This window comes from Mytilus trossulus, chromosome 12 (genome assembly GCF_036588685.1).
Source record: "Mytilus trossulus isolate FHL-02 chromosome 12, PNRI_Mtr1.1.1.hap1, whole genome shotgun sequence".
In the NCBI taxonomy this organism is placed as follows: domain Eukaryota; kingdom Metazoa; phylum Mollusca; class Bivalvia; order Mytilida; family Mytilidae; genus Mytilus; species Mytilus trossulus.
This window is the reverse complement of record NC_086384.1, coordinates 21234044-21378222: the sequence shown is the minus strand read 5'-3', so window position 1 is coordinate 21378222 and position 144179 is coordinate 21234044. Positions and strand designations below refer to the sequence as shown.

Sequence of the window (144179 nt, the reverse complement as noted above, 5' to 3'; positions counted from 1 at the left end):
GAACTCTTTCACGACGATCTTCTGTTGTGAGTTCATTGCACTTTTGGACTTGTCGTAGTTGTTTATTTACGATTTTGCATACACGGCATTTTTGTTGCCGATCGAGCAAATGTTTTTGTGGAAATTCGTCGTATGGAAACATACTTTTACAGCCCTTACAAAGCTTACGTCTTATTTTTATCTCAACTGATACTTTTTCGGGAATAATATTGGTCGGGAGGAACGGATTCAATTCAAACTCATTGAAATATCGACTATGTAGGCATCTTTTTGAATCGCAATAACTTGCAGATGCAATTTTAAGTCGATCTATCTTTTCATCTAATGATTTATGACCGTCAAATAATTTTAATAAATTTTGTACGGAGTACTCACAATAGGCTAGAATATCATTCTCTAATGGCCTCACTTCCCATATGTTTTCTTTTAGATTAGTTAAAAACTTTTTCATTCTTCTGAATTTCTTATTATTTTTCTTTTTTGATTTCAAAGAAGGCATAAACTTCCGTAATTGAATAACTTCTTGCGTACGATTCCATCGCTGTTTATTACAGATCCTCGAACGAATTTCATCAATGTTATCCATGCACTGCAATAACTGTACGTCTAATACTCCTGCAAGAATAACACTATACACATGATATAATGCATCTGCAGGCTCGCGACAATCAAAAACTATTTTGGACGTTAAATTGTTTTCAAGAATCGACGCAATACTATGATTAAATGCATCTTTTCCTAATTCTAAAATGTCAAAGATAAAGACGTGACTTGATGTTGATATTGTCAATAACGAAATGCTTCCATTTCTAGAGATATGTTCTCCTTCAAACCCAACAGCTATATATTTGTGTTCGTCTGTATATTTACCAATGGTCTTCACTGCCTTTTGAACTTCAGACAGAGTTTTAATATACTGAAACGAATCCATGTTGGACGATATACAATGTAGTTTCCCACCGAATAATATATGTTGTTAGATATCATGCATACGACTAAGTTCCAGTCATTAATAACCCTTTACAACTGTAATCAATGCGTTAAAGGCTTCATAGATTTTGAAAAGACATAGGTTACGGGATTTAATAATTCCTTTCATCATAAATAACTCATTTCTTCTATTAATGAAAGCCTTAAAAATGTGTTTTTACAGACTTTAGTCATATAATTAACAAAGCACACAGGTAGGTGTACCATGTAACGTTTTTACAAATACTCCAAATATATTATTATGAAATTTGTTTCCTGTTGGAATACTTCCAACACTTTGATTGCATCTTTTGTTCTGATGATTTCAATTAAACTTTTCCTATCAGTTAAAAAGTAGATTTGACTTTAACTGCAAGTTCCAGAAAACAAAACATTTATATTTATCATTGTATAAAGAAAAGTAAAATCCCCCCCCAAAAAAAACACGAACTATGACCTAAATTCAAAAGAGAAAGTCCCTAATTAAATGATAACATCAAAATCTAAAACACATCAAACGAATGGATAACAACTGTCATATTCCTGACTTGGTACAGGCATTTTCTAATGAATGTAGAAAATGGTGGATTGAAACGGGCTAGCTAGCTAAACTTCTCATTTGCATGACAGTCGCACATGCAATTCCATTACATTGACAATGATTTGTGAACGAAATAACAGATATAATAGGTTAACATGTTAAAATAATGGTACACAAGTAAACATTGTGTTATAATCGTAAATAATGTAACAAAGAAACACGAAAAACCAGATATACAACGCATACGAACAAAAATTCAAGAAAAGAATATACCAATTAATCAAAGCACAATTATACAATAATGGGATATAAAAATAGCGAGCCACGTCAACTGTTATTGTACCAGCGAATTTTGTGAAAAGGGAGAGAGGTGTTATGTTGTTTTTATTTGTTATAACATTTCTAACGCGACAAAATGATTATGTTTCCAACAACTAACTTTAATAGATTCAAATGACATTTTTGCAGATTGATTTTTCTTTTCAATAGTTGTAGATTTATAATCAGGATATAATTAAACTAACTAAACAGACGTTTTCCCTGTTGTTGATAGATCGCATTTTTTTAAAATCAAATTTCTCTATTTTTCAATTCTTCTCCGTGTATTGAATTTTCGTTTTTACCGAGATCAAAATTGTATTTCAAATTTCGTTTTCATTTTTAACGACATTTTTGTGATCCTTTCGGGGTGTGTCGTCGTTTTGTACTTTTCTTTTGTTTCATCGAGTTCCCTTCAATCCCAATATTCATTTTCACAACTTTGCATACACAACATTTCTGTTCAGAGCATCTTAAATCTTTTTTTCGAGAATTCGTTAATTGGAAATCGTCTCTTGCAACCTGTGCAAGGTTTGACTTTGTTGCCTTTCTCGAAAAAAAAGCATCCCGTTATCTGGAATAATATCGATAGGCAGAAATTGATTGACCTCGTATGGATCAAAACTTCTTTCTCTCATTGCTCTCTTTGTATTACAGTAAATTGCAGATGCCACTTTAAGTCTGCTCATATTAATGGTCCATGTTCTATGACTGCAATAAATCATATAAAGGCTTGACATTCATTGTATATGCCAAAAACAAAAAAGTGTCTTCATTAATTGGCTGCATAGACCATACATTTTCATACTTTAAAGTTTAGCAGAGACATCGTCCATTTTCCTGAATTTCAAATTCGTTCCCACCAATCGTCAGAACTCGGCCGAGAAGGAGAGAAGCGGAGTCACCCGAGGATTGCCGATTGTCGTTCCCACGTACAATGATATCGTTGACATTAATGATTTGATTTCAATAACTTCATCAACCCTTCTACGTCGTTACAATTTACCGTACCGAGTACGTTTACCATCGATCTTATCGATACAATGCAACAACTGAATATCGTAAGCTGATGTGAGCAATACACCATGCACACGTTATAAAGAATTTGCCGGTTCACGATAATCAAACACGATTATTGTTGTAATAGTTTCGTTTTTGAGAAAAAATGATATGCCTTTATCAAAAGCAGCACTTCCCAATTCTAAAATGTCAAAAATTAAGACATCAGTTCTAGTTGCTATTATCAATAAGAAAATACTTGCTGTTTGTGATATATTGCCTCCTTAAAACCCAACGGCTATTAATTTGCTTTCATATATACCTTCAAATATTGTTGATATAGCCTTCTTCAGATCAGACAAGGTCTTGACATATTGATATGCCATGCTGAAACGACTTGCAAAAAAAAACTCCGTTGCATGACAACGACGTTTCTTAAGTTTATTTATTCTTGGATACTCTTTGAATACATTTTTCTTTGCAACACATCACCTTTCCGTATTGTCATTTTAGTAAACCTTTTTTTAATTCAACGATGCATGTGCCATCTGGAGGCATAAGTAGATATAAGAAGATGTGGTTTGAGTGCCAATGAGACAACTCCCCAACCAACAATGTATGGAATGGTGCTTATGTTTATGTTTCTTTTTGTTTTTATTCTAGAAGCAACTAAAATGCGATGTTTGATGAAACGTTATGACAGGATCAAACAAGGATGTTGTCAAGGAAATGCATAGATCTGTTAGCGGTTACTGTAATAACGAGTTATATGACATATCACATCAAGGCTGCCAGGATATTAACATTTACAAGATACCATTCCAGGGATGCTGTGGGAATATCGTATACAACAAACATCATGATGCCATACAGTATGAATGTTGTAATGGTAAGGTTTTACGTTGAAATTTCACTCATACATTATACAGGTTGTTGTATAAAAGTAAATATATTGCTATAATTGTCAATGCTCATATCACAAGTATAAATCACAATTACAATGCAACTTTCAAATCAACAAACACATCAATGGTCATCGAAGTGACTACACATGCAAGCCCAACCTACCCGTAAGTCGTAATTTGAGATCACCTGGGCACGCACAGGATGATCTCAAAAACCTTACCATCATAATCATAGACCAAAACGAGGGTTGGTTGAAGGTCGACAGAGTCGCTCGGGAAAGATGTTGGATAAGAAAGTTAAGGACAGTTTCCCCAGAGGGCATAAATGAAAAAAAAACATAGAATAAGTCACTCATTTTCCTGTCATCAATTGTTTCCAGTAACTCCGGCTCCCGTACTGGCTTTACAGTTCGAAGATTTTTTTTTAATACCAGCTTAAATTACAGGGCTCCATTCATTTGTGATGAATGATAAGTACGTAGCCACTTTCTATTATTTTACCTTATTAGATAAAACTTATTTTTCTAATCATTATTAAACTGCTATTCATTTGGAAGGCTCAAATATGTAGTTTCTGCTGCAATTGCCCTACCGTTGTCAAATTTGAAATAGTTTAGATCGATTACATCCTTTTTCATTTTTTTGTTTGAGGACTGCCCTCCATTCAGTTATAACATCGATACTGTCACAATCTTTGGACATTAAGAGTTAAGTGTTGTGCCAGTTCACATCGCTAATAACTGTTTGGATTTGGCATATCTTTGTAATTTTTGCGCCGTGTTTGGAAATAGCGTCTGTGGTGTTCGCTTACATTGTATGAATTTCAAGATTTGATATTGTTTCTCAGTTTGAATATATTGACATGATTCATTTGACATCTTGCTATTATTGAAGAAGGATATCTGTTATCCGAAATATCTAATGTTTGTTCATTTTATGGTTATTTGATGGTGATGTTGTACCCTTTTTGACTTGTTATCACAATAGCTTTATATAGTATACCGATGCAAAGTTCATAAATCGAAAGAGAAAAACAAATCAGGGTTAGAAACTAAACAATAATGTGTCAAAAGTACACAGAGGACCCACCATCATTTTTCATGTTCAATGGAGCGTTGAATTTTGTAAAAAATCGAATTTGTCATTAAAATTAGAAAACCATACTATAGGGAACATGTTTACTAAGTTTCAAGTTGATTGGACTTCAACTTCATTAAAAACTACCTTGAACAAAAGCTTAAACATGAAACGGGACAGACAGACGAACGAACAGTCGTTGGGACGAACGAACGGACGCACAGACCAGAATAACATATTGCCTCTCTACTATCGTAGGTGGGGCATAAAAATACGGAAACACATCAAATATAAGAGGAGAACAACGCCACAACAGAAACACTAAAATGCAACACACACATAACAGGTGGAGGATGGAAGCAACTGTCATCGTACACTATTACAGTAACGAAGTAAAAATTAAGTTTGGGCCGAGTCGAATTTGAATTCGGATTATATAGTCTTTGTAATTATTTTTTATAATCATACTTATACTTATACTGTAAATTATATTTTGATTATTCCTCGGAGTTCAGTATTTTTGTGATTTTACTTTTTGGTAATATTTCTTTGATGCGGCTCGGTTCTTTGCATACCATCAATATGTTTTTGTGCTATGGTCTGCTATTGTTTTATTGTCTTCCGTTTTTGTGTATATGCCTTATTTTATTTGTTGATATATTTGTTTATGTTTTAATAGATTAAGATTAAAACAGATGTTGACCCCTATTTGTGATATATATTATTTTTCTCATACTAAGCAAAATGATTTATGAATAATCATTTGTATCATTCATATTTTCCTTTCCTTTTTAAAAATAAATTTCTCCTATTCATAATCCATCTTGTTTAATTAACATTATGCATGCAGTGGCGCTTTAATTCAAACGATACGTATGTTGTTCAATTCATGAAAACACTTCTTCTTTTGACAATAGTATAGACTAATTTTGATTCCGCTTACGTGGCAATTTTGATTGCATTCTTTTCTTTTTTCAGGTCAAGTATTCAATACTGCTCTAGGAAGATGTTTTGACGATGACATCAAGAACAACACCATTGCTAAACATGTAATAGAATCAAGCAATAGTGCAGTTATTTCCAGGGAGGATATTTCACAAAGCATCTTGATCTGCTTCCTAGTTTTGACATGTTTGGTAGTCAGTTATCCCCGACCTTGTCACGAGCTGTAGTTGTAAAATAGCTTTGTCTCGCTCAAATATGATAGAAGTAACAAAAATCAGTGTTACGCTAGTATTTTTGGATATAAGTTTACGAAAACAATCGACAAAGGATAAAAATTAACCTCTTAAAGATATACTTTTACTTTATATATATATATATGGTCTAGCGGGACGGCTGCAGTGCAGGCGATTTGGTGTCACGATATCACAGTAGCATGGGTTCGAATCCCGGCGAGGGAAGAACCAAAAATTTGCGATAGCAAATTTACAGATCTAACATTGTTGGGTTGATGTTTAGACGAGTTGTATATACATTATGTACACAGCCATGTATCACCATCATTGATGGCGATCCGATGGATACATCTGTTGTAGGGTTGTCACTGACTTATATATCATGTACTGTAGTACGCCGCTAGATTAAAACTGACGTGGAAAGGTAACATATGGCCACCGAAAGCTCTTTTTTTTGAGAGCCCAGGTGGTCGTGTGGTCTAGCGGGACGGCTGCAGTGCAGGCGATTTGGTGTCACGATATCACAGTAGCATGGGTTCGAATCCCGACGAGGGAAGAACCAAAAATTTGCGAAAGCAAATTTACAGATCTAACATTGTTGGGTTGATGTTTAGACGAGTTGTATATATATATATAAATATATACATATTGATATTCTGCAACATATGTATATTATCAATCATTTAAATCATTATTGTTATGTAGTGAAATGCGCGTAATTTATATAGGGTGAGTGTAATATATTTGTATCTAATGAATGTTAAAAATTTAATATAAAAATATTAAACTCAAAACAAATTCCAAAACGGAAAGTTCATCGTAAATGGCCAATAAAAAAACCCATCTCGTACTCATCAAACAAACAGAAAAAAGGATCATGTTTAACCCCTTCACGTTCCCATCGGTACTATGGTACCGATGGGCTATGTTTTTGGGCAACTAGCTTGCATAAAGTATTGAATCTTTGGCATTTGTTTACGTACAAAAGTGGTTGATGGCTCAAATCAATCCCCTATATCACAGCTGTGTGATTCGTGATGCCTAAAACTTCTCCAGAGTACGGTTTGGTATCAAATCGCCCCAAACGGACAACGTTTTCTCCTAAGAAAACCGTTTTTTGTTTTAAATTTGAACACAAATAAGTGTGGGAAAATATACCGTTGATTTTGGGGGCAATATTACTTTTTTTTATCATCTACGCCGTGTATTTTTGAGGGAAACTATTCATAGTATGATTAAAACTTGTACTCATGTGAAATAAGTGATTGAAAGTGTACCAACGCAATCATTTACTTGAAATGCACTCTCAATTTGTAGTCAGTTCTTATCAATCTAATTGAATAAGAGACAAAAAAAAGACAAAATGTCATGAATTTTGTTTTCGAAGTTGAAATAGATGTTACAGAACATTGTTTCTGAAGTGCCTGCATATGTAAATGCCGAAAACACTTTTGTTGAAATAAAGGAACCGGTAAAAGTTTAGAAAAAAATGGCAGACAAAAGTATGTTATCATCCTATATTTGCTCAAAATGATGGGATTTAAAACAATTATATGTTATATCGAGACTAAGGCCGTGTTCACACCAAACGCCGTGTACACTAAACATGTTTACATTTGGTTTATTGTAATCCACACTAGTTTTACATAAGATTTGTCCACATCTATACACTTGTATATTTACCTGTACATAAGATGTGTTCACACTTGTAAACTATACTATATGTCATTTAAATGTGTATTACGTAGAACTGAATTCAAAGTTTTCGGACAATTTTTCTACCAGTTAGGAAACAACCATTTGATTTCAAAGGGAGGAGGGATGGAAATATTCAGATCCCCAATTTGTTAAAAAAAAAATCTGGTCATACAGATGATAAAAAAAAATTCTGAATCAAGAGTTTCCTCATTCATTATAGTGTTAAATATTGAATAAAAGTATTTGATCACCAGCATAAAAAAAAACCGGAATAAATAGGTACGCGCGAAAAAAAATCTTTCTCTGATAAAAAAAAACCCACCTCCCCATTTTTTTGAGTTAAGTGGTTGTTACTTTATAAAAGCCATTTTTATGGTAGTTTGAATATACTAGTAGCGTGCTTTCAGCCGAAAAAAGGATAGAGATATTAGGGATCATTACATTTTTATCTTTTCTGTTTGTTTCAAATTTTGAGTGCTATTTAACGGATCTGAGATACTAGACAAACATACCATTTACCTCACACTTTTTTAGTCATGCATTTATGCGTGAATCGTTGTTTGAGTAAAGACCAGTGGCAAATATTTCTGTGTACGTCAAGTCGATTCGGGAAGACCTTTTCAAATGAATTAGGCAGCAACTATTTATTTCATTTTTTTTGGGAGGGTGGAGGTGGTGCGTGGGCTATAGATTTTTTTTTCATGACAAATTTTGGTGACAAGTCGAAATCAATTTTAGCATTATATATATAGTGGCAGCTGAGGGTGAAACATACAAAATTTTTTTCAGGGCCAAAAACTGGAAACATTTTTTTTCCAAAACAAAATCCATAGCCCCACCCCCCGTGCGTTTATGTTTTATACTCAACTATAATAGGCTCCACCGAAAATCAATTGGTTGCTGCCTTATGGGTTCGGCAATGATGCTGCTTTGAGTCTTGATCAGGGGTTAATAAATCACTTTATTTTTTTTAACAAAAAAAACCCTGTAAAATTTAGACAACAATTTCTGTAAAGAACTTTACTAATAATTATCAAAAATGTCAACTTTACTAAAAACAAGTTTCCTCCTTAAAAATATACACGGTAAAACGAATGTCCTAAATGCCTAGTTTTGTGTACACTTAACCTACACAAGGCCTACATTGACTATCGACTGTGTGTAGATAAAACATGATTTAAACTACATGTTAACATTGAGTTTTATCAATGGGAACGAAACTGTGGTTAGTTTTCGTGTGAGTTACACTAACACAACACCGAATTTAGGTCAATGTGAACACGGCCTTAATTTCTAAACGAAAACAGGCTGATTATTTGTTTACTCTCACTTCGTTAATGGAAGAGTTAACTACTAAAATTTCGATATTTTAAACTGGAACTCCCGTAGTTCAGTGGGAAGCTGTACTATCCCACAGCATGAAGATTACATGTTCGAACCTCAAAGCCGGAGGTGAAAAAATAATTTCCTATATTTAATGTAACTTAAATGTTCGAACCTCAAAGCCGGAGGTGAAAAAATAATTTCCTATATTAAATGTAACTTAACTTAACTTAACTTCATAATTTCCTATATTAAATGTAACTTAACTTTAACTTAACTTTACTTTCAATTTCAAAAAAGAGAGTCATGAATACATACAAAACTCAAATTAAAAAACAATATTTGTATGTTTTAAAAGAATGTGTGTCCTAATTGCAACCCTTTTAAACTTAAACATCATAGGCCCAAAACACCAAAGTCGTTATTGGTAATTCATTGAATCTTTACTTTTAAAGTCAAAATTATATGTGCTGCTTGAATAAACATAATTAATGTAACCTGAAATTTATGTCAAGGATAAGATTTTTGACGAAAAACGGCTGAAATCAGTTATTTTGGATGTTGCGGGCATCAACGTTTGGAAGGCATATAGCACGTATGTCCTCCAACTATACCCTAATGATAACTTTCCTGTTTCTATCAGACTTAGACCATTGCTTTGACACCAAAACTATATCCTATTAGCCATTATAAAAGTCTCCACACGACCTTTTTTGCAAGATTTTTGTATTTTTTTACTTTTTTTCCGCAAGTCACGTGACTTTTGGACAGATAACACGCGACTTAAAAAGACAAAATTTCTGACATATTATTTTTTTGAAATATGAAATCAATTATCTCTCATATGGACCCAAAACGACCTTTGTGTAAGCTTCAGTGCGAATGCTATATTCTATATTCTATTGAACTTTGATAGTGTCTTTCCACAAGTTTACGTCCAATTTGGCGGAACAGGAAAGGTTAAATGAATTTAACTTTGGTTATTTAAATCGAATACGTGTAATAAAACTGTGTGAGTGTTGTTAGATACAAACACGTATTAGTTGCTGTCACCACTAGTTTTAAAAGATGGTACATGGTTCACAGATTTTCAATCAACATAGGTAAACAATAACGTCAGTCATATTATGTCCTGTTTTAGTAGTACAAATCTTTCAAATTCTAAACATTTCTCACGAACTTTACTAAAACTATAAATTTAAAGTATTTTTTACAATTACTTGAATTCACTTAAGGATGTACTTTGGTGAAATTTAAAAAAAAACAAGAAATTAAAAGTGACTTTTACCTTACATTTGCATTGGTATTATTTGGGTCTCAAATCAAAAGAACATAATTTCAAAAATCGCTTAATTTTTTGAAAATTGCCTTTTATGAGCTATTGAAGACTCTTATACCAAGAAAAATGGGTGTTATGGGGCAAAATATTTTACCATGTATTGATGGAAAATACCAAGAGTCCGAACATTCGATACCAGTTTCCAAAACCTCACCTAAGTACATCCTTATGGCGGGATTTAAAGCTTGACATTTGGTAAATAAATTGAAGATGTGGTATGATTGACAACGAGAAAACTTCTACCAGAAAGAAAATTCCACAGAAGTTAAAAGAATTAAGTTAAGGTAATTGTACGATGATTTTAGAGTAACTCTGCAAATGCTGTTTTCCTGTGGACGTTTTTTAACATACAACTTTAATATAAAAGTTACACAAATTCAAACATTTCATATATCAAAGATGTTTTCAATTTTCGTTTGAAAATCTCAGATCGAATAAAACAGACATAACATCAAAGAAAATTGGACGGAAAAATATGCATTTAGCACATTTTTTAATTTTAATTTAATTCAGGATGAGGGCATATTATATAATATCTGATATGCTTGAACTATAGTAACATGATAAATAACAGAAGAACGAACTCGATCAAATATCAATGGAATGACATGTCACATAGCCCGTACATACCACTGTTTCTTCTTATCGATTTACCATGTGCTTTCCGATGGACAATGAAGAACGCCCATATATAATTTAACAATCAAATTTTACCCTTGGTATTTCTCATAATGTGTAGTTACTTATAAAGTACCAAAATGTTTTTAGGTGTCGAGAATGTGACCAATTTTTGTAATAATTATAACACGATAAAACTTTTGAGATCATTTGACAGGATAATTTGATATTTAGTTGTATTGCTTGTTATCATGTGTGAGTGGCAATATTTGAAATTGTTTGTCATTTTGATTTTGCATGCTGTACTAGCGATATTGACGTCATCTTGACGCAGTCTATTTGAATCAACCTCACACTTGTGATGGCATAATAGGGTACTCATCTACAGACGAAACATCGCTGAAGTGTCGCAATTATGTTCAATTTCGAGAGTAGTAACTGTTATTTTCTTTCAAATAAGAGTGAAGACATTTGAATAAAAAAGTGTTACATTTATTATTCTTTAACTTTCAAATAACTATAATATAAAAATCAATCTTCACTCAATGAATATAATAAGTATAAAACAACAATGGTAACGTTTAGACACAAGTTCGTATTTAATAATAGTACTGCCATTCACTTGATCCATCACCTCCTTCCATTTCATGAAGTCCATTTTCGTACGTATATCTAAAATTTCCATAGCGATCATGATCGTCGTCGGATTCATTATTCCATCTATCATCATAATCGTCATAATCATTATCATGATCATACAAAAAATCATTGTCGTCGTCGTACATATCGAATTGCGGCGGCTCGGACATTGCTATTGGTAATTTTGAAGCTTCCAGATTCAAATCTCCATCTGGTTTCTTTTCAATATCTGGAATTATTGGTACTGGTCCAAGGCGGGGCTCTATATATGGACATTGCCTATCTGAATGACTCTTAACCAGTTTACATACTCTACACAGCTGATCTCCATTACGCAATTGATTTTTTGAAAATTCATCACGTGGAAACAGACGCTGGCAACCGGTACATTTTGTATTGCCTTTGGTAAAACTAATTTGTCCCTTGTCAGGAATGACGTCAATTGGTAGATAAGGATTGCGTTCATATTTATTAAATCTTCTCATGACCATGGAGCGCTTGGTGTTGCAATATATTTCAGAGGCAATGCGCAATCGTTTCATTTGTTCATCATCGGGTTTAAGTGAATCATACAGGGGGAAAAGACATTTTACGTCATATGCAGCGTATTTAAGGAGAGTATCAGAGAGAGGTCTTTCTTCCCATAAGTTTTTCTTGATTTTAATTTTTTTTTCAACGTTTTGTTTAATTCGCAATACTTCTTCGTCTTCCTGGTAATGGTACATACAAGAAATGAGACTTTCTAAGCGCATAATCTCGTTATCTCTAAAATTCCTTTTTTTCTGCTCACTTGCCGTTATTATTGTAGCTTGCGTTATCATTTCCAACAACTGGATATCTAGTACTCCTTTCAGATTGACGTCGAATAAATGCCATAGGGCATCTGAATCCTCCCGGCAATCAAACAATAGTTTATTGATTGCATCATCTTCCAAAATCTCCTTCAGACCTTTGTCAAACGTAGCTGGACCTAATTTTAAAACATCAAACAGATAGATTTGGCTACGCGTAGCAATAGCAAGAAGTGTTATTGATCCTGCTCTCGATAAATTTGCTCCTTCTAAGTCTATAGAAATAATCTTTTCCGTAGACAAAGTATTATTTATTTCATGTACCGCAGATCCTTGTTCTTCGGTATTTGTAATATATTTGTATAACTGTTCCTTGCCTTCTTCACAATCAGGGGCAGACGCACTGGGGCATGTTTCGTCAACATGTAGTCCTTCAATTTTCTCAACCAGCGAATCCTCTGCAGCTAGCATTTTCTGGCTTTGTTTCCAATGTTTATCCTGCATTGAATAAAAGAAAAACAATATCCTCAGTAACGATATACCTGGATAATAATCTTTTACGCAGATTTGTTTAAATCAGGGATTGTTTTGTTTATCTATTTTGTCCTGTCAAGGTTCCATTCGTGTTTTTGAATTAAGTTTCTCAAATTCTTGAAAAATATTGGGTGTTTTATAATTTATACACAGATCGAAGCAAATGACAAGGCGCTGAAGGACTTTTGTATTTTGTAGTGTTGTAATACTTTATTTGAGTTTTACTTTGTTTTGTCATAATTTTATCTGTCTCTCTTGATCGTTTAGATTTTAATTTTCTGTACAATATTTTTTAATATATAATTTTTTATTCATGTGTTTCTTTGTCTAATATATTCTCCTATTTATTTGTATTGTAGTCCTTTTATGTTGTCATTTTAATGTCATATCTATCATTGCCATTAGAGGGGGAGGACTTACTGCATGCCACAAATCAGATTCAACCCACCATTTTTTCTTTAAAAATGTGCGGAACCAAGTCAGGAATATGGCCATTGTTATATTAAAGTTCCTTTCTGTGTGTGTTGCATTTTAACGATGTTTCGTGTGTTTTCTCTTATATTTAAGTGTGAATTAACTTTACTATAAGACGTGTCACGGTACTTTTCTATCCCAAATTCATGTTTTTGGTTTTGATGTTAAATTTGTTATTCTCATCGGATTTTTTTCTTATGCTTAGTCCGTGTCTGTGTGTGTTACATTTTAGTGTTGTGACGTTGTTCTCCTCTTATATTTGATGCGTTTCCCTCAGCTTTAGTTTATCAACCCGATTTTGTTTTTTGTCCATCGATTTGAGTTTTGAACAGCGGTATACTACTATTGCTGCTATTTTTTATCAACTTTACTAAACAACTCTTAAATCAGGGTAAATAGGAATAACGAGAGCTTATTTTACTCTTTTTCTCTAAAGACAAAAAATAAATTTGCATTGCTTATGTTTTTTTACGATTTGCCAAGTATTGCTACTCGTATCTTCGAGCCGTTCTATAAGTGTAAACGGACTTCTTTCATTTTGTCTTAGTCAATTAGGGATCAAGTAAATATTATGGTTTGCACTAGAACTTTGAAAATTTGCTGCATCAAAGCACCTTTCAGGGTTCGTCTCCCCTCAACATTTTCAGAGCTAATCTTCAGAAAACCCACGATATAACCTTTCAGCTGATCTATACAGAGAATAACAAATAATAATCATAGATATCAGAATTTAAAGTGTAAGCCAGATGAGTTTTTCGACAAAATTGGACCTAGACACTATTATGTGAATTATAAGCTACCAAAATTATCGAATAGTTATAAATAAAAATATTTGAATTTTGATAAAGCAGTTGGTAGATATTTTCCTTTGAATAGTTCAATACACAAATCATAGTTGATTTATTTTAATTATACGACTCTGTCTGATTTGGAGCATATTTCATGCAAACACATTTCTTACTAATAATACCGAAGGTAAAGATAATTCCACTTAAGTTATGACTGGCGACACAAATTACCTTCTTATTGCATTATAAAAAAAATATTTGATACGCTATTCTTGTATGACTTATTTTTAAATCTATCTATCAAATTACACCACTAAATATCCGAAAGTTAGAAGTCTTTTACAGAAAATTAGTATGCTATGCAATACAAATGTATTACCTTTAATGGTTTATAAAACATACCTGCTCAAAATTAACATTGAGTTTAATAAGTGCACTATCAATGTAGGTAAATATATCGTACAATTAATATACATGCAGTATAAATGAATTTTTGAAAATTTAAATGTGTACTTATATTGATATGAATGTAATATACACTGTTTGTTCATTGATCCTAATAAAAATATAAGCTATAATAAGATTATCAATGAACAATACAATGGAAGAGCTATTCAAGTTTGTACCAAAATGATACAAAGCAAGAGGAAACCGGGTTTCATAATAGAATGAGACCTCAAACAATGGATTAAACCATTTTCAAGCAAAGGACATAGATATTAGAATTCGAAGGTCGCCTTCTACATTAGGGTAAATTACTCCACGAAAATTTACAAGCAGTTTTCTTATAAATGGATCAGATGTCTTAGAAGTAAATAAACACATTAACAAAACAGTACCAACAATATCTCAATAGGACCCCAGGAATTGTCATTCACTGACAACAGAAATATAAAAAGGCATGTACTTATGAGCGTTTAAGAGACTTGTGATCAATGTAAAACGTTGCATATTCTGACACTAGGACATTTTGTACCCGAGGTATTCATTGCTTTAGTCCGACTTGACTTTATAATTTGATTTGTTTAGCTCTACAACGTCGTATTCGACTGAATGATTTTCTACCACATATAAGTTTTTGACGGACAATCATATTCCCATTGTCGACGCGGCATGTATCAAAAGACTTTAGTTCATTATGGCTAAACAACATATTGGTATCACTGAGTTGTATTGATTAATATATTCCTATAAATTTGTAAAAGTGAAAATCTGCCAATCTTAAACACCTAGTAAGAAGTATTCCTTACTAATACTTGCTAACAATAAGAAAAAGAATACTCACTCCAACAGTCGGGTACGTTTTGTGATGTTGTGCTAGCTATAAAATCAGGTTTCACCCACAACATTTTTTTTTTAAAGACCAAGACAGGGGTACGACAGTTTTTCTTTGTTTGTCATTGGTTTTTGAAGTATCAAACTTCCATTTGTTGAATAAACCCTTGAATTGAGGTTCTGTGTTTTTGTTTTATATGTCGACGATCAATTCTGATATTAATACCATACACATTATGTGGATATTTGTTTTTAATAATTTGTTGTAAGGTCAATTATAAAAAATCAGGAGATGTTGTAAAGTTGCCAATGAGAAATCTATCCAGCAAAAAAAACCCAAATGAAATGGCTGTAAATGTTTACATATATCAATACAATGTCCTTTATACTGTGTATGTGTCAATCACGCTTGTAATCAATTATGCGTTTGATAAATAAATACAAGTTAAATAATTGTGAAACCATACTTCAAATTGGGTATAAAATATGATCATTGTAAAAAGTTGATTATTTATGATGTATGTTGACCATTTGTTTTTATTTATTTTAAAATACATTAAATGTTTCTTATTCAAAAGTCATTCTTTTATTCACTAATATGCAGATATGTGATTGTAGTGGAGACTATTTACATTAATTGTTATTGCGGTAGCTATAAGATATTTTATTATTGAACACAAATAAAACGAAAGTGAAAGTAATATATTTATCGCCACAAAAATACATTATTTTTGCATTATATAAAAAACATAAAATTGTAACTTGCTCTTTCGCTCGTATTCTACTAAAAATTGTCCATTTGATGTTTCAAATTTCCGATAGGACAGTAGGATTTTAATTAAAAGAAAAATATAATGTGAAATAATACTTGCTTGAACAACCTGCACATTCAGTTTAATAAGTGTTCGATCAATAATAGTCCGGATTTTAATCACGTGATATGATTGTGCAGGATACATGGATTTTCGGAAAATTTAAATATTCTATTTTAATTGATTTACACGTCATTTACAAATGTATAATTTAAACATTCTAAGCTGCATTGCGATTCCCTAGTTCGAATGAATATAGCAATGAATAAATTAAATATAATTGCATGGAGTCAACTGTTTCGAAGTACTCTCTGTATAAGTCTCTGCAAATAATTATCAAGGTTTAAGGAAAAGACAATATATACAAACCTTTATATGTAATCGGAACCTCAAAAGGGACCTACGAGATTGAAAAGGTAGTTTGAACCAAATTTGCACTCTTTTTCCCTAAATATTTTGTATTTAATCACTACAACTCTTTATATAAGTTATTCTTTCAATTATGTTTTATATTCGAGCGCTACTAGTGAGTATTATGAAGACGAAACGCGCGTCTGTATACAATATGTTAAACCACGTATTCTAATATGACGTCCTTGTTACGCTTTGTAAACAAAGACGTGTTCTAATGAGCATAAACAATATGTTTGACACATGCGCACCAACTTACTGTGTATATAAACGTTATTTCCATCGTTATTCTGTAAAATGTATACATTTAAGCAGCTAGCATAAACTTTTAATATATATTTTTATAAAACAACTTATTTAGCTAACGCTCAGTGTAAAATATCGACAAATAGAATGCCTTCCCATGTTGAAATGAGCATAGAGCATGACACGAAGGAATTATTTCTTAATCTTTGACGGGTTTTGTTTTAAATTAAGGTTTTGTAAGAATGAGAGGAGGTATGACTACAAACTTTTCAAATTGATAGTTTGTTCTAGTCCTATTCCTAAATGAATATGATGATATAAACTGGACTATAAAATTCAGAAATGTCCCCAGTTAACTCACTATATATGTTGCCGTAAAGATGTTAAATTTGACGTATGATACAATTAGGAAAATGCCTGTAACAAGTAAGAACATGACAGTTGGTGTCCGTATGATTTGTTTAAGCTTTTGATTACAGACTTTCGGTTTTGAATTTACCATGTTTACCTCGGAGTGCAGTATTTTTGTGATTTAGCTTTTTACATTCTGAATATGTATTATTGAATATATCATTGGATCAAACATACCACTTGGTGTAAATTACCAATTAACAGAATTGACGAACAGACGCCATTGATGCCTTGATTTGTATTTCAGTACAACAAATAACAAACACTGATTTTGTTTGGATATTGAATTGTCATGGCAACATTTAATCAAAATTCATTCATAAAACAACAACAACTGTTACAACAACAGTACACAACCAAAATATTTGTCAATCAATAAAATGTTGATGACGATTGAACTTATCATTGTATCACAGCTGGGCGATCCAAAGCTGGTGTACTGAAGGGCGGTCCATTCAGCAATATTTCAGAAATAGCAGCTGGGCTATCCATAGTCTGCATAAAATGAAGTAAATTTCGCTCCGGTTGTGTGACTGCTTCAGCATGTTACCATGACGGATTTGTGTTTGAAGACTGGAGCATCTGAAAAATAAATAGAACCAACAGCAAACAAAGTTCAATTCTTAAGGGTGGGCGAGGAGGGTCTTAATTTTTTAACGTCCTCTCCGTTCAGTTTTCAAGGTAAAAGAGACCGTTAAATTGCACGGACTTTTACTACTCGGCTGTCACATGCTCAAATTAGCATAATAAGAGTAAAGGACGACTCGATTTGTCGAGTCTCAATACATGTATATATGTTAATTCAATAAATGAATTTAATTTTCATTTAATTAAATTCTATTATTGAATATATCATTGGATCAAACATACCACTTGGTGTAAATTACCAATTAACAGAATTGACGAACAGACGCCATTGATGCCTTGATTTGTATTTCAGTACAACAAATAACAAACACTGATTTTGTTTGGATATTGAATTGTCATGGCAACATTTAATCAAAATTCATTCATAAAACAACAACAACTGTTACAACAACAGTACACAACCAAAATATTTGTCAATCAATAAAATGTTGATGACGATTGAACTAATCATTGTATCACAGCTGGGCGATCCAAAGCTGGTGTACTGAAGGGCGGTCCATTCAGCAATATTTCAGAAATAGCAGCTGGGCTATCCATAGTCTGCATAAAATGAAGTAAATTTCGCTCCGGTTGTGTGACTGCTTCAGCATGTTACCATGACGGATTTGTGTTTGAAGACTGGAGCATCTGAAAAATAAATAGAACCAGCAGCAAACAAAGTTCAATTCTTAAGGGTGGGTGAGGAGGGTCTTAATTTTTTAACGTCCTCTCCGTTCAGTTTTCAAGGTAAAAGAGACCGTTAAATTGCACGGACTTTTACTACTCGGCTGTCACATGCTCAAATTAGCATAATAAGAGTAAAGGACGACTCGATTTGTCGAGTCTCAATACATGTATATATGTTAATTCAATAAATGAATTTAATTTTCATTTAATTAAATTCTATTATTGAATATATCATTGGATCAAACATACCACTTGGTGTAAATTACCAATTAACAGAATTGACGAACAGACGCCATTGATGCCTTGATTTGTATTTCAGTACAACAAATAACAAACACTGATTTTGTTTGGATATTGAATTGTCATGGCAACATTTAATCAAAATTCATTCATAAAACAACAACAACTGTTACAACAACAGTACACAACCAAAATATTTGTCAATCAATAAAATGTTGATGACGATTGAACTAATCATTGTATCACAGCTGGGCGATCCAAAGCTGGTGTACTGAAGGGCGGTCCATTCAGCAATATTTCAGAAATAGCAGCTGGGCTATCCATAGTCTGCATAAAATGAAGTAAATTTCGCCAAAATTATCAATCGGACTTTAGTACAGAATGATAATCCGCCACAAAATTTACCCATGACAATTCAGTTATCTCCAATTCTACGATCAACTTACAACTGATTTAAACAATCAAAATGATAAAAGATATTACGAATTCAACATTTATGTAACAACCAAATTTCATAAAATACATGTATTTAATCCATTAGATTATGAACTGTTTATTTTAAATTAAAGATGATCGTGGGGAAATACAACACAATGTGGATACTTTATGAATGTTTCTAGTGCTGACTGAATTTGATTCAAGAAAATATCATTTCCAATAAAAGATAAATGTACTCCATCGTCAGAATATAGCGCTGGATGACGATCGTCAAAATCTGGATATTTGATAACGTATCCTCCATGTTTGAGTATATAAGATCTCACTCCCCTATTTATTCTCTTTCTTGTAACTTCCATGGCATGGTCATCACTTGAGTAACGCCATGATCGCCTGGGAAGAATGCTTGACCATATAAGAGAACAATTTGGGAGCATGCGAGACAGAATTGCTATTGTGAATTTAACATGATATAGCAGAGCACCACATGGTACATTTCCTATGTCATTCCCACCACAATGCAATATCAACGCATGTGGAATTTTGTTGCATAAATTAATGATGCTGTTAACTGTGCCAACAACATCGTCCCATTTCATACCAGATTTGCCTGCCCATCGCAAAAAACAATTATTATTTTTCAAAAGACCTAAATTACTACCTGAAGGTCTGTTCTCTGAGTGATCACGAGCACTGCATATTATTGAAGAACCAATAATCCATATTTCATTACTAAGACAAGCTGAAATTATAAGTTATTTGGTTAGCTCAATTCTTATATAACGTTTAAAGGATGCAGATTTCCAACGACCTAAAGTCATAACTTCTTCATCAGTATGACCGTTCATAGCAAAATGTGTAGCTGCTCCTATTCGAAATGAATGTGTGTTGTACTCATTTGGATTACAATCAATAAATTTCATGGTTTTGCATAGTACACTAGAAAATTGATATCGTGTTACACCAGTTTTGTTAAAATGACAAAAAAATGGTCCATTGTTTTGGTGTCTGATTGAAATAAAGTTTGATAACAATTTCACCGGGCAAATATCTACTTGATTAAAACTTTCAACTGTTAATGTTGTAGATAAACCTTTTTGGTCTGTTTTCGAAAAGGGAATTGTGATATATGCAGATTGTGAATGATGTGAAACATTGACATCATCATTGTTAATGACATGTTGCGTATTTCTATTAATTGTAATTTCACCGATTCTCAAAAATGCAAAAAATGCTAATGAAAACATGGATCTAAATAAAGTACATTCATATACTGAAGAGCAGACAAATTGCAACGAGTTTATTAATCGAGCTAATATTTCTACAGTTATAGGTTTGCGACTATCCACTACGCCATATAATTTGTCCATTCCTTTCAACATTTTTTGTATAATGAACGATGAAGTCAAATCAGTGAGCTCATTTATTCGTAAATAATAGCTTAAGCCTGACAAGTACACCTTAACCGTTGCAGGGGCATATCTTAATTTTGATAAATAAGCAACATAGTTAACTAAATGCGAAATACTGGGTGGCCATGTATTTCCTAAACCTTCTTTTAATCTAAATGAAACAAATGAAGTCAGTCCATTATTATACGTTTTCCATGTATTCTGAGAATTCGAGGCGTCCAATAACTTTGCTATTTCTGGTCTAAAATGTTCCAAAATTCCTCCGGAATTGTAGCTGGATGTGTATCTGCTGTTAGAGCCAGACTTTTGAATTTCTGAAATTTTTTACGAGAAATACAATCTGCAATTATATTTGTATAACCAGGAATGAACTGTATGTGCCTTAATGTGAAAGTTGCCTAATAATGACCAATATACTATGTGTCTAACAAGGTTCATAATTCGTATAGATTTTGACGTCTTCTTATTTAAAATTTCAACTACGGCATTATTATCCGAATTAAATAAAATTTTCTTTTTTTGAAAAAGATTACCCCATAAGTAAACAGATAGTGCAATAGGTATCATTTCTAAATATGATATATCCCTGAGAACTTCAGTACCAGACCACTCTACAGGCCATTTAAGAAAAGCCCATTTACCTTGGAAATAGCAGCCACACCCTTTTGTTGAACCACCAGCGCTGTCAGTAAATAGTTGTAAAACTGAATTTGAAGTCCAATCAATGTCGAGCATGTAACTAATACCGTTAAATTTGTTTAAAAACAATTCCCATACCAATAAGTCTTGATAAATGCCTTCTGTGATTCTGACATAATGATGTGGTTTCTTTGCGTGACTACTTGCCAAATAAATTCGTCTGCTAAATGCTCTGCCTGCAGGTAGAGCTTTTGCACAAAAAGCTAATGACCCACACAAAGATTGTAGGTCCCTTAAAGTTATCTTTTTCCTACCTAATACCCACTTAATTTTTGACTTTAACTCCAATACTTTGTCCTCCGGAATTTGCATAAGCATTTTTTCTGTGTCTATAAGCAAACCTAAATAACTAAGTTTTGTTGTTGGGCCTTCTGTTTTTTCATGAGCAATTGGGACTCCAAGACGACAACATACCCTATCAAAACTATTCATCAAATTTTTACAATCCTCAGTATTGCTTTTACCAGCAAATAAAAAATCATCCAAATAATGATCAAGATTATCTGAATTGGACTCAGTCATGACAGCCCATTGAATAAAAGTTGAAAATTTTTCGAATAAGCAATTTGATTCTGAATACCCCATAGGCAATGATTTATCTATGAAATAATATTCATTAAGTTTAAACCCTAATAGATCAAAGTCCCCCGGATAGATTTTTAACAATCTGAAGGCGGATTTAATGTCCTTTTTTCCAATTTCAACATTTGAACCCAATCTTTTAATCATATCAATAGCATTATCAAAAGACGAATACTTTACTGTAGTAAATTTTTCATCAATAAAGTCGTTTACACTCAAATTCGGCGGAAAAGATAAGTGCGTAATTAATCTAAATCCACCCGTTTTCTTAGGAATTACACCTATAGGCGAACACCTTAGATTAGATATAGGTCTAGTCAAAAAAGGACCAGCTATGCGACCATTTTTTACTTCACTCATGACTTTTTCCCATGCCACCCCAGGATTTTGGATGACTGAATGTAAATTTTTTGATTCAATCCTACATCGGGGTCCAAAATAATTTAACCTAAAACCTTCAGAAAATCCCTTGCATAATATCATTGCATCATATTGATTTGGGTAATTGAAAAGAAGTTTATTTAATTCTGTGATATTGATCGGAGTAAAGCCAAGACACCATATGTCCAACGGATTAATTACAGATTCTGAAAAATATAAAATTTAATTGTTAAATGTATGTGGTGCGACCATTCGAATGGCAGGGAATCTGCTTCCTCGAGGTCTAAATCCTTGATTCAAATTCGCTCCTCTTTGAAAATTTGTTTGACTTCTAGGTGCAAAATTTCTAGCACCTCTATTTTGATATGTGCCTCGGGCTGCATTTTGAGAACGAGCATATGCCTGGTTGCTATTTACTTGTTGACAGCCAGCGAAAGGGTGGGCCATTCCGCATTTCATACATAAATGGGTGTAAAAACAATTTTGACGATTACAAACTCCCTTGAAATTATAATCATAGCATGGTCGATTACCTACACTTGTCTGTTGAATTGTATTACCCTCCGGTTCCCCATTAGCTATGACGGTGTACCATAAAATGCCATCAATGGAAGACCAAGATCTTGTAGGATTATTTGCCATTCTTAATCTAAATTGCTGGTCATAACAATAAATCTTCTCAAAAGACACTTGTGTACCTCTAATGATTGACATATAAGTGGTCAATTCACTAGCTAAATTTGGAAAACGTTGAATAAATATTTTCATATAATTTATAAATGCATCAGTCCATGACTCAATGTTTTGAATAGATTTAACTTTGCTGTTTTTGTTTGATGTAATTACAAGTGAACCAGCTGCATTATCATAACTTATAACATTTTGAGGTCTGTCAACTTGGCTAATAAAATTTTGATAAAGAAGTAATGACAAATCTATAAATTCTCTATTCCAAATTTTTTCTTTCAAATTTTGGGATACGTAAACATCACATTCTGATTGATTAGGTATAAGCATAGGATCATTATTTATCTCACCATTTTGATTAGGCATTGGCACAGGAGCTGGTATTTCAACTTGCGCAAATGGCGCTTGTACGTTCATTGCTGGTGCTACAGGACCTTGCAAGGCAGGTTGTCTTTCAATTGGCAAAGGAGGAGCCTGGATTTGTAGAGGAAGAGGTGCTTGTACCTGTACTTCACCAACAATTGCCCCCACATCTTGATTTCTTGGTGCAGCAACTGCACGGTTTCTCCTTCCGCGTCGTCTCTCTGGTGGTTGCGCTTCAACAACGGGCACTCGTACGCGCCCATTCCCATTTCTTCGTCGACCAATTCTAGGCATTTGTATAAACAAAATAGGTTAAAAATTGAAGTACTTACTAACATCACATAGCTAGTATTCTGTCTTTTAATTTGATTTATTTTTGTAACAGTTTCAATGCATCGGCTTCAGTATTCATTTTATTCATATATATCAACTCTGTCATTTGAGCTTAATAAATTAATTCCTTAGATTGTCTCTTATCTAAACATATTTTTATTTATTTATTTTTTTGTACATCACGAATTGTGATATGTAAAATATATAAATTATTTATGATCAACTTAACCTGTAAACATGCACCTACCTGTCTCTACGCATTATAACAGGTGTACTTTAACATTCTGCATCAAGGATGAATAAACTGTGAAATTAAACATGTCTAGGCAATGCATATACTAATAAAAAAAAAAATAATAAAAAAAAAAAAAAAAATATTCATTTAGAATTTCAATGCCACGTGGCTCAACCGCATATTTAATTCGACGAAGTAATAAGTTAATTTAAATATTAAAATAAAAACAAACATAAATAAAATCATTAAATCCGAATCAGATTTAAAATATGAATTCTTAAATAAACTTATTAAAACAATACTTATCTTGATAGTGTATGTAAAATCTTTCTCTTAATTTTTTAACGTCCTCTCCGTTCAGTTTTCAAGGTAAAAGAGACCGTTAAATTGCACGGACTTTTACTACTCGGCTGTCACATGCTCAAATTAGCATAATAAGAGTAAAGGACGACTCGATTTGTCGAGTCTCAATACATGTATATATGTTAATTCAATAAATGAATTTAATTTTCATTTAATTAAATTCTATTATTTTTCAACTTTTAACAAAGAGCTTGTAATGCATCTAAGTGTTTATAATTCGCTGGTTCCAATATTTAGGTTTCAGAAATATCTCAGTGTTTATATTTATACTAGGCTATTTCTGTATTGCTATTTCTGTATTGGTCATAGTCTGTTTTTAGGTAAGCTGTATTGACCCTGAAACTCTTACACTTCGTGTTAACTAAGAAACTAACCGCAATAAGTTACACTTTACTTAAGTATTGCATCTTTCTGTCACACACACTGTTATTTTACTTTTAAGACTATTTGGGATGAATGGGCTATACTCAATCTGCAATATGATTTGTAGCCATATGTTTGGAAAGATATTTTTGGAATTTTATTTTTATATTACGTAGAGTTAAAAAGTTAAAAAGTTTTGCCTATACAAAAAAAATAATAATTATTTTTCTTGGTTTGATTTTGTGTATACTTTGTATGTTTTTTTTCTCTCTTTTGTTTCCACATGTTTTAGAATTTGTATTCTACACGATATAGGATATGGTTTCAAATCATCTTTCACTCCTTATTTCTTGAAACATCTAGTTTGCACTTCCTATTGAATTTGTTTTCAAAGTAAATAAGTACTTGTTTTGGATTTCAAACTTTTTTCATCTGATCATAATGTTGACGTAAAACACGTCTGGCGTATACATTAATTTTTAACCTGGTACCTTTTAATGGCTACTTTTTGTTTGTTTCTCTTTCCTATATTTTCTCCCATTTATTTATTGTAGCCCTGTCGTGTAATGTTCTCATTTTAATGTTATAACTAGCATTGCTATTAAAGCGGAAGGTTTGGCGTACCACAAAACCAGGTTCAACCCACCATTTTTTTTTATAAAATGCTCTGGACTAAGTCAGGAAAATGGCCATTGTTACATCATAGTTAGTTTCTGTGTGTGTTACATTTTGGTGTTGTGTTTCTGTTGTGTCGTAGTTCTCTTATATTTTGGTACGTTTCCTTCAGGTTTAGTTTGTAACCCGGAATTTTTTTCTCTCCATCGATTTATGAATTTCGAACAGAGGTATACTACTGTTGCCTTTATTTAGACTAAATCCATAAAACAAACATTTGATCTCATAAACCAATTGAAGGAGTAGAATTGTTTTTGAAAAAAATATCTCTGGATGTCAAGAATCTGTTTTAAAAAATAATTGCAAATATATTGTATTGACTTCTTCAAATAACATACAACAGTCATACGGTAAATACATTTTGGCTCTTGTCTGACGGTTTGGACTGTGCAGTATGATTTAGTTCTTTCAATTTATATTAGAATTTTGATTCAAAATTAGTTTTAAATAAGTGAAGAAATATATTGTATCAACTATTAATTGATAGAGTATGTCAGATGCACCAATACACGTGCCGCTAATGCAGTTACATGTATTCGTAAATCGACAATAATGTATTTAAAATTTAAAATAAAACTAAAGCAATATTGTATAGCCTAACTTCCTTCTATCAGAGAACATACAATATAACACAGATTGTAATTTGTTGATTGGTTGATCATATAATCTAAATTGAATGAATAATATCTATTGTTAGGACCTCTCTTATGTCATGTTCCAAAGTTAAAAATATAGATAAATAAAGCAACATCGTAAAAACTATTTTGTTTCAAACATCACTGATCCATTCTGTTCGATATGTATTGGAAATGCAATTGTATTTTTATCTATTTTACAATACTGTTCTTCCATCCGGCAGTCTCTCAGTGGAGAGGGTAAGACATTATTAATTTGTCTATCTTTTAATCTATTTTTCATACATAGTTAGTTTGTTTGTTTAATAACATTCTATTTATAGTTTATTTTTGATTAATTTTTTAAACATATAAAAACATATTATAAATAAATGCAAAAAAAGACACAATATAGAAAACTTAAGACTCCTGAAGGATAAACAGGTCCTACTCCATATGTGGCATCCGTCGTGTTGCTGATGGTAATACCGACCCGGTAACTGTCTACTGCGGAAGGTCACATTCGTAGTAAAAAGGGAAGTTAATTGAACTAACGACATACTAATTGGGAGATATATACTCCGTATGAAGGCGGTGCTGGAATGTTGATATATAGAAATCTGTTTAGGTCAATGCTTTCTAACAATGGAGGTAGAAAATTACAGACTTGTTTTCACACCCCATAGTCCGTGAAAATATTCATTATCGTGTGTAGATTAAAACTTTTGTTTGCTTTATAACTGTTTTTTTGTTTATACATTGTAACTTTGTTTGTTTAATAGAATGAAAATTTATAAGCTTCATGGTCCTTCAAAATTTCATGTTAAACTCTAAAAAACCTAACCATTTGTCTCAATTTTCTGACGTGTCAGGTAAAAATTACCCCTCCACGAAAAAATACATGGAATAACACTTTATAATTCTGTGCCACCGACGTACTTTTCTGTTCTTTTTTTGATTTCCAAAACGAATAGAATATGCTTTCATGGTGTTTGTGTAAGTAACTGTACTACACTAAGTGAAATGATACATACGAAGTAAATAAACATATGTTTTGAAAAATTGTAGCATTTGGAATTGTCATTGTTTCCCTGAAAATGCTTACAAACAAATGACAAGATGATGTCCGTTTTTTTAGGTATTACAATCAAACCAGACAAAAATGTTTCTTTGTGGCTTGTCCCTCACAATGAGTGACAGTTCTAAATATATGTGCTTTCAACAAATTTAAAGGAAAGTACTACCTAGTAAGAAATTAATTTATCATATATACCAGGATTAAATTTTTATATTAACGACAGACGCGCGTTCCGTCTTCAAACGTCTCATCAGAAGTTTCACTCAAATATTATCGATTCCTTTTTTACTTTATTTTAGACAGTTTTACACGAGGAAATATGTACACCACTGGGAACAGGTCTCTCGATGCACATGTAGATCATGGCTAGGCATGTAAGAACGAAATTTCAATTTATATGCAAATAATTATAGTTTATATAAAATTTTAATAAATATCATAGTTGATACTAGTTATGATATAGTCATAGTGTAACTATGCCACATAATCACCGGCGTGTTACAATATACTGTAGGAGTTTAAGCACCTCCTGATGTTCCCTGTAACATTCTACGAAGTACAAAATAGGGGCGGGAGATATCAGAGGGACAGTCAAACTCATAAATTAACAATAAACAATAAACTGAAAACACCATGGCTTAAAAAAAAAGACAAGTGGACAAAAAAAGGACACACTATACAACACAAAAATCTAATGACTAAACAACACGAACCCCAAAGCAGAGTAATTAGTTGTAAAATACACATTTAACTAAATATATATTTAATAATACCACTTAGTTTTCTAATGTTCACTCTAATATTATTTTGAAATTTTATACATCCAAAGACTAAATGTGTTATTTTTTATCTTTCAAGTTATTTTTCTCCTCTTTAAAACTTTCAAAACAAATGTGAATAAAGACACAGTATAAAGAAGTGACTGTAATCTTTTTCTAAGGGAAAAATACGGTAAATACAACAACGGATATCCCCAAAACTGACAAATACAAAAAAAATTGCATTTCACCAAAGTGAAAACCTGTCCTTTTTATATCTTATTATATCATTCACATAGATACATGTACGCTCGCTTTTACTTATTGTTCTTTTTTTCACATTTGATTAATATATTATTCCGAAGTATAAGCATATATTTTTATTCTATTTGTTTCAGTCTTTTTCTTTAGATTCCCCCCAATAAATTTCAATCGTTTAGGGATATTTTGTTAAAATATTGGATTATTTCACGGCTTTATTCTGGATTATCCCACACTGTTCGTTTAAAACATCAGACAGATTGACCAAAACATATAAAAATAGTGCTGAGGGATATTTTACCAAATATCAATCACAATCCAACAACTAGATTTATTTTTACCAACATTGCTTTAAATTCAATGAAGTTACTTCTGATATCGATCATATCTAACAAACCCCTCCCTGTAATAAATTTCCTTTAATTTTTACTTGTTTATTATCTCACACGAATCAAAAACATTAGTGTTTATATTGCTTTAAAATATTCTAAGGAACTACGCAAGCAGTTCCTTTATAACTTAAAATAAATGCACCGCTTTTGGTATTTTTAAGGAATCGTTTTTAACAATGCGTTTGACAATATTTAAAGCAAGTACAAGGAAGTAATCAATCATTTCATTTTACATATAAACATATAATTATCAGATAAGATTACCCGAGATGATTCTATGCGCAGTTCGTATATTTAATTCATTTGTACCTTAATGACACTATCACATTTATTTTTGTCCCACGTTATCTCGAAGATGACCAACTTTCAAGGTACAATCATAGATCAATATAAACTGCATTGTTTATCATTTTTGTCTATCCGAATCGTCATAATGAAATAATTATGTGATTATATCTATTTTCTCCCAATTAAGAAAAGTAGAATAAAGTGCGCATCAGCCTCCTTCTAAGCAGCAAATCACATGAAGATATGACAAATACTGAACAATTCAATGGTGTTAACGAAATACGTATATATATATAAAAAAAAGATGTGGTATGATTGCCAATGAGATAACTATCTAAAAAGACCAAAATGACACAGACATTAACAACTATAGGTCACCGTACGGCCTCCAACAATGAGCAAAGCCCATACCGCATAGTCAGCTAGAAAAGACCCCGATACCACAATGTAAAACAATTCAAATGAGAAAACTAACGGCCTTATTAATGTTCTTTTCTTATCATTGTGACAACTTCTTTAATTTGCCCATGCGTATACATTTCTTTTGCCACACGAAACGTAGTGTAATGATAATGTGATATTTAAGTGCTTTTGGAATGCAATGTATTCTGATATTGTCAATGGTTAATAAAGACGTTAAAAGATTACACTTACATGTTTGTTTCAAAACACAAAACACAATACAACTGTATTATTTTTTCAGTGATGAATAGACACAGCTAATTCTATAAACTAATCAAGGGGTTCTGTGAAATATTTGTTTCAATCATTTGTATACTATAATTACTGATTTATTTGTCAATTTGAAATAACGTCTTAACGTGTGACGTATGCATATATTTGAGCTCTTTTATGGTGTTGGTGTTGTTGGAAATATTGTTTGTAATGGTTGGTAAAGTATTTGATTTTTAAAAACTGATTCATTTGTTAAGCTGCTGGAGCCATGGAACTTCAGAGTATCCTGTCTTTGGATATGAAACTTTATGTAGTAGCGGATGGAGGCATAACGGTGATCACAATTGTAATATAGGTATGTTTCTTAACGTACATTACATTATCATTTATAATTAAACATTTATCATTTTGGTCTTAGGCACTGATTATGCACAAATAGACTCATTTGTGCCAAAAGTGAAGATAATTCCAAGGTGGCCCTCACATACAGTTGTCAAGTATCTCTCACTGTTCAACTTTTGTAATTATATAAATAAAATGATCTGAACTCACAAAATACTTTGTTATGTTTCCTTTGTCCTTATTACTAGCCTCAAACGTCTTGATATTGAATAATAAAGTTTTCTTATGATTTCTAAGGATATATTTGTCTATATGTCCCCAATTGCTGTCTCCTTTTGTAGTGATATTATGTGCCTGTTTTGCAGTTCAATTTTAATTTTACGCCACATATTTTCAATAATATTTAGGACTGGACTTTGTGCTGGCCATTCCATACCATGAAGTTAATTTTGTTCCATGTAATCCTTTATAATTTTGGCCCTATAAACCGGGGCTTTGTCACCTTGGTATATGTAATTGTCAGCGGGGAAATAACGAGCAATTACAGGCTAAACAAAATCTTCAACTATCTCAATATGCTTTAAAGCATTTATATTACCAGTTACAACAGTAATAGAAACAACACCTTTATAGGTAATGTAGCCCGGATCATCAAACTCAGTCGTGACCCATGGCCAGGATTTAAGCAAGGAGGAGTCTACTCCTCACCAGGTTGTCTCCAGACTAAAACACGATCATCCATTCCAATTTACACCTTACATTTATCACTATATGTGACCCACGGGGGGGGGGGGGGTCTCAACATGGGATTTTGGGTACAGGTGTGCAGTTGGGATTTTAAAAACACCCCCCATTCATATATTGAATAATTGTGAAATCCCTACCTATACATATATTTCACAGCGAAATCATAACCCATTCATATATTTATCAGCTCAAATAGTACCTATATATATCACAATCGGTCAATTACTACCTATTGATATATTTCCTCGGTAAAATTGCACCCCATTGATATATTTGACGGATCAAAAAAGGGACCCATTCCAGCGGCACATATGTATATACCTTTATATAGGAAGAGACCCCCCCCCCCGTAATGTGACCCTTTTCTAATAATCTTCCACAGTTCTGTGCCTGGCCAGCTTACACCATGGTAGCCTTTTTGTGACATTTGCAGCACGAATTCTGATCGATGTTTTTACAACACGTTATTTGAACCCTTCTTCATACAATTTTCAGTACGCTTAGATCTTGTTTCTTCCATAGCTTCACTCAAACAGCAATTATCTCATGCAGTGGACGTTTTCTGTTCTTCTTGATAGTGGTGCAAAGTTTGAGAGTATCCCGCGGATTTGGCCTTAATTCTCGTTCTCTTCTTGTTTTTAAAACTCTCCCGACCATTGAAACGGTTTAAAACTGTTGGAAGTGGATGTCTTGTTTTTCCTGTGATGTCAGGTCTTTTCACTGGGTCGATGCCACTGCTGATGGAGATTTATTTCCTCCAGGGTATCACAAACCCAGTTGTCAGCTCTTTTTGTGCTGACATGAATTGTCATTAATATATGGTTATATTTATAAATTTACTGTTTACAAATTTTAAATTTTTTGAAAATAATAAGGCTTTTCTACCTCAGACATAGATTACCTAAGCTGTATTTGGCAAAACTTTTTGGAATTTTGGACCTAAATGCTCTCGGACATCGTACATTATTTGGCCTTTTTTGACTTTTTTGGAATCGAGCATCACTGATGAGTCTAGTGTAGACGAAACGCGCGTTTCTAAATTTAGAAAACGGTTTTAGAAGTTGTCACTTCGAACCCCTATTTGACATCACGTCGTTAAATTATCTTCACTTTTGGCACGGTATGTACATTTCTCTATATCATGTATATGTATGCCTCCATTTGAGTTACTCTTTCATTGTATGTGTGATCATAATAAAATGATGACCTATTCCATGTTTGTCTCTGTATTGACACTTAAAACATGTGAACATCTTAAAAATGTACTAGAAAAGAGCACGAATTCACTCAATTATCCACGGGAAATACCATAGAAACAAATCTTATTTCCTTATAACGCGATATATATGTTACCTTTCCGTTTTGTATTACCTGTATTATCTACAGGTGAAATGGTGCAAATGAATTTTGTTTGCTAGTCTTTCAAACGGGCAGAGAAAAAATCACGAAAAAAAAAACGCTCTTCAGAAAACCGATGATAATGCAAAAAGGGCGGGTCAACCACTGTCTTGTGTACGTAAACAACAGGGATTTCAGCTAGTAGTTCTGTGATTTTTAGGTGTTTTTTTTATAAAAATAAATGAAGATCAGTATTGCTTTTGCTAAGAATCAGAATTTTTGGTTTATGTAAATAATCAATGGAATGATTTGTTTATTTTGCACCACATTTGAGATAATGATAGAACATGTATGCTTGCCCTGCAACTTATTAATTTGCAAAAGTATGAGTATTTGTAAACATTTGCCCCCGTTAACATGTTGATGTAAACATGTTAAATCCGATGAAACTATTATTTTGCATTGGTCAATTCCAAAATGCAAAAACAGTAATTTGCTGCAAAAAGTAAATTCATAAAAATATTGAACTCAGAGGGAAATTCCAACCGGAAATCACAGTCCCGTGTGCAATTACAAGACAAAAACACATCAAACGAAGGGATAAGAACTGTCATATTCCTGACTTGGTATAGGAATATGCTTATGAAGAAAATGGCTGTATAGCGCTAATATCTTACTTGTGCGACCATCGCAGCAAATAGCATTATATTGACAACGATGAATTGTCTATACGTCTTATTTTATTACCGTGCTAGTAAAAGAAATGGAATAGAGAAAAGAATAATACGACAAAAACAAATCAATAATAGTGCGGAGTTTGGATGTGAGCCTACTTTAATTTAAATTGTCAATATAGCATTCAATTTAACATTTTTTTTTATAGTAGATAATCAGCATCTTTTGTTCTCAACGACCGTTAATTTTATTTTAAGTTTTTATTTGTGTTGACTCAGATGTCCTGTTAATAATTGATTGAATAAAAATATTTTCAGCTATCTGTTCTCCACCATGTATGAATGGAGGCACGTGTTATCATCCAAATCGATGTAGATGTGCAACAGGATACAAAGGCGATATATGTGGCGGAGGTAAATTATTCATTAACGGGTCAAGCTGATATGTACGATGCTTTTCGTTTGAAGTTAGATTAAAAACAAACCGGACATAGGTATATAATATAGTTAATTGCTACCTCCATTTGCTATCAATAAAGATGTACTTAGTACTAAGTTCAAAAATAATCTTAAATCAGTCCTAATTCTATCTTATTTTTGAGATATAGTTTTAGTCATTCAAATGTGACGTCATTTTTGTGCTGTTTCAGAATTTCAAATTTTTTGCGTTGGTCTATGTAATGTAGCCGGGTTTTGTTTTCAGTAATTATTTAATACTTCAGTTTTATCATGTATATCTTTTATATTCATTTGATTAAATTTACTGTTTGCAATAACATATTTTTTTCTAAAATAATAAGGATGTTATTATCCTAAGCAGAAAACCCTAGCCTTATTTGGCACAACCTTTTTTGAACCTTTGATCCGCAGTGCTGTACAACTTTGTACTTGTTTTGACTTTCAGTCTTTTATATCTGGGTGTCACTGGTGAGTCTTGTGCGGACGAGACGCGTTTCTAACGTATTGAATTTTAAACCTGCTGCCTTTTGTTAATTATTTATATTCATGTGTTTCTTTGTCTAATATGTTCTCCTATTTATTTATATTGTAGTCCTGTGATATTATGTTGTCTTTTAAATGTTGTATTTAACATTGCTATCAAAGTGCGAGCTTTGGCATGCCACAAAACCAGGTTCAACCCACACTTTGTTTTCTTATAAAAAGTCCTGTACCAAGTCAGGATTATGGTCATTGTTATATTATAGTTCGTTTCTGTGTGTGTTAAGTAAACGTTGTGTTTCCTTTGTGTCTTTTTTTTGGTCTTATATTTGAGTTTGAATTCACATTAATATAAGACGTGTCACGGTACTCTTCTATCCCGAATTCATGAATTTGGTTTTGATGTTATATTTGTTATTCTCATCGGATTTTGTCTAATGCTTAGTCCGTTTCTGTGTGTGTTACATTTTAATGTTGTGTCGTTGTTCTCCGCTTATATTTAATGCGTTTCCCTCAGTTTTAGTTTGTTACCCCGATTTTGTTTTTTGTCCATGGATTTACGAGTTTTGAACAGCGGTATACTACTGTTGCCTTTATTCAGTTCTTATATATTTATTTTGTCATATAACACACGCACATCAACATTGTTAACTTATTGAAGCTGGTCTAATAATAAATTAGTTTTTGCTCGACATATGTGCAGTAATGTATTTGCCAGACATGTAAAAAAAACACATTTTTTTGGGGTACGTGTTTATAAAATCAATAGTTTAATGTTGAATTCTGACATGCATTACGTTTTATATTGTAGAAATCTGAAAGATCACAAACCATTTTTTCTGATAATTTTTTTTTTTTTAACTAATTAAAGAAAAGTCGGAAGTGTTAAATTAGTTTAGCTGAAATAAGATATGCATTTGTATGTCTATGTCAAAAGTGGTCATGAAATGATATACCCTTTGTTTGTAATTTTGACTATGGATTTTTAAATATGCAGTGACAAGTTACTTTCTAGTGTAGATCTGCTATAAAATATAGTTCATATTCTACAGTATCTGCATGTTCACACCTGAGACCTTGTTACCCCGGGAAATGTTACGGAGATACCTGTCAATGCTCCGAAGGATTTGGCGGAAGTAGCTGCTTATCTTGTAAATATGATACCTTTCATCACAATTTCAGTTATTAAATAAAGTAAAATACAGACAGTCACTTTTAGAAAACATCAACTATAAAAAATTTGTTTTGTAGGTGAGGTATTGATAAATTTATATGTAGTACGTTCATAGTATATAACTATTATTTCCACTCATTAACCTAAAGTATCACATTGTACTGTGAACATTTAACGCTATTTCTGGTCATATATAGCTCTTACACTGTTCTGGTTCTTATGCATCCTTGACTTTCAAATAGTCTGCTTTGAGCGATCTTAATGAATATAAACCCAGAATAGCGCGTCGGACGCATGCAATCTATACAATATTGTTGTCATTTTTTGAAATGTTGGATACTGCTAAAGATGAGAGAAGTTTGTATAATTGAATTCGATTAATATATAGTATGTATGTTGCAACATTCGCACATTAACTTTTCAAAACAAAACTTAGAACGTTATGTAAGCCTATATGCTACATTTTACCTGTTGTATAATCAGAATTATATATATTTAAACAGTGCAAAGCCGAACGTTTTTACCAACTATAGAGAAGATCAATACCACGTTTACCTATCACAGAGAATCGTTGAATAGAGACGAATACAGTTATATGTGTGATGCCACTCATATGACAAAGCCTGACATAAAATGGACAAACCAAGGAAAATTCAATAGGCTGGAATTTTATTTGAAAGCTTCACTAGACGATACATTTGTATTTTCTCGTAACCCAAGTATACCAAGTTACATCAGTACGGTAAAATTTGGGATTAGTTCTGCAACTGCATCTGTTATTCATAAGAAATTGAAAAATGGAGGTGAGTTATATTTATCTACATGTTAAGAGTAAGCAACCATGTTCAACAGTTACCTGTATTCTCCAAGATGCCGACATCTATGCATAATACTATAACTTTTGTTGTGTAAATCAATATGCTCTCAACATCCATGAATAAAGTTACAATAATTTGTTTTGAATTGTTTTAAGACATGAAATGACGTTAACGGTATCTTTTGTATTTTCATAGTGTTTAATTTTGTGCTAAAAAGTATTCACACTTTAAGAAGCTACGAATTCAGAAATCAACAAAAATTCAATGTTTCCCCATTGTATAATACGGAAACTATTACAAAATCCATAGTAGGTTGTGTCATTTTCAGTTTATTACGAAGCGGCGAAGAACAGACTGTCATGCCATAAACCTACTTCTATACACCCGATCACCGAATTATCATGTTACTTGAACACCAGCTATATTATACAGTTTGACTCTGGTGACAGGTAAACACATTTTCATATAACTACAATCGTCTAGCACCATTTCTACTACAATTCATTTATATTTAATTCCTTTTTGTTGTTTTGTTTTTGTTTGTTTCGTTTTATGTTATAATCGATACACTACAAGACATTGAAGAAGTAGAAAACAAAATGTAAAAGACACGTTTTTAAAAAAAAAACAAACTTTGTTTTCCTAAACACATGATAGTGTAAACTGTAAAATTATAAATTAGATATCAGATTTATAATATTAGGTATTCGAATACTTCTTTATTGGCGACTAATAATCATAATGTTTTCTTTTTAGGTACATGGTACACTTTACAGTTAGTACTGGTGGATTCAGGAACCTTCTAAATGGTCGAAGTTACTATACAAAAAATATTTACACTCCAGTAAAGACAGAGAACTCAATGGAACTACATTTTGATTACGAGGATCCAGTTCATTGTATCGAAGATTCTAGCTGTAAGTCGGGAGACGTTCCATTCGTGTTACGTCAGGATGTGACAAAGGTAAACATTTGTTCTTTATTTTCCTATCTAGATTTGTAAACTCTGTTAATGTAATGCTGCTATACCGACAATTGTAAAAAGATTTTAGAAAACAATCAGTTCGGCAAAATACGAGGGAAATTGGATAAACCATTGTTCGTGCCTCATACATTGACTAAGATGAAATATGGAGAAAAAGAAAATCGAAGGATATCTGTCAGCGTAAATAAAAATGTATGCATACATCACAATGCCAATCAACACTCAGTTTGTATTAATATATTGGAACAAGATAACTATCGATCTATGTAAAAGTGTTACATGTACTTTTTCATTTGTTCAATAATGGCTCTTTAAGAATAATTCATTGTATTTAATTTCATTTTCTTTTAAAAACCAACATAGTAGTTAATGTCTGTATCATTTTGGACTGTTGTAGACAGTTGTTTCATTGGCAATCATACCACATCTTATTTTTTATATAAGAGAAATACATTAATACATACTATTTATCTGATAGTTAACATTATTTAAATGTCGTTCTTTTTCTTTTTTCTTTATACTTCTTTATACGATCAACAAGCGTAAGGTTTCAATTAAATTGTGTCATATTTAGGAGGCTCCCTGGTTTGGTTTTTGATGCCGCGAAGAAGTTGTTGCCGTTTGCCTTCGTAATTGTTAGTTAAATAAGCAGTATATATGATAAAAAAGTCAGGTCAAGTTGCGCATACATAAAATTGAGTATGGAAATGGGGAATGTGTTAAAGAGACAACAACCCGACCATAAAAAAACAACAACAGAAGGTCATCAAGATGTCTTCAAGGTAGCGAGAAATTCCTGCACCCGAAGGTGTCCTTCAGCTGGCCCCTAAATAAATATTTACTAGTTCAGTGATAATGAACGCCATACTAATTTCCAAATTGTACACAAGAAACTTAAATTAGCATAATACAAGACTACCAAAGGTCAGCGTCTCCTGACTAAGGAGGGGCGCAAAAATGTGGCGGGGTTAAACATGTTAATGAGATCTCAACCCCCTATACATCTAGCCAATGTGAGTGATGTTAGAAAATTTCAACAAAGAAAATAAACAAAATGACCATAATACATAAATAACAACAGACTACTACATATTTTTATTGTTAACAGTTAATACATTGCAACAAGTTGAGTCGTTATGCTGTTGCTTTTATGATTGCCATATTTGCTTGGACAAAAGCTGGTAAACGAGACATTGATTATTGATATTAAAGGTCAACGTAACACCTTTACCAGGTGATAAGTAGGTTCATATACAATCATAAGATCCTAAAGGGTGTTTCGGTAAGTATTGTCTATATAATTTTGAGATTTTGGACAGCGTTGATGCCCTTGCTTGTATGTTAGTGTGCAAAATATATTCAGTATACAATAATTTACGTTATTAATATATTGTTAGGTTTCACTTAATCCATTGTGGTCTGGTTGGAAAGATACGCTATCAGGAGTCTCTAGATATGTATTTGAAGTTTGGAAAATGGAATATAGTTATGATTATAATGGATTAAGAGAACCTGTCATCAACACCACCTTTAATCCAGTACCTTTGTTTATACAAGAAGTTAATGCCAATGGAAGTATTCACTTTCCGACTTATGAACCTCGTGATCCCGGTGTGTATTCTACTATCCTAGAAGTAAATGACAGAGCAAACAACTCTAAATATGCACGACAAGTAGCCATATTTGATAAAAATTCTAAAATATCAACTAGCGCCGAACACATGATAGATGTAATCACAGCATCACCATCATCAAATTTTACATGGCAAACAAGTCAGTTCTCGAAAATTGATGTGTCATGGTCAGGCCATTTCATGAATGAAGTTCATGATAAAGGACATTTCCTAGAAAAAATACTTGACTTCGAACCACGCCTGAGTGATGGAAAATTTGGAAGGCGCCATGACTACAAGAAAATACTTCCTCTATTTGATGATAATGATGGTCTTAGAAACAAATCGTCAATACCGAATATAAAATCCATTATTCGTTTTGAGACATTTGGTAGACAAGGTAGTCCTAAATCAACGTTTCCAAAGACAGGATGGCAGGATGTTGTACCTTTAAATGACAAAAAAACTTTCCCACTTACTGACATTCGTGATGGAGATTCATTTCAACTTTGGGTTCGTGCACATGACATAATGGGCAATAATAAAGTTGATTCTTCTGCTGTACATTTTGACAGGAGTCCACCTTCTATTCGTAAAGTAAAAATAGAGTATAACATTGATGATGGAGCATACCCATTTTCAAGCAGGTAGGAAATGTTATAAGAGAAATCTTTACATTATAATTAATCATTTTAAAATATGTATACTTTAAATCGTAAAATATGGATATTGCTATCATTCTGTCCATTACGACTAATATTAAAGTATAATTTCAATTTGGAACATTTGTATCAATTCCTCTTGTAACCTACACATGTTATACTGTAAATCAACTTATTTTCGCAAGCGATTTATTTTAGCGGCATTCGCGAGTAGAAATATAACGCGAATATAAATAAACGCGAATATGTTTAACTTGGATCTTTATTTATCAAACTATATTTAGCTTCATCAAGTAGATAAGAAAATCGCAAATTAAGTAGCCGCGAAGTTGACAAGAAATCGTAAGACGCGAAATAAAGTATCCGCGAAAAAAAGTTGGTTCACAGTATTCTAACTCTTGATGTGATAATACAGTTCCAATTCTTCTAATTATATCAAGTATCACAAAACAGGGTTTACTAGTTACTTTAACAGTCAATCATGCTTCTAATATTGATCAAATAAAGTTAGTTACACTAGAACGTCCTTTATGATAACCATAAAGCAAGGTGCTAAACTCTGAACGTCAAGTTATGAATCATTTATACTATATATTAAATTGTCATTACGAAATGTTAGCCTAAACAAAGAATATAGAACCGTAATGTACGCAAACATTCTATTAAAGACAGAGATAAATATTTAAACACAGTATTGCAAAAAAAAAAAAGTATTGATGGGACAATTGTATAAAGCTCTTAACATCATGTACTTGAGAAATTGAGTATCATTCGTTAATTATTACATGCATTTATTGCGTCTCCTTGACAGAGTACGTGTTTCTGCTAAAGATGAACACAGTGGCACCAGAAAAATATCTTTCAGATTTATTGTGAATGGAACTCTTGAAGAAAAGGCAAAATTAGATTTCCTTATTGCAGCACAGGTGTGTTTGTTAACGTTTCTTTCATGGTCCCCTACTCGATCCAGTAGTTATAGGCTTAAACAATGTGTTTGTTGAAATAATCATGCATATTCTAAATTTTTGAGTTCTAGACTTGCTAATTTTTATTGTCCCATAAAATATATTAAAGTTTTACATGTCATTTTTGGCTGTATATTATTTGGATCTTATGTTCATAATTTTCAGCAGGTCAATCATGCTTGACACATGTATATCATTCCCATTGTTGATACAATAAAATATTTTTTATGCCCCACCTACGATAGCAGAGGGCATTATGTTTTTTAGTCTGTGCATCCGTTCGTATGTCCGTCCGTCCGTTCGTTCGTCCGTTCGTTCGTTCGTTCGTTCGTTCGTTCGTCGGTCTGTCCCGCTTCAGGTTAAAGTTTTTGGTCAAGGTAGTTTTTGATGAAGTAGAAGTCAAATCAACTAGAAAATTAGTATATATGTTCCCTTTGATAAGATCATTCTAATTTTAATGCCAAATTAGAGAATTTATTCCAATTTCACGGTCCACTAAACATATAAAATGTTAGTGGGAGTGGGGCATCCGTGTACTGTCAGAAGCCTATAATACAGTAGTTGTCGTTTGTTGCTGTATTGTTTTTCGTTCATGTTTTTTTTTCATTGATAAGGTTGTTATTTTTCATTTTGGAGTGGTTTTACATTGATGATTTCGGTGTATTTTATAGCTTTCTATGCGTATGGGATTTTTGAATTGTTGAAGCTATACGGTTCATTTCTGTGTAATTTGTTCTCTAGTTTTAAATTTTTATCATTGACAATTATACCACATTTCATGTGTTATTGGCATGAACTTTATTTGACCATTCAGCATAACATTTTTTTCAAAAGATTAATCGGAAGAAACAAACAAGTTTCTTTTTTATTCCAATGTTTATTTTATTATTATAATTTTGTTCCCTGTATGCATACTAAAATCATGAAAATGCAAGAAAATTCACGAAATCGTTGTTTTTCATGTATTTACAATGCTACAATTTTCCCTTACATATTTCATTTACGGAATTCAACTGAAGAAAGAAATTTGTGAACTATAGCTAACACGGTAACAATCCATCTACATGTAAGTGTGTCGGTCTACTACAGAAAAGGGTTGCTATGCATGTAGTACTTATTTTCCGGTGAACGCTTAACAGCTATCAATCATCATGAGAGTTTTTTCTTGCTAACAATTATATGCCCAAAATAATCATTGTCAACAACAGTGAGTGTGGTACCTATATACATAACTTATTCAAAATATACTACCTATTGTTGGTGAAATAAATGCCAGTCAAATGTTCAATTGAAGAATAGAAAACCATATATATATATATATATCTTTGAAGGTACATGTACAATATACTCTTCAAAAACTTGAAATGTACTAAATGATTATGCTATTTGAATTTTCTAAACAAATTTTACAATTTTTAGTCAACAGAAAAATGCAAACTTATTCCAAATGATTGTTACTGCGTTAAAATGGGCGAATGCTTCCTGGTAGACACAGTTTTTGATATAAACAACTGCTGGTTAAAAGTGCCAATTAACCAAGTAGCTAACTTTGTTCTCTTATTGGAAATTACAGTCTACAACTCGGCAATGTTAGCATCTAAAAGATACGAAGCTGTAAGTAAAGGGTTTGGTTAATCTTATATATGACATTATATCTTAATTTCTAACATTTCCTTGCATAGAATTCTTATGGTATAGAACCATAAATTAAAATATGGCCGTAAAGAGCATACAAAAAAGTAGTCTATATTTCAAACAAAAAAGTTCCTACACATAGCTGTATTTTTATCAATAGATGAAATGTTTGGACAGTTTTGGTTTCAAATTAAAACTATGGTACTTGGGATCACTGTAGAACCCCTGTATGAATAATAAAGATAGAAATAAAAAACCACAATAACCCTTTTAGCTTGTTGTTCGGTGTGAGCCACGGTTCCGTGTTGAAGGCCGTACATTGACCTATAATGGTTTACTTTTATAAATTGGTATTTAGATGGAAAGTCGTCTCATTGGCACATACCACACATTTTTCTATATTTATAAATACTTGAAATTGCGGAATTTTGCAAATAATAAAAGGGTATTATCGCTTTTGTTTTTGTTTTTCTTTTCATCTCGGTGCGCTACACGATGTCAATGGTGGGTTTGATAATAAACGGTAACCAGCAAGAATTTCTCAGATTGCATTGATCCGAATCACCATTAAGATTGTATTTGCAACGACTAATTATATAGATCCTGATAGATGGTGACAACTCTTCAAATATGATACTGTACATATTCTTCTTCTAATGGAGTATTTGTTATGGCTCACACACATTGTTTTATAATTCCTGAAAATGTTTACTGCGATGGTGCAATATTGCTGACTATTCATGCGACTGTCAGCCGTTGAATTGATGCCCGAGTAATTTAATACCAATTAACTCTTCATGACATGTTTCATTAGAAGAAGAATTTCACGGTTCGATCTAATTTGATAAAACAATTTATTAGCCTGCATCTCACCTGCTTCACAAAAGCGTAACATGTACCTCTAATGTCGTATTTTGTCTCAATATTTTTCTTTGAACAGTGTCTCTCAGTTTTTTTATGCGTTTGCATGAAGATACAATTTTATATTAATAATGAATCGTAAAATTTTTGTATCTTTTTTATAGATTGGAATGGTTAAACACTTACAAGGGATACAACAATGTAAGTTGATCACACCTGGAATGCAAAATTCATTGTATACTCGTAATTTTTACAAAATTACAGAATGAACGTGGTCGGTTATTTGTATATCCCAACAACAAAAGAACAATAAGTCTGATTTGAGAGTTATCGCAGTTACTGATAGCATGTTCAAAGCCACTTTCAAATAATTTAAAAAAATCGATCATCTAAGACATTAGTGATAAATGACGTCTAACCAAACTCTGAAACATATTAAAGAAGCTAGAATTAAAGAACACTCTAGACTAACAAAAGCCAGAAGAATCAAACTTGGGATTGGCTGAAAAAATGTGGTGGGATTAAACATGCTGTTTGAGATCTCAACCCTCCCCCTATACCTCTATCCAATGTAGTAAAACAAACCACACAGCAATACACACTTTGAAGCGAATATTGTAGACAATTGCATTTCCGTCATGATGACGTTGGGCTATTTTACTTCTAGTTAATAAACATATTTTAAAGAATTCAGATCTTATACTAGTAACATCACCAAGTTTGAGACCAGCATAAGGTGTAACACTTCAATTAATGCAACTGGTTTGAATGCATGCGATGGTATGTTTTTCAAAGGTTCAGGAATTCATTTTGAAAAAGGCATATTTTAAAATATTTAAAATATATTTCCCGCATACATCAATCCTTTTTAATAAACGTTTTTTTATATACAATTTTCTCCTTAAGTAGGCAAGAATTCAAAATTCAAATAAACAAACAAAAAATAGAAAGCGTAATTTGTAATTTGCAAAACAGCTCATCATGATTTAACTTTTAACGTTTTGTTCAGATGTGTTTACCTTTCTTAAAACTCAAATTAAATGCACAAGAACTAGCTTAAGTAATTTAAACCACCTTGGCGTCATAGTTGAAAAGTATTCCTTATGATCATATAATTTCAATTGTAGACTTCAGCCCGTCAAATATCACTGTTGTAAGAAAAACTTCAACAAGTGTCACTATAAATTGGATTCAGGCAGAAACTTGTTATGAACGAGCTGGAATAGTCATCATCTTATACAAACCTGACAATACGACAATGGAGTTCAAAGTTGACAAAGATGCTACAACCTGTTATCTTCCAGAATTATCACCTTTGACCTCGTATTGGTTTCTTATGTACACAAAGTATGGAAACGACACCAATTTTGTCAGCAGTGCAACTCCTGCTAAGTTTTCATTTGTTACTCGGCAACAAGACGAATCAGGTTATACAAATTTAGTCAATACATTTTCAATTCTATATATTTATACATTTTGAAGTACCCTGAAAACGTAATACTTTAATTTACTGTTTACCAATGAAATATTTAGTGTTTGTCTGCTATTAATAATTATGTACGTTTTCTATGTGTTTAATATATGATATCATATTTCAAAGTCATATTTGTCGTATTCATGATCAAAACATATAGAAGCATGACTTTATACATTAAATAATTAAGCACACATTTAACCTACATTGATATAGTTCGCACTAAATGTTAATCAATATAATTACCGAACCCAAAGGAAAGTTCAGACCTGAAAGTCCCTAATCAAATGACAAAAGCAAAAGCTTAAATAAATCAAACGAATCGAAAACAATTACAACACTAATGACTTGGTAAATAAATTTTCCACGTGAGAAAATTAGGAATTACACCGATTTTTTTATATAGCTATACATAAAATGTCTTCATACCTGTAAGAGTATAATGCGTATTCATGTGTTGTATCACACGAATAAATTATAAAATTATCAAATATTGAGGGACTGGTTTTTGTATTTCATAGTTTTGATTTTCTTTCAAATATTGTTATATATGTACAAAACAATTCAATCATTTGACAACTGGATAAATTTAAAGGTTAAGTGATACTTGTTGTAAGTATATATCAATGTGGGCATTTATGTTTATTTTATTGCCATTTTGGAAATACAACCAGACTGAGATGGAATGAAATGTTTTATGAATATTTTCTTTCTTCATTCTGCCTCATATATTCATAAACATATAAATATATTATTTGCAGTCAAAAGTTTTTCAACATATGGAATTATAGGAATAGCAGCAGGTATGTTTGTATTTACATGTTTTATGTATTGAGAGAAACTCATTTGTTCATCCGTTAGTTTTTCATAATTATTGAATACCTTTGAAATTGGAACAATTTCTTTTATTATGTGCATCGGTCTGCAACATTTACTGTGGTATATACCTTTACAGTATGCTAATTTTACCTAAATGAATTATGTGCAAAAGCGATTTATAAAATGATTCACAAGAAAAAAGAAATTATTGATTTCAGCTCGTAAATCACGGAAATAAATTTATGAGATACGTGGTTTAAATTAATGCAGGTTAAAGCAAATGAGGGGTTTCAATGTTGGAATAGCAATAGCAATTGTAATTAGACTTAATTATGCCATTTATTGATTTCAATGTCATGAAACACATTATTTTCATGCAGGTAGCTTTTGATTTTTGCCTTATAAATACAACTTCTATTTATACTAGGATTAACAGTGCTATTTATAGTTGTCGTCATTGTTTTGGTATTCCTTGGAAGGACTGGACGTTTACAACCAGCCAAACGACGTATTACATCTAGCAGACGTTAAGTCAGAAATACAAGTCGAGTTCAGCCTACGTCAAATGAATATACTGTGAATGTAGGTGTTATAAAGTTATTTTGGAAAACTAAATTGTATTCAACATTTAAATTTATATGGAAATTCCAATTAATTATTAACAACCAGTTGCTTTGTGAATATCGATTAAAAAGATGTTTCTTTCAAATTATCTTTAATACAAAAAAATATAAATGCAAAACTTTATAGGAGAATCAAACAAATAAAATAATTCGACAACAAGAAAATCAAACTATTATCGTCATTTGTATTTAGCAATGCGTTCATTCCTGCATTATCATGGTTATCACACTCAAACGCTTATTTCACAATCCTTAGCGATAGGGGATCGTTTACAAAAGGACGAAAATAACAAGGCGCATATAAGCCATAGGTTAAAGAAAAAGAACAAAAACACAAAGACAAAGTGTACAAACACCCGAGGACCATACAATTATGGTGTTCGATAAGAAAAGAAATTCCTTCCATTTTACATAAAATAACATCATTAGTTGTAATCCGATTACAATTATCATAAAAATTGATTCCGTACAAATATGTAATGGTCTACTTGTTTAGACTCATTACTTTGAATGTTTCAATGAAATCTTGTTAATTGTTTTTACAAATTAGTTTCAGAATCGGTTCAATGTTTCAAAGGAGGACGACGATATTTACTTCTACGGTAGAATGGAAATGTTAGAAGACAATATGAAAATATCTCGTAAAAATATATCACTTGAATCAGAATTGGCTCGTGGAAGGTTTGCTGTGATTTTTCTGGCGAAGTATTATACTAAAAGCGAATGTCATGATGTTGTTGCCAAGACATTGAAAGGTTAATTGTTTTTAAATGGTAACTTCATCAAACACATTACATAAGTTCAATAGGCGTTAGAGTTCAATTAGTATATATCATAGTATCCATGAACTATAGTCACTGTATACTTATAACACATGTTTATTTGAAATTGTACTGATCATAAAATAGTGTTCCAATATTATTAGCAATATCAATCAGACAAAAGAATAACATTGAGTTAAGCGGAGTGCAGAGTAGTCAAATAAATTATAATACTGTATATATGAATTGTATGTATGCATTTGAAGCAATGTTCCTGATTCAACATCGTCAGTAGCATCCAATGCACAAAGTTTGAAGGCAAGAGTGGATAAGAACCAACACACGTTTAGATCTTTTTAACCAAAAGTGTTAAATAATTATATCTCAATTTGTCTAAGGTAAATTCTAGAGGTAGTTGTAACTAATGTTTCGACATGAGTTAAAGAAACATAATGCAATTTACATACCAATGACTTATGTGACCACGTTAACGTCTGTTTAAGATAACATTTTACTCTAGCAAAACTGAAAGTCTCTGATCCAAAACCCTTATATCTCTATGTTAAATGAATAGATTTAGTGGGTTTTTTTCATCATCTAACTTGAAACCTGTCTTTCCGAAATAAAACTCGTCAGTTTAAGATAAATAAAGTTAAGATGGATAACATTGTGTAACTCCTATTTTTCAAGCTATTCCGGAATTAAAATCTTTTTCATTGAACATTTGCTGTTAGTTTTTAGTGGCTAAATTTATTTTAGGGTTGCCACTAACGCTATCAGAACTTGAACTTAAAACAGGTGCCAGAAAAAACCCCAGCGTCAAACATAGTGCTATTCTTTCCGTTCTAATGCAACTAAAAACAGAATCAATCAGATTCGCTCATTTGAATAAATTTAACACAACGACTATGCTTACGTCCACTATTCCAAAAAAAAACCATGATGCCCTACAATATATGGTGGTATTAAATCTAAATCAACGATAAATATATGTTTGCATTTATTTGTATCTTGTTATAAGTACTGCCATGCTTTATATGATAATTATATCGTTTTGAAATTAACGAAGATAACGAAATGAAACCTGACTTTTTGTGCATTGAGAGTATTTTCATTCAAAAAGTACCCCCCCCCCCCCCCAATTGTTTAAATATTCTATAGTAAATTTAATATTGAGTTGGTTTTTTTTATGTAAAAACGACCAAATGAATCTTAAATATATATTAACAAATGGAAGAACTGGAAACAATATACATATACATAACGTTGTACGTGAATTTTCGAAGAATAGGTAAAACTGAGGGGAAAAGTCTATTAAGCATCGCCATTGTATCTATCATTGACTAAAAACAGGCAAATGAGATTAAATATTTCCCTTTTTCAATTAGATGATCAAAACGAAGTAGCAATTATGAAAATGAAAGCAAAAATAAATTTCTATACTGCAAGAGTTGGTCGTCACAAAAATGTCTTGGAGTTCATTAGAAGTGTTGAAGACGAAGTCCGTAAGTTCAAATACATTAAAAATAGGATACACAAAATACAAGAATTTAATTTTACAAATTAATATGTATCTGCTGTTAATGATATCATTTGATAATTAAACGTACATCTAATTAAAAGAATTTTAGAAGACAAGGAGCAACAGACTTTTCATAGAACCTAATCTTTAGTTTTTTGTGAAGTGCTTGTCGCAGATATTTGTATTTTTGCCGATTTTGTTATTGACCATGGTATATTTTGTGTCAAGATTTTCGACACTCCAAAAAACAAACATACTGAAGATAAAAATCAAAACATCAACAATCCAAAGACACACAACCAATCGAAACAACAGTCAAAATACTGTATTGTAACAAAATCAATGTATTTTTCATATATAACCAGATAAAATTCACCATCAGTTTAGAGAGTCGTAATCTAAAATAAGGAGATGTGGTACTACATGCATTACCAGTGAGACAACTAGTCCACGAAGTGGATAAAATCAATTGTTATGGCAACATACGATTAATAATAATACTATCGTTTTCTTGTTAATGACAGGTCTGCTCTTGTAGGTAAATAACTATTTTTAGTGTATTTATTGAATGATGATTGACAGAAACAATCACAAACTAAGACATTTTATATAGGTGGACCAATGATGATACTGGAGTACTGCTCCAAGGGAGTTTTGAAACAATTTCTAGAGTCAATAAAGTCAAAAATGTCAGTTGACATAGACGAAAGACTGTACAGAATTGTATTTGGTATATGTCTTGGAATGGACTTTCTGGCTTCAAAGAAAGTAAGTCATGATTATATTCATCTATAATGGGAAATTATTCGAAAGCAAATCTCCGAAATATGTCCTTTCAATATATCGGACTCGAGCTGCTTTCTACAATATTAATATATACACGCTTTGAGCCATTTTGTCCAATAAAAGTCAATACCAAGCAATTGTGTACGACAGTTGCATATTTTGATCAAATAAGATTTAATAATGACGCTCGATTCAAAACAATTTCAATGCCCCTTCAAATATGAGAATCAACAGAGTTGATGATTGAGCTTTGTAAAACTTGCTGAGCCAAATAAATCTAATGCAAATATCATATATTACCAAATAAAATTGCTGTCACTAATTTTACTGAGATACTGTTAAAAAAACAACATGGATTTCAAACTACAGAAGTTTTCAAATTCACAACTCCTCAACTATACAGATCTATTAAATAAATACTTATAGTATTTAGTATAATTCGTGTGTAAAATAGTACAGTTTAAGTTGTATATCTTATTTTTTTTAAATAAATCAGCTACAATATTTTCTAGGTAAACGAATAGCTGTATCTTATACATCAAAGGTTTTTCAACATGCGTCCTCTATTACAAATACATAACATTAAAAAAGTCTTGATAATTTTGAAATGCAAAAAAAATTAAAATATGCGTATCTGGTTTGTGCAGATGAATATTATTAACACACTGTCAATTTTGAGCAATATATTCTAACATTGTTATTCACCTTTAGATTGTTCATAGACGTTTGGCTGCGCGAAATATTTTACTGAATGATATGTACGAACCAAAGATCACAGGTTTTGGTCCAGAACCTATTTCTAACGAAGGAGATGCAACATCTGTAGGTATTTTTTTTATGCAACTACGTATATGATACTAATTTATAATCCACTATCCTTCTTATGTTTTTTTAACTTATGAAATCTTCTCAGATTACACGACTATTTTTAGCATTTTGCTCTCCTATTTTGATGTATTTGTATTTACGTATGAGTTTTACTAAGGACATCATACACTTTTGCGGTTGATTTTTTTTTGTCGTGTCAAGACTATTGTAAATCAAGTTTTTTTAACAATATCAAGTCTGAAAAATAATAACCAATTGATATGTCTATTATCTTATTTCGCATTTTGTCCAAATATATCTCATTTTCGTTCTGATATCTTATTGATAAACCCGTATTTATTTTTTAAAGAACGTGGTCTATTCATCCATGTTGTAGGAAAGACCCTTGTTTGAGGCATAGTACTCAGAATCGGCACCACAATGATACCACAAGAAAATAACACTTTAAATAAAATCAGTTAATTTGATAAAACTTCATTTGCACAGTGATGAAAAGACGTAGAAACGCGGCCTTTAACAAGTATTCGTTACATCTATAACAGAATATCAAACGCACATTCTGATATTAATAGGATGATTTATTTAGATTCTAGTGTACTGATAAGAAACTGAGTTTATTTATCGCATTATTTAAACACAAATCTGCTTTTGACTGTATCCGACTATTTGCAACTTCTGTGTAGTTATACCACAGCCACATTACATACTGATTTGAAACGAATCGGCTGCAAAATAATCCTAGTAATAGTAACTGCATTTACTGTAAAGGTTTATTGGAGCCACATTACATACTGCTGTGATATATTCATAATTTCAGTTTCTCGCTAAGGTGCATCTAGTTCAATTTCTAAACTTTTGGATGAAATACATACTATATGAACTTTTAGGAAAGTGCAAGAATTCCTATCAAATGGTTAGCACCAGAATGTATGAGTTCACCACAAAATGCTAATGAGCTGAGCGACGTGTGGTCTTTTGGGATTGTAATGTGGGAAATATTCTCACTTGGTAAGATTACAATCAAATATGAGTCCTCTTCACTCAACAATGCTCAATGCAGAATATTTGAAAAAACAAAAAATCAAATCAAAAAAACAAAACAACAACAAGATAAATATTTTTCGAGTAATCAATGAGATTAAAGTAAAACTGCATTACAGACGAATACTTAGTAAATTAAGCATTAAGTAGTGTAGTAACTCATATTTGATATACGAAAAACATAAATGAACAAAAACGGTAGATAATGTTCTATTTGAAAAGAAAAACTACATACAGTCGTTTAGCGATATGAGTCTCTAGCTCATACCTTTTCAGTAAATCCATAGAATGTTAGAGTTCGATATTTTTTTATCCTCGGGCAAAATTGTTTTACTATACAGTCAAATATAAAAAAAATAACCCAAGAATTTAACATATTCTGTTGAATAAATATAACTTATCACATATTTGTAATGAAGAGCTTAGGTTTTGCATATGCAATAACATCAAAATTGCCCGGGCCAAAAATATTATATGGATATTCTGCCCTCCAAATGACGTAACGTCATTCTGTGTCATTGCGTCTTTAACGACATTGGCGAACAATGACGGTGCAAAATTCTCGCGTTTGTATATTCCATATTCGAAATTTCTCGCGATTGTGTATTGCCATATTACAAAACTCTCGCGTTTGTGTATTGTCTTGTTCTGAAATAAGTGAAAATGTGACAATACACTTCTACATGTTCTATGGAGTAAATGATAAAATCTAAATTTGAAAATGTGATAAACATTTTGTGATTTTTTTTAAAGATTTACCGGTTTTGTTTCATTAAATTGTTATAATTGAACTTGTTGTCCCTCTTTCCTGCAAAACATAAGTATGTGATAAATAGATTAAAACATGTCTTTTCCCTATTGGCCTTGGTATCATCCCTCGACCCATTACGGCCCTCGGCTAATGCCTCAATGCCGATATGGAAGTCTCGGGATGATACCAGAGCCAATAGGGAAAAGGACATGTTATAATCTATACTTAAATGATCGTTAATAAAATTTATCTTGCAAACACCCTATAAACAGATGAATCAAATGAAAATAAAACCTCGAAAATATTCCAAGAAAATAATCAAATATTTAAACAAAATAAAGGAATACAAAGGAGAACGGATCAAGAAAAACAACACGCTACAATATCAGTTTAAGAATATTTATGTATTAAAAATATCCAATGTTATTTAAGAAGTAAATGTTTTCTTTAATGGAAACATGGCCCCCTAAAAAATCGCTATACTTGTATACTTATCATCATTATAACTATATCATACAATAATAATCAGGCGAAACACCGTATCCCGGATTACAGAGCAGAGAAGTTCCTGGAAAAATCAAACAAGGCTATAAGATGAAGAAACCGGAATACTGTGATGATACGTATGTACAAATACAGAACTTCATTCATGTGATCACTTAGTCATCAGATTTTTAGAATTATAAAATATGAATCACAGAATATTTAGTATGCACTGCATCACATTTGCCCGAGTTTTCCTTCATTTCCCCCTATTATCTAGAAACCATGATGGATAAAAGGGACATAAGCTGAGGAATTACCACCAAGCCTAATACGTTTAACGGTCGAATTCGTCAGTCGACTCTTTATTAGATCGGTTGCCCTTTATATCAGGATTTTACCACTTTGTTTAGGCTTTTGCCGTACATCTTGAACATTAATTTTAAATAAGTGGATATTTCGATAAGCAAAATAGATCGGTCAGCAAGACAAATACAAATAGGTCAAACGGAGGAATTTTCAGACAACTCTATATGTGAACTAAAGTCCTTTAATGACAATCCTCACTTTTTTAGGGGGGATTGTGGAGAATGCCTTGTATGGTAAAAAAAAAGATGTATAGCAACTTTAAATATCAAAGTAGTAATAGAAAAAAATAAAAATATGTTGTGTCCATCCAATAAACAAAACCAGAACATGTACAGTAAAAGCAAACAAATATCAAAGTTACATAGTCTTTATTGCTGTTCTTCATCTCAAAGTATTGTGACAATTTTGCAAAAAAAATCATTTCTAGAAAAATCAAATACATATAAAAAAGAATTAATCAAATGCTGTTTTCTTGTGGGCCTCGCCGTGTTTTTTTTATATGTTACCTTATTGCTTGAGATTTTAGCATCAGTAGACACATGTTGTATTACTTATTCCATTTAATATGTTTTGTAAGTTAAATTTGAGGCACACATGTTATTTATCTTTTTCATAAAATAAAGGTATAAACACAGAAGACAAGACACATTTTTAAAATGAAATTAATCATACTGAAAACTGTTATTATACATTTGTTCTCAGTTTAATACATACATTTCTGCCTGTAAATCTCAATCATCAAACAAATAACCACATATACAATTTTTTGAAAACATGTTTCCTTTTTCATCTCTCAAGTAAGGCAATGCAATCATGTATTGTACAGTTAGATTATCTTTCTTGAAACATATATAACTTTGTTTTTTAGATTTTATAAAGTAATGTTGAAATGTTGGCATTTAGATCCTCGACACCGTTCAGGATTTAAACAACTGAAGGACGAAATGAATACCATGTTCACCGAGGCTCCTGGTGATGATTATTACTACAGAACAAACGATCTTTAATTAGGTCTAATTCTTATTATGTAACGGACCATGAAAATAACAGTGCATGATATAACTTTATAACTTGTTTATTATTCATTTTGATGTAATTATAATCATTGTTAGTAATATAAAAAGTGGTTGCTCATTTCTTTAAAATGCAAGGTATCGAAAAAAATTATCAATAATAATGATTTGCGTTTAAAAGCATATTTTTTACGCGGGTATTGTATCGAAGGAAAGTCACTTTATAATCGATACATGTAATGCTTTCTATAAACTATTCACGCGGGGCTTATGATTAAAATAAAATCCTTAAAAGTAAAAATGTTGAAACTTCTGTCTTCTATTAACAAAAAACGCATATTATGTTGATTCTAGCACAAAGATACGGTATGCCTGTTTGGGTATTATCTAACATTTACAGAACTATACGAGAGACTGTGTGCAGTCACCATTTATTTTGAACATTTATATAGTATGTCTATCAATCGATATGATAAATAACACAAAAGTTGTCACAATGAATACGTGTATTTAGAAGTTTTCAAGTTATGCGTGTTGTGCCATGCTTTACATGTGTACATGTTATTACTGTCTTTTTACAAGTCTATGTGTCCAATCATATATTCAAATCGTTATTAAAAATGTATTAAAAGTGTTAAATATTGAAGTCTTTCGTCGTCTGTTCCTTTATATTATCATTGATTAAAATAAGATGAAACTTAATTTTTTATTGACTTTATGGTTTATTGACGAACATTTATGAAATCATGTTAATTCATTCAAAAGTATTCGAAATGGGCAAATATATGTGTAATTCAAAATACAAAGTGATACCTCACACATTTGTGTCATTGTTCAAAGGGTTAAACACTTTCAAGAACAATAAAGTAATGTGTATCTTGGTGTTGCAAAGTGTAGTACTTTACCAAATAGGTTATCCATGAATACTTTAGGAAAATTAAACATATTACTTTACCAAATAGGTAATCCATAATTACTATAGGAAAATTAAACAAGTTTTACGTTATATGCTAGAAATTACTGATGTTACCTACACAAATGGCAAGAGACTTTTCCAGACAGTATTGTAATGGTTGTTTCAACGCCCGGTAGTTCGAAACCCATGTGAGCTTGCTTCAGTCAGAGAGGTAATCACCTAGTACATAAAACACACACAAATATATATGGAAGTCAGATAAATCATAGTCACGACTGGATAAGCCCCATAGTCTACTTTACTTATGTATCGTATCAACTGGATATACATGAAATGCAATTCTGTTTTATCAGTGGAATTTATATTGTATGTTGCAAGGAAGCTAATTCAATTTAACCATGTTGCATATCTTAAATTCTGAAAATAGTTATCGAAGGTACCAGGATTATAATTTTAATACGTCAGACGCGTGTTTCGTCTACATAAGACTCATCAGTGTCGCTCAAATCAAAATATTTATAAAGCCAAACAAATACAAAGTTGAATAGCATTGAGGACCCAAAATTCCAAAAAGTTATGCCAAATACGGCTAAGGTAATATACTCCTGGACGTAAGAAAACCCGCAGTTTTTCGAAAAAAATCAAAGTGTTGTAAACAGAAAATTTATACAAATGACCATATAATTGATATTCAGGTCAACACCGAAGTGCTGACTACTGGGCTGGTGATACCCTCGGGGACGAAACGTCCACCAGCAGTGGCATCGACCCAGTGCTGAAAAAACATTTTCAAAAGAAAAGGGGTTTCTACGAACGCCTTTGATTTGAATATTTAAAAAAAACAAATGTAAGTTATAATATCGATATAGAAATATTTATTTGAAAAAAGTATTTGATTTAAAATAATTCATCGTTTGTTTTAATTTGAAAACAAAACATTCAGAAATTGTTTGACCTTGTCATTTGTTTAAAGTAATATTTTTTCTTCACCGCTTTCATATTGCTGTATACATGAAATCTGAAGTAGAGTATCTGACAATACAGCTTGATTAAGAATCTATAACAGCCAGTTCATACATGTAACACTTTTATTACAATATTCTAATTCTTCAATCAAACTAAGCAATTCACCTTAAAGTAGAAGTAGATACAGAAGTGTATATTTGAACTTGTATTTTCGCGTTAACGATGGATGTTTAGTCAACATTGTCAGATGTAAAGTTCAAATACTAAGTATATGAATACAAATGTATTTTATGAATAACGATCGATACGTCCAAGGTTAACTGTTTAGTAAGTTTAGGCATCAGAAAATTGAAACAACATTTTTCGTATTGACCCCCTTATAAGTACTGACCGAAAACCAATATTAACTCCGGATTTATATCGATATGACAACGTCACAAGTATTGCACATGCTGATTTATCCGTATTAGAGCTGATTTGCTCATATCATTTACATAATAGATTGTGAGACATCATGATTTCAAAGCACTGGGTGTTGTGTTTTGAGTTTCAGTACTTTATGGCGTTCCATAAAAAAGGGTTGTTCATTATTGTTTGGTAGTATATGGTGTTGTCATTTAGAAACTGATTTGTAGATTATATGACTTTCGATATACATTTTCTTTCCTCCGTTCATCTATTTTTCTTATTGTTTCCAGATGATATCTTGACTTTCCAATGAAAATAAAGGCAACAGTAGAATATCACTGTACAATAGTCATACATATATTCAGCCAAAAACAACGTCAGGTTTCAACCCTGAACCGAGATAAACATATTAACAAGTAAACAACAGTTTACAAAAAAAAACGCCAACATACATAGACACGTAACCTTTTCAGAATTCATTATCAATGTTATCAATGGAAATTATTTCCAAAAACGAGATAGGTTAAACAGGGTATAAAAACACATGATTATTATTTATCTCAATATACAACATTTTTCACAAAACTTGTGTTAAAAACCAGGTTGTAATTCCTCTTTATATTTATTTATATGTTAATTTGTATTCTGTACTATTGAAGTTTATCTTAAATCTCCATTTATTCATAAAAATGACAGATCAAGTATTCGAAAACATTTGTTAAAATCTAGATATCTTTTCCTTTTAATTTAATGAAGAGGCAACAATTAACTCCTCAATAAGAAATATAAAACTATAAAAAAAAAATTTTTTTTTATTGGTATGTATTAAAAACATGGAAATAATTCGGTCCCTAAAATTATCATTTTACAATCAAGAGCTCTTTCTGTAAAGTGTAAGGACGTAAAGAAGAAGGATAATCTCAGTATTTTGGACCGAATTCAACGAAGTTAAATTCCACCGACGTCAGGTTTCTGTTATTGATCATTCTTTGATTACTGAGATTTAACTTGCGTATCGTTGTCGTTATGTAATACGCATTTCTATTAGTATGTATCATATGACATAATTCAGAACTTTGGTTAAGGTCAACGAAACAACATACAAACTGAATAAAACAATTAAATGTACGGTCTAATTTTTCATTGAGTTATTGTTAATCCTTATTCATCAAGACATTCTGTAAAACGTGTCATTTTTCTATATATGTTTTTTTTTAAATTCCTCTTCAAACTTCTTCAAAGAAGTCATGTTTTGGGATTTTATCAGATTTTCGGAATCCTCTTGTTTTACCCATTTGAATGCCTTAGTAAAATGACTACCTACTTTGAAGTTTCAGGAACCTAAATGTAATTTTATAGCGTGATATTGCTCTCAAAAGAACGTGCACTTAATTCTGTCTGTAGATTTCTAACGTCATGAAATTCGTTCGACGTAAAAAAAAAAAGACCATGTTTGATTGTCTTAAGAAAAATTAAGTTTTTGATTTTCTATTAAAAGAGAAGTACGGGAGGCATGATGAATAATGAAATGAATATAAGTCAGGATTTGATAAAATTAGAATAACGAAACATGTGTAACGTTTCTAAAGTCAGTCTTTATACAAATCAGATGACCATAACCACCATGTATCATCAATACAGCGGATGTACGTACTGACCAAGCGAGTGTGGGCGATTTTGACCATACACGGTAACGAAAATATATATTTTGTGCACATAATGTCAATGGATACTTCAATCTAAACATAATTGTTGTTTTAAGAAATGATTTGGTCGGAGGTTTATAATAAGAGATGTCTCATAATTTTCCCAAAACAAGTACGATTACTAAAACGAAGTTGGCTCTCGTCTCATGTGATATAATTCTATATTCAGTGCAACTCTTTTTCTGAAAGAAGACAACTGTGTGTGTGTGTAATAGGTTGCAATAATTGGCATTGAAATCTTTCATACATATGTTATTTTTGATATTCAATTCCGAAAAGAAGCGTTGTGTATGGAGTTTAGTTGACCAAATAAATCGTTCTGTACGGTGCATAGTTAAGATGCTGTACACCTTACACAAAAAACTTTATTTTCATATTCGTGTATTATCCCAAAAGTTTTAAGGAATGAGTACTAACAGGTAGGTTTATGATTGTTAACTATAAGGCCGTGTTCACACCAAACGCCGTGTAGAGTAAACGTGATTACAATTAGTTTAGTGTAGTGTACACTGGTTTCACATTACATTTGTTCACATCTATACACCTTGTTTAGCTACCTGTACATAAGATTTGTTCCCACTTGTAAACTATATGTCATTTAAATGTTCATTACGTAAACTGAATTCAAAATTTTTGGTCAATTTTTCTAACGGTAAGGGAACAACCATTTGACATCAAAAAGGGGGGGGAATGGAAATATTCCGATCCCCAATTTGATAAAAAAAAAAAAATGGTCATACAGATGATAAAAAAAATTATTCTGAATCAAGAGTCTCCCCATACATTATAGTGTTAAATATTTAAAAAAAAAGGATTTGATCACCAACATCGAAAAAAAGGAATAAAAACGCGCGAAAAAAATCTGACTCAGATAAAAAAAAATAACTCTCCCCCTTTTTATAAGTTAAGTGGTTGCTACTTTATGAAAGCCATTTTTATAATTTGCAGTAGTTTGAATATAATAATAATGATTATAATTTTATTTGCAAAATACTACAGATGTCTCGATTACGCATTAGAAAACGTTAGCTGCAGCAGCGTGCTACCAGCCGAAAAAAAGGATTAAATATATTAGGGATCACTAGTCCACATTTTTATCTTTTCTGTTTGTTTCAAATGATATTTCTTCTCCAAGGAGTATTTGGTAAAGAAATAGGGTAACTTTTTTTTATTTATTTTAAGTGTTATTTAACGGATCTGAGATACTAGACAAATATATCATTTACCTCACACTTTTTTTAGTCATGCATTTATGTGTAAATCGTTGTTTGAATAAAGACCAGTGGCGAATATTTCTGTGTACGTCAAGTCGATTCGGGAAGACCTTTTCAAATGAATTAGGCAGCAACTATTTACTTCATTTTTTGTGGATGGGGATGGGGCGGAGGTAGGGGGCGTAGGCTATTGATTTTTTTCAGGACAAATTTTGGTGACAAGTCGAAATCAATTTTAACATTATATATAGTGGCAGCTGAGGGTGAAACAAACAATTTTTTTTTCAGGGCCAAAAACTGGAAACAGTTTTTGTTTCCAAAACAAAATCCATAGCTCACCACCCCACCCCCTTGCCTTAATATTTAATACTCAACTATAATAGCCCCCCCCCCCCGAAAATCAATTGGTTGCTTCCTTGTGGGTTCGGGAAGGATGCTGCTTTGAGTCTTGATCAGGGTTAATAAAGTACGTTAATTTTTTTTTAACAAAAAAAAATCTGTAAAATTTAGACAACAATTTCTGTAAAGAACTATACTAATAATTATCAAAAATATCAATTTCACTCAAAATAGTTTCCTCCTTAAATATATACACGGTAAAACGTATGTCCTAAATGCCTAGTTTTGTGTACACTTAACCTACACAAGGCCAACATTGACTATCGACTGTGTGTAGATAAAACATGATTTAAACTACATGTAAACATTGAGTTTTATCAATGGGAACGCAATTGTGTTTAGTTTACGTGTGAGTTACACTAACACAACACCGAATTTAGGTCAATGTGAACACGGCCTAACTTGGTGTTGACATTCACAACTGTTTGCGCAGGTAAAAGTCAATTGTCCTTATCAGAATATCAAAGTTGTTTTATAAATAGGAAAACATCGATGCAAAAATAATTTAGAATTTAGAAACAGAAATTTTAAATGTTGAAAAATGTAGTTCAAAATAGAGGACACCCGCTTTGTAAGTACCTATATCCTCTGAATTGATGATACACGGTGATACCAGTGTTAAAAAATCTAAAATCGCAAAATCATTTCACAAATAACTTGAGACATCAACACATCCAATATATTTTAGTGAGCGTAATAATTTTAAGTACTGTCGATTTCATTCGTGCTACTTCATAACTCTGTTTGGACAGTTTTTGTATAAGGATGTCACAAATAAAGGCAACAGTAGTATACCGTTGTTCGAAATTCGTAAATCGATAGAGAAAAAAAAGCCGGGTTACAAACTAAAGCTGGCGAAAACGCATTATATATAAGAGAACTACGACACAACATAAAATGTAACACACGCAGAAACCAGTTATAATATATCAATGGCCATTTTCCTGATTTGGTACAGGACATTTTACGAAAAATAATGGTGGGTTGGACGTGGTTTTGTGGCATGCCAAACCTCCCGCTTTAATGGCAAGGTTAAATATAACATAACAATGACAGGACAACATTACAAATAAATTGGAGAAAATATAGGACAGAGAAACATTCGAATAATAGCCAACAAAAGGTACAGGTTTAAAAAATAACACGCTAGACATGCGTTCCGTCAACCCAAAACCACAGTCTATTTCATTTTTTTTAGTAAAGTCTTGATATGAAATACAAGCTCGGGACTATCGTATCAATTGGAAGATATATACTCCGTATGTAGGGCCTGCTTGTACATGAATATAAACAAAGCATTCGCATTTTATTCATTTAATTAAGCATCCAGTTCAAACACTACAATTAACAGAAAGGTCGTATGCAACATCCACAAAAGGTGAGCAAAGGTTTACAAATTTACCATGACAATTTGTTTTGAATGAGTGCTGTCAGAAGTGTTTTCGTTTGGTTAACAAACAAGAAACCATAAAAACTAAAATTTGTCCATATTACGCTATATGCCTCACTGATACTATCATTTTCAATCTTCGGTAGAAAGTACAATTGGGGGCTTAAACTCTAATTTAACACTACAATTAAAAAGATTATATTAAAGGGAACATGTTTATAACTTTTCAAATTGATTGAACTTCAACTACCCCAAAATCAAAATTGACGAAAATCTTAAATATGAAGTGGGACAGACGGACGGACGAACAAACAAGCAAACAAACAGTCGGACAAACGAACGAACAGACGCACATACTTAAAAAATATAGTGTCAATAAGTGGGGCATACACAATATTTATATACTTATGTTTTACAAACAATAAACAAGCGAGTGTGTCCTGCATATATTAAATTTGTTTTGTTGTTGTTTATATTGCATATCTATATAATTTTATACTTTTGCTAATGTGTTATATGTAATGCACTACACGTCTTACTTGTGCCCAGTACCTGGTGACGAGAATAAAGATATGCATATGGTTGATCATGTCCTATATGATTAAGTAACTGTGTCACTTCTTGTGGCCTTGAATATGCAGAAAAAGATGTTTACATGATCATATATAGGTTAATATTATATAAATTATAAGAATTTGTGAAAAGTTACCACCGAGTATAAGTCACAAGGTTTTAGTTCTCTTAATTTTTTGATTATTGAGCTGTACAACTGGGAGAATATCTAAGGATATGGAGAAAATGTAAGTTGATCATTAGGTTTATGTCTTAAAATGTCGAATGGTATAATACAAACTTTAAGGTATTATTTTAACTACAGTTGAATTTGATAAGATACGAGTGTTACTATATTAAATAAACATGTATTTTAGACAAGTTATAGTTATTCTTAAATAAAAATTACAGCTACTAAATTTTATTCGCTTAAGGTCGTTGTTAAATCAAATGGCAGTCAGCCGGGTTTAAGAACATCATCAGTTGTTCGACCTGGTGGTCAAAACTAAAAACACAAAAATACTGAACTCCGAGGAAAATTCAAAACGGAAAGTCCCAAATCAAATGGCAAAATCAAAAGTTCAAACACACTAAACGAATGGATAACAACTGTCGTATACTGACTTGGTACATGCACTTGGTACAAATGCGTTTTGTTAAAATATACTTTTTCACTCATTTGGTCTTTGGGAAATTGTTGTTCGTGCTGTGTGTAGCCCCCTCTACAACGAAAAGTGTTTTACATGCAAACGTATAAAAATTGCGGTTGTTTATCCAAGGCGATCACGGTTTCAACATTGTATTCAATTTAGAATTAGTTTATATTTTTTGTGCCGGCTTGTATTACATTTAACTTCGGGTTTGTATTATCCGTTGATCCTATTTCGACTCTTTTAAAAGTCAAGAGTCTGACCTAAACTGATGTAAATTATATGGCCTTCAAAATACCGTTTCGATTTCCAACGTCACCGAAGCTACATTAATTGTCGAAGTCCGTATATGGTTTTCACTTATGGCATCTTTCGTGTGCGGTATTCCACATTTTCCGCAAGTTTATTGTTTATTGTTCAGTATCAAATTTATATTTAAGATCCATTTTGGGACATCTGGTAATCCATTTATTTGGCAATCGCCAATTGCAGTAAAAAGGGATTAAAACATCCGTTGTTCAACCTATTTGTCAAATGCATTTTGTTGAAATATACTTTTTCCACTTTTTGGTCCATGGGAAAGTCTTGTTTGTGTAGTTGACCCCTCTACCATTTTTTATTTTGGCAAGGACACGGATAAACATTGCGATTTCATCAAACGCAATTATAGGTATAAACGCTTTTTTCAATTAAGACTTATATATTTTTTTAATGTAAACGCGGAATAAAATATTTACGATATTTTTAGACGAGCAGATGGAGACTTACAACTAGCTATATACCCATTCATTGAGTATGAAGACTCAGCATATTTTGCATGGCCTTGCTTACGGGAAAATCCTGCAAAACAGTTTCAAGACATAAAGAATTTTGACTCCAGGAAGAATGACATTTTATTATGTACAGCGCCTAAAACAGGAAAGTTTTATTTCATTGCCATAACAAATATACAAAATTGTGTGTTTGCATACACATATAAATCATTGTATGATGATATATTTTCTGTTCATTTGTTTTCTATAAACAATTTGTTTTGTCTATCATTACCAAACTTGTAAATATATAGAAAACGATGTGGTCTGAATGCTTACGAAACAAGAACTCACACGAGACCAAATGACACAAAATTGTACCATATAGTCTCATACTGTCATCCTCAAGCAGAACAATACTTACCGTATAGTCAGTTATGAAAAATCCCAAAATAATAATCGAAACGATACAAACGAACGGCCTAATTTATTTACAAAATCATTTCCAAAAACTAATATGATAAACAGCAACAAACATCCATATTTAGTCTGTATTCATAATGGTAACACTATTCTGCTGTTAATTGTCACAGAAATGTGATTGTTATTCTCGATTATTCTTCCAGGTACCCATTGGGTTCACGAGATTATAACTATGCTCGTGGACCATACTACAGAATATAACAGTAGGGACGCGACACTGAAAATACATTTAGACTTTATGACAGACTTTCAATTATTGGAGTCCGAAAAAAGGCGGAGAATTCTTCATTCACACCTGCCTTGGAGCTTCTTGCCTTCAAAGCATAAAGATAAAAAGGCTAAAGTCGTGTATCTGAACAGAAATCCGAAGGATAGACACGCTTCCCAGTACAATTGGTTGAAAGAGATGAATGGTGTTCCTCGAGATTTGAAATGGAAGGAATATTTTGAAGATATAGTTATCAATGGTAATGTGTTTTCTTTTTAGTAATTTACTATTGTATATTAGGTATAAGTCCCGTTAATACAAAATAATTTAAATGATATATTTGGAAAGCAAATTTATATTTAAAATTCCATTCACGCCGTAATTCGAAATTAAGGTTTTCTTAACAACGTATTAGTGGGTAATGGTATACAATTTAACACGTTTATTTTTAGCTCACCTGGCCCGAAGGGCCAAGTGAGCTTTTCTCATCATTTTGCGTTTATGTTCAGCAAAGTTATATTTACAAAAATCTCAACATGACCGAAATGGTCAATTGACCCCCTAAGGAGCTATTGTCCTTTATAGTCAATTTTTAACAATTTTCATAAAATTTGTTAATTTTTACTAACATTTTCCACTGAAACTACTGGGACAAGTTCAATATAGATAGAGATACTTGTAAGCAGCAAGAATGTTCAGTAAAGTTAGATGTAAAAACACATCACCATCACCAGAACACATTTTGTCATTAATCCATCTGCTTCCTTTGTTTGATATTCACACAGACCAAGGTGAGCGACACAGGCTCTGTAGAGCCTCTAGTTCCTTTACTATTCATTTGTATTATTGTCTAACCTGTTTTTACTACATAAATACAATGGTGATATACCTGAAGAGCATACATTAACCGGATCATGATTCTTGACTAAATGATTAATGATTCAATATTTTGTTAAATTTTTATATTTTAAATTTTACAATGGCGTTGTCACTTTCTCTTTGAATATTTTCCTTCTATTTTCGCTTCTTTTATCTATTCTTCGATATCCCGTATTTTTGAGATATTTAAAATTAATGTACAAACCGAACCGGCACATACCCGTAAAATGTGAATAAATCTTGAAGTTAAACTAAGACTATGTGAAATGAATCATCAACATTTCATGATGACATCAGTACACATTTAAGTAAGCATAACTTAACAAAACACATTATGTTTAGTTTGTGTTAATGTCATCTTAAGTTTGCGTTTTCTGTTTGTTATCTTTGCAATCTAATTCTATATCATAATAGATAGATTGTTAACTGGTTGGTTCAATTACACGAAAGAAATGACGAAGGCTGCAAGAAATTTCAAGAATGTTTACAGCGTGCTCTATGAAGATCTAAAATTGGTAAAAAGATAATATAGGCTTTATCATTTTAGTAAAGTCACTTTTCGATTAATATGGAAAAAAAGAATACAAATTATATATTATTTTCAATTTACCATAACTCTTTATCATTTGACAAACCACGGCACATGTAACAGTAGGGAAGCCAAATATGACGAAGTTTGCAGATTTACCTATTGATCTCCAATGCAATAGATGCATAGTTTATATACTCGTTTTCGAACTTTAAAGTTAAAACATTTATTTAAAAGGACATTTCTACAACTTTCATCATTACAAGAAGTACTATTAGCTCCAGCACTATTGTACCATTACAGAAGTCATTATCCTCATACATTTTAGTAAGAGGAAAATGTTACAATGTTTAAAATCAATTCGTTTAAGGATTATTACTTGAACCCTTAATATATCGCATAATTTCTTTTGTCAAAACAATTCACGAGGTTTGTTAATTCTATGTTACAATCATTAAACTTAGTAAAATCTTAATTAGAATCATATTCGAAACAGTGTGGTCCTGGCCATTGATTGACGACCTTAATTATCCCATTGACTGGGACAGATTAGGTGAACGTTTGTCGGTAACAATCACTGCTCCTTATGTACTTGTTAAAGACACTGAATCTGTGGGTCACCAAAGGTTCTCAACACCTAAAAAAAGCAATTCGAAAAACGAATCCGGAATTATACGATGTGTTGATTTATATCAATAATATAAATCAAAATATAAAGGTTATTCCTGAATAATTTTTCGAATTATTTTAATATTAAAGGCGTTAAGAACCTTTGGTGACCCCACAGTTTAAATCCTATAATAAGTACGAAGTGAGCAATGGTCGTTACAGACAAACGTTCACCTAATCTGTCCCAGTCAATGGGATAATTTAGGTCGTCAATCAATGGCCAGGACCACACTGTTTTGAATATGATTCTATATGAAATCGGAGAAAAAATTCAAAAAGGAAAGAACCTAATCAAATTGCAATATTGAGAGCTCAAACAACTCAAACGAATTTATGATTTCAGAACATCAATAATAATAAGATGATTGTTTAACGTTAACTAGACAGCAAAAAGCACCATTGAAACGTCGCTAGGACCAAAGACTAGCGACCAACACTAATTTTTGTATCTCTTACTTTTCAACATACATTGTAGCGCCCAATTGAAACAATCAGACACATTGCTGAGTTCCTTGAAGTTCCCTTTGATGACAAGTTCATAGCAGAAGTTGCCGATAAAAATGTCTTTCAAAAATTGAAACATTACAAACAGGATGCTACGGTTGCACTATCAAAAGATTACAAGTCAGTATTGTTTAGAAAAGGTAAATATCAAGAGAATACAAGTCGGTGTTGTTTAGCAAAGGTAAATATTAAGAGAATACAAGTCGGTGTTGTTAAGAAAACGTGATGTTTTACCGTTTAAATGAGATGAGGATTACTAGGTGCCCAGTAATCACTTTACAAAACTTAAGACATAGTTATATATTATAATTAAGTATGCCGCCAGACTCGCGATTTGTCTACATAAAACTTACCAGTGACGCTCATATCAACATATTTGTATAGAGCCAAACAAGTACAAAGAAAATGAGCAATATATCTTATGAATTCGCATGTACTTGTTGTTTTTTCTTCTTAATCAATTAAGAGTGAGTTACTGAAAAAATATAATTTTTATTACAATTATTATTCAGGTTAACAGGGTTTTACACTATATACCGGGACTAACTAAAACATCGAATTTTTTTTCTCTTTAAAATGTAGTTCTCATTCATGTATGTTTTAACGTGGTTTACAAATAAAAAGTCAGTGTCATGATGGTCTTTTTAACCATAAGTCTTGAATAAAACGCAAGCAACAATTTTACGAAAAAAGGTGCAAGTTTTCTATCGTTTGCTAAGATGTCTTAAATGTGTATAAATGTAGTAAAAATGATATCTGTTGTCCGTTCAAGGACGTCTACTGTTATGTTATTGTAGTTGTGGGAGTTTATTTCTACAAAGGAATTTCTCAAAAACTGTCATGTTTGTGAACAATATGTCTTTAAAAATTACTTCATGAACTATAATTTTCCGAAATGTTCCCTTTCTAAGTTTTTCACTCTCTCATGAAGCTCGTTAATCGTCATGGTTTTTTTTCTTTCCAGGAGAAATTGGAGACTGGAAGAACTGGTTTACGGTATCTCAAAATGAACAATTTGACGCAATATACAAAAAGGAAATGAAAGGAGTCGAAGTAGACTTCATATATGAAACGCAGTAGATACTGTACCAATATTGTTTGAAAACTTTGTATTTATCAAATAATCGCTTTAAACAAATAATTCCACTGAGCCACATAAACTAGATTTAATTTTCAGCAATGTTGCTCTGCATGTGTTCAATATCCTTCTTGTATATTTCGCCCTTTTTTACATTGTACAACACAAAGTCACATTGAATGTACAAATCTACTTCATGGTCGAAATAACCTGCCCGAAAAATTATTGTCAGCCTAAATTTGATGGACCGTTCCTGTTAACCGTTTCACAAATGATATCGGATATGTTCCTTACGTCGTAACTATAATACTTCCCTTTCATAAATGTAACCTACCGAATTAGTCTATTTACCGGATATATTTTCTCCTAAGTAACACGTCAGGTGCCACATGTGGTTCAGGATCTGCTTTCCCTTCCGGAGCATCTGAGATCACCTAACCTTGTTTTTGGAGGGTTTCTTTAGTTTTCTATGTTGTGTCATGTGTACTATTGTTTGCCTGTTTGAATTTTTCATTTTTAGCCATTGCGTTGTCAGTTTATTTTCGATTTATGAGTTTGATTGTCCCTCTGGTATCTTTCGTCTCTCTTTTATTTCACAGCCTACGCTTTTTTACTACCTGAACATGCAGTATGAGTGTATTCACATTTGTTTACTTATATATAAACATATTTTATAATGTATAAACAGCGGAATATAATTGTTATTTCACATTAAACAAGTACTACAAAAGTGGTATGATCACCAATGAGACAACTATCCACAAGAGTTTAGATGAAGTGACTTCACGCAATTCTGATTATCTTGTTTGTTCTATCATTTTTGTCAATATTAAAATTGATACTATGATATGTTCGAGAATTCGTAAAGGATAACAATAAACTAAAACTGTCGATAGGTCATTTACCTCCTTTTCGAGATATTTGAGATTTAAAATATGGCGGGAAAAGGCTGACTAGGACTTTTACCTTATATTTGCATTAGTATTATTTGGATCTCAAAACAAAAGAAAGAAAATAACAAATCATCTGAAATTTTGGTAATGACCTTTCATGAGCTATTGAGTCTTGAAAAAAAATTGGGTGTTATGCGGCAAAATATTTTACCTTGAATTGTATGGAAAAACACCAAGAAGTCCGAACATTTGACACGAATTTCAAACCTCACCTAAGTACAACCTGGACCTAAAATATATACGCCAGAATAAAGGCATGACTATCATAGTAATTTGTAGTAAGTATTATATTCAATTTGGTTAGTTTTTATAGACTTTTCATTTTTGAAATTCACATTTGATTTAGGTATATTATATATACTTTTTCTTGGATGGGATATTGTGTTTAACATTTGGCAAATGATTTCTGACTTTTAAAGACAACAAAAAAGTTAAGTATAAGAAGATATTTTATGCTTTGAATACATAACCTGAATTCATTTTTGTTACACAGGGCGCATTATATAATATAATCATACATAATATAATTTCATTTTGATTTATGGTTCATGTGCTAATTGTGACCAAATGTCATTAAACTTATCATTGATTCAAGGATTGAAATAATGAAGGCCATATACGTATTCCATCTACGAAAGACTCATCAGTGACGCTCAAAATAAAGGCCAAATAGTGACTTATATGTACAAATAGATATGCAATACGTTTAAAAGTAATAATATTTTGCAATGGATAAAAACAATTGATTTTACAAGGAATAAAACACTTCTGATTCTGGAAGTGATTCATATTAAAATAGTAAGAACAGAAAACACTGGCACACGGAATTCTTTATAATATCTTCACTTTATATCTCCATCTCATTCATATCAAAGTCATCACACTGAAAGTAAAGAAATATTATAATGAACATGTGTCAACTTAAACTTGCTGCTGTGTTTGTTTTTAATTTCAAAATAATGACTTGACTTGACTTTTATAATTGGGAAGTACCTGAATTATAATGTCGTCATAAGTGTCTTATTTTTCATTTCATATCAGATTCTTTTTTTTATTCGAGTCTGTCCCGAAGACAAAATATATGCTTCTAAGTCAGGAATCTGATGTACAGTAGTTGTCGTTTGTTTATGTAATATATACGTGTTTCTCGTTTCTCGTTTTGTTTATATAGATTAGACCGTTGGTTTTCCTGTTTGAATGGTTTTACACTAGTAATTTTGGGGCCCTTTATAGCTTGTTGTTCGGTGTGAGCCAAGGCTCCGTGTTGAAGGCCGTACTTTAACCTATAATGGTTTAATTTTTAAATTGTTATTTGGATGGAGAGTTGTCTCATTGGCACTCACACCACATCTTCCTATATCTATTCAGAGAATATTGTTGGATTTCCTAAACAGTTAAGGTTTATATGAGTTAGGACGTTAGATGCAATGCTTCGTATAGGGAGAGTACCTTGTTCAATCCAAGCTTAAGAACTACCACCTTTGACACTTATTCAATCATATCATTACTAAAATATCTTATAAATCGGTCTCCGTATATTGACAGATAGGAATCGGTCCTAGAACTGTCGAGCCTCCTGCTTCCATGACTGTTGATTTTAATTTAAACAGGCATCTTTATTTTGCATCCTGGCCAACTGAGGGAATTTGAAACAAGCAACTTTTGGAATTGACGAGTATCTATTCAAGACAAATATGTCAAGGCTGTACACTGTTTTGCAATAATGATTACTGAGCTACCTTATTTGAAAAAAGTAAAATCACAAAAATACTGAACTTAGAGGACAATCAATTCGGAAAGTCCATAATCACATGGCAAAAAAAAATTAATAAAACGCATCAAAAACGAATGGACAAGAACTGTCATATCTATTTTCCCCATCGCAATAGTTTTATGCTTGTCATAACATAAGGCACACATACCTATCTATTGTTTTCCTAGGTTTATTCATGGATTCCGTTGGACTGCAACTACAAGCAATGCAATACATGAAAACAAGTTAAATGAATTCACATTACTATAAGACGTGTCACGGTACTTTTCTTTCCCAAATTCATGTATTAAGTTTTGATGTTATATTTGTTATACTCATCGGATTTTGTCTAATAATTAGTTAGTTTCTGTGTATGTTACATTTTAATGTTTTGTCGCTGTTCTCCTCTTATATAAAATGCGTTTCCCTCAGTTTTAGTTTGTAACAAAGATTTGTTTTCTTATCGATTTACGAGATCAAACAGCGGTTTACTACTGTTGGTTTTATTTAGTATCGATTATTTTCCCTTTTAATCCATGGTGTAACAATTCTGTTTTTTTTTTATTTATGGTGATATCGCTATTTGATTTGATTTGTCAAGAAAAACAACATAAACCTTTTGAAAAAAGAATAAAAGATTTCATGAATAATGATTTTGGAAAAAGAATAAAAGAATTCATGAATAATGCACAGCTTCATACCAACATATCGATTACTAATATCTACAAAAGAGGGGCGAAAGATACTCGAGAAACAGTTAACTCATATACAGAAAATACACTGATTATATTATTCCTAAAAAGAAAAAGACAAACCGACAAATAACAGTACCCAATATACTGCATGTCATATCCACTCTGCTTTTCACAAATGTTTAAGAAATGCTTCAGAAAAATAATTTTTACCTCTACATGTCCTCCGTGCTAATGAGCTTTCGATTGACGACAGAGCAGCATAGCTGTCAACAGAAAATGAATACTTTGATGTAGGAGAGGACGCCATGATATCCAATTCCTTCTGATCTATGTATGGTCCAACACCTCGGGAAGAGAAATATTAGTTCAAAATTGTATTCAATATAGTACAATCAGGTTAAGTTGGAATTAATTTATATAGAATTAACAGAGGAAATTCGGAATGTGTCGAAAAGACAACTCGAGTAAAGAATAGAAAAATAGCCTTAGGCATAACAGGATTTTTGACGCAGCGAGAAAATTCTACACCTGGAGTCTGGTTTCAGCTGGTCCCTAAATGGTACCTAGTTCAATGAAAGTATCCGTCTCAATTAACTCAAGAATATATAAATGAACTAAATTGAAAGACTTAATTCAGGACTCACACGGGCTACAAGCTTCCAAACAGTCTTTTTCTGGTTTGCTTATTATTGCAGCAGAACAATATTCAAACATGTTTTCACTTGTTGATGTGTGTATAAAGATCTGCTTTTACTTGAAATAAAAATTCAAATAAAACATCGTCAATAAAAAGGGTTCAACTAAACGTGCCCAATTCAGTTCGTTTCAGAATTATTTTCAAAAAGACTTCCAATATGAACATAATTGGGAAAGCTGAAGGACGGCTTCGGGTGCGGGAATTTCTCGTAACATTGAAGACCTGTTGGTGACCTTCTTCTGTTGTTTTTCTATGGTCGGGTTGTTGTCTCTTTGATACATTCTCAATTTTATTATAAGGCAGGTTCACTTTTACATGGTTATGTGTAAACATCATAGTGGCATATTGTTGTTCGGTGGCTTGTTGTTCGGTGTGAGCCAAGGCTCCGTGTTGAAGGCCGTACTTTAACCTATAATGGTTTAATTTTTAAATTGTTATTTGGATGGAGAGTTGTCTCATTTGCACTCACACCACATCTTCCTATATCTATCGGAACATGAAAACACAATGTAAATGGCAAATGATTTTAAAAACTGTATCTCTTGTAAATTCATAAAATGTTACGTTATTATTGCAGACGCAAATTTTAATATTTGAAATAAAGCTATTTAGTTATTTAAGACGCAAACTTATTAATGTTTGTGAGGCATGTCATTTAATGTAAAATTTCACAGTTGTCGATAGTTTTTCATTTTGGTCATCAACAACAATATTTAACAGTGACAAACAATGTTATCTTATCGCAACTATGTAAATCGAAATTTTATATTCAAATTTTACTAGGTTCTAACAACTTCTAGGAATTTGTGTATGAGTAAATTGAAGGTGAAATAGTGCCTGTCTATGTTAAACATACAATATAAAATGGATTATAGATTTTCCAATGGTTACTTTGATGTTGGATGTTGAAACAGTCTCCTGAAATTCCGTTATTTTAGAGTAAATTTAGATTATATGATCTTTACTTCACCATTTACTGACTTATTAATCTATATCTTTATTATGTTTATCTATCTATTTCTTTATTGATTTCTTAAATCAGTTTGTTTGGTCATTGCACTTGCCTATTTAACAGCGTTCGTTCGACTTCAAATTTGTGGGATAGAATTTAATTTGGATTTCATAATCGAATTAGATATTGCAATTACTCCCCTTTTTTATTATATTTGATATGGTTTCTTTATTCATCAATAATCTTTTACATTCAAGACTTCGTATGTTTTAACTTCAAAAGGACTTTTAGATTCATAGCGTATTCATTATGAGTTTTTACCTTTTTAATTTTGAACGTTTTGATAATGTAAACATACCAACTGCAAAAATGATAATTCCTTGATTTTTTGCCTTAACTGCTTGCATTTTTGTATGCAATGGTTTAGTTGATGCTCCGTCTGTAACAACGATTGCCATTTTTGGGACTGTGTTTCCTCGCTCGCCGCTAGCTCTCGTAAATCCATCCTTGTAAAGCAGTTGTAAGGCCTTATGAGTATTTGTGATGCCAGTAGTATAAGGAATATTCAAAATAGCATTTATTATATCTGACTTTCTACCATAGGTATTCAGTTTAAACTGTATTTCTGCGTCATCCGAAAATGTAATGAGACCAATCTTTATGTGATCAGGACCAATTGTAAATCTATTCAAAACAGACGTTGCAAATATCTTTAATTCATTAAATGCAGTGATACCTATACTAGTTGAGCTATCAGCAATGAAGAAAATGTCGGCGACTGCTCGACGACAGGCTACAAACAAAAATAATGTTCTATTCAGCAAAGTACATATTGATAGCACTAATATTCCCATATGGGTTTGTAGTTTTTATGTGAAAGCATAACATATCTAAAACAAAAGTGTTAACGTTGCAAATCAAACCATCTTTATCATAGTTAGCTTTAACAAAGCATGAGTATAAAGATATCAGTCATAAGTGTTTCGCTTTTTATTATATATACTATATATTATATATGTTTCCAACTGTAATGTGATTTTGAAGTATTCTTGTATGGTAGAGTTTATGTGTTTAAATGCAAGCAAACTACTATGAAAATCCGGTTAATGAAACAAAACAGTGATGCATGATACGCCCGTCGTCTTGTGTTTGAAGTTTTACATAATAATCATACATAGTTTATCGATGTTCAAATATGGTACATCTTACTGAATTGTTTTCTTATTATCACATAATATCAAATTTGTATACACGGTGAAGACTTTTTATACAAGATCATTTGATAATTAATTATCAATTTATTTCATTATATATAAAGCATATTGATTATTATTGTCTTATTATGAATGTTATTTGACTGTTGCCTAAATGTTAGCTAACTTACGTGGTGATGGCGGTGGGGCTACAAAAACAACATAACAAGCTGTGTTTATCAGTCAATTACGATCCAAACAATACAAATAGTTTAAGGAATGGTAAAATTGTTCTATCCATACGTGAGTAAATTTATAAAACATATAGTTATTCGGGAAGAAGATATTTATTTTCTTCAAAGCGTTTTCTGACGGTATATACATACTTGGAATTAAAAACAAAACATATTTAAAAGGATTACATTAATTTAAAAAAAAACTGTAAAATACTGCAGCTTATAACATATTATTCTTCATCATGTAATGATATATTCTTCTGTCATTATTAAGATATCGATAGCACACATTAGAAGTTTTAGGAATGCAGAGGTGAAAAGGGACAGATAAAAGAATGAATAAACACTTTAATATCAGACATAAGAAAATAGTATGCGTTTGTGTTAGGGACAAAATTAAATTTCTTATATGTGGGTTGAAGGTTGCCATAAACTTATAAATATCGAATCCTGAGGAAGGCCATTTGTTATCCTTTCACTACACCTTCAAAGATATTTAATTACTATTTTAGCAATATATATGCTAAACCGTCAGCAACAGCTTGCACATATTAACAATTACGTAACGGTTGCCATATATTTTCAAATGTCGATTCATATTGAAGGCTTGTTTTGTCCTTTAATTGCTCTTTTTAATTAGATATTAAAACATGGGATTGCTCTTCGATCGACATATATACGCTAAGACATCTGCAGTAATTTAAATATTGAAACAGTTGCTAAATGGTTGCATTATACTTATAGATATCGAAATTTTATTGAAGGCCATATCAAGATATTTGATTGCTTCGTCGACATTGACGCCAGGTTAGTATACTGAAAAACATTCTAAGTTTACATTATCTTCAAAGATGAAATTGGAACGACTAATGATCAATTTTGAATTTCAAAAGCTCGAATTATATCAGTTTTGATAAAATTTTAAAAGACTCACATGTTGACACATAGTGTTGTGGTTGTGCAGTAGTGGTCCCTACAGCTAAAACAAAAGCAATAATTCGATTTTAATTGATAAACCCACACCTTCTAAATATGTGCAATTGTTTCAAATAATTTCATACTAAGCACAGAACATAGTTGATATCATAACTAAACGTTTGATACTGTTATTCCTATTGTACAGTTGTTTTCTGTCGTAAATAATCTTACGACGATGCTATTGAAAAGAAGACAATATCGAAGATTATATCCTACAAATGCTGGTAATTAATTTACATTGAACATATTTGTTTAGTTTGTTGGACTGATATTTCACAAAACAATCGGTATTCTAATCAGTAATAATTGTGCTCCACTATTGATCGATTGACCAAATTATTGTTGCACGGAACTGTAGTAGCACATTCCAATTGTTTTAAGTCTTTGATTCGAATGGTTTGCGTTCGAACCCACATTCCCAAGCACCGAGACGAGCACGCTATCATACGACCATCGAGGATGTTATGCTTTGTTATGTTGACTCTGCTGTACAGAAAATTAAATTAGGGTCCAAGGTCGTTTGCTTTAATATCAACAGGTTAAAAACTCTTAGCTTACTTTCAAATGCGATTCTTATATTTTAGTAACTGGTTTTGATTTCGTTGTTACTTCGAACCTACATGTATGGTTCTGTTTTATATCGAGCCATTATCATAAATGATATAAAATGTCTTTGTACTTTTTTCGTAGTTTTTTTTGTGTCTGCTTTGGTAGTCCTCTGACTAAAATTGAAATATTTCATACAGACAAGTTTATCGCCGTCATATTGTCATATTTCTGTCCCAAAAAGTTCAATGATCTTTTTTATTTTTGTAAAAAAAAATTCTTTTATTCATGAGTTATTTATTTGTTGACACTACATATACTTTGATTACAATGGTCCTTTGGTTGCAGTATTACTTACCCACGCAAACTCTTGATAATAACGTTCGTTTGACAGTATCTGTATTCAAAGCTTCGAAAGAAGAAACTTGGATCGTAAATTCTCTATCTGGATCACTAGACATGCCGTTCAATTCGTCAATATCTACAAGACTTCCAACTCCAATAACAAATATGAAAGCTGGTCTGGCCTTAATGATGGCAGCCTCGATCTGAGTTTGTCGCTTTCCACTTTCATCGCCGTATTTATCATAACTGCCTGGATTTGTTTTTCCGTCTGTCAAAACAATAACGACATCTGCTACATCCGGCCGTTCACCATTCCCAGGCCCGTAAAGTATGTAGTGTGTATATTCCAAGGCAAGATATGTTCTAGTAGCATCACCCTGAGAATGATCAATTCTTTTGATTGATTTTAACACATCCTCTTTTCTAGAAAAATTGTTAAATCCAAACTCGGGGAAGCCATAATTACTAAATGACACAGCTGAAACACGTGTCTTCTGCGGACCAACATCTAGAAAGCTTACAATATCTTCAATAAACCGTATTTGTCGTGTAAAGTCTATATGTGGAATACTTCTTGATGTATCGACGACAAAGGCGAGGTCTACTTTAGACTTGCAATAACTAGATGATCTATCCGGTATGTTAACTGAGGCTGCATTTTACAATAATAATTAAAACAGTAGTAATAATTATTATGACAAGATGATAAAATCAATGATAACCACGGACGGAACGAGGGTTTGTAAAAATGGTGGGCGTTATTCCATTAAATGGATATCTTGGATGAGTTTTTTACCCTAGTAATCATTCTGTTTTCGAGTTATGTGAAGCTCTGGTTCTTCCTTGTTTAGTTTAGTTATCTCCCTTACTCTGAGGCTCAACAATTTTGTGGATATGGCGGATACACCACTCACTTCGTATGATGCATGTGAATATGATAGTTGTTTCCCTTTTTCCGTTGCGTAATAAATAGTCAATTTATATTGTATTTTTACAAAGAGCTTGTATAGTTACAAAATATACTTACTTAGTTCGACTATAAATGTTTATTTGTCTAAATATGGTTTAATACGATTCATACTTGTTTTAATTATCTATTAAGTTTATATAAACGGATTCGGGAATTTTGTCTTACATATTAGGCACAAAGTCGAAAGTACTTACAGTTTACAAGTGGTTAGGTTTAAAGTAGATATCAAGTGTCCTTTCCTAGCCATTCAACATTAATCATATAAAGCTGAGAAAATATGTCATGATTGCCGATGACGACACCATCAGAGACAAAATTAATTGAGAAGCTAACATCGTCATCGTTCGTCTTTCAACAATGCGCCTAACAATACCGGATATCATGCCATGAAAGGCCCCAACTTGACAAATGTAAAACAATTAAAAAGAGAAAACTTTCGTTTCGATCTAAGTACATATTGTAAAACAACAGCAATATATGCCTTCTTTTGAATTATAGAAAGCAATTATCTTACTTATTACTTTTGTTTACAAGTTCAAAATTGGAATGAGCAGGACTTCGAATTTCCACAAAATGTTCTAAAAGTGGGGGAGCATTTGAAATATTACAAGCAATTATGTTAATGAGGCAGTTCTCCTACAAATCATGGGCGTGTTAATATTTTCAGAACACAGGCCCGTTGAAATTGTATGTTATAAATGGTTTCATGAAACTGTGTTATTTAGATCTTGTTATTGATATATATGTATAATTCCATTTAAAATCTAAATAGATAACAAGCAATTAATAAATTTGTGAAAGACGAATAAATAAAACTGTTAGATAAACAACAATCAAGTTGTTTCTTGTCTAATGTAAAAGGGAGAAAGGTAATTTTTACGACGGAGAAGACTCGAACTTGTACAGATTATAGTTAAGTTGTGCGACGTTCGAGGGAAAATACCCAAGCGCAAGGAAAGATACATTCCGAGATCATTTGCGATAAAATAAAAAAAAATAAAAAATTCTACTACGTCATTGCCATTTTATGTTTTTATATCATTTTATGTCATTATCTGTTAAATAAAGTGTAGCTTGCTGCTCTGTACAAAAGGGGCGAAAGATACCATCGGGGTATACAAACTAATAGATAGAAAATAAACTGACAACGCCATGGCTAAAAAAAAAGAGAGACAAACAGACAAATAACAGTACACAATATAAAAAAGAAGATGTTGTATGATTGCACATGAAACTACTGTCCACAAGAGACCAAAATAACACAGAAATTATATCAACAAATGTCGTATGATTAAAACACGTTCTTTTGTTTATTACATTTTTGGTACGCTATTTCCTCAACATTTATCAAACCACGTTCATGCTGCACAAAATAAATTTGGCACAATTAAAATAAATATTAAATAGACTCACTTGTAGAAAAAAGTGGTTGTGGAGTAGTCGCCCCTAAAGCTAAAATAATACAAATATCGATAAACGTACACAATTTATTATCACGAAAGTAATGTTCTTTGTTTTAGAGGTGTGAAACATGTTGCAATAAGACACAGAAGTTGTTACTAGCACATTTATATGCTATCCCACTTGCCGGAGCCGTTACTGTATGCTATCTTCTCTGATGAAAAAGTTACTGATCAAGTGTTCAATTACTTTGAAATCCCATTAAATAAAAGCGAGAATTTCATTACTCTGCTGTCGCTTTTCTTATTTCACCTTTTTTATTATTTGTTTTCCCTAGTCAGGCCTTTACAATTCCTGTACATCGGCACCTGACTTTGGTGTTGCATGTGGTAGATCATGATTATATCTTGTCTGTACAATGTCAGGAATATGAATTGCGTACCATTCGTTTCATTACTTCGTAAAGTCAAGCGTTTGCTTTTTGTTATTTCCCCATTTTATTTATGTTGCACAATGTTGGAGTTCGTTATTTTTGTTAAAACTTGTTTGTACTAGGATTTGTTTTCTCTTAATTGATTTATGACTTTTGAACAACAGTATACCACAGTTGTCTTTATTGTAAATTTGTTTATCGTTTTTTAAACATGTAAAAGCTCAGATAACTTTCCCTAGGCTCATTTGTTTTCGTAATCTGTTGATTGTACAATTTTTTAAAAAGGTTCAATTCCGAAACCTGTTGGTAATCCATTTTTAATAATTCAAAACAATTGTTTGATCTTTACAAATCATAACACCTCACATTGTATTCAAGTGGTTGTCTTTAGTAGGATACCTCATCAATATGTCTATGTGTATGAGTTTTGTGTCTTTTAAAGAATTTGATGTTCTTGGTAGACATTTGATAGTTACTTAAATAAAAACATTCATTTCACCCTTTTTTCATAAGATGGCATTGATTGTTTATGAAGTTCGATTGCTGTTTTACTTACCCACACAAACTCTTGATAACAACGATTGCTTGACAACATCTGTATCTAAAGCTTCAAAAGAAGAAACTTGGATCGTGAATTCTTCGTCAGGATCACTAGACACACCGTTCAGTTCGTCAATATCTACAAGACTTCCAACTCCGATAACAAATATGAAAGCTGGTCTGGCCTTAATGATAGCAGCCTCGATCTGAGTTTGTCGCTTTCCACTTTCATCGCCGTATTTATCATAGCTACCCGGATTTGTTTTTCCATCTGTTAAAACAACTACCACATCTGCTACATCAGGGCGTTCACCATTCCCAGGTCTGTAAATGTTTTCGTGCGTGTATTCCAAAGCAAGATAAGTCCTGGTGGCGTCACCCTGGGAATGTTTAATTCTTTTGATTGCATTTATGACGTCTTGCTTTCTTGAAAGATTGTTAAATCCAAATTCCGGGAAGTTATAATTACTAAATGAAACAGATGCAACTCTTGTCCTATCTGGACCGACGTCGAGAAATCTTACAATATCTTCAACAAACCGTATTTGTCGTGTAAAGTCTGTATGCGGTATACTTCTTGATGTATCAACCACAAAAGAAAGGTCTACTTTAGTCTGACAATACTTAGGTCTGTCTGGTCTGTCTGGTGTTTTGTATGCGGCTGCAGTTTTCAAACACGATAACAATAAAAATAGTATATTGAAATGTTTGTTATAAAATCAACTATAGCAATATCATATGAATAACACATTTTGAATTTCAAAATAACTCATCATGCAGTTAAGTTGAGCACTATTACTCCAAAATATCTTTATAGGAAAGAATATGTACACAACGCTTGAATGCAGCAAACTGTTCAAACTGTACCCCTTACAATTCTACAATTCCTAAACTATTTGTATTACATATAATATATGAATTTTAAACGTTTCAATGTCAGAGACCTTGAACTAGTGGAAATGAGACGCAAATAGATAAAACAATAAAACTGACGATGTTGTACTTTAATTTGATATTTGAAATAAAAATAATGGCTGTTAGATATAGGAAGAAGTGGTGTGAGTGCCAATGAGACAACTCTCCACCCAAATAACAATTTAAAAAAGTAAACCAATATAGGTCGGTGTACGGCTTTCAACACGGAGCCTGGGCTCACACCGAACAACAAGCTATAAAGGGCCCAAAAATTAATAGTCTAAAACCATTCAAACGGGAAATCCAACGGTCTAATCTATATACAAAAACGAGATACAAGAATGGTGTTCGTTCTAGCTGTGCTCTTTGAAAATGTCTGTACCAAGTCAGGAATATTACAGTTGTTGTCCATTCGTTATTGATGCGTTTTGTTATTTGATTTTGCCATGTGATTATAGACTTTCCTTATTGATTTTCCTGTAAGTTCAGTATTTTTGTGAGTTTATTTTTTATAAACATTGATTTATAAATATATGTATTGTATGTCTTTCACGAATATCTCCGACCTTCCTACATTTTTATAATTTTATCAATAATCAGGTTGTTGGTTTAGTGTTTCGTCTACATATACCCAACAACTTTGTATTGATGCTGCAGAAACAAGTTCATTGAAACATTAATGAAGCAAATTTACTCTGTAAAATAGGTAATGAGACTCACGTGTAGTCAGTAAAATAAGTAATGAGACTCACGTGTAGCCAGTAAAATAAGTAATGAGACTCACGTGTAGTCAAACGTTGTTGTGGAATAGTTGTGCCTAGAGCTAAAAATGAAACAAATATGGAGATGTAAACAAATTATAATCAAGACCAGTAACTGCTTTTTATAGTTGTGCATCATGTTTTGTCAGTTTAGACAATATTCAAAATATTTTGTTTTCATGCAATTTTTTTAACTATGTCTACGTGTTGAAGATGTTGATGAGCACAAGACATCATGTTTTAATGTCAGCGAGTCAAAAACTTTGAGCTTACTAGTTTCGAAATCTCCATTACATTATAATGGCATGTGTTATTTGTTATAATGTTGTATATAGGTTTAAAGATTGGTTTTCCTATGCTGCTTCTACTGTCTTTTTCTATAATGGTATGTTGATAATGTACTTTGGCAAAAAAGGTAGAGGATTAGGAAATTGCAAACCTTGGAATCCACGCCTTTTGTTTTGTGTGCCTATCTCATATTAATTGTTGGAACAATTTTGATCGTTTCATTTATGATTAATATAGATTTTTTTAACTCGTGATATATCGCTTGGCTTACGGAAAGATGTTTCCTTAGCAGTATTTGGCACAACTTGTTTGAGTTTTGGGTCATCAATGCTTTTTATCTTTGATTGGTTTTATTTACTATTTGACATGAGCGTCACTGATGAGTCTTGTGTAGACAAAACACGCGTCTGGCATGTTCCATTGATCTATCTATTTGTGTTTTTCTATGTCTTGTATGTTTTTTAATTTATTTGTATTACAGTACTGTCATGCTACGTCGGTATTTTAGTGGTATATTTATGTCGTATGGTGGTTTTCTCACTTACCCACGCAAACTCTTGATAATAACGTTCGTTTGACAGCATCTGTATTCAACGCCTCGAAAGAAGAAACTTGGATCGTGAATTCTCTATCAGGATCACTAGACATGCCGTTCAGTTCGTCAATATCTACAAGACTTCCAACTCCTATAACAAATATGAAAGCTGGTCTGGCCTTTATGATTGCAGCCTCGATCTGAGTTTGCCGCTTTCCACTTTCATCGCCGTATTTATCATAACTGCCCGGATTTGTTTTCCCATCTGTTAAAACAATTACAACATCTGCTACATCCGGCCGTTCTCCATTCCCACGTCTGTAAATGTTTTCGTGTGTATATTCCAAAGCAAGATATGTCCTTGTGGCGCCACCCTGAGAATGTTTAATTCTTTTGATTGCATTTAGTACATCTTCCTTTCTTGAAAAGTTGTTGAATCCAAATTCTGGGAAGTTATAATTACTAAATGCAACAGACGCAACACGTGTGTTTTCAGGACTGACGTCGAGAAAACTGACAATGTCTTCAATAAAACGTATTTGTCGTGTAAAATCTTCATGTGGAATACTTCTTGATGTATCAATCACAAAGGCGAGGTCTATTTTGGTCGTACAGTATCTTGATATGTATGATCTGTCATGCATATAATTATTGAAAACACTGCTTCTACGTTTTATGTCAACTGAGGCTGGATTTAGAAATAACAATACTCATCAACACTGATTCCCCAATTGCATAAATAACATGTTACATTTATTCCAAATGCATAAATAACATGTAACATTAATTCCAAGCGCATACATAACATGTAACATTAATTCCAAACGTAGTGTTCTTTTAGTATCAAAAGCGCATTATTATCTAACTATTAATCTAATGTATTAGATATATAAGACTTTTTTCCAGATTAAGGCAGTTGTTATCAAAAAGTCTATGTATATGTATGTTAGCATTTGTTTTTGTTACAGTTCATTGTTTTGTCCTCCTTTAGTTGATGTGTTTCTCTCTGTTTTAAATAAGTTAGTGATCTAGATATTTTTTCTTGATTAATCAATTGATGACTTTTAAACAGCGGTATACAACTGGGTTTTTTTTTAAATGTATATCATTTGTATGGAGATATCTGGAACACATCGCAGTTCATTTGTACCCATAACATTGTGTACTCTCAGGTAGATAGGTAGCTGGTTATAGGGTAATCGTCATGTTAAAAAGATAAATAATGTATTTGTTTTACTAATACTTCAATTTGTTTAACAAATAAGATATTCGGCGGATAGGCTTTTAAGTCAACATAAAAATATCATAATGTATATTAATATATACACTTGACTGACAAAATAGCTGTATATCATTTATTCGGCCTTCAATACTTTCATTTCGTCATTATCAAAAAAACTACGTTGCAACTAGGTCGAGCACATACTGTGATGTTCTTTGGGTTTGTTTTTGATTATTTTTACTGTCACATCTAATCCTAATGGCATTAACATAAATACTGATTTTCCATTTAAAATGTTAACGTGTAGATTGTTTCAAATATTCATAGATAAACTTGTCACAAAAAAGTTTCCGAAAATACTTACTTATGACATCGGAGACCTGTAAAAGTGAATATGATAAACTTCGATGAATTTACTTTAAAAATGATTAAAACGAAAACACATCAATTTTCAATATTTCTGTATTATGAAAATATTAACCTCCTTAGAAAAAATAAGTTCTGTCTGGTACATATCTGCCTTCATTTGCATTAAATAGTTGCTGATAAACAAACATATGTTACCGTTTATTAAAAAAATCAAAATCTGACAACCAATATGAATATCAGATTCGTTGGGTCCGAAGTTACAATTGAAAACAATAAAATCACATAAATAGGTATATTGAACTCAGAGGAAAATCAAATCGGAAAGTCCTTAATCATGGCAGAATCAAATGACAAAACAAATAAAAAAACGAATGGAAAACAACTGTCATATTCCTGACTTGTACAGTTGCAAATGTAGAAATTGGTGGATTAAACCTGGTTTTATAGCGCTAAACTGCTCACTTTTTACGACACAGTGTCATTAAGTTCCGTTATATTTATAATGATGCGTGAACTAAACAGACATTATAAATAAAATAGTCAAAATATGGATACAGCAGTTATCATCGTGGTATATTTTAAAAGATAACCTGAAATTGAGGATCTCTACTTTTGATAATACTAACAATTAAATGTGACTGCGAGAAAAAAAAAACAGATTTTATTACTGTTATTGTTTTATAATTTCATTGGTGTTTTTGAGAAAAGTGCCCGATTGTTAAATGAAAACAGGTAATATGAAATTCATCATAACGTCTGCCTTTCTCGTCTTTCAAGTAATAAAGTAATGCATATCAAACGACGATATACCTTAATCAATTTACAATGTGTTTCAATCAAAATTCATTTTTATCTATGTTGACTGGGATAAAGAAATATGGTCATCTATTTATTTCTCCCCTCCAACATTGAAAACTGTGCTAAAGGGTGTATACATACGCAGTCGTGTTATAAATATTATGCTAGTTTCGACAGAATGGTTTATCAGAAGCTAAGGAATTAGATCAAAGGAACCCATCACATTCAATTATTTGAATATATTTCAATCATATACAAAAGACAATTTCTTAATTGATTTTGTCATGCATATGCGTGAAATATTTACCAATGTTAAGTTGAGCAAGTCTCCGAAATAATCTTTTTTTATTTTCCCAAAGTAGAATAACAAACAGTATAAAGAGAAGTTTTCACAAGCAACAACTATCCCTACCATAATATAAATAAGACTACCTATACAATTATGTAAAACATTACTCACCAGAATAAGAAGAACTACGTGGGAAAACTCCATTTTGAATATAACACTGGTTATTTTTCACCTAAAAAAAAACTTCAAGTGTTTAATTTTTTTTCAACGAAACTTTACATTATTTACTTATCATAAAAAAGATATTTGTTACTTTATGATGAAAGTATGTATAGTTTTAAATAAGTCAGTAATCGCATAACCTACAAAAACAGTTACTTAAAATTATCTTCAAATTTGACATATGAGATTAACATTAAAGACAAGCACTTTAATAAATTACATCACAATAAATACACAATTGATATAACAACTGAAATTTTCCGGAAATCCCTACAATAAAACAACTGCATTATTATGAGAGCGTTCTGACATAAGTATTTAATTACTTTTAAGTTGATACTGAAAATAAAATGTCAAATACAAATTAAAGAATTATCTACTTATGTGTATTTTGTCAAATATGTTAAAGGTCTTCGTGTCGTATACAAACTAATGAGACCCTGTACAGTATAAACAAAGAGCTTGGAATAAAAACCGAATAGATAAAGCGTAAGTCGTGCCGTAATGAAATTAAACAAAAATGTTCAGCTATAAGACATCCTTTCGTACTGCTGCATTAATCTTCTTTGTGTTCAATTGATCGAACAACAAAGGTAAACACTCTTACGACTAATATGTCGTCAGAATTATTAATAATCCACGATTGCAGCGTTTGGTTACATACCATGCCATCGGTGTTTTAAAACTTATCAAAAACACAAAACTTAATATTTGATTTGATTTGATTTCATTACATGTTTCTCTTGTTTTAAACTTGTTGGGCTACTGTCAATACTTACAAGTTCTACTATCGATGATCGAAAACGAGATTTCATGGTGATGTACGTGTTTTCATATGGTGGTGCAAAATCAACTCTTATCTACAGACAAGAGTAGCAGCAAATACTTTTCATGTCATGAGTGACCCTCCATACAACTTATAATTCATTCATAAACAACGGTGAAACGAACTTCACCTTTAATTAGAACTTTTTATCCGAGAAAGAGAACCACATGTGGTCGCCATGTTGAAAATTCAACAAACGTTTTAAGAAATGGTATGATACATCACTTGCAACTTATATATCTGAACTTTTATTGGAGAAAAAATTAAAAACATATTATTTAACAATCAACCGTCCACTATTTATAATTTTTTACACATTCCATGAATATTTCCAAAGTTGTGAAGGACCGTGTGTAAACATTTTTATTCTAGCACAGTACTATAACAAAATTTTATTTATTTTAGCATATTATCTGAGATAAACTTTAATCATAAATATTTTAAGGTGTTATAGTTCATCAAACAGCATAGTATATCCAAGCAAATATGGTTATATTTATAAATTTACTGTTTACAAATTTTTGAAATACTAAGGCTTTTCTACCTCAGGCATAGATTACCTTAGCTGTATTTGGCAAAACTTTTAGGTATTTTGGTCCTCAATGTTCTTCAACTTCGTACTTTATTTGGCCTGTTTAACATTTTTTTGGATTCGAGCGTTACTGATGAGTCTTTAGTAGACGAAACGCGCGTCTGGCGTATACTAAATCTAGTCCTGGTATCTATGATCAGTTTATTTGCGAGTTCACTGACAGAGACATTATAATCAATATGATCGGATAATGAGAGTCCCTAGTTACGATATTTAGTTACAAATATGCAACTATGTTGTCCCCTAGTCGAAATGTAAATTGAATTCTGTCCTTTGTAGTATTTAGAATATGATATTTTTTTGTCTTTTCTGTATTAACGTTCATTAATTGTTATCCAAGCAAAGCTGCTCGCTGATTGTACAATTTACATACGAACTAAGAACTTTTAATCTCGAAGGTGCTAAACAACTTGGACCCATCAATCTTATATTTTTGTATAGAATTTTGGTAGTAGCACAGCTTATTTAGACTAAATATACTGCATAGATAACTGCTTAGCTTTTATAAACCAACTGCTTATCAACTCAAGCACACTAGCAATATAATATATATCATATCAACCATTCATGACAGAGGGAAAATTGTTAAAATTCCACGCAAACATCTAACTGGTACACAATATTTAACAATCATTATATCTGACAGCACAGTGACATACCTAACAGATATACAATATTAGGACAGTGTCAGGAAAAAATAAACTTTTGTGTATGAGGCTTCAAAACTGGGGAAGGGCGAGGTTCTACCCCAGTTTTGCACCAAGTACAAAACAGTTTATATTTTTATGACATTAATATAATATTGTTTTTATACTGCGACTTAAATTGATGAATTGATAGCTGTTTAATTCGTTTCACAAACTTTTTTTCATCCCTTAATGGACCCCTGATTGTGGAGAAAGTGTTCCATGATGAAATTGACATTAAACAAATATAGCTATGTTACTATGTGAATGAATGATTTGGTATAGTGCGACCTATATATACAATAGATACATATCAATACAATATTACATTAATGCAGCCAGCCAGATCGGCTTACGATGCACTGACAAATTAAAGTTCATATTTGTGAAAAAAGATAACACATAGTTTTAGACGAATGTCTAAATTATTAGAAAATTCAACAGTTAAAGTAAAATAGTTAGATAATTTCTTTTCTGATACGATCACAGTCCAAGATGAAGTTCGCTATACATTTCATTTCATTTGTTGTTGTTAGATAACAGTTCATTTAAGGCAGCAATTGGAAGGATTTCATTTATACGTAGGATTTGGTGATATTGCAGTAAATAATTTATTTCTCAAAACCACAGTATCAGCTAAAGTGTTGCTCATCTCCAATAGATCCAGAATTGCACATTTTACATATTCGTTGTTGGATTGGAATATTTCTATAGCGTCCTCGTTCGACTTCTAGTGGGAAAGTACGACAGCGAATTCTAGAGATTGCAGATCTTTGTGTCCTTGTTAAATGTACACATGGATGACCATACAATTTGGTTTTTAAATGTTTATATGTCCTCAACTTTGGCATATTGATTATTTCGTAAACCACTTGTCTTTTAAGTCTGCTAAAAGTTTACTTTTTACAGAGTCAAGTATAAATCATGTTGGGATAGCGGAGTCGTTGTCAGCTAGGTGTGAAAGATTGCATCTGTCCAAAAACGTTTTTGCGCTGTTACACCACGTGTTTCGGTAACGTCTCGACATTTCACGATCCCAAACAAACACTTTCGGCAAATTATATGTCCAGGCATGTTTATAAGACGACACCATATATAAATGGAAAACGTTACACTGGTTGTGAGTGAAAACTGGATGAAATCCAATGTCTGCTAATATTGCTGGAATTGGTGTTGTTTTGCCGACGCCAAGAAAAGTTCTGATAGATCTCTAATGTAAGCGTTCGTTATTGTCATATTGCTTTGCTCCCCATACCCCAGATGCATAGTCAAGTACTGGAATAACAGTATTTTCATGAATTTTCGTGAATATGTCGTAGTCCATATTATCCATATTAAGGAATTTAGATATCAATGATCCCAATGATCTACTACCTGCACAGGTCGATGCCACTGCTGGTGGAGATTTATTTACCCGAGAGTATCACAGGCCCAGTAGTCAGCAATGTATGTGCTGACATGAATTGTCATTGATATGGTTATATTTATAAATTTACTGTTTACCAATTTTTGAATTCTTTGAAATACTAAGGCTTTTCTACCTCAGGCATAGATTACCTTAGCTGTATTTGGCAAAACTTTTAGGTATTTTGGTCCTCAATGTTCTTCAACTTCGTACTTTATTTGGCCTGTTTAACTTTTTTGGATTCGAGCGTTACTGATGAGTCTTTAGTAGACGAAACGCGCGTCTGGCGTATACTAAATCTAGTCCTGGTATCTATGATCAGTTTATTTGCGAGTTCACTGACAGAGACATTATAATCAATATGATCGGATAATGAGAGTCCCAAGTTACGATATTTAGTTACAAATATGCAACTATGTTGTCCCCTAGTCGAAATGTAAATTGATTTCTGTCCTTTGTAGTCTTTAGAATATGATATTTTTTTTCTCTTTTCTGTATTAACGTTCATTAATTGTTTCTTTGTCCAATCGTTCAGAGCATTACGCTGATTTTGTAATCCATCGACAGTTTCTGAAATAAGAACTAGATTGCAGCGTATAGCAAGCAGCTGATCACATCTAATGCGCCTCGGCAGAGTCCGTTATTGAGTGGTACCAATTGATCAATAAACAATGCAAAAAGTGTGGGCGTGAGGTTATCACCTTGACGGACACCGGAATTTACGGACAACCATTTAGTAAACAGCGTAGGTGATAATCGTACTGCACTTTGTAGCTTAAAGTAGAGACACCTCATTACTTTGTACATATTTCCATACACACCAGCGGCTTAAAATTTATTCCAGAGTATTGTATGATTCACGGAATCAAATGCTTGAAGTCAACAAAACACATAAATTGTCTATGTTCTGCAGTTTTTTGTTTCTCAATATTGTACACAGTGAAAAGAGATGGTTCAGACATAATCTAAGCCACCTAAATCCGTCGTTTTGTTCCTCACTGAGAAAGTTATTGTTTTCGAGATGAATGATGAGCCTTTCATTCAAAATCTAACTAAATTTTTTTGCGACAGTTGCCATCAGAATTATGTTTCGGTTATCCATCGGATTGCTGAAATCCTTACCTTTTTTTAACAGAGGACATATACTGCTTCGACAACGAGGATCTGGAACAATTCCACAGCTGAAACACACATTGAACAGTTCGTGAAGAGTTTTTGTCAGTACATCACTTTTTAGTGTTTAATTAAGTAAATTGTCTATTCCTACTGCTTTGCCAATTTAAACTCATGAGCGCACGTTTCGTTTCATCAAGAGAAATAGGTTCGTTCAATACAGATGTGCCTTTGTTGTCAATATATAATTGATTAACAGGGAGGTTTTTATATTCACGCTCTAGTTCTGAATTAAGGTTTTGCAGTTGCTCAACAAATTCAGAATCAACATTTGAATTGTCACTAGATAACAGTTTGGAATACTCTTTTTTCCATCGTTATAAAATTTCAGAGGGATCATGAGACCCTGACCCACGTACATGTTAACACTATCAATGTTTGACGATGTTTTCCCGGACATAGTTTACTGATTTCACACCAAAATTCTTTTGGATTGCCCCGATTAATTGATTTGATTCGATTTAGTCTTTTGAGCTGTATACTTCCGTTCTTCTTGTCGTAAACGTTTATCAAATTGTTCAATGTTATGACGATCGAGTAGTGAATCGACCACTTTGTCTAAACATCGCACACAGCGTTCGCTCTTGAATATATCATTTGGAATGTTCGTGACGTTATATATTTAGGAAAAAAAACACAGTTAAATGTCAGTATCAAATTGACAAAACTATACACTGGAGGTGTATATGAGGCACAACTATCAGAGATCAATTCAAGTGACTTAAGGCAAATATAAACAACAAGATCCAACGAGTCGGTGATATCAGTGTATACATATAGTCAGGTACATGTAACCTCACTACAAGGGACAATAATGGTAAAATTTCTATAACATCTACAAATGATGATACAATTCTACTCATTTTAGACAAATTTCACGAGTGCATTGATACTATAAAGAAATGTCTACATTCTAAGATTACAATAATTGAAATACACCCATATTCCATCATCAAATATAATCAGAAAATAGCCATCAGAAAAAGCCTCAAAGATAAACAGCAAAAAACAAAATAATCACAAGGATAACAATAACAACTATAGCGACCTACTGACACAATCAGATATTATAGATAAATGAAGAGCAGGAATTACTACTACAATAGTCAAAGTTACGGCGGCATAAATTATTGGAATAGTACTCTAGGAACCACATCATGATCTCCCTGCTTCTCAACCCACTTACAAAGTAGGCGAGAAAGATCAAAAGGGAAAAGTAAACCGACAGAGAAATACCTGGGATATCCAAGCCACGCTGTTAAAATATAGATCTGATTAAAACCAATTGTAAAAAATAATACCAAGCGCTATATTAATCCATTGACTGACGGATCAAGCAGATTACAATCTATTGAGTTGGTAATGGATAACCCACAGATATTTATGTCAGCACATCTTCCACAAAATCCTCAAATGATAGCTACGACATATTTTAGACTGTTTGGACCAGATTTACGAAACTGTACAAACGTATGGTGGAACCTGTGAGATTATAATCGGAAGAGACCTCAATGGAGACCTATACAATCCATTCAATAGCAGCAGACATAAACAAAACCTCAACGATTTAATGATGAAATGTAAACTAAAAACTAACTCTGAAGGCCAAACATTTATAGATGTAAATTGTATAGATAAATCTGAAATTGACTACTTTTTATATACTGATTCTAAGTGTGAACAATCAAAAAGACTGATCGATTTAACCTCTAATGTATCAGACCATCATCATATATCAGTGAGAATCTTATGCAGCATCACACGAGAACAACAATCAAGGAATTCTGGAAAACAAAAACACAAACACAAAGTTGGATGGAATAAGGTAAACAAATCTAGATATGAAGAGACTATCAATAGAGATAATTATAGATTATCGTTGATCATCTCAAGCGAGAAAAACAATCGAATTGATATGACCAATGATAATCTGTTTATTGCTATTTAACCTATGACGACGTTGTCAATTTCATGTCAATTTCGTTAGCAACTCCACTTGCCTGCTAAGTTTCTAGCGACACTTTTCCATCTCAAGCGAGAAGCGTAATATGAAAAATTATCACAAAAAAAGGATCAAACTTAACGACAAAATGCACAAAATAGCGATAATGTAGAGTATACAGAAAATGTAAAACTCTGATAGGATTTATAAAGAAATTATCACCCTTTAAGCAATGGACCTCTTGTCTGACACTGCAAACCAGCTTGACAAGAAGAAAACGTATGGCTTAAAAAAAATTAAACTCAATGTAAGGAACAAAGAAATTTCGGAATCATTAGAAGCAAACAAATTGTCATATAAAAACTGGAAATCAGCTGGTAGACCTTCAAATATAGATAATTTACTTTTAACGGAAATAAAACTCACTCAAAAAACTTCCAGGACAGCCAATTGAAATGAAGAAATTTGAAGAAAACAAGATGAAAGAAATGACATTGTCGACTACAATCAGAATGACGAACAGATTATTTTTAGGCGAATAAGGGGTTCGATGATTTAAAAAACCTAAATGGTCAGCTGTTAAACTTAGTTTTTGAATAGAGTTATCAAAGGTACCAGGATTATAATTTAGTACGCCAGACGCGCGTTTCGTCTGCATAAGACTCATCAGTGACGCTCATATCAAAATCTATAAAGCCAAACAAGTAAAAAGTTGAGGAGCATTGAGGATCCAAAATTCCAAATAGTTGTGCCAAATACATGGTTTAACACATTAAATAAATGCTATTCATTTGTGTACTTGTTTTGGCTTTCAAACTTTTTTATCTGGGCGTCACTAGAAGGTCTTGTATGGGCAAAATGCCCCTCTGGCGTATTAAAATTTTGAACTTGTTGCCTTTTGTTGGCTGTTGTTCGTGTGATGATTCTTTGTCAATTGTGTTCTCCAATTTATTTATATTGTAGTCCTGTGGTGTTGTGTTGTCATTTTGATGTTATGTTTCACATGGCCAAAAAAAGTGCGAGGTTTGGCATACCGGAAAACCAGGTTCAACACAACATTTTTTCCTTTAAAAATGCCCTGTACCAAGTCAGGAATGTAGCCATTGTTATATTATAGTTCGTTTCTGTGTGTATTACATTTTAACGTTGTGTCGTTTGTTTTCTCTTATTTTTTTAGTGTAAATTCACATTGCGATAAGACGTGTCACGGTTCTTGTCTATCCCAAATTCATGTATTTGGTTTTGATGTTATATTTTTTATTCTCGTGGGATTTTGTCTGATGCTCGGTCCGTTTCTGTGTGCGTTACATTTTTGTGTTATGTCGTTGTTCTCCTCTTATATTTAATGCGTTTCCCTCGGTTTTAGTTTGTTACCCTATTTTAGTTTTTTTGTCCATGGATTTATGAGTTTTGAACAGCGGTATACTACTGTTGCCTTTATTTAAATCAATTCGCTTTCAAAGACAAAAGGGGAACATATTCATCAATGACCTACATGTTAAAAATGAAATATTTGAGAAAGATAATATAACAAATGGCTGGAACCAACGATTTAGCAAACTGACGATTCTCTCAGAACATCCTGACTTTAAACTGTCAACACTAAGCACTATGCAAAATGGATTATATCTCTATAAAAAGGATAAATGGACATTAGGCTGATCTATATCAGGTGTATATCGAAGATCTTCTTGGTAAATTCGTAAATACTACATCTGGATGTGCGATAGGTAAAACGTTGATTAATGCATTAGCATGTGCCGACGACGTAGCAACCGTTAGTGAAAGTCCATATGAACTTCAATACTTTGTGAATATGGCTTCACAACACAGTGAAGACCATCATTACCTATTAAAGCCTCTAAAAAGCGTAGTTCTACAAGTACAACCCTCAAACCAGAGAAACACGGACTATCCAGTATGCATATATATCAATAACAATGCACTGCCAGTTACAGACACATTATCACACTTGGGCATTTTAAGATCAACAACCAGTCAAAATATACAAGATGCTACCATTGAACAGAACATAAAAAAATCAAGAAGTGCTGCCTTAAGCTTAATGTCAGCCGGTATGCATGGAGAAATGGACTTGACCCTAGTACTGTTATGCAACTATTTAGAACTTTTGTACAACCTATTCTTACATACGGTCTCGAAGTCATACTACCATCTTCTTAATAGTTATCAAGGGTACCAGGATTCTAATTAAGTACAACAGACGCGCGTTTCGTCTACATAAGACTCATCAGTGACGCTCATATCAAAATATTTATAAACCCAAACAAGTACAAAGTTGAAGAGCATTGAGGATTCAAAATTCCAAAATATTGTGCCAGATACGGCTAAGGTAATCTATGCCTGGGATAAATCGCAAAAATTGAAGACAGTAATAGCTGGTTCATAGCGATCAAGCGAGTACTATTCAGATACGATTCAAAATCACCAATTATACTTCTGAATGATCCACCAACAAAATATTCATGGAAGAAATCCGTCCGTTTAGCAATCGACAGCTACTGGAAAAATGTATTAATACAAACGAGTTGTACTTATAAATCTTTGAAATACCTTGGAACTTTGAACATTTCACCAGGAAAATGCCATACTTTATTATTCATTGGAAATACAAGTGACCAAACCAGAGAGGCTGTTCGGATATCTGTGATATTAAAGGTTATTACTGGTGCGTACATTTTACAATCTCATAGATCAAGATATAACCTCAACGAAACTCCTTTCTGTAAACTATGTGATATATATATACAAAAGATCGTTCTCACTTTTACTTAAATGTAAAATACATCAATGCATTAGAGAAAGATCAATCAAATTGACGAAATTATTTCTGATTTTATGAATTTTAGAATGAGGGACATACAAATGTACCAACTGATGACCCAATACGAATTATCTTTGACTGCACCATGTAACTTTCCCCGGTACACAAGTGATAACAAATTATTCCGAAGAATAGAAGATATGTGAAGACAGTTGATATATGCTCTTCACGTAGCTAAGTATAGAATGTTAGACATTAGGGAGAGATAACTGTAATTTTATAACGGAAAATAAGTATATTTCTAGTGTGACGTGAACATTTAGACGTTCATTTCACCCTGATGACTATAGTGTGTATATGGTGTCTATAAATATGGTTATGGATTTTATTATGGTGACGGATTACTGTATATATAGATGTCAGAAAAAAACCATTACTCATTTGAGGTTGTCTCAACGTGGACGGAAGAAAATTACCAGAAGAAGATAACTCTCATCGGTCAATCCGACATCCTCCAGCAATGGAAACTGACCATCACACAATATATGAATGTGCTTACGGCGGCGTTAAGCACCAAGTATAATTAACTAATCAATCAATCTTGTATTTTATATCGCGTTGAGGTTGAGTGATTGTACTATTCTGTATCCTTTACTGTTTATTTTTTTTAAATTCTTGCTCGACGAATATGTGCGTTATTGGCCATGAAAATATCTCGGGTCAAATAGGCGTCAATATGGTAAAAAATATTTATCTGCATTCATGTTACTTTCCATTGTTCCGATTTCACAATTTCCGAAACATATTAAACTCCCGACACATTCCATTTTGATGCAGAACACACTACGCGTGAATTGTTTTTTTCTCTCTTCATTTCTTACTGTCACACAAATTCTTTCTCCCGAATATGTGAAATTCGTAAATCCATACTCAGATTAGTTCCTGTAAAACATCACGCTAGACAGCACTTTTTATTTTCTTTATCTTTGTCGCTCTCTTTGTTGTCGTGATGTACAAGTACCAGGCCACGTCCACTTGTATTTTTGTCGATCTGATGAGTTAAGCCTTTTTCATATGATTTTTATAGTTCGTTCTTATGTCGTACTGTTATACCGCTGTCCCGGGTTAGGGGAAGGTTGGGATCCCGCTTACATGTTTAACCCCACCACATTGTTTATGCTTTTGTCTGTTCCAAGTCAGGAGCCTGTAATTCAGTGCTTGTCGTTTGTTTACGTGTTACATAATTATTTGTTTTTCGTTCATTTTTTTATTTAAATAAGGCCGTTGTTTTTCTCGTTCGAATTGTTTTACATTGTTATTGTAAATAGGTTAGCATTGGAGAAAGAAGTAGATATAAAAATCTGCCTCTGATTTTATAAATTGAAGCCCTGTAAAAATGATAAATAAATTGAAAGTAAGTCAAGCAATTGCATATTCATAACTGATTTAACATGATGGTTCTTTCAATTTCCTGTCTATAAATTTCCTGTAGATGAAATGAAAAAGTGTTTTTAAAATAGAGAAAACCACTTTACCTTAATTTCTTTTTACACTGAACTAAACATCCTACATATGATCTTTAAGAAGTTTTAAGATATCGTTTTAAGTGAACAATATTTGAATCTACATATAAAATTAATTTAAAAAAATCTAAATTCACTGCTCTATATAGTTTCTTAAATGGAGTCTAACATATGAAATGATGAATGTCCCGTATCAAATGCATAATGATATTAACTACTGATAAACGTTAACGTTTCGCATGCTTAGTTGTGTAGTGACAACCCTAATAAATCTAAGTTTAAAGGAAAATTAAAAAAAATATTCTTCGATTTTTATACTAACAAGTTAGAATTACTTTTTTTTAAAAGAGAACTTAGAACTATTTTGTATTGTAGTTATATTCAAACATTTTAAATTTGTACTCAAATACGCTGGTGCAGATTATTAAACGCCAATGAAATTCATATGTTTGTATTGTATAAAGTATTGCCTTCGATAATAAAAAGTCGTCAGTATGCTGAAAAATCACATTAAACGGGCACTAGCTGTCAAATTCATGTTTAGCGTTTTGACTCAAATTCTCATATTTGATTTATCACATATACTAAAACGTATATCCAAATTATAATTAGTCAGAAAGAAAAGTAAACAAAGCGTATACTCGATAATATATATATGTCGTGTGTATTTTAATCTAAATCTAGACACTTTCTAATTAACTCTCGAGATAACCTCTGAATACTGCCGACGATCACATAAACCTAAATATATTATATTATTAGATTGCGACCTCGTGAAATTGGATATTTATAGGTCTGTTTGATTTCATGATATATGTTAAAATCAATAACGTAGTTAACGTTTTTACCTGAATAAAAATGATTTTTTGTGGATTGGATCTGTCAACGAAATGGTTAACTTTTTTCTCACTTTCAATGCTCACATTCTTTTCCTTTTTAATGGCTGAACATGAATAATGTATGCAGTAACAATCTTTAGCTAACTCGTAACAGTAGATGAAAGGTGGATTTTTCTTGAGACAAAATTTTCCTATACTTTGCCAAAATGCAGATGTTAATATGCTCTTTTCAAAAATATAATAAAAGTATGGGTCACAGTACTATTTTCCAAGCTATGAGTCGTTGAAAATTGTCTAAATTTGGTTAGATTGTTCATGAAAAACGCATTTGTGTGCATACACAAAAAAAATGTATGAGATGGAATTTTAAAATAAAAATGTTTTAAGGAAAAGAAAGAACTTGTTTTATTGCTACAACTAAAAGTCCAGTAGATATTTTTTACTAAAAGAGTTATCTCTCCGTAAATTATTTGAATTAATTGATTCTAAAAACATAAAATTCGATTTTTGTTTAAATATTTTGATTTATACAATAACAGAAATCACCAAGTCGGCTTTATGTTAATAAAGGGCCACTAGCTACGAGAAAAACGTATCTTTTTTTTTACTTAAAAGGGCACTAGTTACGAGATAAAAATATTTATAGGACTTTATAGAAAACCAGTGAAAATGAATATAAAAATAAACAAAGAGTAAGGAATAGCTCCTGCTTTTATATCCTAATAGCAACCGTATCATTCTTGAAGGAGTTTTATTCTTCGGAAGTTCCAAAGTGCTTATGAAGTTTATTCATTGGTTTTACTGTATTAGATTTTCCAGTGGTACACACCATCACATTTGATCCACCAAACATCTTATTCCTTTCAATGTTTTATCAATGTTTATACAAATGTATAAAATAAGGCTTTAACCGAATAGTTCTAAACCCCTTCTCTCCCAGATATTCAAAGTTTCTTAAATCATGTCAATTGTTTTCTATTCTGTCTGCTTTTTTGCTAGTCCTATTTGTTAAGCTATGCCATTCTCTAAATGTTTGATTCATTTATTCATGTACACATGTAATGTAAATTGATCCGTGTATAAACATATGACCTACGATTACATTATAATCATTATGTTGTACATTGTATTTCATCTACCGTGTAAACGATAGGCTTGAACGAACGTGATTTCAATACATTTTACTGCAGGAAACCAATTAGATGTATAAATACAGATCTATTTTTGTATATACAAATCGCTAAAGATGTCAAGGTAAGTTGAATATATTTACATTTACTCGGCATCAGTATAACAAATAATTTTAACGTCTCATATGTGCCTGTCCCCAGTCAGGAGCCTGTAATTCAGTGATTGTCGTTTGTTTATATATTACATATTTGTTTTTCGTTCATTTTTTACATAAATTAGGCCGTTAGTTTTCTCGTTGGAATTGTTTTACATTGTCATTTCGTGGCCTTTTATAGCTGTGTATGTGGTATGGCCTTGTTGATGACCTATAGTTGTTAATTTCTGTGTCATTTTAGTCTCTTGTGGATAATTGTCTCATTGGCAATCATACCACATCTTCTTTTTCTGTATTGACGTCCCAAATAAGGAGCATGTAATTCAGTGGTTGTTGTTTGTTGCTGTATAACACATTTGATTGAACATACATACGACGCTTGAATCGTTGAACATTTGTCCTTTCGTGGCCTATTATAGCTTACAATGCCTTATGAATTTGCTCAGTATTGAAGGTTGCAGGTTGACCCAAATCTGTCTATATATTTTATGTTGGTCTCGGGTGAAAATTATCCATTTGCAATCATACCCCATCTACTTTTTTATATTTAGGATGTAGCACAGGTCACGTTGCGGTTTACCGCAACAACGAAAATCGTATTGCAACTTGTAAAAGTCGCCAACAACGAAAAGTGAATACTTCAGTGGAAATTAAAAACTTGCATTAAGTTTTGCTTTTGTTTAACATTTGAAAAATATATTTACATGATAGTATGTGACGTTGCGCACGATGTTGGTAGCGCATGTGACGTTGCTCATGATGTTGGTAGCAATTCCATTTTGCTTTAGATTAGGATAAAAATAAATACGTAGACTGGTCAGTTCGATAAAAATTTAGTGATTTCTGATTGAATTCATTACATTAGACTTTGAATTAAAGAAAATAAGGAACCGAAATTTAAAATACCAGGTATTATTGTACACTTTATTGAACACTTGCATTTCCTATCATGATTTATTTTTCTTGATAGAGGGTTGCTGCTCACAAGGAAGCTATTAAACCAAGAGTTCCAAATGGTGAAGTTGAAATCATCCCTTCTTCATATATTTTATGGACGCCATCACGAGTTGGTTGACCGTTATGAAATAACCCTATCACAAATGATATCGGATATATTCCTTACGTCGTAACTACAATCCCCTTCCCTTTTATGAATGTTACCTACCGAATAAGTCTATTTATCGGATTTGTAATCACATAAGCAACACGACGGGTGCCACATGTGGAGCAGGATCTGTTTACCCTTCCGGAGCACCTGAGATCTCCCCTAGTTTTTGGTGGGATTCGTGTTGTTTATTCTTTTGTTTTCTATGTTGTGTCATGTGTACTATTGTTTTTCTGTTTGTCATTTTTAGCCATGGCGTTGTCAGTTTGTTTTAGATTTATGAGTTTGACTGTCCCTTTGGTATCTTTCGTCCCTCTTTAAGTATCTCATTTTTACACAAAAACGTAATATCAAACGTTTCATTTTGTGTGCAAAAGATCAGAGTTCCGTTTCTTACCTACAATATTTTTTCCGTAGATCATCGTAAAACTTATATTTTTATATTTATTCGCGTGTTAAACCAAAACAAAAACAGAAACACTGAAACCGTAATCCGGAAAATATTATTTGGGTAAACGGTCTGAAAAATGTCCAAGCATATGCTAGGTAAATATATTTCGGGTTGGCGCATTTATACTGTGAAATTGAAAAAGCTGAGAGGGAAATATTTATTATATTTTGAAAGTTCTTTTACTATTCTCCTGGTTTATCATATTTTTTGCCGGAAACCATGAGTATAGTTTCTTTTGCAATGACTTCAAAAAGTATAGTCATCTTGTCGCAAAGAAAAAAAAACGCTTTATTTTCCTTAAAATTGTGGTTTTTATCAGCTGTCTATCAAATAACCATAGATCATAGAAAATAAAACTTGGCGGTAAAGGTTTTTCAATTTTTCTTTTTTAAACAATATTATAGTGTTTGATATTTTGTCGTTAGGCAATTAGGTTCTGAGATCGTTCAAAAAGTATATTTAGACAATATATGTATAGTGTCTTGAAATATGAAATTTATTTGTATGAGGCTTAGAAACGGGAAAATGCGAGGTTCTACCGAGCATTTTCCCGTTTCGTGCCGAATACAAATAAATTTCATATTTCAAGACACTATACGTATATTTAGACAATATATGTATAGTGTCTTGAAATATAAATTTATTTGTATGAGGCTTAGAAACGGGAAAATGCGAGGTTCTACCGAGCATTTTCCCGTTTCGTGCCGAATACAAATAAATTTCATATTTCAAGACACTATACGTATATTGTCTTTATACTGAAATCGACAAAAAATATTTAAAAATGAAAAAAATATGTAAAAAAAATGTTAAAAAAAGTGTTTGGAATTTCCCTCTTGGGGTACCATTTTGGGGTATTTCCCTATGAGCGTAGTCCAGGCGGTAAAACATTGACATATTAAGGAATTAGAAAGGGAAAATGAACTTAATTGATAACATTTGATAACCATGGTATATAAATAACCAATTTGAAGACATAAAAGTTTAAATTCCTAAAAGTTTGACCATTGTTACTTTACGTTGTCATGGTCGTGACGTGACGTTGTTGGTGGAATACAATAAGGAGGCGGGGCTTATAGGTTAGTTGGGGTCATTGACGTATAAAGCTTACGTTTATACGTATAGCTTTATCTGTATAGTAAAATCTGATTGCAGTATAATGTCTTTATACTGAAATCGACAAAAAATATTTAAAAATGAAAAAACTATGTAAAAAAATTGTTAAAAAAAGTGTTTGGAATTTCCCTCTTGGGGTACCATTTTGGGGTATTTCCCTATGAGCGTAGTCCAGGCGGTAAAACATTGACATATTAAGGAATTAGAAAGGGAAAATGAACTTAATTGATAACATTTGATAACCATGGTATATAAATAACCAATTTGAAGACATAAAAGTTTAAATTCCTAAAAGTTTGACCATTGTTACTTTACGTTGTCATGGTCGTGACGTGACGTTGTTGGTGGAATACAATAAGGAGGCGGGGCTTATAGGTTAGTTGGGGTCATTGACGTATAAAGCTTACGTTTATACGTATAGCTTTATCTATATAGTAAAATAGCTGATTGCAGTATAATGTCTTTATACTGAAATCGACAAAAAATATTTAAAAATGAAAAAACTATGTAAAAAAATTGTTAAAAAAAGTGTTTGGAATTTCCCTCTTGGGGTACCATTTTGGGGTATTTCCCTATGAGCGTAGTCCAGGCGGTAAAACATTGACATATTAAGGAATTAGAAAGGGAAAATGAACTTAATTGATAACATTTGATAACCATGGTATATAAATAACCAATTTGAAGACATAAAAGTTTAAATTCCTAAAAGTTTGACCATTGTTACTTTACGTTGTCATGGTCGTGACGTGACGTTGTTGGTGGAATACAATAAGGAGGCGGGGCTTATAGGTTAGTTGGGGTCATTGACGTATAAAGCTTACGTTTATACGTATAGCTTTATCTGTATAGTAAAATAGCTGATTGCAGTATAAATAGCCGTTTTGTACCAACGTTCGCAAAACGTAATTGATGTCATGCTTTAGTTTTAAGTTTTGTATCGTAATCATTTGTTTCCAGTTTAATTCGAATGAACAAAAAATACACGATAGTATGAATTACAATACAACCAATTTATTAGAAAGGAAAAGTTTACTTTCAAATGATTACAAAAATAAATCTCATTCGGCAATCCTCGGTAGAATCCTCTATTCTCCTTGAAATCTCATTCGGCAATCCTCGGTAGAATCCTCTACTCTCCTTGAAATCTCATTCGGCAATCCTCGGTAGAATCCTCTACTCTCCTTGAAATCTCATTCGGCAATCCTCGGTAGAATCCTCTACTCTCCTTGAAATCTCATTCGGCAATCCTCGGTAGATTCCGCTACTCTTCTTGAAATCGCATTCGGAAACACTCGGTAGAATCCTCTACTCTCCTTGAAATCTCATTCGGCAATCCTCGGTAGAATCCTCTACTCTCCTTGAAATCTCATTCTGCAATCCTAGGTAGAATCCGCTACTCTCCTTGAAATCTCATTCGGCAATCCTCGGTAGAATCCTCTACTCTCCTTGAAATCTCATTCGGCAATCCTCGGTAGAATCCTCTACTCTCCTTGAAATCTCATTCGGCAATCCTCGGTAGAATCCTCTACTCTCCTTGAATTCTCATTCGGCAATCCTCGGTAGAATCCTCTACTCTCCTTGAAATCTCATTAGGCAATCCTCGGTAGATTCCGCTACTCTTCTTGAAATCGCATTCGGAAACACTCGGTAGAATCCTCTACTCTCCTTGAAATCTCATTCGGCAATCCTCGGTAGAATCCTCTACTCTCCTTGAAATCTCATTCGGCAATCCTAGGTAGAATCCGCTACTCTCCTTGAAATCTCATTCGGCAATCCTCGGTAGAATCCTCTACTGTCCTTGAAATCTCATTCGGCAATCCTCGGTAGAATCCTCTACTCTCCTTGAAATCTCATTCGGCAATCCTCGGTAGAATCCTCTACTCTCCTTGAAATCTCATTCGGCAATCCTCGGTAGAATCCGCTACTCTCCTTGAAATCTCATTCGGCAATCCTCGGTAGAATCCGCTACTCTTCTTGAAATCGCATTCGGAAACACTCGGTAGAATCCTCTACTCTCCTTGAAATCTCATTCGGCAATCCTCGGTAGAATCCTCTACTCTCCTTGAAATCTCATTCGGCAATCCTAGGTAGAATCCGCTACTCTCCTTGAAATCTCATTCGGCAATCCTCGGTAGAATCCTCTACTGTCCTTGAAATCTCATTCGGCAATCCTCGGTAGAATCCTCTACTCTCCTTGAAATCTCATTCAGCAATCCTCGGTAGAATCCGCTACTCTCCTTGAAATCTCATTCGGCAATCCTCGGTAGAATCCGCTACTCTCCTTGATGAGGGTACGGAATCGGTCGAGTTGAGACGAATGAAATAAATCTGTGTAAAATTGAAAATTAATGTATCGGATTCATTAATGCGAAGTGCTGCCAAAAGGAAAATTGTCAATTATGGCCTGGAAAGACTGGCAACTCATGTAAATTCATGAAAAAATATCTATACGACCACTTTGAATTTTATCTGAAAATCTATTCATTTTCCGACATACCGAAATCGATTGCCAAAATCACAACAGTAAATTGACCTCTGTCATCAATTATATGCTTGAACGTCAGAAACTTTCTTTGAAATCATCGAAATCGGCTCATTTTGAGGAACGACGTGAAACGCTGAAGTAGTACCAACATCCAATCTTAGTAAAATAAGTTCTCATCACTTGCTCCTCGATTTTTTATATGTCGCCGTGTGAGCACACACGGCGACATATAAAAAATCACACGACGACATATAAAAAATCGAGGAGCAAGTGATGAGAACTTATGTTACTAATGCTCACACGGCGACATATAAAAAATCGAGGAGCAAGTGATGAGAACTTATTTTACTAAGATTGTACCAACATCGTGCGCAACGTCATATATAATTAGCACCGACCTCAGTGACAATGGGCGTCATACTACACTCAGAATTATACACAAGAAAACTAAAATTAAAAATCATACAAAATTAACAAAGGCCACGATGAATAGAATGTTGTACGTCGCTACTTCACGTTTTTCACTTCATTCTACAATTAAAAACGTTGTGTGACTGTATTGTAATTTCAACATATAAACGAGAAGATGTGGTGTAAGTGACAATGAGACAACGCTCCATCTAGGTCACAATGTATAAAAAGTTAACAATTAAAGGTCATAGTACGGCCTTCAACTCTGACCCTTGCCTCACACTGAACAGCAAAACCCAAAAGACTCCAAAATGAAAAATGTAAAACAATTGAAATAGAAACACTAACGGTCTAATCTATATAAAAAAAAAACGAAAAACAAGAAACACTTATGAGCCAAACCAACAACCGACAACCATTGAAAAACAGGCTCCTGACTTAGGACAAGTGCATACAAATGAATTAATGCAGCGGACTCCAACATTTCAACAGGAAAGGTTCAAATAAGTTTGATATACAAATGTAATACACAATACATGTATAAGTACAATATTAAAACGTAGGTGCCTATATAATATAGACATTACAGGTACTACTAAAAAAACAGTTGTAATAGTCCATGTTGTCCATTTTAGATTGAAAGTATTCCCCCTCGTCAAATACAAGGACTTTACTCTTGCTCCGTGGCCCTGTAACGAGGAAAATCCAGAAAAACACCTACAGCTATTGAAGGAATTTGATTCAAGGAAAAGCGATATATTATTGTGTACTTCGCCAAAATCAGGTAACAATTGTTATAAACAACACAAACGATAAAGTTAATAAGGGGTCGTACAACACAACGCATTGAATTAAATTACGGACGGAGAAATACAAATCGTAACAAATATCATCTCTTATGAAGAAAGAATCTTGCAACATGATTGGTTGAGTACCCGGGTCTACACCCTTAGATACAATGTGGCCAATTGTTACCAAAACTTGCAAATGTTGCCTAGAAGTTACAAAAATAAGTCAATAATAAAATCATAAGGAATTGCCTAATTTTTCATCTCGGTATAAATATTAAAAATACTTCATTAAAGACTGATTTGTCATCTTGGTGTAATTGGAGAATAAACATTTTAAATACAACTTGTAAAGTTCCGTTATACACCTGATGTACGGTGTGCTGTTTTATTTACCCCCAAATCTCGTTGTTTACATGCATCTAAGTCGCTGCTTTTTCTGGCTTTTGTTGAATCGTTCTAGGTATTTTTAAAATTGGCTTTCAAATAAGCGTACCATATGAAGGGTAAACGAAAACTCTCCACCCAAGTCAAAATCTGTTAAAGTTAGTAAACCATTATTTGCTAAAGTACGATTTTCAACGTGACGGAGCCTGACTCTTACCCAACATTTAGCTAAAAAAGAAAGCCCGGACAATGACTAGTTTAATACCGTTCAAACAGGAAAACCAATGGTATAATCTATATAAAAGAACGAGAAACTAGAAATACTTGTGACACACGACAACCACTTGAAATACATTTATATCATTTGGAACCTACCAATTCGGCCCTTTTCCTTGTTTCTTTGTGCCAGTTTTAACAATATGTTTTAATATAACTTAAAATGATATATCCTGACAACCACAGTGACTGGTTGCATAGAATTATTTACATGTTATAACATTATATATTAAAGTGAGAGGGTTAGCGCTATAGAACCATGTTTAATCCACCATTTTCTACATTTGAAAATGCCTGTACCAAGTCAGGAATATGACAGTTCTTGTTCATTCGTGTTTGATGCGTTTTGTTATTTGATTTTGCCATGTGATTATGGACTTTCCGAATTGATTTACCTCTAAGTTCAATATTTTTGTGATTTTACTTTTTATACTTGCAGGCACCCACTGGATGTATGAGATTATTTACATGTACCAGTTACACTTCATCTTAGTTTAACGTTAAATGATATTTTGAAGACACCCTATGGATGCAAGATATAATAATTGACATACTGTGGATTCATTTATTTTCGTGGGCACCAATTTTTGTTGATGAAGAAAAACTTGCATAATCGTGAAAATTTCATTTCGTGGTTTTGCTGGAGTCTTTATACAAGCCTTTAGAAAATTTGTCATTTGTTGAACATTTGATTTCGTGGTTCACCTATTCCGACGAAATCCACGAAAATTGGTATCCAACGAATAATGATGAATCCACAGTATACCAGTAACCCTACATCTTAGTTAAACGTTAATTGATATTTGCAGGCACCCATTGGTTACATGTTATCATTTACATGTTATAGCGGTTACTTTACATCTTTAAGTTAGTTTAACATTAAATGATATTTTGCAGGCACCCATTGGTTGCATGAGATTATTTACATGTTATCACGACAGACAACAGAGTATTGCCTACAGTCACTATTCACTACACACATGGATATGATGGGCGACTTCGATTCTCTGGAAAGTCAGTCGGAGCCCAGAATACTTCACACACATCTCCCATTTAGTTATTTGCCCAAGAAACATGTAGAAAATGGAAGGAAAATAGTGTTTGTCAACCGAAATCCAAAGGACAGACATGTTTCTCTTTACAATTTTTTATTGGGAAAGATGGGAGTTCCTGAAAACTACAGTTGGAATGATTACTTTGATGAAATGGTTTTACATGGTAAGGAATATATATATACTGTTGCTATTTAACGTGTTTGTTTTTCACTTACAATATGTATTTGTTCGTACATACAAGTGCCCATAAGTTTTCTTGTTTCAGTTGTTTTACAATTCTTTCGGCCTATTTATAGCTGACTATGCGATATGGGCCTTGCTCTTTGTTTGAGACCGTACTGTGTTCCAATAGATAAGATTTTCTGTGGCATGTTGGTCTCTTGTGAAGAGTCATCTCATTGGCAATCATACCACATCTTCTTTTTTTTAGTTATATTTATACATGCATTAACATTTATACATATAGCGGGAATGACAGGTGAAATAGCATGGATTCCAATCTCAACCCGAAACCATTATCAGATGATAAAGCTTTGGTGCCGTATTTTTAATATGCACTCGGAAAGAATACCATCACGGATATATGCATGGGACTGTCGTTTTTCACGATATCATAAGGATACGTGGTACAACCATATAAAGTCGATTATGGGTTAAAGTGGACTTGATATTTTATTTAAATCGATATGTACGGATGGAATTAGTACCAAGTTTGTTTTAGTAATTTTGCAAAAGCCATGTTCATGCAAAAGTACCAGATCACACTCACGGGGGGGGGGGGGGGGGGGGGGGGGGGTCTCAACATGGGATTTTGGGTACAGGTGTGCAGCTGGGATTCTAAAAACACCCCCCATTCATATATTGAATAATTGTGAAATCCCTACCTATACATATATTTCACAGCGAAATCATAACCCATTCATATATTTATCACCCATTGATATATCACAATCGGTCAATTAATACCTATTGATATATTTCCTCGGTAAAATTGCACCCCATTGATATATTTGACGGATCAAAAAAGGGACACATTCCAGCGGCACATATGTATATACCTTTATATAGGAAGAGACCCCCCCCCCCCCCCCCCCCCCCCCGTGATCACACTGGAAAAGGCCGTAGAAGCTATGCACCGCACCACTCCGCACCACATTTAGTGTTAAGCCGTACTTTAAATCAAATATTTCACGCAATGAAAGATCAGCAATTGCAAGACTAAGATGCATGGTGTATTCCCCTTAAAACCGAAAAAGGGCGGTACCGGAGCGTCCCAGCTGATAGACGACTTTTAAATGTTTACGAAACTGGAACCATAAAAGACGATTCACTTTTATAACATTGCTCTGCCTATTCATTACAGAGAAATCGCAGGTTTATGACCCGTCAACAGAGATATAACTGTAAACATGTCATGATATGGATAAATTTAAATTTTACTTAGTGCCGGTGTTAAAATGGTGTCCAAAGGAGTAGGTCCGGTAAGGACCGCTTTTGATCTCAAATTTGAGGTTCATCTGACGAAAGATTTTGACCATTTTTTAAACACTTTTTTTAAAAGTGTCTGTTTTAATTGTTTCAATTAGTTTATGTGAAAGAGTTTAATTGATTTAGTCATTAAAAACGACCTGATTCAAACTCAAATATGAAAAATCTACCAAATATGCCGAAAAATGTCACTTTTCAGATGGTTTTTGTCAAAAATGAAAGCAGCCGCATCCGTGTTCATCCTCAACCTTTATATACGTGTATGCTATGTAAAATCATCAAATACAACTAACATTTCAAAATTAAGAATGAACACGAATGCGGCCACTTTCGTTTTACATGGAAACCGTCTAAAATTTGACTAAAATGCTAGAATTGTGAAGATATCAGTTATTTAGCATGAATTAATGGGGGTAGTTCCCGATAAATGCGCATTTTATTGTCAAAAACAGCCCATATCTATGTAGCAGAAGCATTACTGTTCAATAAATAACTTATAGTTTACATTTTAACAATTTTGTAAAACTGCTATATTTTGGGGCCATAAAGGGGTCTAACTGAACCTACTCCTTTATCACTTAGATTTCTAATAATAGAACACAAATATTAATGAGAAAAAATGAACTACTTATTTATTGTACATATAAATTGATATTTGATACTAATAACAGATAATTATAATATAAAAAAGAAGATGTGGTATGACTGCCAGTGAGACAACTATCCACAAAAGACCAAAATGACACAAACATTAACAACTATAGGTCATCGTACGGCCTTCAACAATGAGCAAAGCCCATACCGCATAGTCAGCTATAAAAGGCCCCGATAAGACAATGTAAAACAATTCGAACGAGAAAACTAACGGCCACATTTATGTAAAAAAATGAGTGAAAAACAAATATGTAACACATAAACAAACGACAACCGCTGAATTACAGGCTCCTGACTGGGAACAGGCACATACATAAATAATGTGGCGGGGTCAAACATGTTAGTGAGATCCTAACCCTCCCCCTAACCATAAGAACTTTAGAAGAACAGTGCAGCATAAGCCTATGAAGGCTGGCTGACTTAAAACGTGTTTCATATTTGTATTATTATGTTATATCAAGCTGCACTTTAATAAAACAATATACATTTAAAGTAAATAGAAAATATGTATGTAACTTGTTGTCGGATCAGGTAAACAATACTTCCGGATAAGAAATAAGTTTGTAGAGGCAAAATCGAAAGTTTTATTATTATAAATCCCTGAAAATAGGAAACCGGAAAATTTGTCACTTCAGATTGGATTGTATACGAACAATGACAACATTTTTGTTGTCAATTATGATTAAAAATAAATTGTCGTTTAGCTATGTAAAGATTATTCAAAAGCCTAAAGATAAGCAGGACAAAAATGCTTCGGGAATTTAAAACAGAAAATGCGGTAAAGGCTTTTTTCATTGGTGAAGGTCGAACGGTGACCTATTGTTGTTATTTTTTTGTGAAGTTGATCTATTGTGAAGAGTTTTCTCATTGGCAATCATACCACATCTTCTTGTTATATTGATACAGAATAAGTTGAATTATTGGAACTGTTTAAGTAAAGCTACTACGCAGATTAAAGCTAGTATATTTAGTAACGTGGGGGAGGCATAATCTCTATGCTACATTTAAGAAAAGAATCGCATAATGGAGTATCTATAAAAGTTGTTATATCTGTATAAGGAAAAACAAAAGCAATGATAAAATCAACCTAACTTTACAGCGTTAACTTGATCAAATTTAACAACAACATTGAAATTGAATAATTCGAGTTGATATCGAGCGATATCCATTATTTACAAGTTATGAAACCTATAAATCATGTACGGTTTGACGTACAACAATATGCATGCATTTTTAACCCAACATATTCATGTACGGTTTGACGTACAACAATATGCATGCATTTTTAACCCAACATATTAGATAGAGGTTTTTTTTAAATACAATTACAAATTAACGGAAAATTAACGACATATGAACGGATGATCTGTGAAACAAAAATTCCAAGATATCTTAAATTTTCTATAAGTTTTTTTAATGCATTCAGTGGAATGCTAGGAAGATTTCATCAACATTGCTGGTTCATAGTGTTAACCCATCCATCATATATTCAAACATGTTCAATCCCGACATTTGAATGAAACAAATCGAGTATTTAATATTAATAGATTTTTGTATTTTGCAATTTTGAATAATACTGACAAATCCAATAGTCACTCAGGTAAAGTTGGCTTTAGATGAATTTGGCTATTAATTTTAGGTATTTTTGACGTATAGCTCTTTAAGGGTTTCGGTACTTTTACATCTTCCGATTTCAAATGTTTGGCTTTGAGCTTTCCTTATGGAGGTAAATCCAGAAAAGCCCAAGAAATTATTAAACGTGTTGTTTTCATTTTTTATATACATTTCAGACACCCTGTATAAAGGATGGTTCAACTATACAAAGGAATTCCTTGAAGCTGTTGATAAAAATCCTACAAACATTATTCATCTATTGTATGAAGATATATTGAAGGTAAATGTCTTATATATTGTACAATGGGCATGTATCTTTAGCTTTTAACCAACGAAAAAATAACCAAGAAAACCATAGTCATATAATAATTGTATGTATAAAAAATTAAAAGAACAGCAAATAAAAAAAGTAAAATACCATTCTATTTTGAATATGAATGAAATTCATAACCTTTTATCAAGTTACGAAAATCAGGAATCTTCAGTTTTTGTTAAACTCAATTAGATTATGCCATATTGCCGTATGATTGTATATTCTACATTGGCAAGAGGTTTTATGGATCACAAAATATGGTTAACCCCACCGCATTTACTTTCTTGTCTTTGTTAGTCTTATATGATTTTTTTTATTTTAGTTCATTTTTATGTTTTGGAGTTAAGTATAACGTCCATTATCACTAAACTAGTACACATTGTAATTTAAGGGCCAGGTAAGGCTCACCTCCGGGTGTGGGATTTTAACGCAGCGTTAGTGAAGACCCATAAGTAGCCTTCGGCTGTTATCAGCTCTTTGGTAGGGTTGTTGTCTTTTCAACATATTTCCCATTTCCATTCTCAATTTTATATGTATTTTATAGTAATACATGTACAATGTGTTTGTCATGATTTATCATTAATATATTCATAGTTTACTCTCAAATAGTATTTTAATAGTGTGTCTTTCTTTTAGAACCCAACTAAAGAAATACAACGACTAGCTGATTTTTTAGAAATACCTAATAAAGAAAATCTAGTGACAGGGGTAGTGGACAAGTGCTCGTTTAACAACTTAAAGGAAAATAAGGTTATGCCATTTAGGGTGAAGGGTAAACCGTCATCACTATTTAGAAAAGGTAAGTTATCATCAAATATTAAATTAAAATATACAAAAAGATGTGGTATGATTGCCAATGAGACAACTCTCCACCAGAGATCAACATAACACAGAAATTAACAAAATATACTAAAGGTAACCGTACGGACTTCAACAATGAACAAAGTAGTCAACGGATGAATAACATGTAAAAGAAACTGATAAAAAAAAATCAAGGCGAAGTGGCATGATTGTCTATCAACCAAAAACAAAGTGACCAAGGCGTCAATGTAGTACAACGTATGACCTTGAACAATGAGTAAAGAACCTTACCGTTTAGTAATCTATGAAGGGCGAATGGATGACAAATATGAAACAATTCAAGAACCGTCTGATAATAGTCATACCAATAAACATACAATAATCAGATATATCTGAAAAAAAAATCATCTTGATTTATTTACGATTGGACCTTTCTTCACAGTTGACGTAAATAGTTAGTTGATATTGGAGAGTCATCCAAATAAAACAAATGGTATCAGACTTTCCAATAAATATATATATATTTTATATAAAAAAACAAATCACAAAAGTACTGAACTGCGAGGCAAATTCAAAACGTAAAGTCCCTTATCAAAATTAGCAAAATCAAAAGATCAAATACGTCAACGATTTTCCTGACTTGGTACAGGTATTTTCTTATGAAGAAAATGAAGAAAATGGTGGATTGAACCTGGTTTTATAGCCAGCTAAACCTCTCGATTGTATGACAGTCGCATCAAATTCATTTAACACAAAAAGTACAGCTTATACCTTTGATGGAATACTGGAATACATAATACAAACATTTCATTTTATTGTGTCAAAAATTCATGCAGCATCTGACAATAAGTAAGCAATAAGCTATATAAAAAATACAGTTAGATATGTAATTGTTACTTTCTAATTAAAACTGACACATTGTCTGGTATTATACATCGTGGGTTGGCCTTTATAAAAATGAACCCTTAATGAAGCTTGAAAGTAGTATTGTGGAGGGAACATATATTTGTTTTGCTTGTCTTAATTATTTATCTATTTCTATGTCCAGGAAAAATTGGAGACTGGAAGAACTGGTTTACTGTTGATCAAAATGAGCAGTTTGATGCCATATACAGAAGAGAAATGAAAGACGTCAACATAAACTTTAGCTATGAATGAACCAGAAAGAGCAATGATCGTGCATGTATATTTTCGTTCCATATTAACCTTACTCATTGTTTACATGTTTTGTATTCACATGATTTGCATTTAGATGTTTTGTATTCATATGTTTTGTATTCACATGTTTTGTATTCACATAATCACATGTTTTGTATTCACATAATCACATGTTTTGTATTCACATAATCACATGTTTTGTATACAGATGTTTTGTATTCACATGTCTGTATGGTCCGTGTATATCTGCGTCCACTCGTTTTTCGTTTTGAAACATCAAAAACAAAACGAAAGTGTTTTCGTTTTTCGTTTTTGATTTCTTAAAAAGCAAAATGAAAAATGAAAGTGTTTTCATTTTTCGTTTTTGATTTCTTAAAAACCAAAACGAAAAACGAAAGTGTCTTCATTTTTCGTTTTTGATTTCTTAAAAAACCAAAATGAAAAACAAAAGTGATTTCGTTATTCGTTTTTTGACTTCACAAAACAAAAAAACGAAAAACAAAAGTATTTTCATTTTTCATTTTTGATTTCACAAAAACAAAATACGAAAAACGAAAGTGTATTCAATTTATCTATTCAAAAAATTACATTGTTTTCATTTGACCGTCCGTCCGTAACACTTTAACTTTGTGTCCGCTCCATATCTAGAAAACCATTATGATTTCATACTTTATACTTTACATGTTTATTAACCACCACCAGAGGGCGTGTCATGATGTATGTACAACTTTCTAGGTCAAAGGTCAAGGTAAAAAAACTTTGGTTTCAGTTGACAACCCTGTGTCCTGTGGTGATGATCGTGTCCGCTCTATATCTTGAGAACCCTTATGATTTCAAAGTTTATACTTGACATCCATTTTAACCAACACCAGAGGGTGTGTCATGATGTATGTACAACTTCCTAGGTCAAAGGTCAAGGTCAAAAACTTTGGTTTCAGTTGACAACCCTGTGTCCTGTGATGAAGATCGTGTCCGCTACATATCTAGATAACCGTTCTGATTTTATACTAAATACTTAACATGTTTATTAACCAACACCAGAGGGTGTGTAATGATGTATGTACAACTGCCTAGGTCAAAGGTCAAGGTCAAAAACTTTGGTTTCAGTTGACAACCCTGTGTCCTGTGGTAAAGATCGTGTCCGCTCCATATCTGGATAACCTTTATGATTTCAAAGTTTATACTTGACATCCATTTTAACCACCATCAGAGGGCGTGTCATGATGTATGTACCTAGGTCAAAGGTCAAGGTAAACAAAACTTTGGTTTTAGTTGACAATCCTGTGTCCTGAGTTGAAGATTGTGTCCGCTCTATATCTTGGGAACCGTTTTGATTTCAAATATTATACTTGACATCCATTTTAACCAACACCAGAGGGTGTGTCATGATGTGTGTACAATTTCCTAGGTCAAAGGTCTGTCTGTCTGTTGGTCTGTCCATCGCTTACAATTTTGATTCACACTATATTTATTTACCCAACGTTATTGACAGCGGGGCCCACAGAGATGGCTTCTATCTCAATGATATCTAGTTGGTTATCATACGGTTTCTCTTTATTTCTATGTCTATTAATTAAGAAGCGTGCTTCTGTTGTTTGCCAACATTTTACATATCACATTATAAAAAAAGACTATTATTTTGCAAACTACCATAGATTTCCTGTAATTGTTGTGCATAGACCACACCACATTGGAGTCCCTGTAAAAAAAATTCAGAGGACCTCACTTACTCACCTTACCCCATCATTACATAAAAGTTAACAAATAAATGTCAACGGAAATACTTCTGTCCGCACAATGTGTAAAGGGGAGCTTGGTAGCTGATGTCTACTGGAGAAAAAAATCAAGGTTGCTGTTTAGCTTATTCTTTTTCAAAGATAGGTCCAAAGTTGGGGTCGAACACCCAAACCCCACCCTTACCGAAAATGTAATAAAAATTGTCCTCACTAGATGCAAAGGGAAGCTGGGTAGCTGGGGTCTACAATAGAAAAATCCAGGGTGTTGTTCTGCTTAGTTTCTTTTTCTAAAGTAGGTCTAAAGTTGAGGTCGTATACCCTACAAAAACACCTAAACAGACAGTCAATAAAAAAAAATCTGCGGCAATACTTTTATCTGCACTATGTTAGAACGTAAGCTAGAGATCTAGGGCCTACTTGATCAAAATTACAAGTTAACTTATAGCACGAATCAATGTGTTTAAGCTTATAAATAATTTACTTGCCCACCATACTTTGAATACAAAAAATAAACCTTTTGTCCAGTTATATCTACGCGAAATCAAGTTCAGAGGTAGAATGTTTTGTAAAAACAGTTTTGTGTGGCAAAAAAAGTTAAAGCGCGAGGGCAACTTTCTTTTCTTTTAATGCAGAATTGTTATTCAAAGCTATTTCACCCAATAGTGCAATTTTACCATCATTAAAAAAATCATAATTATTTACGATTCTATAAACACTCAAAGTGTTGACTATTGACAATGTAAAGCGGGCAGTGCGCTGTGTAACATATCGAAAACGTTTGATTTTGCCTTTATATAACTAATAATAACATAAGATAAGATGAGATGTATGTTTCATTATAATTCGTTATTCTGATTGGCTAACTGCACATCTCATGTTACATTACACAACAGAAATCATTATTTTTTATGACACGAGGTCCCACAATAAAGTCAAAGGCCGGTAAATTTAATAAAAACTTGATAAAAATCGTGTTTTCATGATCCTAGCTAAAACACGTAATTATAAATTTTGAATGCTTCTTTTTGTAACTTCATAGGGTTGTAAAAGCGTTGACCGTGTGCACATTTACAGAATGAACCGCTTCCGCGTTTCATACAAAATGTATTTCAGTCAACGCTTTACACCTCAATGAAGAAACAAAAAAAGCATTCAATTCTTAAAATGAACCAGAAATGAAATTTAAAAATTCATTGAATAGTGTCTTTGACTGCTTTTAAATTTTCAAAACTGATGATATAGTGGTTATATATTAATAAAAACATTTGAAGTACGTTTGAGTCTTATGCAATATTTGTGTTTATATATTTGAAAACTGACTGCTACCGACTGGCTGTTTGAGCCTGGTCTCACAAACTCCGCATTTTTATTACAGCCGGTTACATTGAGTGTGTAGACAAAGGTAATATCTATGAATCGCTTGTTTGTTAGCTGAATTATGAAGTAACTAGGTAGGATGTACCACCCTCCTGTAGAAGGAGCCTAGCTAGTCCTACATACAGATTGATTGGTTATCTGTCGAACTAGTCTACTCTTAAAGGAGGGTAGTTTACCTAACCTAATAATACAAGCAAGCTAACCAAGGATATGCTACCTTTGCCTACACACTCAATGCAATCGGCTGTAACTTCTTTACATTACAGGTTGCAACACCTTGCGAAATCATTGGGTTCCAATAAACGTTGGGAAAATTAAGTCAATGTGCTTTAAATTCCCATAGGGTTTTATTCAGAACAATTACCGGAAATTTATTATGGAAACTTGCAAAAATAATATCAAATTCGAAATATACGTGAACAATGAAGTTACTCACATTTAAAAAGGTTGAAACATTGAAGGCCAGATTTTTGTTTATTCTTGCGTGTCTTATAATCAGACGGTAATTTTAGAGTTTACAAAGAACTTTGATATTTAGACAAAAAATAATGTCGAGTTTCATTGGTGAAATAAACACTACAATACAAATAAAGGATTCTCAAATGATCATGACTTTTGCTTGTAGTAAAATGATCAATGAATCAATCAATTTATCAATCAATAAAACTGAGAATGGAAATAAAAAAATGTGTCAAAGTAACAACAGTCAGCCTAACCAAAGAGCACAGCCGATGAGTCTTCAACACAACGAGAACATCCTGCAACCAGAGGCGGGCTTCAGCTGGTCTCTAACTAAAAATATATACTAGTAATGTGAAAATGGACATCACACTTAACTTAGATACAAAAAAAACATAAAAAAAACTAACAAAAATCAGAGTCTACTGTCTTGAAACAGGCGCAAACAATACGACGGGCTAAACATGCTTTGTTAGATCTCAACTCTCCCGTTATACAACTATATCTAGCTCATGTAGAATGAAAAAAAACACACAACAATATGCACAGAGAAACTCAGTTTAAAAGAAATACGAGTCCGATGACAAAATAGCCTAAACAAAAGAAACTACACAAAATGAATATGATTCATAAATTAACAAAGAACTACTAGCAGTAACTGATATGCCAGCTCCAGACCACAATCAAACATATCGAAAGAATATTATATAGATATAAGAAGATGTGGTATAAGTGCCAATGAGACAACTTTCCATCCAAGTTTATATAACTATGCAGATGACAATACTTTGTCTTTTTGTTCTCCAGATTTCGATTTATTAATTTCAACTGTGGAAAGCGATTCAAAAATACTTATTGAGTGGTTCAGGGTGAATAAAATGCAAGCAAATCCTGATTAATTTCAAGTTTTGGTTGTTGGCAAAAAGACCTTTCAAAAGAAACCATATATTATACGTATTCAAAATTCGAACCTCACATGCGAAAAAAACAGTTAAATTATAAGGCATTGAAATAGACTTCCAGCTAAATTTTGATGTTCGTATCAGCTCAGTCTGTAGGAAGGCATCACAGCAATTAAATGTTTTGGATCGACTTAGTAAACTTACTAGTATATTTCATACTTTTATTCAGAGTAATTTTAATTTTTGCCCTTTGGCATGGCATTTTTGCACTTAGAAAAATTCCAAAAAACTCAGTTGGTCGGTCTGGATCACCTGTTGTGTCTGCCTCAGTTTAGAAAAGGTACAGGAAAGAGCACTCCGTTTTGTGTATATTAGGGTTTTACCATCTCCTACAAGGACCTCTTACTTAAGGCTAAGATGCCCTCCTTGCAGATCAGACGTAAAAGAACAATGGCTCTAGAAACTTTTAAAATTATAAACGTCATAGATCCTGTGTGCTTGCAAATTTTGGTGAATGTCAAAAAATCTAAATATTCTTTCAGGTATGTAAATATTCTTGAAATTCTACATGTAAAGTCAACCCGTTACGGTAAAAAAAATCGTTAAAATTTGCTGCTGCTATTTTGTGGAACAGACTTCTAAACAATTTCAGGACTAAAACAGTTTTTCACATTTTAAAAGTTTTTCAGTTCTGGAATGGTTTGGCATGTCACTGTTCTGTTTGCAGAAAATTCTTGAGCTGTTTAATATTTATGCTGCTTTTTGGTTGCTCTGGTCAAGCATGTTTTGACATCATTCGAAAATTTGTTGCTCATTTTCATTGCATGCTATGTAAGTGAAATTTCAACTTTGTATTACAGGTTGTTTTATATGTCAAAATGCACTGTTTTTATGTTATTTATATGTTTTTATATTCGGTCAAAAGCTCCTTGGAGCTTATGTTGCTTATTTGTACTAATGTCGAATCAAAATAACGTCTTCTTATCGTATCTTATCTTATCATCCAAATATCTAAAATACTATTAATTTTTTGTATCAGTTGTTGTCTCGATGCGTCTTTTCTGATTTTTGTCATAAATTGTAACTTATAGCAATACAAAAACAAATCCGCAATAAGTGGTGAACAGTTAGTCCCCATTGGAATTCCGATAACATGACGATATACGGAATCTCCAAAGCGAACAAAAATGTTACCTAGTAATAATACAAGGACAGATATAGTATTAAAGCATGTCCAATTGACATAGTTCTTTTGTTTTGTTTATTGCTACTTAAAATGACCTAAAAGAGTTTGAACATATTTATTCGTATTCTGAATTTTTAAATGCCCATTTAATTAGGTGTGATTTTTTCTTAATGAAAATGTGAGGCAATGTTGTATATAGGGTAGAAAATCAAAATTTTGAACAGATTCAAAATCACCAATAAAAGTATGCAATTTATCAAGAGTACTTCCAATATTATAGGACGGGACAAAAACAAATTCCCGAGTTCTTTTAGCTAAAAATGTCAAATGTGACGTTATTTTTGTGCGTTTTTACAATTTCAAATATGACGTCACTTTTTGCGTTGAATTATGTTGGATTATGTAGGTTTTTGTAATGTATCCGGTTTTTTTCTGTAATTAGTTTATACTTCAGTTTTATCATGTATATATATTATATAGTCATTTTATAAAATTTACTGTTTGCATTATACTTAAACACAACAACTTTTTTGAACTTTTGGTCCTAAGTGCTGTTCGACTTTGTACTTTGTTTTGGCTTTTCAAACTATTTGTTTCTGGGCTTCACTTGACGTTGTAAGTCTTGGGTGGACGAAACGCACTTCTGGAGTATTAAATGTTAAACCTGGTGCCTTCTTTAACCTATTATTCGTGTTTTCTTTGTCCAATATGTAGTCCTATAATGTTGTTTTCATTTTAATGTTATATTTAATATTGCCATTAAAGCGGGAGTTTTTGGCATGTCACTAAACCAGGTTCAACCGCCATTTTTTCTTTAAAAAATGTCCTTGCCAAGTAAGGAATATCGCCATTGTTATTTTATAGTTCGTTTCTGTGTGGGTTATGTTTTAACGTTGTGTTTCTGTTGTGTAGTTTGTTTCCTCATGTATTTGAGTGTGAATTCGAATTGCTATAAGACGTGTCACAGTACTTTTCTATCCCAAATTCATCCATATTTAATTTTGATGTTATATATATTTGTTATTCTCATCAGATTTTTTCTAATGCTTAGTTCGTTTCTGTGTGTGTTACATTTTAATGTTGTGTCGTTCTACTCAAAAATTTATGCGTTTCACTTAGTTTGATTATGTTTCGATCGAGTTATAAGTTTCGAACAGCGGTATACTACTGTTGCCTTTATTAAATCTAATTTAATTCAATTATTTTCCGTGATCGTACAAATTTTGAATGAGATTCACCAGGCTGTTTATTTACTGAAGGTTGAACCTGTTAAAATATAAAATACGATGATTGTGTTTAAGGTGTTGATAAATGATACTTTTTAATTTATTGGGTCTTTTAAAACGATACAGGTGTTCTTAGAGTTATATAATTTCAGTCGGTTGATTTTATGAATTAAAATGAAATTATTTTCTTCTGAATTGTCTGCCCATATAGGTGGCGTTTAGGTTAAGAGGTTTGTGTGATTTGGCGGTTAAATCATTCGGCAGCACGACAGGGTCTACTCTATAGGTCACGTTAATTTTTACATTCATGCTGTTTGATATTTTGTATCATGCGTTAAGAGATTGAATGATTTACAAATGATTGTGTGTATTGAAATACTAGTATATATTATGTATATATATCTAGCGGAACGGCTTCAGTGCAGGCGATTTTGTGTCACGATATCTCAGTAGCATGGGTTCGTATCCCGGCGAGGGAAGAAAAAAAAAATTTCGAAAGCAAATTTACAGATCTAACATTGTTGGATTGATGTTTAGACGAGTTGTATATATATGATGACTTTTCGTTCTGATTCGAAATTTGTATATTATAAAAACATTTAAGGGTTTTTATTAAACCAGCCCTCGGCTCTGGCTCGTGGTATTGCACTTTACTCTTTTTTGTTATTTATTAGTATGATTATTATCAGTGTTTGTGATATATCACTGGGGTAAAGCTGATGACCGTAACTGCATTCACGGTCATCCCAAGATGTCGGATGAAAAATTAGGTCAGTATTTGTATTGTCTGTTTAAGTGTTTCTAAAGCATTTTCTTTACAAAGCATACATTGGTACGATGTAAATGTATAAAAGAATCACACGGAAATCACATATTACTACCGAGAAATGTGTATTAAACAGGAAATTGGATTTGAAAAAATCCCTAAGATGACCGTAAATCGTAAGTAAAATATTTTCAAGATGACCGTAACATAAAACAAGGATGACCGTGATTGGTAAAGATGACCGTGATTGGTAAAAAGATGACCGTAATTTGTAAAGGATGACCGTAATTTATAAAGGATGACCATCGATTCTAACAGATATATGTATTTGTATTACCTGTTTTGTATCAAATAAATGATTGTGTTGGTATAAAACGTATTTATAAGACTGCATTATCCTATAGGTAGAAGAAAATAAGACTTGCTTCAAATACATAGTTCACCAACTACACTAGTGACGTTACGCTCGATGTTGGTGTCACTTTTGGTAACGTCGTATGTTAACGTCAAAATCATATTACATTGACGTTTTGTAATATTGACGTCCAGTATATTCGTTAAACACTAATGTCTTGGTTTTCAGTTAATAAAGGAGATATGGGTGTATGCCAGGTGACCTCTAGACAAAGGAAATATAAGATAAATGCGTATGGTGTTTTGTAAAAAAGGACGGAAATTGTGGGATTTACGCTACATTCAAATCCACGCGTATGCATTCATGCACAATTTGTTTTAAAATAATGTTTACCGGTTGAAAAAAACAAGATTTTTTTTTATTATGAAAATCGTACTGAACTTCGAGGAGAAACGCTTTACAATTTTAGATTTTTTTAATACTTGATCTTTTTATTTTAACTTTAAATTTGGTAGAGAGGTCCGGTATACTTTTTTTTTAAGCATACAGGTCTTCTGGCTTCTGACATATAAAGCTTTATAACGATATAAATATATCGAGATAACGATTTAATTATATCGAAATAACGATTTAATTATATGAAAATAACGATTATATATATTGAGATAACGAAATAATTTTATTTTTTTGTAGGTCCCCTATGGGCTTCCGTACACTTGTTTATGTTACTGTTTTCTTTAGGTGACATATGTATTGCCTAATTAACACCTTTGATGGTCGATGTTTACGTTGCAATTTCCTTCAGTACAGAATATTTGTAACCTTCGTTTCTAAATGCTTTAAATTTTCAATTTTATTTTTTTTAAGAAAACTAAAATCCACGAATTTAAAAACCCACGAACATGTACATATAGCTCAAACCACGAAAATTGATACCCACGAATTAAAGTGCTTTCACAGTATTTGAAAACTGACTGCTACTGACTGGCTGTTTGAGCCTGGTCTCACAAACTCCGCATTTTTATTACAAACAAACAAACAAACAAACAAATAATTTATTAGAGTCTCACCTCTTTAAAACATTTGATATACAACACAATATAATATTAACAATTTATAAAAGAGCCACTCTAAACAGAGTTATGAGAGACTGTAAAAACACAGATTACATTGAGTGTGTAGACAAAGGTAATATCTATGAATCGCTTGTTTGTTAGCTGAACTATGAAGTAACTAGGTAAGATGTACCACCCTCCTGTAGAAGGAGCCTAGCTAGTCCTACAGACAGATTGATTGGTTATCTGTCGAACTAGTCTACTCTTAAAGGAGGATAGTTTACCGAACCTAATAATACAAGCAAGCTTACCAAGGATATGCTACATTTGCCTACACACTCAATGCAATCGGCTGTAACTTCTTTACATTACAAGTTGCAACACCTTGCGAAATCATTGGGTTCCAATAAACGTTTTGGAAAATTAAGTCAATGTGCTTTAATTTCCCATAGGGTTTTATTCAGAACAATTACCGGAAATATATTATGGAAACTTGCAAAAACAATATAAAATTCGAAATATAAGTGAACTACGGAAGCGTATTAGGGACATAGAAAAAAATAAAATTGGCCGTGAACTTTATTTTCAAAGTCGAAATTTTGACATTTCAAATCGCGAAATTTTGACTGCAACTTGAAATTTTGACTTTTTAAATCCCGAAATTTTGACTTCAACTGAAATTTTGACTTTCTAAAATCTTGAAATTTCAACCTTTTTTAAAGTCGAAATTTTGACTTTTTTAAAACTCGAAATTCCATCTTTAAAATCTGGAAATTTTTATTTCAAAGTTAACATTTTGACTTTTGAAATCTCGAAATTTTGACTTTTTCTAATAACTTTGAAAACTTTGATTTTAGTATTCAAACACAGTCATTATAATTTAAGAAGGAGTAGACATGGACGCAAATTATTAAAGCGTCATCCACACATTTTTGCAATTTATATTCAGAAATTGGTTTTGTTCTTTAGTTAAGATCAGTTAGTATTTAATATTGAAGAGTGTCTTTCGGAAAGAACCTGCATTTTGAAAGAACAATTTTTTTTCTCCATATTCCATGTTTTAGTTTCCACGTCACTGTCATAGGATCGACAATCTGATGATATTTAGCATCACAGTTTCAAAGGCCTGTTTGGATACCCAATAGCAAGTCACTGACTTTGCCTTGTTTAAACAATGATAAATCAAGTAGCAAAAAATGCCATGCATATTCAGAACAACCAATGAGCTGCTCAGTTTTCTAGTTTGGAAATTTTGAATTGTTGGTTCTTTTTTCTGGTACATTGATTAAACCGTACCAGTTGGCATTCTTATGACAAAACTATTAACCCTAGTCTTTATATATTAGACTGTTGAATAAAAGTATGTCGTAATATAGGTGTGTCGGAATAACGTGGTTGTCTTGATACACATATATCATGTATATGAAGTCCAGACTTGAAATATGTATTTGTACGAGAAACATATTTTATTTATTCTTCAGCAAAAAAAAGATTTTCTATCTAAAATAACCTCTTTAAAATGGATTAGTTTATTGAAATATGCTTATCAAATTTATGATGTATATGGCTCTCCGCTTGTTAATATAAATGACTGTGAATGTGATAGACGCAAACGTTTAAATACTGAGGAAAATCGAAATTTTGAGTTTTAAAAAAGTCGAAATCTCGACTTAAAAATAAGTTGAAATTTCGAGTTTAAAATAAGTCGAAATTTTGAGTTTAAAATACGTTGAAATTTCGAGTTAAAAATAAATCGAAATTTCGAGTTTAAAACAAGTCGAAATTTTGAGTTTGAAAAAGTCGAAATTTTGAGTTTAAAGTTGAAATTTTGACTTTTTAGAAAGTCAGAATTTCAAGTTCAAGTCAAAATTTGAGTTTAAAATACCTTGAAATTTCGAGTTTGAAATAAGTCGAAATTTCGAGTTTGAAAAAGTCGAAATTTTGAGTTTAAAGTTGAAATTTTGACTTTTTAGAAAGTCAAAATTTCAAGTTCAAGTCAAAATTTCGGGATTTGAAAAGTCAAAATTTCAAGTTGTAGTCAAAATTTCGACTTTGAAAAAAAAGTTCACTGCCAACTTTATTTTTTCTATGTCCCTAATACGCTTCCGTAGTGAACAATGAAGTTACTCACATTTAAAAATGTTGAAACATTGAAGGCCAGATTTTTTTTTATTCTTGCGTGTCGGTAATTTTAGAGTTTACAAAGAAATTTGATATTTAGACAAAAATTAATGTCGAGTTTCATTGGTGAAATAAACACTACAATACAAATAAAGGATTCTCAAATGATCATGACTTTTGCTTGTAGTAAAATGATCAATGAATCAATCAATTTATCAATCAATAAAACTGAGAATGGAAATAAAAAAATGTGTCAAAGTAACAACAGTCAGCCTAACCAAAGAGCACAGCCGATGAGTCTTCAACACAACGAGAACATCCTGCAACCAGAGGCGGGCTTCAGCTGGTCTCTAACTAAAAATATATACTAGTAATGTGAAAATGGACATCACACTTAACTTAGATACAAAAAAAACATAAAAAAACTAACAAAAATCAGAGTCTACTGTCTTGAAACAGGCGCAAACAATACGACGGGCTAAACATGCTTTGTTAGATCTCAACTCTCCCGTTATACAACTATATCTAGCTCATGTAGAATGAAAAAAAACACACAACAATATGCACAGAGAAACTCAGTTTAAAAGAAATACGAGTCCGATGACAAAATAGCCTAAACAAAAGAAACTACACAAAATGAATATGATTCATAAATTAACAAAGAACTACTAGCAGTAACTGATATGCCAGCTCCAAACCACAATCAAACATATCGAAAGACTAATTGATATAAGAAGATGTGGTATAAGTGCCAATGAGACAACTTTCCATCCAAGTTTATATAACTATGCAGATGACAAAACTTTGTCTTTTTGTTCTCCAGATTTCGATTTATTAATTTCAACTGTGGAATCCGATTCAAAAATACTTATTGAGTGGTTCAGGGTGAATAAAATGCAAGCAAATCCTGATAAATTTCAAGTTTTGGCTGTTGGCAAAAAGACCTTTCAAAAGAAACCATATATTATACGTATTCAAAATTCGAACCTCACATGCGAAAAAAAACAGTTAAATTATAAGGCATTGAAATAGACTTCCAGCTAAATTTTTGATGTTCGTATCAGCTCAATCTGTAGGAAGGCATCACAGCAATTAAATGTTTTGGATCGACTTAGTAAACTTACTAGTATATTTCATACTTTTATTTAGAGTAATTTTAATTTTTGCCCTTTGGCATGGCATTTTTGCACTTAGAAAAATTCCAAAAAACTCAGTTGGTCGGTCTGGATCACCTGTTGTGTCTGCCTCAGTTGAGAAAAGGTACAGGAAAGAGCACTTCATTTTGTGTATATTAGGGTTTTACCATCTCCTACAAGGACCTCTTACTTAAGGCTAAGATGCCCTCCTTGCAGATCAGACGTAAAAGAACAATGGCTCTAGAAACTTTTAAAATTATAAACGTCATAGCTCCTGTGTGCTTGCAAATTTTGGTGAATGTCAAAAAATCTAAATATTCTTTCAGGTATGTAAATATTCTTGAAATTCCACATGTAAAGTCAACCCGTTACGGTAAAAAAAATCGTTAAAATTTGCTGCTGCTATTTTGTGGAACAGACTTCTAAACAATTTCAGGACTAAAACAGTTTTTCACATTTTAAAAGTTTTTCAGTTCTGGAATGGTTTGGCATGTCACTGTTCTGTTTGCAGAAAATTCTTGAGCTGTTTAATATTTATGCTGCTTTTTGGTTGCTCTGGTCAAGCATGTTTTGACATCATTCGAAAATTTGTTGCTCATTTTCATTGCATGCTATGTAAGTGAAATTTAAACTTTGTATTACAGGTTGTTTTATATGTCAAAATGCACTGTTTTTATGTTATTTATATGTTTTTATATTCGGTCAAAAGCTCCTTGGAGCTTATGTTGCTTATTTGTACTTATGTCGAATCAAAATAACGTCTTCTTATCGTATCTTATCTTATCATCCAAATATCTAAAATACTATTATTTTTTTGTATCAGTTGTTGTCTCGATGCGTCTTTTCTGATTTTTGTCATAAATTGTAACTTATAGCAATACAAAAACAAATCCGCAATAAGTGGTGCACAGTTAGTCCCCATTGGAATTCCGATAACATGACGATATACGGAATCTCCAAAGCGAACAAAACTGTTACCTAGTAATAATTCAAGGACAGATATAGTATTAAAGCATGTAAAGACGAATTGCTATAAGACGTGTCACAGTACTTTTCTATCCCAAATTCATGATATTTAATTTTGATGTTATATATATTTGTTATTCTCATCAGATTTTTTCTAATGCTTAGTTCGTTTCTGTGTGTGTTTCATTTTAATGTTGTGTCGTTCTTCTCAAAAATTTATGCGTTTCACTTAGTTTGATTATGTTTCGATCGAGTTATAAGTTTCGAATAGCGGTATACTACTGTTGCCTTTATTAAATCTAATTTAATTCAATTATTTTCCGTGATCGTACAAATTTTGAATGAGATTCACCAGGCTGTTTATTTACTAAAGGTTGAACCTGTTAAAATATAAAATACGATGATTGTGTTTAAGGTGTTGATAAATGATACTTTTTAATTTATTGGGTATATTAAAACAATACAGGTGTTCTTAGAGTTATATAATTTCAGTCGGTTGATTTTATGAATTAAAATGAAATTATTTTCTTCTGAATTGTCTGCCCATATAGGTGGCGTTTAGGTTAAGAGGGTTGTGTGATTTGGCGGTTAACTCATTCGGCAGCACGACAGGGTCTACTCTATAGGTCACGTTAATTTTTACATTCATGCTGTTTGATATTTTGTATCATGCGTTAAGAGATTGAATGATTTACAAATGATTGTGTGTATTGAAATACTAGTATATATTATGTATATATATCTAGCGGAACGGCTACAGTGCAGGCGATTTTGTGTCACGATATCTCAGTAGCATGGGTTCGTATCCCGGCGAGGGAAGAACAAAAAATTTTCGAAAGCAAATTTACAGATCTAACATTGTTGGAATAATGTTTAGACGAGTTGTATATATATGATGACTTTTCGTTCTGATTCGAAATTTGTATATTATAAAAACATTTAAGGGTTTTTATTAAACCAGCCCTCGGCTCTGTCGCGTGGTATTGCACTTTACTCTTTTTTGTTATTTATTAGTATGATTATTATCAGTGTTTGTGATATATGGGTGTTAACGGAAGACGAATATATAAATATCGTCCGCTTTCACGTACTGAATGAATGCCGCATCCTGGTTTGTTTCATGCGAGTAAATAATAATACTGTTTGTTTTTCAAGTTATATCAGTTTCAACATTTAAAGAAAATGTGCGATCAATTAAACGTGAACCTTTCTGTACTGTTGGTGAAAAGACGGGAACAAAACCAAAAACACATCAAACGATTGGATAACAACTGTCGTATTTGACTTGGAACGTGCATAATGTTCTAATGAAGAAGATGGCGTATACGTTACCAGCTGAAAAATATAGGCCTCTGTGCGACCTGTTACAATAATCAAATATCAAACAACATAGACATATAATAGGCTCAGCCCATGACATGACATATGAAAAACAATTCAAACGAAAACAGTCCCGGCCTGTCTTATGTACAAAACCATAAACGAAAAGAAATATGATAAACAATAAACTTGTACCACTAGATGACAGACTTCTGACTTGAGAAAGTCACGGAGAGAATGTGGTGGAGTCTAACATGCTTGCAGCCGCTCTTTCACTATTCTTACCATGGACATTGATTGGTGTTACAGCACATTATAAGAACAAACTGAAAACCAGTTGAAAAGTGCTCGATTCATTAGATCGATATAAAGCACAAAACACTAAATTTTTATCTGCGGGTACTCTTAAATAAAGGAGGGGCAAAAGATGCGAGAGGGACAGTCAAACTCAGAGATCGAAAAAAAACCGACAACGCCATGGCTACAAATGAAAAAGACAGACAAATAATGATATACATGACACAACATAGAAGACTGAAGACTGTGACTAATCAACACGAACCCCACCAAAGTATGCAGGTGGTCTAAGGTGCTCCGGAAGGGCACGCTAGCAATCAGTTTACATGGTTTGTCATAAACGACATTACAATTAAAGGCATTCTTGTCTTTAATGTGGTTATAATAGACATGTTACGAAAAGGTATATTCTCGACGCTGAGGTTGACAAATTAGACTTTAAATTTGGGGACGGTGTCAAAACATTGATTATAGATTTAAACAGGTAAAATTTAAATTCTGCACGTCTTGGTTACTTCAAATCACATTTATCTAGAGTCTCATTATGTAACATCCTATATGACAATCTCTTTTGTGTTATCATTGCTGGCAGGGGCGGATCCTGCCATTTAAAAAAGGGGGATTCAAACCATATGTCCCCATTCAAATGCATTGCTCGTCCAAAAAAGGGGGGTTCCAACCCCCTGACCCCTCCCCTTTGATCCGCCACTGTCCAGCCTATCGTGACATAAAAGGTGTACGCGTGCAGGAATGGGCGGGCTAGAAAAGGGAGGACTGAGAGTTATACAAGTTCATTCGATTCCAGATTGATAACATAAACATAGTAAGCTGGTTAGTTATTAGTCAGTTTTATTTGTTGTATTACAGTTCCTGACAAAGTTCAACCTATCGCTCCACTAATCCCGAACAAAGCTCTACAGTCTGATTGATTCGTCAGTCTGGTGTCTCCATAAGCTTCCAATGACTCTGAAAGTTTTTAAGCGCATTGTAGCGTGTTCGACATATACCCGATACTCTGATATACGCAAATTCATTTATTTTAATATTTTCTTCTTTCTGCTCGTGGTTTAGCTCTAAGTTGATGGCGCCTGAAACGGATAAAGAGGGGCGATCGACATGGATAATTTTTTTCCCGCTAAGATGACAAAATTCTGGGGGAGATCGAACTCCAAACCTGGTCCAACTAAAGGCAATAGCTTATACTGTTGGGCATCATTTTGGTGTCCTATATATGAAACCACTTAGAATAAATCTTATATGATTTATGTTGTCCACAATCACCTATGTATGAATGCAATGTCCGCAAAAGGTGGAGTTAAGGTGTAAATGCATTTTTAGTCATTATGCAATGCTTTGAAACTCTGCAGGGATGTTCAACCGGTGAGTAGTGAGTCATATTTTACACAAACCTCTTATCGTTCTGAACATGCATGAAAGATTTCCCACTGGACGTTAAGCAACCAACAATCAATCAATCAGAAACCCCTTATAAAAAAAATACAAATTGAGCTGAAACTGTTTAAATTAAGACAAAGTTGGAAGGAAATAAAAGAAGAAAATACATGCCTTCGCCGCTATATGACCGGGAGTAAATTTTCTAAAACTATTATTTGGTAGTATTTGGCAATTTAGTATTTAGTATTTAGCTGTATTTGGCACAACTTTTAGGAATTTTGGTCCTCAATGCTCTTCAACTTCGTACTTTATTTGGCTTTTTAACTCTTTTGGATTCGAGCGTCACTGATGAGTCTTATGTAGACGAAACGCGCGTCTGGCGTATTTACTAAATTTAGTCCTGGTATCTATGATGAGTTTATGCAACACGTTTCAAGTTGAAATTGCATAAAAATCGTATTTTAGGTGTTTTAAAACATACCCCGTTAGATAACAAATTTAGGTGGCAAACAACTGGATCAAAATACATACACTCCTTTGTTTGCTTTTCATAACTATATAAAAATAACCGTTACATATATATTCACGAGTAGGTATAAAACAGATTATAATACTTTGATTATTTGTAAGGCCTATTAAGGACTAGCCGAAGAATTCACACACTCCGTCCCCCTCCTCCCCACATCTACTGCTGCATTTACTTGACCGTGCCCCTCCCCCCACCATTTTTTTGCATTATAGTTTCTTAAAAAATATTATGGAATTTATTAATATCAATTTCCTATATTTCTTATGGTACAAATGTCATTGAATATTCGTTCCATACGAATTGCCTCCAAAAGGATTAATACAGTTTTAAATTATATTCAATGTATACAGGTAATATATTTTTGAGTTTGATACAGTCCCAACATTTAAATGTAATTTGACAACCTCACCGTCGTGGATATACCTTTTCGTAACATGTCTAATCATTCTCCTTTTAGATGTCGAAGTTTATGGACAATTCAATATCTGTCCATCTACACCCGACAACACAAGAAGGAAGTCTTAAAAGAGAATTATAAACTTCATATTTTCTGAATTATATCCATACCAGGTTAATATTTGGGCTCCATGAACCTCGCCGGCAAATATACCGATGATTTTGAAACAATAAGCTAGTACTTAAATTGCTGGGACCTGTTTGATGTATTTAAATATGGGGTTAAAGATTTATTATGAAGGTTCTAGACGTTCAATTGAATTTGAATTTGCTGTCTTTTTATTGTTATATAACACTCTACACAATAAGTTACATGTAATAGTGTTTATTTTATTTGTCTATGTATATGTTTATCCTTTACTATTTAGTCCGTTGTTGGTTGTGATCTTTCAAGGTGGCTCGGTATATCTATTGTCCACTATTGTGTTATGCAACGGTAATTAAGGTCTTTCCTTTCTTAAATGGAAAGACCTTACTGTATTTCGTTTGTTTATTATTCTTTTTCTTCCGCCGTTTTTCAAAGTTAATCGGTGATAAAAGTACGCACGATATCAAACTGATCTTTGGTATCAAGTATCGGGTTAATAAAAGCTATCTTGTAATAAGGGCACCGTTGTGTACTATTTACCTTATAGGAGTTATCTGCATGTTTCCGTTTCATGTGTTTCATACTATTTACCTTATAGGAGTTATCTCCCCAATTACAAAAAAACACTGTTATCGCTATAACTCATGAACTATAAAACTTAGCCGCAAATGTTTTTTTTTAAAATGTTCCTTGCCAAATGATACAAGTTCAAATAATTTTAACCGAAGCGATCCAGTGACTTATTATAGGAGTTATTTCCCCTTGAATATTTTAATTTTCGAAAAGCATATAAATCTCATGAACCGTAAGTCGTAAAGACTGCGGGTCTTCAGATTTGAGTTCATTGGACCAAAACTTAAAAATATAGGTCAAGGTCAAAGGTCAAGGTCATATTTTAGATTTTCAAAAGTTTTTCATTTCCCTATAACTATTGAACGGTTATAGTTACAAAAAATTTAAGCAGTGAAAAATGATTGGTACTTCAAGGGGCAACTTTTTTACATTATGACTATACTGATTTTACCATCATGTAAGGGACATAACTCCCATTGATGGTTTTTAAAAAGCCATTTTAGGCAAAACTCTTTAACAAAAGGTCCTTGACCCATACGGTCTTTTGCAATGACCTTGTGGAGCAATGACCTTGACGAAAGTTACAAGGTCAAAGGTCAAGGTCATCAAATTATGTGTTTTTTGGCACTATTTAAACAGTTTTATGTGTGTTTGAATTCCAATCAATCAATCAATCAATCAATCAATCAATCAATCAATCAATCAATCAAAGCAAGTTTCCGTTTCATGTGTTTAATACGGGATCCAAGGTCTCTTTTTTTCGCTTGTTTTAATTGACACTTTCCAACGTGTTTAACCAACGTGTTTAACCAACATGTTTAACCAACCAACCAACCAACCAACCAACCAATCAATCAATGCATGTTTCCGTTTCATGTGTTTCATACGGGATCCAAGGTTTTTTTTTCGCTTGTTTTAATTGAGCCTATCCAACCAACGTGTTTAACCAACGTGTTTAACTAACCAACCAACGTGTTTAACCAACCAACAAACTAATCAATCAATGCATGTTTCCGTTTCATGTGTTTCATACGGGATCCAAGGTTTTTTTTTCGCTTGTTTTAATTGAGTCTATCCAACCAACGTGTTTAACCAACGTGTTTAACCAACGTGTTAAACCAACGTGTTTAACTAACCAACCAACGTGTTTAACCAACCAACAAACCAATCAATCAATGCATGTTTCCGTTACAGGTGTTTCATACGGGATCCAAGTTTTTTTCCCGCTTGTTTTAATTCAGCCTATCCAACCAACGTGTTTAACCAACGTGTTTAACCAACGTGGTAAACCAACGTGTTTAACCAACCAACAAACCAATCAATCAATGCATGTTTCCGTTTCATGTGTTTCATACGGGATCCAAGGTTTTTTTCCGCTTGTTTTAATTCAGCCTATCCAACCAACGTGTTTAACCAACGTGTTTAACTAACCAACCAACATACCAATCAATCAATGCATGTTTCCGTTTCATGTGTTTCATACGGGATCCAAGGTTTTTTTCCCGCTTGTTTTAATTCAGCCTATCCCACCAACGTGTTTAACTAACCAACCAACGTGTTTAACCAACCAACAAACCAATCAATCAATGCATGTTTCCGGTTCATGTGTTTCATACGGGATCCAAGGTTTTTTTTTCGCTTGATTTAATTGAGCCTATCCAACCAACGTGTTTAACCAACGTGTTAAACCAACATGCTTAACCAACGTGTTTAACTAAGCAACCAACGTGTTCAACCAACCAACCAACCAACCAACCAATTAATCAATGCATGTTTCCGTTTCATGTGTTTCATACTATTTACCTTATAGGAGTTATCTCCCCAATTACAAAAAAACACTGTTATCGCTATAACTCATGAACTATAAAACTTAGCCGCAAATGTTTTTTTTTAAAATGTTCCTTGCCAAATGATACAAGTTCAAATAATTTTAACCGAAGCGATCCAGTGACTTATTATAGGAGTTATTTCCCCTTGAATATTTTAATTTTCGAAAAGCATATAAATCTCATGAACCGTAAGTCGTAAAGACTGCGGGTCTTCAGATTTGAGTTCATTGGACCAAAACTTAAAAATATAGGTCAAGGTCAAAGGTCAAGGTCATATTTTAGATTTTCAAAAGTTTTTCATTTCCCTATAACTATTGAACGGTTATAGTTACAAAAAATTTAAGCAGTGAAAAATGATTGGTACTTCAAGGGGCAACTTTTTTACATTATGACTATACTGATTTTACCATCATGTAAGGGACATAACTCCCATTGATGGTTTTTAAAAAGCCATTTTAGGCAAAACTCTTTAACAAAAGGTCCTTGACCCATACGGTCTTTTGCAATGACCTTGTGGAGCAATGACATTGACGAAAGTTACAAGGTCAAAGGTCAAGGTCATCAAATTATGTGTTTTTTGGCACTATTTAAACAGTTTTATGTGTGTTTGAATTCCAATCAATCAATCAATCAATCAATCAATCAATCAAAGCAAGTTTCCGTTTCATGTGTTTAATACGGGATCCAAGGTCTCTTTTTTTCGCTTGTTTTAATTGACACTTTCCAACGTGTTTAACCAACGTGTTTAACCAACATGTTTAACCAACCAACCAACCAACCAACCAACCAATCAATCAATGCATGTTTCCGTTTCATGTGTTTCATACGGGATCCAAGGTTTTTTTTTCGCTTGTTTTAATTCAGCCTATCCAACCAACGTGTTTAACCAACGTGTTTAACTAACCAACCAACGTGTTTAACCAACCAACAAACCAATCAATCAATGCATGTTTCCGTTTCATGTGTTTCATACGGGATCCAAGGTTTTTTATCCGCTTGTTTTAATTCAGCCTATCCAACCAACGTGTTTAACCAACGTGTTAAACCAACGTGTTTAACCAACATGTTTAACTAACCAACCAACTTGTTTAACCAACCAATCAATCAATGCATGTTTCCGTTTCATGTGTTTCATACGGGATCCAAGGTTTTTTTTTCGCTTGTTTTAATTGAGCCTATCCAACCAACGTGTTTAACCAACGTGTTAAACCAACGTGTTAAACTAACCAACCAACGTGTTTAACCAACCAACAAACCAATCAATCAATGCATGTTTCCGTTTCATGTGTTTCATACGGGATCCAAGTTTTTTTTCCCGCTTGTTTTAATTCAGCCTATCCAACCAACGTGTTTAACCAACGTGTTTAACTAACCAACCAACGTGTTTAACCAACCAACAAACTAATCAATCAATGCATGTTTCCGTTTCATGTGTTTCATACGGGATCCAAGGTTTTTTTTCCGCTTGTTTTAATTCAGCCTATCCAACCAACGTGTTTAACCAACGTGTTAAACCAACGTGTTTAACCAACGTGTTTAACCAACGTGTTTAACTAACCAACCAACTTGTTTAACCAACCAATCAATCAATGCATGTTTCCGTTTCATGTGTTTCATACGGGATCCAAGGTTTTTTTTTCGCTTGTTTTAATTGAGTCTATCCAACCAACGTGTTTAACCAACGTGTTTAACCAACGTGTTAAACCAACGTGTTTAACTAACCAACCAACGTGTTTAACCAACCAACAAACCAATCAATCAATGCATGTTTCCGTTACAGGTGTTTCATACGGGATCCAAGTTTTTTTCCCGCTTGTTTTAATTCAGCCTATCCAACCAACGTGTTTAACCAACGTGTTTAACCAACGTGGTAAACCAACGTGTTTAACCAACCAACAAACCAATCAATCAATGCATGTTTCCGTTTCATGTGTTTCATACGGGATCCAAGGTTTTTTTCCGCTTGTTTTAATTCAGCCTATCCAACCAACGTGTTTAACCAACGTGTTTAACTAACCAACCAACATACCAATCAATCAATGCATGTTTCCGTTTCATGTGTTTCATACGGGATCCAAGGTTTTTTTCCCGCTTGTTTTAATTCAGCCTATCCCACCAACGTGTTTAACTAACCAACCAACGTGTTTAACCAACCAACAAACCAATCAATCAATGCATGTTTCCGGTTCATGTGTTTCATACGGGATCCAAGGTTTTTTTTTCGCTTGATTTAATTGAGCCTATCCAACCAACGTGTTTAACCAACGTGTTAAACCAACATGCTTAACCAACGTGTTTAACTAAGCAACCAACGTGTTAAACCAACCAACCAACCAACCAACCAACCAATTAATCAATGCATGTTTCCGTTTCATGTGTTTCATACGGGATCCAAGGTGGGTTTTTTTTGCTTGTTTTAATTGAGCCTATCCAATCAACGTGTTTAACCAACGTGTTTAACCAACGTTTAAAACCAACATGTTTAACCAACGTGTTTAACTAACCAACCAACGTGTTTAACCAACCAACTAACCAATCAATCAATGCATGTTTCCGTTTCATGTGTTTCATACGGGATCCAAGGTGTTTTTTTTCGCTTGTTTGAATTAAGCCAATCCAACCAACGTGTTTAACCGACGTGTTTAACCAACGTGTTGAACCAACATGTTTAACCAACGTGATTAACTAACCAAACACCGTGTTTAACCAACCAACCAATCAATCAATCAATCAATGCATGTTTATGTTTCATGTGTTTCATACGGGATCCAAGTTTTTTTTCCGCTTGTTTTAATTGAGCCTATCAAGGTGTTTAACCAATCAACGTGTTTAACCAACCAACATGTTTAACCAACGTGTTTAACCAACCAACGTGTTTAACCAACCAATCAATCAATCAATCAATGCATGTTTCCGTTTCATCTGTTTCATACGGGATCCAAGGTCTCTTTTTTTTCTTCCCTTGTTGTAATTGAGCCTATCCAATGTGTTTAACTAACCAACGTGTTTAACCAACATGTTTAACCAGACCAACTTGTTTAACCAACCAATCAAACAACTAATGCATGTTTCTGTTTCATGTGTTTAATACGGAATCTAAAGTCTCTTTTTTTCGCTTGTTTAAATTAACCCTATACTACGTGTTTAACCAATGTGTTTAACCAACCAACCAACCAATCAATCAATCAATCAATTCCATTAATTAATGCAAGTTTCCGTTTCATGTGTTTAATACGGAATCCAAGGTCTCTTTTTTTCTGCTGGTTTCAAGAGACCCTATATCAAGTGTTTAATTAATAAACCAATCAACCAACTAATCAATAAATTAATCAATCAATATATATGATATTTTTATTTATGACAGTATAATTAAAAGAAAATGGAAGGAAAGACCTATCAATTATTCAAGAAGAATTGAACTTTAATTGTTTACCTTCTTGTATTTTATTTATTCTTATGAACTTTGTTTATTATACATGCTATATGCCCGTTTCTTTGTTGTACTACTTGTTTTTTAGTGAAGTTTGAATAGCGATATACTACTGTTGCCTTTATTTATAGTAAGTGCAATTTTGACATAATGTGGAAATTTTGAATTGACTTTCCATTTGAATTTTGAATTAGATTAGGAATACATTCTATTTCATACAGGAATGTTGTTTTTTAAATGCATTACTTTATGCCAAATAAGATAGAATGAAATCTTTCATGATATTGATTGTTATTGTATACCATTTAAAGTGTTTTATCAGCCGAGTATTGGTAGTACAAATAGCAGGTACATACATAAATGTATGCTTGATGTGTACCCGCTGCAATTATTTGCATCCGACCTAAGTCAGGAATCTGATGTCCAGTAGTTGTCGTTTGTTGATGTGGTTCATAAGAGTTTATCGTATTTTTATAAAATTGTACCGTTTGTTTTCCAGTTTGAATGGTTTTTCACTAGTAATTTGTGTGGTTATTTATTGCTTGCTGTTTTGTGTAAGCCAAGGCTCCGTGTTGAAGACCGTACTTTGACCACCTATAATGGTTTACTTTTAAAGATTGTGACTTGGATGGAGAGTTGTCTTGGCACTCATACGTCTGTTATATATAAATATATAGATATAGGAAGATGTGGTGCGAGTGCCAATGAGACAACTCTCCATTTAAATGTACAAATAACGTCTCCAGTAATCTGCTTCCGTGCAAGTTATCGTTTCTTTTTCAGGTATTTTTTCACTTAGGGGTCCTCACCACTCGCTATTTGATTTTATAAGTGATGAAATTTTGCCAAAGACGTGTCTGCTGTCATATTGAGATAGTTAACCAGACATCATCATATTGTTCCACGTGATATACATTGTAAATACGTTTTATATTGAATTACCTTTATTAGTCAAGTAAAACAGCATGAAAAACAAGAAAATCAAGGTGCTATGGAATATCCAGAAAAGGACGTGTGAGCTGCCCCAAACACAACTTCTGAAGCTCTAGCTCTATGCTTGATGAATACTCGATCTCCAGCTGCTAGCTCCATCACAGCACTAATTGTACTCGAGTCTGCAGCTAGTCCTCTATGCGAGTAACCTAGAATATATGGCTGATCATTCTTGTTCAGTTGGTAATGTACTACGGCACCATGATTAGCCAAAAGCATACATGAAAAATGGTATAGTCCTGGAACCCTTGCTGTAAACACGCCAGTTGATGGATCATATGCTTCACCTCTATTCACTTTCACGTCATCGAATTCCAAAACCGCATTTATTCCAGTTAATGTAAAATGCGGAGTAAGTGCAGCAAAAAATGCGGTCTTGACTGCTGCTGTATAAATAAAAAAAAAAGTTTAATCAGTTATAACAATTAAACTAAGAACTAAAATATTTAATGCAATCAGTTTAAGGAGAACGACCAGTTACGTTCCTAAAGGAGCAAACTTTTTTGTCAACGGAATTCTGCTCTTGTAGGCTTTCTTATTTAATTTCAACACTATGTATTGTTTCTGTATTTTGCAAGGCATTATATTTTCATTTTCTTATATCACCGTAGATCTAAACAGGTAAGCATATCTATTTCAAAACTTTCCAATGTCCAGGAAAACCAAACGATCGTCCTCTTATAAAGTAATTTATCTTCGATAAATCCCTTTTTAAATTGTCAAGTACTGAGGGAGGTGTAAGGGGTCAGAAATTATTACCGAGTGTTTAATCAAAGTTAGGATATAAGAAGTTTCATAGCACTTTAACATTATAAAAAACGTATAAAAACCTCTCGTTATTCGTCTTCCAAACGAGCGCAATATTCAGATAAATTAATGGTGGCACGAACCCTTAGCTTAGGTTTATGAACTCTTCTGTAGCCAGTCAAATGATTTATCAAATAGTAAAAAGAGATCTTTATTAGATAAACATTTTTATTTTGGTCCCAAACCATTAGAATCTGCTACAGAATATAAATACTTAAGTATAGTCTTCAACAATAGAGATAAAATAATATAGCAGCTGAAAATCTTGCTGACAAAGCACGTAAGGCATATTTCGCCTTGAAATCAAAATTACCGTATTCTAATTGTATTGCAGTGGAAAAATGGGTAAGATATTTCAACTCATTAATTTCACCAATTATGACTTATGGATCTGAAATTTAGATCTCAGATTTTAATATCAATCTTTACACTGCTGATACACTGATTATGAAAAATGTTCTCGGTGTTCATGGTAAGGCTTACAATTTAGCTTTACGTACAGAGCTATATCCAGTGTGATTTATATCATATAAACTAATGTTTAAATACTATGCTAGATTAACTGACACATTGAAGTTGGAAACAACCCAAAATTTGATTTATTAGAATCTGCATTCATTGAAGATAAAAAATTGTATACACAAAAGAGCTCATGCTGGGTACAATCTTTACATAAACTAAAAAAGTTAATCAACTTTGTTTCACTTCAAATATCACATAAAATGTTTGAGGACTCACTGAAAAACTTTTATTAATGCAAGATTTTGGGTCAACTTGAAAATATCAAATCTAATAACACAGGTAAACTAAGATTTTATTGTAAAATTGGATCATCATTTGACTTGAAAGCTTACTTAAGATTTGATATTAAGAAATATGATACATTTTTTTAGATCACTGCTTACAAAAATTAGAATCAGTGCACCTTCAATTGCAATTGAAACTGGGAGGTATAGCAAACCAAAAATTTTAACAAGTGAAAGATACTGCAAACTTTGTAAAGATAAAGTGGAAGATGAAGTTCATTTTCTTTTATATTGTCCTCTATATAAAGACCTTCGAGAGAAGTTTGATATTTTCAAAAACCTTAATAATGATGATGATATTATATCAACGATTTATTTACTTAACCCAGTAAATCTGGTTGACACTAGACAAATATGTAATTAGGTCTTTCCACCTTTCCGTGGAAAGACTTATTGTATTTGTTCTGATTATTATTATTTTATTTTTTTTTTTTCTTCCGCCTAATTTTTTTTCTCGCGTAGTATTGAGGTTTCAAAAGATGTCGCTTAGATATTTGAAATATGATATCATATAGTTTATACGCTTTAAAAATTTACAACGACAAAATAAAATACTCTACGTTGTAAGAGTTATCTCCCCTAACACTGTTTTTCTTGTGGCCACTACTCTTTCGCAACCGTAAAAGATTACGACAAATTTATTTTACCAAATTGCTCGTTACATCTTCAGGATAAGGATATTCATTTGGACCGAAGCTTTACGGAGACTCCATATGAGAGTTATTCCCCCTTTTTCATTTGATTCAAGTGATATGCATTTCTCACTAGTAAATCATAAGTGATAGAGACCTAGGGTCTTCAGATTTGAGAACCTTGGTCCAAAAAAATGAAATGAGGTCAAGGTCAAAGGTCAAGGTCATTTTCTAAATTTTGATTTTGACTAATTTTGACTTATTTTCAAATACCTTATGACATACCGACAAATAATTCTTCATAAATTGTAAGTTGCGACATGTCCTTACTTGTATATTTTGGTTGAAAGGGTGCGCAGACAATAAATTGGAGTTTTTGCCCATCTTACATTTAGAATAACGCGTTAAGTGATATTATTCATAAACCAAACATATTATAGACCTAGGGTCCTTTGATTTAAGGTCCTTGGTTTGTGACCTTGAAATTGAGGTCAAGGTCATAGGTTAATAGGACGCTCTAGATTTTGACCTTTGCTTTAAATTCATATAAATACATCATAAAGCCATAGAAACTAACATTTTTAACTGATTTTTTCATATTTCAATATCAAAATAGATCTTTAATAGTGGAAAGACCTTCAATTGTTCTCTGAACAATTGGTTTTTAATTATTATTATTTTTTTTTTTTTTCTTCCGCCTAATTTTTTTTCTTGCGTAGTATTGATGTTTCAAAAGATGTCGCTTAGATATTTGGAATATGGTATTGTATAGTTTATACGCTTTAAAATTTACAACTTCGTAACAAAATACTTTATGTTGTAAGAGTTATCTCCCCAAACACTGTTTTTCTTGTGGCCACTACTCCTTCGCAACCGTTAAAGATAACGACAAATTTAGTTTACCAAATTGCTCGTTACAACTTCAGGATTAGGATATTCATTTGGACCGAAGCTTTACGGAGACTCCATATGAGAGTTATTCCCCCTTTTCCATTTAATTAAGTGATATGCATTTCTAAATTGTAAACCGTGAGTGATAAAGACATAGGGTCTTTAGATTCGAGGTCCTTGGTCCAAAAAAATAAAAATGAGGTCAAGGTCAAAGGTCAAGGTCATATTCTAATTTTTTTTTTAATTTTATTTTTGCTTATTTTCATTTATTTTCAAATACCTTATGACATATCGACAAATAATTTATCGTAAATTGTTAGTTGCGACATGTCCTTACTTGTATATTTTGGTTGAAAGGGTGCGCAGACAATAAATGGGAGTTTTTGCCCATCTGACATCTAGAATTACGCGTTAAGTGATATTACTAATAAACCAAACATATTTAAGACCTAGGGTCTTTTGATTTAAGGTCCTTGGTTTGTGAACTTGAAATTGAGGTCAAGGTCATAGGTTAATATGACGTTCTAGATTTTGACCTTTGCTTTAAATTGATATAAATACATCATAAAACCATAGGAACTAACATTTTAAACTGATTTTTCATATTTCAATATCAAAATAGATCTTTACTAGTGGAAAGACCTACAATTGTTCTCTGAACAATTGGTTTTTAATTATTTAAGTCAAGCTTTTGAAGTTCGTAATAAAAATCTAATGTCAGTTGGTCTACTATAAGTGTAATACTGTGATATTATATATATAATTAGTACTTGAAATGTTTTCTTTATGTTGTACATGTATTTGCATAAATTGTCATGTTTAATGTGTTTGTATCTTGGAATACGCATTGTATCATATGTGTTTTGTCCAATAAAATATTTTGAATTTTGAATGTTACTGTTTTATTGAATTTACTAGAAAAAGGGGACTTTGTGTCAAATAAACCCAATATTTCTTTTTTGAAAATCAAGTCTTAAAATGGAGATTTTACTGTTCTCAAATTTTAAACATAGATCATTTACTTGCTTTTCTATGATGTGCCAGCGTTTTATTGTTTACAAAGAGTTCTTAAAACAAAGTTTTAATTCGAAAAAATCCAAGCTAAGTCACTAAAGTCGAGTGCAACTTAGTAGAAGGTGTACTTGATTTGATCCATATTTATATTTGTAAATTTATATACTAGTATGTGTTTTAAGGGAATCAATGCTAGCACTGCATGCAATAATACTATATCAGTCCCCGAATTTCGACATCAAGGGGAAAGAATGGATTTTCTATAAAATGTCCATAATTATTATGTTTAGCATTGGATCAACATAAGGGTACATAATCCTTAAACGTAAAACTCAGTCGACAGATGACAGTAAATATTTGTCTTTCGACAAAGTAACAATGATAAAAACCACAATAAAAAAATCACTTTTTCCTATTGCTCACATGCCACTCACATTACAAAAATGACAGTTAAAGATTTATCTTTAAACGAAGTATTCCAAATATACCTTTAGACCTTGCCACGTCCACTTTCATTTGTTCAAAATCATCTATTATGTCTCTAACACATGTTTGTGAACTGCACGCTATGAAGGGCAAATATATGGCTATGAAAATGACGATCGTTGGACACGTAATCATCCTAACTACCAAATGTAATGACGTTCTCCTTTCAGCGTATGAGTTCTACAAAAAAGAAACAAACAATTTTCCTGTAGATATCTCTTTTAACACTCACGACACGAAAAAACTAGAGGCTCTAAAGAGCCCGTGTCGCTCACCCTCGTTTATGTGCATATCATGATAAACGAAGGTGGATTCATGACAAAATTGTGTTTGTGTTATGGTGATGTGTTTGTACATCTTACTTTAATGAATATTCATACTGCTTACAATTATCTCTATGTATAAAGAACTTGGCCCAGTACAATGTAGTTAAGATACTTTGAAAATTTTAAGACAGAATGACCTTGGCCTAACGACAACAATTGTGCAGTCAGATTCGCTCTAAATGCTTGGTTTCCGAGACATGAGCCAAAAATTGCATTTTACCCTAGTGTGTACTATTTTTACCAATGTCGGCCATCTTGGTTCACATGCGTTAAACATGCATAAAATTTCGGATGAGATCGCATGTAAAAGAATATATATATACTTATACAGTCAAATGTGAAAGCTAAAATTGTATAAAGAAATACTTTTTGTGTATAAGTATGATCAATAAATTATGGTTGTTAAGAAGGAGTGAGCTTACTATCAAAATACATCGTATATACAATTGCAAAGGTTTCTTCGTGTCTTTGGTTGTTTTGGATTAAACAGTGTGTTAAATTTGATAATGTTGTGTCTGGGTATTGGTTCATTTGGCATAAATTTTCTTTCATCTTGTAAAGCCGGGAAAACAAAAACTGGTCATTTAATGATAAATCCAAATTTGAAATTTTTTGGTAACCATTTGCTGAGGTCTGTATTTTTCACATACAATAAGTTTGAAAATCCGGTATTGTCCAATATATTTTTAATCTAATTATTTAACCATGTGATTGTCTGTTATTTATAGAATGTATGACAAACGGACTGTATTCCACTAACTTTTTAAACCTAATAAAATTGGAAATGGAAATGGGGAATAGGTCAAAGAGACAACAAACCGTCCAAAGAGCAGAAAACAGCTAAAGGCCAACAATTATTCTTCAACGCAGCGAGAAAATATCGCACCCGGAGGCGGTTCTCAGCTGGCTCCTAATTAAAAATGTCTACTAGTTCAGTGAAAATGGACGTCATACTCAACTCCAAAACATATAAAAGAACTAAAATAAAAAACATACAAGACTTAACAAAGGCCAGAGTCGAGTTGGGACAAGAGCAAAAATGCGACGGGGTTAATTATTTTTTTTAATCTCAAAACGCACAGTAAAACTAAGTTTAAAAGTCAGAGTACGATGTCAGAACAGGCAACAACAAAAACTAAAGAAAAGTGTCAATAATGCATACATTAACAAAGGACTACTAGCTGAACACATTACTGTCACCACAGCTCCAGATCTTAATTAGTATGTTACAAAATTACGTCTCTTGTTGCAGCAACACTACATGTTTTGCCATTAAACTTTTTTTCTCCAAATTTCCGACTTTTTATAAGTTTATTTTGTTGCAATTTGTCTACTTATAATGTGCAAGTACTTGTCTGTTTAACACAAGTTTAATGGAATTCATTTATTTGAGTGCTAGTCTAGCTAAGAATCAGACAGTGGTGAAAACATGACAAACAAAAACCCACTCAGGTTGACATTAATTTATGTCAAAATGTATAATGATGCAAAATCATACCATTCGTTTCATTGTCCTGTTCTGGTAATTTGAGATAAAATTTGGTTACAATGTACTAAAAATTAACAATTAAGGGGAGCTAACTCTAATTTGCTATCATTCCAACCAAAGTTTGTCTCAAGAAGTTACCAAACATGCAGACACTAAAGACCTACCATTTCTAACTCAGAATTAGTGTTACTTCAAAATAGGATGGCTAGGTAGGTGTTTTTTTTACAGCCATGTTTTGATTTTTTTTCAAAATTGCCTGATTCTTATAAAGACTGGCACTTTAAAAATATTAAAGTCAAAAATTGAGATTTTGATCTGCAGGACATGTAAACCATATATGCAAAATATCAATGCTGTTATTATTCAAAAATTGTGATTTCTGTCGTTAATATATTTTCAAATGACAATCATTAAAATCTTTCGAACGAATGGAAAACAACTGGCATATTCCTAGCTTGGTACAGCAGTAGCGGATCATCCAGAAGTTTTCATAAGGGTGCCCGCTGACCGACCTAAAGAGGGCTCCAGTCATGCTTCAGTGATTCCCAATAGCTATATAATCAACCATTTTTTCTCCCAGACCCTATGAATCCGCCTATGTACAGGTATTTTCTTATGGAGAAAATGGTGGATTAAACCTGTTTTTATAGCTAGCTATCCTCTCACTTATTTGACAGTCGCATACAATTTCATATTATTGACCACAATGAGTGAATAAAACAAACAAATTGTAGGACTTAATTAACAAAGACTGCAAATATCAACTTTTTCACGTTGAAAGACAACAATAATTCCTAGATTAAATTCAATTGTATACTGTATTTAAATGAGAAAATAGATCTTAATAGAGAATTATAGCAAAAAAGTTTGATTTTAGAAAAGGTGCAATTTTCTTGTTCCGAAAGTCTTTGGTTTTATAGAGGGGGAGGGTTGGGATCCCGCTAACATGATTACCCCGCCACATTTAAATGTATGTGCCTGTCCCAAGTCAGGAGCCTGTAATTCTGTGGTCGTCGTTTGTTTATGTGTTACATATTTGTTTTTCGTTCATTGTTTACATAAATGAGGCCGTTAGTTTTCTCGTTTGAATTGTTTTACATTGTCTTATCGGGGCCTTTTATAGCCGACTATGCGGTATGGGCTTTGCTCATTGTTGAAGGCCGTACGGTGACCTATAATTGTGAATGTTTTTGTCATTTTGGTCTTTTGTGGATAGTTGTCTCATTGGCAATCATACCACATCTTTTTTATATTGTGTACATGCTGTGTCAAGTTTGTCATTAGAGTATTGGGCTTTACAATTTTCTTTAGTTTTCTTTTATGAATTTGTGATCTGTGATTTGTTTTTCATAATTAAAAAAAATTAGGCAATCGTTAAGTGTATAATTGTTAGAACCTTTCCTAAGTAAGACCTATGTCTGGAATCTGATCTCCATTAGTTGTCGTTTGTTGATGTCGTAATTCGTGAGTGTTTCTTGTGTCTTGTTTTTATATAGATTAGACCGTTGGTTTTCCCGTTTGAACGGTTTTACACTAGAATTTTTTGGGGTTCTTTATAGCTTGCTGTTCGATGTGAGCCAAGACTCCGTGTTGAAGACCATACTTTGATCTATAATAGTTTACCTTTATAAATTGTGACTTGTTTTGGATGGAGAGTTGTCTCATTGGCACTCATACCACATCTTCTTATATAAATATTGTCATAGACAGGTATAGGCGACTTATTGCATATAGTCATGATGAGACCGGTTAAAAAAGGGTCTGAAGAGTCAAGGATTCAGAAATAATGGTTTAAACTGCACGTCATATAACGCGAAAGTCTTTTCTCTTTGAGGCATTCTTATTTAACTTATATTTCATAAACTAAATAACAGATATAGATATGAACATATCAACTAAAGTTTAAATTTCAAACATGAGAGTCAGGAGTTTTTTTCTCTCCATTCTGTATGTTAGAGCTCTTACTTTTAATGAAAAAGACCATTAAACACGGAGATAAAAAAAATCACCTGTAGGCCATCATTTTGAAAATCTCTAAACCGTCCATGGAAGTACGGTTAAAAAACAACCAATTGATTAAGAACAAAAAATAATAAAACATTGAACCAATAACCAAACTTCAACCAGGTAAATGGTAAAAGAAAAGAAAACACGCCTTAATTTATATTCCGTTTAATTAATTACGTCCGATACATTTTCCAATAGCATTACCTTAAAAGCATGGGATTATACAGAATTCAATTTCAAAGTCAGGCTCGAACAATTCCGAAGATTAACGACCGATACTCTAAAATATCTCTCGGATTTATCATTATTCACTATCGATACCCAAATATACCCCATAAACTCGAAATCATAAAATATCTAGCTAGTGTACAATTCCTCTTAATTTTTTTTAACGGAAACGTAAATTTATGAATTAAGAAATGTTTGACTCTAAAATTAGAAAAAAATAATCAAATGTAGAGAAATAAATATTTAAGTAAATTATTGAAAACGAATAAAATAAATTTAAAGTACAACTTACCAGGACGAAAGTTATCCCAATCTGAAAAAAATAGTCCAGACGAGGTTTAAATATCCATGCCTGGATGGACAAATGAGTCTCTAGCACGAGAAAAACGAGCCCGCGAAAAGTGAACGAACAACCTAGTTGTATATACTATAATATCTAAAAATAGAAAAATGAATTCCGATTACCCATGCAGTCAGGATCCTACTTCGTCAAAATTATCTCCCCATTACGCAAGTTTATTTTCACAATCGTAGAAATGGGAGCCATTGTAGGGATGACGCGATACCAATTTGCTCTTGGAAACCGATAAATTTATCCACATTGCACCAATACGATCCTTATATGTCAGTTATATTTTAAAAGATAAATGTATCAGCTAGCTAATAAGCCCCAGTTAATGATCTTGTCTGCATTAATTCAACTTAAAACTATTGTCTGATCGGTTGTCAGGTGGAATTTTCGAAAAATCATAAACATTTACAAAAAATTCTAATTAAATATTTCGTGGAAGGGCAGACTAGATTTTTTTAGTGGTTGAAGACTATAAACCATAGTTATCATACACAAAAAATTAGAATTTTCGAAGATATGCATTTTCATCATCCACAACTTGTTAGACTGTCGTCAAGTTCTTTCAGTAAAAAATAGCTATTCGAACACACCTTCTCTGTTTTTGTGACTCCTTAGATAGGTATCTCACTTGACCCATACATTTCATCTTTTAGTAATGTTATTTGTTTTGTGTT

At 32.6% G+C, this 144179-nt stretch overlaps 8 protein-coding genes across 11 annotated transcripts in view; 2 read left to right on the top strand and 6 right to left on the bottom strand.

The window, feature by feature from the left end:
* Positions 1–142, bottom strand: part of LOC134692307 (uncharacterized) — a 534-nt gene extending 392 nt beyond the window's left edge. The window contains exon 1 of the mRNA XM_063552758.1: positions 1–142. This exon is cut by the window's left edge and continues 392 nt beyond it. Within this exon, the coding sequence (XP_063408828.1) occupies positions 1–142 (142 nt within the window).
* Positions 143–18344: 18202 nt separating this feature from the next.
* LOC134693232 (uncharacterized) lies at positions 18345–24558 on the bottom strand. Of its 3 annotated transcripts, none has more exons than XM_063553975.1 (3): positions 24337–24558; positions 22946–23758; positions 18345–20080 (listed from the first exon to the last, which is right to left on the bottom strand). In XM_063553975.1, exons 2-3 carry the CDS (start codon positions 23754–23756, stop codon positions 19464–19466), a joined length of 1428 nt encoding a protein of 475 aa, XP_063410045.1. In that variant the 5' UTR covers positions 23757–23758; positions 24337–24558; the 3' UTR covers positions 18345–19463. The 3 variants fall into 3 exon arrangements, with proteins under 3 accessions (XP_063410045.1, XP_063410044.1, XP_063410046.1); XM_063553974.1 differs by lacking the exon at positions 24337–24558 and adding an exon at positions 24043–24148 and having other exon boundaries at positions 22946–23748; XM_063553976.1 differs by lacking the exon at positions 24337–24558 and adding an exon at positions 24043–24148 and having other exon boundaries at positions 23450–23748.
* A 37744-nt stretch (positions 24559–62302) lies between these two features.
* LOC134693242 (sulfotransferase 1B1-like) lies at positions 62303–66967 on the top strand. Its single transcript, XM_063553986.1, has 4 exons — positions 62303–62623; positions 63658–63758; positions 64917–65085; positions 65910–66967. Exons 1-4 carry the CDS (start codon positions 62329–62331, stop codon positions 66023–66025), a joined length of 681 nt encoding a protein of 226 aa, XP_063410056.1. The 5' UTR covers positions 62303–62328; the 3' UTR covers positions 66026–66967.
* Positions 66968–67530: 563 nt separating this feature from the next.
* LOC134692306 (cartilage matrix protein-like) lies at positions 67531–75030 on the bottom strand (the record flags this gene model as incomplete). The annotated part of the gene is made up of 7 exons (XM_063552757.1): positions 67531–67859; positions 68899–68946; positions 69635–69769; positions 71432–71866; positions 72458–72475; positions 73437–73481; positions 74385–75030. Coding segments are annotated over 6 exons (1302 nt in total), but the record flags the coding sequence as incomplete, so codon positions are not given.
* A 2512-nt stretch (positions 75031–77542) lies between these two features.
* On the bottom strand, positions 77543–78431 carry LOC134692305 (matrilin-2-like; the record flags this gene model as incomplete). Its single annotated transcript, XM_063552755.1, has 1 exon — positions 77543–78431. A coding segment is annotated over one exon (708 nt), but the record flags the coding sequence as incomplete, so codon positions are not given.
* Positions 78432–79346: 915 nt separating this feature from the next.
* Positions 79347–94192, bottom strand: LOC134692304 (matrilin-2-like). The gene is made up of 5 exons (XM_063552754.1): positions 94059–94192; positions 83064–83124; positions 81801–81816; positions 80225–80902; positions 79347–79453 (listed from the first exon to the last, which is right to left on the bottom strand). Exons 2-5 carry the CDS (start codon positions 83094–83096, stop codon positions 79347–79349), a joined length of 834 nt encoding a protein of 277 aa, XP_063408824.1. The 5' UTR covers positions 83097–83124; positions 94059–94192.
* Positions 94193–96001: 1809 nt separating this feature from the next.
* On the top strand, positions 96002–110608 carry LOC134693229 (sulfotransferase 1B1-like). Its single transcript, XM_063553970.1, has 6 exons — positions 96002–96139; positions 102374–102522; positions 104087–104407; positions 108177–108280; positions 108950–109112; positions 110163–110608. The coding sequence occupies exons 1-6, from the start codon at positions 96132–96134 to the stop codon at positions 110270–110272; spliced, it is 855 nt and encodes a 284-aa protein (XP_063410040.1). The 5' UTR covers positions 96002–96131; the 3' UTR covers positions 110273–110608.
* A 23792-nt stretch (positions 110609–134400) lies between these two features.
* On the bottom strand, positions 134401–143580 carry LOC134692748 (collagen alpha-1(X) chain-like). 2 transcript variants are annotated; one of them, XM_063553259.1, is made up of 3 exons: positions 143446–143580; positions 139106–139283; positions 134401–134850 (listed from the first exon to the last, which is right to left on the bottom strand). In XM_063553259.1, exons 2-3 carry the CDS (start codon positions 139236–139238, stop codon positions 134456–134458), a joined length of 528 nt encoding a protein of 175 aa, XP_063409329.1. In that variant the 5' UTR covers positions 139239–139283; positions 143446–143580; the 3' UTR covers positions 134401–134455. The 2 variants fall into 2 exon arrangements, with proteins under 2 accessions (XP_063409329.1, XP_063409328.1); XM_063553258.1 differs by having other exon boundaries at positions 134401–134853; positions 143446–143579.
* Positions 143581–144179: the final 599 nt, after the last annotated feature.

What these genes read in the sequence shown, in the direction of transcription:
- LOC134692304 (XM_063552754.1), bottom strand. Translation starts at nt 83,096, where the DNA reads ATGGAGTTTTCCCACGTAGTTCTTCTTATTCTG. An exon ending in ATTATCAAGAGTTTGCGTGG is followed by an intron (nt 79,454 to 80,224) that starts GTAAGTGAGAAA and finishes TTTCATTTTTAG; the next exon opens with CTCTAGGCACAACTATTCCA.
- LOC134693242 (XM_063553986.1), top strand. Translation starts at nt 62,329, where the DNA reads ATGCTCGTGGACCATACTACAGAATATAACAGTAGGGACGCGACACTG. An exon ending in TGAAGATATAGTTATCAATG is followed by an intron (nt 62,624 to 63,657) that starts GTAATGTGTTTT and finishes ATATCATAATAG; the next exon opens with ATAGATTGTTAACTGGTTGG. An exon ending in TCTATGAAGATCTAAAATTG is followed by an intron (nt 63,759 to 64,916) that starts GTAAAAAGATAA and finishes CATACATTGTAG; the next exon opens with CGCCCAATTGAAACAATCAG.
- LOC134692748 (XM_063553258.1), bottom strand. Translation starts at nt 139,238, where the DNA reads ATGATTACGTGTCCAACGATCGTCATTTTCATAGCCATATATTTGCCC. An exon ending in GGACGTGGCAAGGTCTAAAG is followed by an intron (nt 134,854 to 139,105) that starts GTATATTTGGAA and finishes TTATTTATACAG; the next exon opens with CAGCAGTCAAGACCGCATTT.
- LOC134693232 (XM_063553974.1), bottom strand. An exon ending in AATTCAACAGACAAGTGTAG is followed by an intron (nt 20,081 to 22,945) that starts GTAATCGACCAT and finishes TTATAATTTCAG; the next exon opens with CTTGTCTTAGTAATGAAATA.
- LOC134693229 (XM_063553970.1), top strand. An exon ending in GTGTACTTCGCCAAAATCAG is followed by an intron (nt 102,523 to 104,086) that starts GTAACAATTGTT and finishes GATATTTTGCAG; the next exon opens with GCACCCATTGGTTGCATGAG. An exon ending in GTCATCACTATTTAGAAAAG is followed by an intron (nt 109,113 to 110,162) that starts GTAAGTTATCAT and finishes TTCTATGTCCAG; the next exon opens with GAAAAATTGGAGACTGGAAG.